At 41.1% G+C, this 138,454-nt stretch overlaps 12 protein-coding genes across 25 annotated transcripts in view; 8 read left to right on the top strand and 4 right to left on the bottom strand.

Moving 5' to 3' along the window:
• The window catches only part of LOC111575230 (integrator complex subunit 3), a 14,412-nt gene extending 10,856 nt beyond the window's left edge, over positions 1-3,556 (top strand). The window contains exons 25-29 of the mRNA XM_023280228.3: positions 209-376; positions 448-548; positions 2,119-2,191; positions 2,483-2,639; positions 2,822-3,556. Of these exons, the coding sequence (XP_023135996.1) occupies positions 209-376; positions 448-548; positions 2,119-2,191; positions 2,483-2,639; positions 2,822-2,899 (577 nt within the window). The 3' untranslated portion in view covers positions 2,900-3,556. The remainder of the gene's footprint in view (positions 1-208; positions 377-447; positions 549-2,118; positions 2,192-2,482; positions 2,640-2,821) is intronic.
• Positions 1-56,988, bottom strand: part of LOC118469647 (von Willebrand factor A domain-containing protein 5A-like) — a 104,195-nt gene extending 47,207 nt beyond the window's left edge. Inside the window, 16 exon segments of the mRNA XM_055012055.1 lie at positions 51,329-51,406; positions 52,036-52,256; positions 52,566-52,669; positions 52,795-52,953; positions 53,548-53,595; positions 53,597-53,663; positions 53,745-53,824; positions 54,369-54,513; positions 54,806-54,894; positions 54,977-55,152; positions 55,267-55,381; positions 55,465-55,631; positions 55,838-56,060; positions 56,143-56,345; positions 56,456-56,506; positions 56,879-56,988. Coding sequence (XP_054868030.1) covers positions 51,329-51,406; positions 52,036-52,256; positions 52,566-52,669; positions 52,795-52,953; positions 53,548-53,595; positions 53,597-53,663; positions 53,745-53,824; positions 54,369-54,513; positions 54,806-54,894; positions 54,977-55,152; positions 55,267-55,381; positions 55,465-55,631; positions 55,838-56,060; positions 56,143-56,345; positions 56,456-56,498 — 1,918 coding nt within the window. The 5' untranslated portion in view covers positions 56,499-56,506; positions 56,879-56,988.
• On the top strand, positions 3,834-5,537 carry LOC129349287 (C2 calcium-dependent domain-containing protein 4C-like). Of its 3 annotated transcripts, XM_055012064.1 has the most exons (3): positions 3,834-3,949; positions 4,073-4,109; positions 4,895-5,537. In XM_055012064.1, exon 3 carries the CDS (start codon positions 4,900-4,902, stop codon positions 5,446-5,448), a length of 549 nt encoding a protein of 182 aa, XP_054868039.1. In that variant the 5' UTR covers positions 3,834-3,949; positions 4,073-4,109; positions 4,895-4,899; the 3' UTR covers positions 5,449-5,537. The 3 variants fall into 3 exon arrangements, with proteins under 3 accessions (XP_054868039.1, XP_054868038.1, XP_054868040.1); XM_055012063.1 differs by lacking the exon at positions 3,834-3,949 and having other exon boundaries at positions 3,960-4,109; XM_055012065.1 differs by lacking the exon at positions 3,834-3,949 and having other exon boundaries at positions 3,962-4,109; positions 4,861-5,537.
• Positions 6,797-22,606, top strand: gon4la (gon-4 like a). 3 transcript variants are annotated; one of them, XM_023280229.3, is made up of 26 exons: positions 6,797-7,150; positions 7,884-8,091; positions 8,181-8,395; positions 9,299-9,373; positions 9,468-9,518; positions 9,588-9,641; positions 10,263-10,358; positions 10,431-10,523; positions 10,613-10,774; positions 11,688-11,898; positions 12,013-12,114; positions 12,291-12,331; positions 12,434-12,543; positions 12,656-12,836; positions 13,025-13,111; positions 13,232-13,409; positions 13,494-13,644; positions 14,087-14,234; positions 14,572-14,688; positions 17,310-18,164; positions 19,293-19,370; positions 19,447-19,644; positions 19,730-19,873; positions 20,096-20,346; positions 20,506-20,608; positions 20,712-22,606. In XM_023280229.3, the coding sequence occupies exons 2-26, from the start codon at positions 7,902-7,904 to the stop codon at positions 20,814-20,816; spliced, it is 3,996 nt and encodes a 1,331-aa protein (XP_023135997.2). In that variant the 5' UTR covers positions 6,797-7,150; positions 7,884-7,901; the 3' UTR covers positions 20,817-22,606. The 3 variants fall into 3 exon arrangements, with proteins under 3 accessions (XP_023135997.2, XP_035808717.2, XP_035808718.2); XM_035952824.2 differs by having other exon boundaries at positions 9,468-9,641; XM_035952825.2 differs by having other exon boundaries at positions 7,879-8,091; positions 9,468-9,641.
• On the top strand, positions 23,160-30,323 carry LOC111576068 (protein disulfide-isomerase A3-like). The gene is made up of 10 exons (XM_055012062.1): positions 23,160-23,419; positions 24,526-24,604; positions 24,717-24,834; positions 25,122-25,229; positions 25,319-25,448; positions 25,597-25,710; positions 25,812-25,937; positions 27,427-27,609; positions 28,247-28,355; positions 29,893-30,323. Exons 1-10 carry the CDS (start codon positions 23,253-23,255, stop codon positions 30,058-30,060), a joined length of 1,302 nt encoding a protein of 433 aa, XP_054868037.1. The 5' UTR covers positions 23,160-23,252; the 3' UTR covers positions 30,061-30,323.
• LOC129349286 (uncharacterized) lies at positions 30,499-34,478 on the bottom strand. Its single transcript, XM_055012052.1, has 2 exons — positions 30,657-34,478; positions 30,499-30,567 (listed from the first exon to the last, which is right to left on the bottom strand). The coding sequence occupies exon 1, from the start codon at positions 34,459-34,461 to the stop codon at positions 31,141-31,143; it is 3,321 nt and encodes a 1,106-aa protein (XP_054868027.1). The 5' UTR covers positions 34,462-34,478; the 3' UTR covers positions 30,499-30,567; positions 30,657-31,140.
• LOC129347258 (von Willebrand factor A domain-containing protein 5A-like) lies at positions 40,709-47,780 on the bottom strand. Of its 2 annotated transcripts, XM_055012059.1 has the most exons (14): positions 47,419-47,780; positions 47,096-47,146; positions 46,783-46,985; positions 46,478-46,700; positions 46,105-46,271; positions 45,907-46,021; positions 45,617-45,792; positions 45,438-45,526; positions 45,195-45,339; positions 45,012-45,091; positions 44,808-44,922; positions 43,703-44,727; positions 42,867-42,970; positions 40,713-41,512 (listed from the first exon to the last, which is right to left on the bottom strand). In XM_055012059.1, exons 2-12 carry the CDS (start codon positions 47,136-47,138, stop codon positions 44,530-44,532), a joined length of 1,554 nt encoding a protein of 517 aa, XP_054868034.1. In that variant the 5' UTR covers positions 47,139-47,146; positions 47,419-47,780; the 3' UTR covers positions 40,713-41,512; positions 42,867-42,970; positions 43,703-44,529. The 2 variants fall into 2 exon arrangements, with proteins under 2 accessions (XP_054868033.1, XP_054868034.1); XM_055012058.1 differs by having other exon boundaries at positions 40,709-41,512; positions 42,867-44,727.
• A 1,377-nt stretch (positions 56,989-58,365) lies between the features above and the next one.
• On the bottom strand, positions 58,366-69,803 carry LOC111589129 (von Willebrand factor A domain-containing protein 5A-like). 4 transcript variants are annotated; one of them, XM_023299849.3, is made up of 21 exons: positions 69,675-69,803; positions 69,479-69,593; positions 69,177-69,244; positions 68,885-68,935; positions 68,574-68,776; positions 68,269-68,491; positions 67,896-68,062; positions 67,698-67,812; positions 67,408-67,583; positions 66,801-66,889; positions 66,558-66,702; positions 65,992-66,071; positions 65,796-65,910; positions 65,519-65,677; positions 65,290-65,393; positions 64,735-64,955; positions 61,557-61,619; positions 61,190-61,282; positions 59,151-59,329; positions 58,905-59,028; positions 58,366-58,826 (listed from the first exon to the last, which is right to left on the bottom strand). In XM_023299849.3, exons 4-21 carry the CDS (start codon positions 68,925-68,927, stop codon positions 58,747-58,749), a joined length of 2,379 nt encoding a protein of 792 aa, XP_023155617.1. In that variant the 5' UTR covers positions 68,928-68,935; positions 69,177-69,244; positions 69,479-69,593; positions 69,675-69,803; the 3' UTR covers positions 58,366-58,746. The 4 variants fall into 4 exon arrangements, 2 of the variants coding, with proteins under 2 accessions (XP_023155617.1, XP_054868029.1); XM_055012054.1 differs by lacking the exons at positions 61,557-61,619; positions 69,479-69,593; positions 69,675-69,803 and having other exon boundaries at positions 69,177-69,286; XR_008602235.1 differs by lacking the exons at positions 58,366-58,826; positions 58,905-59,028; positions 59,151-59,329; ... (1 more) ...; positions 69,479-69,593; positions 69,675-69,803 and having other exon boundaries at positions 65,290-65,412; positions 69,177-69,287.
• Positions 69,804-74,263: 4,460 nt separating this feature from the next.
• vwa7 (von Willebrand factor A domain containing 7) lies at positions 74,264-89,089 on the top strand. Its single transcript, XM_023299847.3, has 17 exons — positions 74,264-74,676; positions 76,022-76,301; positions 76,490-76,723; positions 76,946-77,042; positions 78,355-78,489; positions 78,638-78,833; positions 78,920-79,089; positions 82,407-82,519; positions 82,636-82,752; positions 83,536-83,748; positions 83,977-84,109; positions 84,391-84,543; positions 85,599-85,691; positions 85,802-86,088; positions 87,092-87,228; positions 87,380-87,539; positions 87,674-89,089. The coding sequence occupies exons 2-17, from the start codon at positions 76,059-76,061 to the stop codon at positions 88,223-88,225; spliced, it is 3,033 nt and encodes a 1,010-aa protein (XP_023155615.2). The 5' UTR covers positions 74,264-74,676; positions 76,022-76,058; the 3' UTR covers positions 88,226-89,089.
• Positions 89,090-89,456: 367 nt separating this feature from the next.
• LOC111589135 (sodium- and chloride-dependent GABA transporter 3-like) lies at positions 89,457-103,931 on the top strand. 2 transcript variants are annotated; one of them, XM_055012060.1, is made up of 12 exons: positions 89,457-89,768; positions 90,495-90,629; positions 90,873-91,013; positions 91,224-91,311; positions 91,423-91,555; positions 91,629-91,763; positions 91,834-91,937; positions 92,110-92,234; positions 94,015-94,127; positions 102,994-103,096; positions 103,388-103,488; positions 103,642-103,931. In XM_055012060.1, exons 1-12 carry the CDS (start codon positions 89,639-89,641, stop codon positions 103,831-103,833), a joined length of 1,500 nt encoding a protein of 499 aa, XP_054868035.1. In that variant the 5' UTR covers positions 89,457-89,638; the 3' UTR covers positions 103,834-103,931. The 2 variants fall into 2 exon arrangements, with proteins under 2 accessions (XP_054868035.1, XP_054868036.1); XM_055012061.1 differs by lacking the exons at positions 102,994-103,096; positions 103,388-103,488; positions 103,642-103,931 and adding an exon at positions 100,694-101,930.
• A 1,390-nt stretch (positions 103,932-105,321) lies between these two features.
• Positions 105,322-115,689, top strand: LOC111589117 (sodium- and chloride-dependent GABA transporter 2-like). Of its 3 annotated transcripts, XM_055012439.1 has the most exons (15): positions 105,322-105,538; positions 105,681-105,743; positions 108,073-108,207; positions 108,614-108,754; positions 108,989-109,076; positions 109,189-109,321; positions 109,396-109,530; positions 109,601-109,704; positions 109,877-110,001; positions 113,349-113,461; positions 113,555-113,692; positions 113,886-113,988; positions 114,250-114,350; positions 114,444-114,614; positions 115,165-115,689. In XM_055012439.1, exons 1-15 carry the CDS (start codon positions 105,514-105,516, stop codon positions 115,252-115,254), a joined length of 1,665 nt encoding a protein of 554 aa, XP_054868414.1. In that variant the 5' UTR covers positions 105,322-105,513; the 3' UTR covers positions 115,255-115,689. The 3 variants fall into 3 exon arrangements, with proteins under 3 accessions (XP_054868414.1, XP_023155604.1, XP_054868415.1); XM_023299836.3 differs by lacking the exon at positions 105,322-105,538 and having other exon boundaries at positions 105,548-105,743; XM_055012440.1 differs by lacking the exon at positions 105,322-105,538 and having other exon boundaries at positions 108,711-108,754.
• A 4,656-nt stretch (positions 115,690-120,345) lies between these two features.
• LOC111589116 (NLR family CARD domain-containing protein 3-like) lies at positions 120,346-135,747 on the top strand. Of its 3 annotated transcripts, none has more exons than XM_055012438.1 (14): positions 120,346-120,525; positions 120,953-121,045; positions 121,338-121,493; positions 121,799-121,936; positions 123,753-123,872; positions 124,059-124,118; positions 126,199-126,271; positions 126,432-126,657; positions 126,806-128,588; positions 129,569-129,742; positions 130,608-130,781; positions 133,033-133,206; positions 133,813-133,986; positions 134,771-135,747. In XM_055012438.1, the coding sequence occupies exons 2-14, from the start codon at positions 120,954-120,956 to the stop codon at positions 134,781-134,783; spliced, it is 3,357 nt and encodes a 1,118-aa protein (XP_054868413.1). In that variant the 5' UTR covers positions 120,346-120,525; position 120,953; the 3' UTR covers positions 134,784-135,747. The 3 variants fall into 3 exon arrangements, with proteins under 3 accessions (XP_054868413.1, XP_054868412.1, XP_035799578.2); XM_055012437.1 differs by lacking the exon at positions 120,346-120,525 and adding an exon at positions 120,533-120,739; XM_035943685.2 differs by lacking the exons at positions 120,346-120,525; positions 124,059-124,118 and adding an exon at positions 120,533-120,739.
• The last annotated feature ends 2,707 nt before the right edge of the window (positions 135,748-138,454 follow it).

The raw sequence follows: 138,454 nt of genomic DNA, 5'->3' as shown, positions 1-138,454 counted from the left end.
TAAATAAATCAGAGTTGGGTAGGTGTTGTGGACCAGTCATCCCACCAATGCCCGTTCAAAGCATGCACCAGGTAGGGTAAACAAAGGTGCTATCACTAACACCCAGCCCTCTACTCTCTCATACACACTGTCACTGATACAAATGGCAGGTCTGAGGGTCCCTCTTATGTCCCTTAATGCTCCTTTGTCTGTCTGTCTCTCCTTCCAGGCCCAGTGAGGAGATGGTGAAGATGGTCCTGAGCCGTCCCTGCCACCCAGAGGATCAGTTCACCACCAGCATCCTGAGACACTGGGCCTCCAAATATGATGACACACTGGGAGAACATATCAAGGCCCAGCTGATCAAGAACAACAACCAGCCACGCAAGAGACAGAGGTGAGGACAGACAGACAGATACAGATAGACAGACTGAGGACACTATAAACTAACTTTCTGTTTATCTGCAGTCTTCGTAGTTCAAGCAGCAAACTGGCCCAGTTGACTCTGGAGCAGATCCTGGAACACATGGACAACCTGAGACTGAGTCTGAGCAACACTAAGAACAACTGTAGGTTCACACACAGACATTGATCTATAACTGCTAAATATGTTCATGATCGGGTCAGTCACAGTCTTTATTTAGTTCACTGCAGTTTTATTTATTTCACCATGTATGATCTCAAGAAATGCCAAAATTTTACAGACGGACAACAATCCTGATAATAGGAAGTCACTGTATTCAAACCTAGAAGCTACAAATGCATGGATTAGTTTGTCAGTGTCACTCCATGACAAGATGTTCCTGACTTTTGCAATACTACGCAGAAGAAAGAAGGCTGTTCTACAGATTTGCTTTATGTGTGTATTGAAGAACATGTCCCGATCAAAAGCAACTCCAAGGTTCTTTACAGTGGAACTGGAGGCATTGCCATCTGGAATGACTATCTGGTTAGACTTTGTGTTTCTGAAGGGCTGAGGGCCAAATACAATAACCTCAGTTTGTCTGATTTTAAATGAAAAAAAATTACAGTCATCTTAGGACCAGTATAGAAACCACTGAGATCTAGCAGGATCTTTATAGAAACCAGTGAGATCCAGCAGGACTTTTATAGAAACCAGTGAGATCCAGCTGGACCAGTATAGAAACCAGTAAGATCCAGCAGGACCTTTATAGAAACCAGTGAGATCCAGCAGGACCTTTATAGAAACCAGTGAGATCCAGCAGGACCGGTATAGAAACCAGTGAGATCCAGCGGGACCTTTATAGAAACCAGTGAGATCCAGCAGGACCTTTATAGAAACCAGTGAGATCCAGCAGGACCTTTATAGAAACCAGTGAGATCCAACAGGACCTTTATAGAAACCAGTGAGATCCAGCAGGACCTTTATAGAAACCAGTGAGATCCAACAGGACCTTTCTAGAAACCAGTGAGATCCAGCTGGACCAGTATAGAAACCAGTGACCTCCTGAACCCAAACTGGGAGCTGGTTCCACAGGAGAGGAGCTGATAACTGAAGGCTCTGCCTCCCATTCTACTTTTAGAGATTCTAGGAACAACAAGTAAGCCTGCAGTCTGAGAGCGAAGAGTTCTGCTAGGGTAATATGGTACTATCAGGTCTTTAAGATATGATGGAGATTGGCTGTTAAGAGCTCTATATGTCAGAAGAAGGATTTTGAATTCTATTCTAGATTTAACAGGAAGCCAATGAAGAGAAACCAGTATAGGAGAAATATGATCTCTCTTGCTAACTCCTGTCAGTACTCTGGCTGCAGCATTTTGGATCAGCTGTAGATGTTTCAGAGAGCTATTGGGACAACCTGATAATAAGGAATTACAGTAGTCAAGCCTAGAAGTAACAAACGCATGGACTAGTTTTTCTGCATCATTCTGAGACAGGATGTTCCTGATTTTCACAATATTTCTCAGGTGGAAAAAGGAAGTCCTACAGATTTGTTTGATGTGTGAGTTAAAGGACATGTCCTGGTCAAAGGTAACGCCGAGGTTCCTCACAGTAGTACTGGACTGACTATAGAAACCGGTCCAGTGCTGCCTCTGTACAGTTGGTCTCAGAACTTTACAATTAGTCATTATTATATTAATGTCCTCTCTGATTGGTTGAAACAGTTTCTCTGTCAGTCTTCACACAGACTCCCATTCTTCAGGCTCTGCAGCACGTTCAGGCGAGTTGTGATGAAGCACACAAGATGAGGTACACAACACACACAGTAACACATACACACAACACACTGTAAAGCTTGTGATATTCTTGCTGCGTCTACGAGGTTCGTGCGGCTCGGCACAGACGAATTACGAATTGGGAGCAGATGCCGCATGGAGTATAAAGTTACGCATTCTGTCCAGCAGATTTCCAAGCGTCTCATCTCCATGCGAGTCATTCGTGCAGAAAGCATAACCCAGCCTTAACACACACACACACACACACACACAGTAACACACACTCTCAGTGTGACCTCACTCTTCTCCCGATGACATCACTCAGGTTCAGCGACCTGTTTGCACTCGCTGAGGAGTACGAAGATTCTCAGGCGAAGCCTCCCAAGTCTCGCCGTAAAGCTCCCGCCTCCTCGCCGCGCTCCAGGAAGGGAGCGGCTCCGCCCACCAACAATGAGGAGGAAAGTGCCTCCAGCAGCGCCTCGGTACGTAGTATGATGGCTGACTGGGTCAGAGCAGAACCAGACCATCGTACAGGTCTAAACAGAACTGGACCAGGGACTGGCTCCAGGTTCTGTTTTGGGGTTCTGGACTCAGTTCTTGTGTGGTTCTGACTGAGCGTAGGACCCGGTTTTTGATGCGATTCTGACTCGATTCTGTGTTGCAGGAGGAAGAGGACTCAAAGCCCAAAGCTCCGAAGAGGAAGAGGAAAGGCTCATCAGCCGTCGGCTCCGACAGTGACTGACGGATCCTCTGACCAATCACAAGCCAGCTGCCACAGAGACCGCCAGCCGATCGGCCCCCCCTCCTCCCCATGACACACACTGACCGCCGCGGGGGGGCGGGGCTCCGCAAACTTTAAATTCATGTGATAAACTGACTTTCACGTGCTGAGACTGACTCTGTTTCCATGGAGACAAGAACCGAGCGGGTCGACGGTCGCCGCGTGGCTTATTTCCCAGGATGCACTGGGAGGAAAAACTGAACTCTGACACCAAACAGATTTTTAACAGCGGACATGATGATGACGATGATGATGCGGCTGCTTGTGGTACCTGTCTCATTGTTCTTCTTTTTTCAGCCAAACCTGTTTTATCACATCTTCATATAAAACTGGTTTTTGTTTCTGGGTGCTGTCTGTCTGGTTCTTAAGGACATAAAAATCTGACTCACGTTTGGTGCATTTCTCACTGAAAATGTGGAAAGTCTGAATGACGTTTTAGAATGGAGGCACCAAACTTAGATTTTTCATGAATTTACTGACGGCGTCTCTTGAGGTGACGCCTTCTGTCCTTCACATTAAACCTGAGGATTTACGCAGATTTCATGCTTAATTTACAGAGTTTTTGTGATAAAACTACCAGTTTACTGGAATAAAGATTTTTTATTCAGTGAAATCTCAGCAGCTGTTTCCTGGTTTCTGGTGTTTTCAAGTTAAAACTTTCACGTGTTACAAGACTGTTAAGAAAAATCTAAAACACTGAGAAATAAAAATGGAAGTTACTGCACTGCTGGTTTTCTAAGTGGTGAAAAAATGTGAATTTGAATCTTTTAACCAGAAAACTACAAGAATTGAATCGAAGCATATAAAAATTTATTCAGGATATGTTACTAGGTTAAATATAAATTCAGTTAAAAAAAAAACACCAAACACCATAACAGGAAGAGACGACCATAGGAATGCTTCTTAATTTCCACCTTAATTAAGGTGGTCTGCAGGTGTGACAGTGAGCAGCCTCTGATCATCTGATTGATTGGATCCCCCTGCTGCTGCTCTTAAACCCCTTCAGAGCAGGTGAGTTGACTTCCCCTCCATCAACTGTCAGTTTGAAATGAATTGAAGCTATTGATTTGCTCTTTTTCAATCAGCAACTTTATTGATCTGCTGCTTTAAATCATAAACTTTATTGATCTGCAGAGGAGTTCCAGGTAGACGTGCTGTTTCACCTGTTCAGGTAAACCTGGTGAACTTGAGTTTTTAACTCACTATAAAAATGTACCTGCAAAATTGCAGTCTGCAGCTCAGTGTCTCTTTGTGTCTGTGTCTCTGCAGCTGAATGTCTCTTTGTACCTCTGCAGCTTAATGTGTCCATGTCTTTGTAGCTCAGTGTCTCTGCAGTTGAATGTCTTCATATATTTGTGTCTCTTAAGCTGAATGTCTCTTCGTGTCTGTGTCTTTGCATCTGAATGCCTCTTTGTACCTTTGCAGCTTAATGTGTCTTGTGTCCCTGTTGCTCAGTGTCTCTTTGTGTCTGTGTCTCTGCAGCTGAATGTATTTGTATTTGTGTCTCTTCAACTGGATGTTTCTTTGTGTCTCTGCAGCTTAATGTGTCTTTGTGTCTCTGTTACTCAGTGTCTCTTTGTGTCTGTGTCTCTGCAGCTGAATGTATCTGTATTTGTGTCTCTTCAACTGGATGTCTCTTTGCGTCTCTGCAGTTTAATGTGTCTTTGTGTCTCTGTTGCTCAGTGTCTCTTTGTGTGTGTCTCTGCAGCTGAATGTATCCGTCTTTGTGTCTCTTCAACTGGATGTCTCTTTGTGTCTCTGCAGCTTAATGTGTCTTTGTGTCCCTGTAGCTCAGTGTCTCTTTGTGTCTCTTCAGCTTGCTGTCTTTGTGTCTCTGCAGCTTAATGTGTCTTTGTGTCTCATTAGCTCAGTGTCTCTTTGTGTCTCTGCAGCTGAATGTATCTGTCTTTGTGTCTCTTCAGCTGGATGTATCTTTGTGTCTGTGTGTCTCTGCAGACATTATGTCGTCCGTTAAACCCAGATCGTCTCTGCGATCTTTGGTTCTGACTCCGGACCGGATCCCGAGCTTCTTCATCCTCTCCAGCTTGTCTCCGCAGCCTCAGCGGGCCGAACCAGACCGAATCAGGCTGCTGTCCGACCATGATGAGGCCCCGCCCACCCCCGCCTCCTCCCACCGGCACCTGCTCCGTCCTCGCCACGGCCACAGCCCCGCCGAGTCAGCAGACACGGACCTGACAACCCGGGCGGCCATGTCTCTGTCACATGTCCCGAAGGTGACGACTCCTTACGGCTTCAGCGCCGCGCTGGCTGCGAGCCCGTGCACGAACCGGAGGGAGTCACTGTTTCACCGGAACAGACCGGTGATGGTGACGGTGACCGAGCCGCAGGAGGCGGCGGACCCGTCTCCCTCTGGTTCTAGTCCCAGCGGGACCCGGTCCTGCTTCCAGCCTGTTAAAGCTCTGGGTTTGCAGGTGATAAAGGAGCTGAGGAGACCTGCTGCTGCTCTGAAGGCTCTGAGTCCTGCAGCCCGAAGGACCGCCCACCGATGACATCAGCAGACACACCTGGCAGGTGGAACAGGTTCAGCAGCTGCTGTTTTAAAATCACATTAACATAAAATAAAGTGTTTTAATACAAACTACAAGCTTCATGTGTTGATTAAGTTTTCAAATCGTTTTCGTTCCACAAAGCTTCTGTTACATTATATCTGCATGAGAAGTGCAACTGATCAGTAATCAGATGTATCGATCACCGTAATGTCGCAGTGAGCAGCTGACGGAAAATCGATCCACTCAAACATCCTGCTGTGACTCAGTTGATCAGCTACAGATAAGTAATTAGTTTTACTATTCAGTTTTAATGTTAAAATTCAGAATAAACACCGCCTCAATGTTGCAAATGTCATTTTGAATAAATTTAATTTCACAACACATGTACAGAGAGATAACCACTGATCAATATGAATATCAATTTCTGTGGAGTTATCGATCACAGACAGAACTACAAGACATTGTATCCTTCAAATTTCTCTTTTGGATGTTTTGTGCTTTTGTAGTGAGACAATATCTAATTTACATATTCAAACAGGAAATTTCAGAAAATACTCGTGTCTTTTTTTGAGACAGTTTATCATTTTCATATATATATCTATATATCTTTCTATCTCTCTCTATATATATATAGATAGATATAGATAGATAGGGCTGCACAGTGGTGTAGTGGTTAGCACTTTCGCCTTGCAGTGAGAAGATCCCTTCGCGTCCCGACTTTCCCTTTCTGCATGGAGTTTGCATGTTCTCCCTGTGCATGCGTGGGTTTTCTCCAGGTACTCCGGCTTCCTCCCACAGTCCAAAAATATGCTGAGGTTAACTGATCATTCTAAATTGCCCGTAGGTGTGAATGTGAGAGCGATTGTTTGTCTCTGTATGTGGCCCTGCGACAGACTGGCGACCTGTCTAGGGTGTCCCCTGCCTTCGCCCGAGTCAGCTGGGATAGACTCCAGCCCCCCCGCGACCCTAATGAGGATTAAGCAGTGTATAGATAATGGATGGATGGATATATATATATATATATATATATATATATATATATATATATATATATATATATATATATATATATATATATATATATATATATGTGTGTGTGTGTGTGTGATTTTTTTCGATTTTATTAATTTTCTCTTTTTATATATATATATATATACACATACATATATATATATATACACATACATATATATGTAAATGAAATTTCCTTATATTTTGTACTTTTTTCTGACATTTAATTTACTTCATTTTTGGGTAATTTCATTGCTATTTTTTGACAATTTTACACTTGGTGACGTCAACCTGCTGCCGGCGGCGACAGTGACGTTACAGGAAGTGTAGTTTTTGAAGCGGAGCTTGACGGTTGTGGCGGTCCGAGCTGCAACGGAGAAGCCTGACGGTAGAACCCGCGGTACTGTGGGCGGCGTCGTGCGTAACTGAACCAGACACTGACCGGTAATCTACCTCCGCCTGAAGGAGCGACCTGTCACGGCAGGTTAGCCGCCTGAAGCTGGAGTTCTTTGGACACTCAGGCGGGACTGAATACGGAAATTTGGACGGAGCCGCCGGTCAGAGGCTAACCGCAGCTAACTGCTAACAGACAGCGGCTAACTCGCTGCGGTGGCTCAACACGTCGGTGTGTTACCGTGTTTGGATCCTAACAGCAGCAGAGAAGGGCTTCACAGCACCACAGAAACAAACCGTAAGTCTCCCTGCAGCCTCCAGAGCTCTATTTAGATCCAGTTAATATCGTTTTATTTATTTTATAGTTTAACTGGCAAACTACCAGACACAGAAACCAGCTAATTTTGATCTGTTGTTGACAACAGTCAAAAAATGTTAAATTCCACGAAATGCATGACAATTAATAATCTGTCAAAAATCATCCAAAAGAATGAATAAAACCTAAAAAGATAATAAGGCATTAAATTGAATGCAGTGTTAATAAAAAATATAAGTATACCCAAATATGTTAATAAAACTTACACACCGTTCTAAAAAAAATATTGATAGAGTATCCTAAAGATGCAAGAAAATGCTAAAAAAAAAAAAAAAAAAACCGTCTCAAAATGTAATTGAAGCAAATATGTATCCAAAAGATATTAATTAAAGATGTAAAAATAAATCAATAAGGTAAAGTATGAAGTCTGAGTGGCCCATGGCAGGCTGTACAACTATTAACAAACTGCTTAAACAATAATTCAACTTCCAGAGTTAGACACAGAAGAAGAAAACTAGAAAATACGTTTGAAAAATTCCAAACATTTTTATTGGAATCCCCTTATACAGGTAAAAGCTAAATTTAATAGACGTCACCTGAAACCAGTTTATTCCTGTCATCTGTCTGTTCTACTCAGTAGTTCACTGTTTAGTTCTTTAAATGTTATCAGATGATATTTATATCACAGTATTGATGTCACTGTTTCTGAGGTCAGAGGTCATGTTTCTCCACGATGAACGCGGCCCGCAAACGCCTCAAACTCAGTACGTCCAAACTGCAGTCTGCCACCGACACCAGCTCCCATGATGCTCTGCTGCTTCCTCCTACAACTCCTGCAGGGGGTGGAGCCGAGGAGGCGGCGGAGGAGGGATACCTGCTGGTCATGGAGAACACCACCGACTCCAGCCTCGTCATCACTATGGGTAACGCACAAAACGTCCTCACAGGTCAGAAATGTCCTCAAAAGGCAGGTATGTCCCTCCTGAATGACTGCGGTTGTCTGTTGTCTCAGAGGACAGCCAGGTGGAGGTGAAGGCGGCGAGGAGGAAGGCAGCTAGGAAGAGGAGCAGGAAAGTGACTAATGATGAGGAGAGTGGCAGAGCCTCGGAGAGCGAGGAGGAGGAGGCAGGAGTGGACGTGGAGATTGACAGACAGCTGGACCAGTCACTGGAGACAAAGTCCAAACAACACAACCTGACCACTGTGAACGTCAGAAACATCATCCACGTGAGTGAACACCGGATTATGTTCAGTAGAGACGTGTATTATTCTCTGCTCAAAATAGTCTGTTAATTAAACTGATTTTTGCCATGTGCAGCTGCAGCTAATTTTCATCTGTTGTTCATAATGTTATCGAGGGGAATAGTGATAAAATAAAAACTAAATAAGATTAATAAATCCATCTCTTCATACACCACTTAATCCTCTGTTGGGTTGCAGACTCAGGGCAAAGGCAGGGTTCACCTGGACAGGTCAAGCACACTCACATTCACACCAACAGACAGTTTAGAATCTGTTAAACTCAGCATGTCTTTGGCCTGTGGGAGGAAGACGGAGAACTCAGCAGGGAGAACATGGAAGCTTCACACAGAAAGATCCCAGAACCAGGCTAGGATGCAAACCAGGGATCTCCTAGCTGTGAGGCGAGGGTGCTAACAAACAGAGCCACACTACAGCTCCAAATAAATAAATAAATATACGTTAGCCTCTGGACTGATAGTGTTAAAAATAATCTAATATTATGGCAACACAGCAGAGTCAGCTTTACAATCTGGATTTAACTGTCTGTCAGGCAGTGTTACAGGAGCTGTGGTTAAACAGCAAGTCAGGATTAACCAGATATTGGCCTGACAGTTTGCTCTAGTTCAGCCTGACAGGTAGCCTTGCAGTTCATCTGACTGACAGTTAGTCTGATCTGGACCAGGTTATTCTCCCAGAGTAACTGAGCCTGAACTATGTTGAATGGTGCTTTATGGGCCAGAAGCAAGATGACAGTTAGTCAGGCTAACTAAAGTAATCCTGGATTATCTGGTTAAGTGCTGCAACACCAAACAAACAGAACAGGATTTCGATGCTGTGACGATTCTGTCAGGATGTTTTGAATTTTAATGTTTGACCTTTGACCTGCAGGAGGTGATCACTAACGAGCATGTGGTGGCCATGATGAAAGCCGCCATCAACGAGACGGAGGCCGTCCCTCCCTTTGTGAGTTTCCATCTGTCGTCCAATCAGAATGCTCAGAACCACCGTGAGGTGTTTCACCTGTTTTTACTTATGAAGGTGTTTTTCCTCTCTTCAGGAGCCTAAAATGACTCGATCCAAGTTTAAAGAGGTGGTGGAGAAAGGAGTGGTGAGTCTGTTCACAGTCCATCATCTTAAATCACGGCGGACAGATTCTAAATCTTCTGTTTCCTGTCAGGTGATTCCAGCCTGGAACATTTCTCCCATCAAGAAGACCAGTGACGCCCACAAGGTAAAGGTCAGAGGTCAAACAGGACACCGCTGACCTGTTGTTTATGTGACTGTCCTTCAGCACACATTTCCAGTATTTCACTAACCTGAAGCAATGTTTAATAGCTTTTAAAATAATCTTTAAGCTCAAAATATTTTTTACACATTTAAATAACACTGAGAAATTGTCTAATTTTTAACATAATTTGCATTTTTTGAACACGTAAAACCATTTTATGATATGACATTTACCACTGACATAACTGAACACAAATCTGTTTTAATTGTTAACATTTTTAAGCATTTTTTTAAAATATCTGAATATGCTATTAAACAGTGTGCTCCTCAAGAAACTACATGCTTTGTATGTTTTATTAAGATTTTTTTTTAAACAGGTGAAATCTTGTTTTATTTACATCCTTACAGTTTAAAAATAAACTGTAAAAAAGTTTTCTCAGAGTTTTATCAAAGATTTTAATAAATTCAACACTTTAGAAAAACATCTTGTTTTAACAGAAATAAGATTTTTTGTGTTAAACACATTTGAAAGAATTCAAATCATGTTTGATCGTTTTAAATTTGAACCATTAAATCTTGTTTGTGCTGGTTGACATTAATTTCAAGTAAAGCTGTTTGTCTTCAGGCTCCTCAGTTTGTGGATATTCCTCTGGCTGAAGAAGACTCCTCTGATGAAGAGTACCGCCCAGACGAGGAGGATGAGGATGAGACGGCTGAAGATGTGAGGCCCTGCTCTGATTGGCTGCACCGTATTCTCATGCTCATGATTAATTATTGATCGGTGTGTTTGCAGACGTTCCAGGAGAGCGACATGGAGAGCACAACTTCGTCACCCAGAGGGAGTCGCCTAAGCCGAGTGGATGAGGAGAGCTGCAGCCCCTGGCAGGTAACTGCTGCTTATCATCCAACATCCACCATCAGTCGGATATATGATAACAAACCTACATGACGCTCTGCTGATGTTCCTCCTCTCAGAGTTCTCGAAGCCGATCCAGGTGTTTGAGGGCAGGGCCTGTCTCAATGGGACCTCCCCCTCCACCCAAAGCCCCACCTCCTAAAGCTGTGACTGACCGCACATTCCTGGAGAAGCTTCATGCTGTGGAGGAGGAGCTAGCTGTTTGTATGGAGCCCTACCAGGTAATTCCAAACAATTGTACCTAACAGAACAACCAAGATGAACTACATGTGAGCTTTGAGACCATTTAAAAGATCTTCAGGACTGGATGATAGATATTTAGAACCAGTTGGTGGATCTTCGGGACCAGTTAGTTGATCTTCAGGCCCAGTTGTTACATCTTTGGGACCAGGTAGTTGATCTTGAGGACCAATAGGTAGATCTGTATTACCAGTTGGTAGATCTTTGGGATCAGTCAGTAGATCTGTAGGACAAGTCGGTAGATCAGAAGGACCAATCCACAGATTTATAGGACCAGTTGTACATCTGTAGGTCCAGTTGGTAGATCTTTAGGACCAGTTGGTAGACCTATGATACCAGTTGGTAGATCTTGAGGACCAGTAGGTGTATCTATAGGACCAGGTGATAGATCTATGGAGCCAGTAAGTAGATGTTTGGGACCAGTTGGTAGATCTTTAGGACCAGTTGGTAGATCTGAAGGACCAGTTGGTAGATCTTTAGGACCAGTTGGTATATCTATGGGACCAGTTGGTAGTTCTGTAGAACCAGTTGGTAGATCTTTATGACCAGTTGGTATATCTATGGGACCAGTTAGTAGATCTTGAGGACCAGTTGGTGTGTCTGTAGGACCACTTGGTAGATCTGTAGGACCAGTAGATAGATCTATGTAACCAGTTAGTAGGTCTTGAGGACCAGTTGGTAGATCTATAGGACCAGTTGGTAGGTCTGTAGAACCAGTTGGTAGATCTTTGGGACCAGATGGTAGATCTATAGGAACAGTTAGTAGATCAATAGGACCATTTGTTAGCTCTTTAGGGCCAGTTGGTAGATCTGAAGGACCAGTTGGTAGATCAGTAGGACTACTTGGTAGAGAGTGATTTGATAATGGTTATTGATTATCAGTCTCCCTGTCAGCCTTTGTCTGAGTCAGAGGATGAGGCAGGTCTGATGGCGTACCGGACTCGGTCCAAGCGTCCTCTCCGGGACATCCCACTCGGACAGCTGGAGGCGGAGCTCCGTGCTCCTGACATCACACCTGACATGTATGACTCCAGCTCCGCCCACGAGGACAGGGAGTGGACTGATTGGCTGAGAGGCCTGATGACCTCAGACATGGACAACGAAGGTGAGCGTTGTAAATGTTGTATGGACTCTCAACAACAAGCAGGTCCACATGTGACTCCAGTCTCTACAATCAGCCTCTGTAGCCTCCTTCTCTCTAACTGTCTGTCTCTATCAGAGGAGTGTGACGATGAAGATGATCCAGAGTACAACTTCCTGGCTGATAATGATGAACCTGATCTGGAGGATTACCGTGACGACAAGGCTGTCCGCATCACTAGTCAGTACACACACATACACACAGGCAGAGCTCTTTTATTGATGATCAGAGCTAAATTGATCAGTCTGTCACTTGATGAGCTGATCAACAGGAATCATTCAGAAGGTGCTCAGCTGTTTGACTGATCAATGGCTGACCAGTAAGTGACAACTGATGTTGGTTTGCTCTTTCTGCAGAGAAGGAGGTGAACGAGTTGATGGAGGAGCTCTTTGAAACGGTATAAACACTCATCATATCTGCATTTACCTGTTCATCAGCACACCAACACCTGTCACCTGTTCATCAGTACACCAACACCCTTCACCTGTGTGTATTTCAGCTAAAAGAGGACCTGGCTGGACAGGAGGTGGACGATGAAGGCCATGAGGAAGAGGAGGAGCCACAGGAGGAAACACAAATTGTACAGACACACGCACAGCAGCAGCACACGTATGTAACCCAACATACACACAGCAGCAGTAGCACACATACGTAATCCAACACACACACACACCAGCAGCAGCACATGTATGTAACACGTGTTTGTGTGTTTGTGCTTCAGAGCGGTGGCTGAAGACGAGCAGGAGGATGGACCAATCACAGGGCAGCGTACTGTGAAGCAGCAGCTGGCTTTGATCAGGAGGAGACAGACACACACACCGAATAACACACATTGTACAGAACCGCACACACTGAGGCTGAACGCACAACAGAAGACACGCCTGCAGCAGCAGCTACAGCAGGTACACACCTGTACACAGCTGTACACAACAGTTACAGTTATAGTACAAGTACCAGGAAGAAGTTCCACCATAGGTGATAAATGAAGCAGGTTAACAGACTGACAGCGGGATAAAAGCACAGACACTTTGGCTACACACTGTCTGTCGCTCACCTGTTTCTGTCTGTGTCTCACCGGTCTGTCTCTCAGCACGTCCAGCTGCTGACTCAGGTCCACCTGTTGTCTTCACCTGTGTCCAAACTGCAGAGTGAGGCTGAGACTAGCCGACAGTTCCTGGTAACTCACAGTAACACCTCCTAATCTGGATGGTTGATTATTACTTGTATTTTGTATTCAGTTATTTATCATGTCTGTGTTTCTGATTGTGATCTGTTTGTTTCCATGGCGACCCGTCAGTTTGAGCTGAACATTTTGGCACAGCGTGGCGAGTTGATCCGGTCTGCAGATCGCCCTGGTTTCTGCAGTGTATTCAGGGCCTCCAACCTGCAGGGGGCACTGCAGCTGCTGGAGGAGCTGCGTCAGGCTCCCATCAGCTACCAGCCGCAGCTCCGCCCACCAGACGCCAGAGGATACAGTGAGTAACCTGCAGCAATGCATCATGGGAGGAGCAGCAGGTTGTCATGGCGGCTCTAACGCTGCCTCTCTGGCTCTGTTTCAGTGCGATCCTTCCCCGTCATGCCGGCTGAGCTGGCCTGGATCTTTGCCACCCGTCCAGTCTTCCTCTACCCAGAGCTGCTGCCCTGCGCCAGCCTCGACCCCAACCTGTACTGCCCCCGCAGGACGGCAGCATTCACTGCAGCCGAGGACTGGTAAACACTCACTGCTAACACCTGTTGGAGGACAAAAAGTTCAAATATGAACCAAACTGTGTTTGTCAGAACTGGTCTGAGTTTTAGACTATCAGACTGAGAACATGAGGCTGATTCTCAGAACTTTTACCCTCTGAAGCTCAAAACCCAGCAGCAGGTCTCACAAATGTGTTTTCTTTAAATCTCCAAAATGACACAGTTTATTAGCCAGAGATTCTGATTCCTGTCATTATGAGTGCTACTGACAGAAGACATGTCTGAGTTCTGAGTTCTTCATGTTGTTTTGTTTCCATGGAGCTGCAGGTCTTTAGATTGTAGGGAAAAAGGAACCGCACTGTGGAAAAATGAGACAGGAACTGCTCAGAGTTCAGAGGATTAAAGGATGAAGTGTTAGTACTGTGGACCACATTACAATAATGTGTGTGTCTGTGTGGGTCCTCAGCCTGCTGGTACTCGGCCTCAGGAACATGGAAGGATCATGTGACCCTCCAAAGCTGGTGTCTCAGTTCCTGCTGAGGAAGACTTTGGTCCAAGTACGACGAAGAATCTTGCAGTGTTGCAGACCTGGTTTCCCTGACAACATCGTCAAGGTAACGTACACACACAGTGTTTGTAGTGTAACTCTGACAGTCATGTCAAACAGTTTATATCTGTGGATTTGTTCTGGTCAAACAGAACTTTGTGCTGCTGATTAAATGGTCAAACATTGATGTTAGTATTTGTTTCATGTTCTCGTGTGGAGCTGCAGGTCAGCAGACTCTTTTAACCCTTTGATGCACAACATTGGTCAAAAGTGGCCCATATTCAATTAAATAAAGTTTAAATTAAACCCAGTGAGACAGATATCAGACTAGATTTTCTCTTTTTCTGTGGCGTGATGAGTCTGAGATTACTTATTCGTTGATTGATGCTGCTCTGTGTCTGCAGGCCTTCAGGTATCAGCGGCTGCTCTGGTCGATGCCGGTGGCCTGTCGTCATGTGGATCCAGCAGAGCGGCGCCCCCCTGTGGAGAGAGAGGAGAGCGTCATGCCTCTGTGGCTGGTGGTAGGAAAACAGTCATCTGGTTTCATGTGAATCACTAAATATTTATGCTTTGGTGCTGATGATCAAGGAAGAGCAAAAAATATTTGTGTCAGTCAAAATCAGCCGATGTGCTTTTTGTGATTACCGTATTTTTCGGACTATAAGTTTCTCCGGAGTATAAGTCGCACCAGTCGAAAAAGGCATCATGAAGAAGAAAAAAACATATATAAGTCACACTGGAGTATAAGTTATAATAATAACAATAGAATAAAGAACAACAGGCTGAATAGGTGTACAGTATGTTCACGTAACATATTAACAGTTATTCAGATACACTATAGCATTAAGAACATAACAGGGAGGATGAATAGGAAGAATAAAAATAAAGTTGCGAGTCCAAAAAGCAAGATACCGTTAATATAGGAAAATCTTTGGACAAAACAAGACATTTGAGGAAACTGATCCACATTTTTCACCATTTTCTGACATTTTAGAGACCAAGCAGATATTTTAGTTGCATCTGTAGTTGGAGTGTTTCCTGACTGGCTGTAGTTGAGGTGTTTCCTGATTGACTGTAGTTGAGGTGTTTCCTGACTGGCTGTAGTTGAGGTGTTTGCTGACTGGCTGTAGTTGAGGTGTTTCCTGATTGACTGTAGTTGAGGTGTTTCCTGACTGGCTGTAGTTGAGGTGTTTGCTGACTGGCTGTAGTTGAGGTGTTTCCTGATTGACTGTAGTTGAGGTGTTTCCTGACTGGCTGTAGTTGAGGTGTTTGCTGACTGGCTGTAGTTGAGGTGTTTGCTGACTGGCTGTAGTTGAGGTGTTTGCTGACTGGCTGTAGTTGAGGTGTTTCCTGATTGACTGTAGTTGAGGTGTTTCCTGATTGACTGTAGATGAGGAGTTTCCTGATTGACTGTAGTTGAGGTGTTTGCTGACTGGCTGTAGTTGAGGTGTTTCCTGATTGACTGTAGTTGAGGTGTTTCCTGACTGGCTGTAGTTGAGGTGTTTGCTGACTGGCTGTAGTTGAGGTGTTTGCTGACTGGCTGTAGTTGGAGTGTTTCCTGACTGGCTGTAGTTGAGGTGTTTCCTGATTGACTGTAGTTGAGGTGTTTCCTGACTGGCTGTAGTTGAGGTGTTTCCTGACTGGCTGTAGTTGAGGTGTTTGCTGACTGGCTGTAGTTGAGGTGTTTCCTGATTGACTGTAGTTGAGGTGTTTCCTGACTGGCTGTAGTTGAGGTGTTTGCTGACTGGCTGTAGTTGAGGTGTTTGCTGACTGGCTGTAGTTGAGGTGTTTGCTGACTGGCTGTAGTTGAGGTGTTTCCTGATTGACTGTAGTTGAGGTGTTTCCTGATTGACTGTAGATGAGGAGTTTCCTGATTGACTGTAGTTGAGGTGTTTGCTGACTGGCTGTAGTTGAGGTGTTTCCTGATTGACTGTAGTTGAGGTGTTTCCTGACTGGCTGTAGTTGAGGTGTTTGCTGACTGGCTGTAGTTGAGGTGTTTGCTGACTGGCTGTAGTTGGAGTGTTTCCTGACTGGCTGTAGTTGAGGTGTTTCCTGATTGACTGTAGTTGAGGTGTTTCCTGACTGGCTGTAGTTGAGGTGTTTGCTGACTGGCTGTAGTTGAGGTGTTTCCTGATTGACTGTAGTTGAGGTGTTTCCTGACTGGCTGTAGTTGAGGTGTTTGCTGACTGGCTGTAGTTGAGGTGTTTCCTGATTGACTGTAGTTGAGGTGTTTCCTGACTGGCTGTAGTTGAGGTGTTTGCTGACTGGCTGTAGTTGAGGTGTTTGCTGACTGGCTGTAGTTGAGGTGTTTCCTGATTGACTGTAGTTGAGGTGTTTCCTGACTGGCTGTAGTTGAGGTGTTTGCTGACTGGCTGTAGTTGAGGTGTTTCCTGATTGACTGTAGTTGAGGTGTTTCCTGACTGGCTGTAGTTGAGGTGTTTGCTGACTGGCTGTAGTTGAGGTGTTTGCTGACTGGCTGTAGTTGAGGTGTTTGCTGACTGGCTGTAGTTGAGGTGTTTCCTGATTGACTGTAGTTGAGGTGTTTCCTGATTGACTGTAGATGAGGTGTTTCCTGATTGACTGTAGTTGAGGTGTTTGCTGACTGGCTGTAGTTGAGGTGTTTCCTGATTGACTGTAGTTGAGGTGTTTCCTGACTGGCTGTAGTTGAGGTGTTTGCTGACTGGCTGTAGTTGAGGTGTTTGCTGACTGGCTGTAGTTGAGGTGTTTGCTGACTGGCTGTAGTTGAGGTGTTTCCTGATTGACTGTAGTTGAGGTGTTTCCTGATTGACTGTAGTTGAGGTGTTTCCTGATTGACTGTAGATGAGGTGTTTCCTGATTGACTGTAGTTGAGGTGTTTCCTGATTGACTGTAGTTGAGGTGTTTCCTGATTGACTGTAGTTGAGGTGTTTCCTGACTGGCCGTAGTTGAGGTGTTTGCTGACTGGCTGTAGTTGAGGTGTTTCCTGATTGACTTTAGTTGAGGTGTTTGCTGACTGGCTGTAGTTGAGGTGTTTCCTGATTGACTTTAGTTGAGGTGTTTGCTGACTGGCTGTAGTTGAGTTGTTTCCTGACTGGCTACAGATATTTGTATCGGTTATAAGCTTATCAGGTCTCAGCAGGTAATGATGTCTGTTTGCTCTCAGCGGAGTCTTCCCGTCATCTTCCCGACCATCAGCCGCTACAACGATCCTTCTGGCTCCACCCCTGAGGCGCCGCACTCCTGCAGGGGGGGCGTGGTCCGTCAGAGTCAGCTGACCTTCCTACGCTCCGCCCCCAGCAGCTACAGCTTCCCCCCCAGCTGCCAGTACCCGCCCCGCCTCCCAGATCACCTGGGCTTCAGACGAATCGGCTTCGTGCTGCTGCAGCAGCCCCTCCCCCATCCACCCACCGGTTCCTCCCCATCACCTCCTCCTGCTGACTTCTCCTCATCACCTCCTCCTGCTAACTTCTCCCCATCACCTCCTCCTGCTGACTTCTCCCCATCACCTCCTCCTGCTGACTTCTCCTCATCACCTCCTCCTGCTGACTTCTCCTCATCACCTCCGCCTCCACGAGCACCACTCCAACGCCTCCTGCAGACCAGAACTGACAACCCTGCCAACATCACACCCTCCTCCATCTCTACAGCAACCAGAGAGCGAATCAGACGCCATTGTCAGATGCTGGCATGTCTGAGGAGGAGCAGGGTGACTCCGCCTCCTGCTGGGAGAGATGCCCTGAACACCACACTGCCACCTCCTCCTGAAGGCCCCTCATCTTTACCGCTGTTGGCAGATGATGTCATCAGAGTGAAGGAAGAAGAAGAAGAGGAGGAGGAGGAAGAGGAGGGCGACATCCGCCTGACTTTGTCTGAATCTTCGTCCAGCGCTGCAGGAAGTGATGATGACCTGGAGGAGGCAGAGCCAGACAGGAAGCAAGAACAGACTCTGCCATCCAGAGAAAAAGAGGATAGAGGAACATCTTCAGATGAATCCAGAGCGTCTGTCGTCCAGCTGCAGGTAAGCATGCAGATTTTGTTCACGTGTCCCTGCTTTCAAAAACCAACAGGAACAAGAACCAAAAACAGAAGTCCAGGAAAGACAAACTTTATTGAAAATTCAGGCTCCAAAGTAGAAACTCAGTGAAACTAAACCGAGTCCAGCTGTGATTTCCAATCAGTCTAACTGATGAACATGGTTCTAAAATGAACCGTGAATAGCAGAACTTTCTCAGTTCTGGACCTATGGACTGAGTCTATCTATGTCTGCATCATGGACCACATTCAAAGGAATTGAGCAGAGGAAGCGAAAAATCTGACTGTGAGACTTGACAAAGATGGAAAAGGATCCAGGAAGATCAGTGAGCAACTAAAAACCAATCAGGAGGTATAAAAGGAGCCATAGTTCCACTAATCAGAGCTCCTAAAATGACTTCACAGACACTGACCTACTTTGACAGTTTAGTTGTGAGAAACAGATGGCAGCTGCTTCAGATTTGCTACAGGGGATATGAATGGAAGTCTTTGTTTGTGTGAAGATCAGACAGTGTGAAGGACATTTCAATTAGAACAATCAGGACAATTCGGAACATCAACCTCTATGGATGGAGGACAAGAAAAAAACATCTGTTGCTGCTCAGAACTAAACTTCCAGATGAAAGTTTGCTAAAGAACATGAAAGTAGCCTGATAAATGTTGGAGGACATTCTTTGGTCAGATGAAGATAAATGAGTTGGGTTCAGATGGAGTCCAGCATGTTTGGTGTGAACCTGACCAGGACTACCACAGTGGATGCATCGTCCTGACAGTGAAGCATGGAGGTGGAAGTGTGATGATATGAGGCTGAACAAGTGACTTTTGTTCCTGTTGTTGAGCCAGAATTTTTAATCTAGGACATCTAAACTGTTAGTTTTAATTTGACATCTTAGCAAATACTCTACTGTTCTACTAACAAGTAATCTGATTACTGTAATGTGCTACAATCATTTAAGTGAAATTGCACTTCACTGTTTACTACTAATTAGAAAAATCATCGCCTCCTATATTCAGATTTATTTTTCCAACCGCTTTAATAATCTGAAAGTTCTACATCAGATGATGAGTGTAGAAATAGTCCATATGTTTACCGATCCGGTGTGTGTGTTTCCAGGAGGAGGCGGAGTCAGCTGACAGCGATGGAGATGATCAGTCGGAGGATGTGGCCTTCGCTCAGGACTACCTGCACAGAGTGAGCTCTTATTCTGACATTCACTTCATTCATCACTTTTATTTTCCCAAACACTGACCTGTGTGTTTCCTGTCAGGTGTGTGATGCCATACAGGTGAGCACCGGACTCCCGGAGCAGCTGCTGCAGGTTCTGGATGAGTTTTCAGCTGCGGGGCCCCAGGAGGCCCCTGACGTTCTGTACAGCAAACTGAGCAGCATCCTGCAGCCATGGCCTCAGTTGCTCAGAGACTTCGCTGCATTTCTGAACTGCAGACAGGCGCAGCGCTGCAGTCTGGTGCGTGACATCACTCTGACATCACTGTGAGGTCACTCAGGTGCTTGTGTTAACCCCTCCTCTTCTCCTTCTTCTCCTTTGGTAGCTGTTGGAGCAGCAGCTGTTTGAACGCAGCCGACGGTTTCTTCGGCGACTGAGACGGAGCCTGGGAGAAAGCTCCGCCCCCTACCAGCAGGTGGTGTCAGTGTTGCAGGGAAGCCCTGCCCCCTCACCTGAAGACATGGACCAGGTATCAGCTGATCATCAGTTTAAATATTTCATCTTACTACAAGTCTAATCAAATTATCAATAATTGGCTGATTGTTGGCCTAATGGATTGAATGATCAATCAGCGTTTCTGCTGATCGATCGATCGATTGATTGGTGTTTCTACTGCGTGTTATATTAATTGACTGATGACTGATTGGTGTTTGTGCTGATCCATGTTCTGATTGATTGATCATGTTCCCAGCTCTCATCTCTGCTCAGACTCCACCCACACCTGCAGCAGGAAGTCTGTGACTTCCTCTCACAGCTTCACGCCCCTTCGTTACCCAAAGCAGCCAGTGCCGACACAGACTGCATTTCCCACAATCCTCCAGACAGGAACATATTCGACCCTCAGACGGCCAATGACAGAAAGGAGAGGGCGGAGCCACGAGTTGCTGGGGCCAAAAACAACAAGATGGAGGCGAAGGGAGGAGAGGTGGTCACCTGGACACGGTAACACAAACAGACACACAAACAGACAGTATCACTGATAAACACACACAGTAACACACAGATGTTGTTGAAACGATCAGAAAACATTCTAATAATAAAAACATTCTGGAAACATGATGTAAATGTCTTCAAAACATTGAACGCTGCTGTTTGTTTTAGTGACGCAGACCGACTCATCCTGACGACGTGTCAGCAGAGAGGAGCCAATCAGAGCACATTCAGACAGGTGTCCGCCCAGCTGGGAAACAGGACAGTCCAACAGGTGTGAGGGGGCGGGGCTTCAACGTCCAGGTGTATAGCTGTGATGTCGTTCTTTTTTAAATATTAAAATGCAGACTTAAGGATGATTGTGATGTTTCCTGCAGGTTCGCCTTCGATTCAAGAACCTCATGAAGCTTTTCCACTCGACCCACAAATCCACCTGCTCCTCAGAGAATTGGCCAAGTAGACAAGACGTAGCTCCGGACTGACCAATCACAGACAGGTTCAGAGCTGACACTGATCCAGATCTGCTACAGCAGAATCGAACCTGTGACACTACAGTTACAGGATGAAGTCCAGCAGAGAAAGAACATTTGTAGAACACATTTACAGAGTTCTGGATCTGAACTTTAAAGGTTAAATCTCCTCTTCAAAGTTTTGTTCTGGAGTCCATCCTTGATGGTTCTGGAGTTACTCATACAGTTGTTCTTTCTGGACTTCTCTAGGACTTGGCCAGGTTCGGGTTAGGGTTAGCTTAACCCTTCTGCACACAGTTCAGAAACTTGAATTCAGCTCAAAGACTCCAGAACACATCACTGAGATTGAGTCCAGAACCATTTCTGCAGCAGTGTTAAAACCGCAGAACGTGTTCTATATTCAGAACCATCATTCTGGGTGTAGGGATGGCGTCACAAGGCCAGTGCTAAGCTAACTGAGAGGAACAGTTAGGACTTCTTTGGACTGTTCCTGTTCAGATCACCAGTTCTGGACCTCATTGTAGATCTCTGTTTTCAGCTGGATTCTAGAAGGAACCAGAACAGATCTGAGACAGAACGTCAAAACTCTTCAGGTTTGTTCCAGTTTTGACCCACAGGTTGGTTCCCGCAAGTCTATTTAAATGTATTTATTCTTAATTTATGTCCTCTGATGTCATAGAGGGGCAGAGTCTTGGTCACGTGATTTAGATGAGGGGCTGCAGGTTTGGTTCTCGTACCTTTGTGTTGGTTTGTTTTTGTTTTCTCGTTGCTCTGTTTCATCTTGAAGGCTCAGGTGTGACAGTTGTGTGATGTCAGCAGGTGATGGTCAGCTGATTAAACGTAAACAAACATCTGGATCTGCAGAAACAATTCAGCATCAACTAGCTCAGCAGTGAAACATCAGAAACATTTGTACTGAAGCAGTTTGTCCTACCATGATGCTCTGGGGCCTTATTTACCAGTTAGTGGAGGTTGTGCCAACGTTCTGTGAAGGTTTTGTGGAAACGTTTGTTTATTCATATTGAATACAGAATCATCAAAAAACTTTTTTACTTTTTTCAAACTGTTTTTATTTCTGTTTGTAAATGGATGTTTCTGTGTTAGAAGGAATTTTACGATGAAATTTGATGTGAAAGTAACAGATCAGCAGAAAGAAAATAAACATTTAAATCAACGTGTATGAAATGACAAAATAACTTCATAGAGTTCTAGTTTTGTGATCATGTCATTTTGTTGGGAGAATGTCTGCATTAGATTAATGTACTAAACACACTGACAAATCTTGTACCGTAAAGATTATAAAATGAATGTCAACATCTCACTGAAACTACAGATTTCAGAAAATCATGTTCAAGCACTGAATCAGAGCTACTAGTTATTATTGTCGAGATCAATTAATCAGCTGTTTTGTCTCTAAAATGTCAGAAAAAAATTTATCTGTTTCCTCAAATATCTTGTTTTGTCCAAAGATCGTCAGTTTACTGTCACAGGAAGAGGGACGTAACCAGAAAATGTTCACGTTGGAGAAGTTGAAATGACAGAATTTACAATGTTTTTATTTAAAAATTACAAACTGATGAACTGATCACCTGAACAGCCGGCGATTCATTTATTAGCTGATGGCCAGTAAATTCATTGCTGCTGCTTTAACACAGTGACACTTTTATAAAATTGTGCTAATAAAGTGCGATTTGCAGGAAATCCATGTTAGTGCAGCTCTGCAGTAAACAAATCAACGTTTACATCTGTGCTCTTCTTTTAAGTCTGTTTTAAAATCTTGGAAATAAACTTGTTTTTGAATATTTCTGTCTTCAGTCATTAATATTTTATTTTCTTTAATATTTCAATAAGTCTGAGAAATTTGAATAATATTGTAGGTTTTTAAATGAGCCACGTACATCAATGTAATCATTACAGCTACAGTTTAAATCTTGTAAATGTGTTCATTGATCTGAATCTCCGCTGCTGTTTGTTAATCTGTTAATGTGAAACAGTAATTTGGAGGCGGGGTTCAGTTTGTGATTGACAGCTGTGTTGACCAATCGTACCAATGACCTTTACGCGCCGCTGGACCAATGAGAGTAGCTCTCCGGTGTTTTTCACTTCCCGTCCCGCCTTCATCTGCAGGCAACCACCGGAAGCACTATCTAAGTTCTTTCACAATAAGAGCTGGACAGATGTTGTCTGGCTGAAAACAGGTCATTGAGTGTGTCAGTATTTACAATTTCCAGCTCCGAGTCCCGGTTAGGCCAGTTTCATTTAAAACGTGTTTTGTGTCATCTGCTCTGTGAGACACCACGTTACAAAACAGCTTTTTATTTTGAAGGTTACCCCGGAAACCAGCGGCCTCCGTTACCGGCGGTTTCCTCGGTGTGTGTCGGCTCTTCTCGGTGTGTCCGCCGTTACCGCGGTTCCGTTCGGTATCCGTCTCCTGTTTGTGTCTCCAACATGGCGGCCTCCGTGCACCTGTTTCCCACTTGCGTCTGTCTCGTGCTGCTGTGTCGCCTTCCCGCGGCCGTGTGCTCGCGCAGGGACGTGCTCGAGCTCGGGGATGCGGACTTCGACTACCTGGCAACGGAGCACGAGACCATGCTGGTGAAGTTCTACGCTCCCTGGTACCGTTAGATAAGCATCATTAGCTCCGGAACACTCCGGGTTTCTAATGTGTTTGTGTTCAGACTGACAAAGTGACGAATCAAACGAAGAGCTGTTTCCTTCACTGCTGCCTTTAATCTCTCCTTGTTTCCTTCCTTTTTTTTCCTTCTATCTTTGTTTACCTCCTTGCTTTCTTCCCTTTTTGGTTCATTCCTTGTTTCTTTCTTTCCTTGTTTCCCTCCTTGTTTCCTTCCTTGTTTCCCTACTTGTTTCCCTATTGGTTTATTCCTTGTTTCCTTCCTTGTTTCCCTCCTTGTTTCATTGTTTTCTTCCCTCCTTGTTTCCTTCCTTCCTTGTTTCCCTTCTTGTTTCCTTCCTTGCGTCCTCCCCTCCTTGTTTTCTTCCCTCCTTGTTTCCTTCCTTCCTTGATTCCCTCCTTGTTTCCTTCTTCTCTTCCTTCTCTCCTTGTTTCCCTCTTTGTTTCCTTCCTTGTTTCCTTCCCTCTTTGTTTCCTTCTTTGTTTTCCCTCCTTGTTTCCTTCCTGGTTTAATCCCCTCCTTGTTTTCCTCCTTGTTTCCTTCCTTCCTTGTTTCCCTCTTTGTTTCCCTATTGGTTTCTTTCTTGTTTCCTTCCTTCCCTGTTTCCCTCCTTGTTTCATTGTTTCCTTCCCTCCTCGTTTCCTTCCTTCCTTGTTTCCCTTCTTGTTTCCTTCCTTGCGTCCTCCCCTCCTTGTTTTCTTCCCTCCTTGTTTCCTTCCTTCCTTGATTCCCTCCTTGTTTCCTTCCCTCCTTGTTTCCTTCCTTCCTTGATTCCCTCCTTGTTTCCTTCCTCTCTTCCTTCTCTCCTTGTTTCCCTCTTTGTTTCCTTCCTTGTTTCCTTCTTTGTTTTCCCTCCTTGTTTCCTTCCTGGTTTAATCCCCTCCCTGTTTCCCTCCTGGTTTCCTTCCCTCCTTGTTTCCATCCCTCTTTGTTTCCTCCCATGTTTTCTTCCTTCCTTGTTTCCCTCCTTGTTTCCTTCCCTCCCTGCTTCCCTCCTTATTTCCCTCCCCCCTTGTTCCTTCCCTCATTGTTTCCTTCCTTGTTTCCTTCCCTCCTTGTTACCTTCCTTGTTTCCTTGTCTCCTTCAGGTGTGGTCACTGTAAGAAACTGGCTCCAGAGTTTGACAGAGCAGCGACTCGACTGAAGGGAAATGTTCGGTTAGCAAAGGTAACACCTTCATTATTATTGTTGTCATTAGCAGATAGACCACCGTCTCACCTGTCTATTTCACTTTTGTGTCTCACCTGTCTATCTCACCTGTTTCTCACCTGGTTGCCAGGTGGACTGTACGACTCACTCAGAGACCTGTGGACGGTTTGGGGTTTCTGGTTATCCCACTCTGAAGATCTTCAGGTATGGCAGAGACTCCGCCCCCTACGATGGACCTCGCACCGCAGGTAAACAAAAACAGCATAAACAAGTCTGTGTGTAAATACTGTCATGACGTTTACCTGAACACCTGTTGGTGGAGGTGAAGGAAACATCAGAATGGAGGTTCAGGCTGGATTAGCGCTGAGGTGCTAACCGAAAAATGGATCAATGGATAGATGGTGTGCAAATGTGTAACTGTGCGTTTGTGTGTGTGTGTGTGTGTGTGTGTGTGTGTGTGTGTGTGTGTGTGTGTGTGTGTGTGTGTGTGTGTGTGTGTGTGTGTGTGTGTGTGTATGTGTGTGTGTGTGTTCAGAGGGGATCTATCAGTACATGAAGAAGCAGACGGGTCCAGACTCGGTTCTCCTGAGGACCAAAGAAGATCTGCAGGCCTTCGTCAACAACTACGACGCCAGCATCGTCGGTATGGTTCTACATTGCCTGACTGTAATGAGTGACATCACTTCAGGTGTGGTTGTTACCTGACCTGTTACCTGTGTGTGTGTGTGTCAGGTGTGTTCTCAGGTGCAGACGGCTCTCGTCTGGCTGAGTTCCTGAATGCAGCAGGTCTCCTCAGAGAACAGTTCAGGTTCGCTCACAGCACTGATCTGCAGCTGGCCGAGGATCATGGAATCCACTCAGAGTGAGTCTGAGGACAAATGTCAACACGCCGTCATGTGTATCTGTTACATGAGTGTTACATGAGTGTTACATGACAGTTACATGTGTTTCCATGTGTGTTACATTACAGTTACATGAGTGTTACATGACTGTTACATGTGTGTTTCCAGGTGTGTGCTGCTGTTCAGACCTCCCAGACTCTCCAACACATTTGAGGACAGTTTGGTCGTCTTCAAAGACTATCTGACCATCGGCTCGCTGAGACGCTTCATCAGAGATCACATGTGAGATTCTTTCATTGATCACAGCAACACCTGCTGGACATCAGAGGAACTGCAGCATCACCCACACCTGTCTGTCCACCTGTCTGTCCACCTGTCTGTAGTTATGGCCTGTGTCCTCACATGACCCTGGAGAACAGAGATCGTCTGAGAGTTCGTGACCTGCTGACGGCGTACTATGATCTGGACTATCATCACAACGTCCGTGGGTCCAACTACTGGAGGAACAGGTAACACATCTGCACAGGTATCACATGTGTACAGGTAGCATACAGGAAGAACACATGGTAACACACAGACAGTCTACAACAGCGGTGCAGCCCTGTGCAATACCACTTAAATGTCAGATGATTCTAAACTCTATCACCTCATAGTAATCTAATTACTTGGAAGTGTTTCATTTGAGGGGCTGCTCAGTGGTGTGGTGGTGGTTAGCACTTTCACCTTGCAGGTAGAAGATCCCTGGTTCACATCACGGCCTTCTTTCTGCATGGAGTTTACATGTTTTCCCTGTGCATGTGTGGGTTTTCTCTGGCTTCCTCCCACAGTCCAAAAACATTCTCAGGTTAATAGGTAAATCTAAATTGTCTGTAGGTGTGTGAATGCTAGTGCACTTGTTTGTCTCTATTTGTAGCCCTGTGATAGACTGGTGACCTGTCCAGGTTGTTCACTGCCTTCACCCTTAGTCAGCTGGGATAGACTCCAGCCACCCCGCTACCCTAATGAGGTTTAAGCACTGTATAGATAATGGATGGATGTTTCATTTGATGAACAATCAAAAACAAACAATTTTATAAAGACTATTTTAAAAAATTATGCTCGAAAATAGAAACTCAAAGAACGAAACAGAGTCCAGCTGTGATTTCCAACCAGTCTTACAGATGAACATGGTTCTAAAATGAGCTGGGAACAGCAGAACTTTCTCAGTTCTGGACCTATTCACTGTGTCTATGTCTACATCATGGCTCCACATGGAAAAGAATTGAACAGAGGAAGTGAAAAATCTGACTGTGAGACTAGACAAAGATGATAAAAGGATCTAGGAGGATCAGTGAGCAACTAAAAACCAGTGAAGCACAAAGTCAGCAGTAATCAGGAGGTAATAAAGGAGCCATAGTTCCACTAATCAGAGCTCCTAAAATGACTCCATAGTCAGTCACCTACTTTCCCAATCTAGTTGCGGAAACAGACGGCAGCTGCTTCAGACTTGGTACAGGGGTTATCACTGGAAACCAGACGACACTGCAGTTAGCTGCAGGCTAAGAGCTACAGCTAACCTCTCAGTGTTAGCATTAGCCTAGCGCCAACAGGAGAATCAGTTCTAGCTGTTAATACTTAGAGTGAAATGCTGGTCTTTCTGTGTAACATCAGGAATGTTTCTTGTTGACTGTTTCTTAAACCTTCAGCAGTTTTTGCTGCCTCACATTCAAAGAGCTTAGCTAATCTGCTCGTTTGTCTCGGGCTGTAATCAATAGCTGTCAGAGATTGGTTGTTACTCTGACATGTAACAGCCAATCAGACAGAGCTGTTGGCAGGACAGCTGTTGCAGAGAGCTGCTACTTCAGAGCTAAAGATGAACATTTAGTTTATCTTGTGATAATCAGTCAATAAGAGCAACAATACTGATCATAAAAATGTCAAAAATCGACGTCAGTAATCTGTAGATCTACAGAAAGGACTGGAGTATTGAAGCTTCTCCTTGTTGTGTGTTGTTGCCAGGGTGATGAAGGTGGCATCTAAATATGGTGGGCGGGGCCTAACATACTCAGTAGCCAATAAGAAGGACTTTCTGTCTGAACTGGAGGATGACTTCGGTCTGGGGACGTCAGACGGAGGAGAGCTGCCGTTCGTCACCATCCGGACCAGACTGGGCCACAAGTACACCATGAGGGAGGAGTTCACGTATGTAACTGGGCCGAACCGGGTCAAACCGGGCTGAATGAGGCTAAATCCTTAGATTGGTGCCTTGTTAGCTTCTGTGTGAACACCTTCACTGTGTGACTTCACACATAATGACCCAATCAGGTCGCAGGGGTAACAGTTTTTTAGTAATCAGATTACTGTGTGTTTCAGAGGGCTAGTTAGTAATCAGATTACTGTGTGTTTCAGAGGGCTAGTTAGTAATCAGATTACTGTGTTTCAGAGGGCTAGTTAGTAATCAGATTACTGTTTGTTTCAGAGGGCAAGTAAGTAATCAGGTTACTGTGTGTTTCAGGGGGCTGGTTAGTAATCAGATTACTGTGTGTTTCAGAGGGCTAGTCAGTAATCAGGTTATTGTGTGTTTCAGAGGGCTAGTTAGTAATCAGATTACTGTGTGTTTCAGAGGGCAAGTAAGTAATCAGGTTACTGTGTGTTTCAGAGGGCTAGTTAGTAATCAGATTACTGTGTGTTTCAGAGGGCAAGTAAGTAATCAGGTTACTGTGTGTTTCAGGGGGCTAGTTAGTAATCAGATTACTATGTGTTTCAGAGGGCTAGTTAGTAATCAGATTACTGTGTGTTTCAGAGGGCTAGTTAGTAATCAGATTACTGTGTGTTTCAGGAGGGATGGTCAGTCTCTGGAGAGGTTTCTGGATGATTACTTCGCAGGTCGACTCAAACGATATGTTAAATCAGAGCCGGTACCTGAGAGAAACACCGCTGACGTCAAGGTGAGACCACAGACTGCTAATAACAGATGGATGCAGCTTCTGAACAAACCTAGACCCGTTTTCTTTTGTAGCTCTTCTGGTTGGTCGTATCAAAGTCTGTAAGAAAACAAGCTGCTTCCTCACTTTGTCTGTTTCCTAGTAAGTTTATGGTCTTAGTTGTGTTAAATCTCCTTCAACACAGAGCAGGAATGCAGTGAAACTAAAGTGAGTCCATGTTTCATCAGATTCTTCGGTTTCTTCGGTCTTTCATATGTCCACCTTTGTTTCTGATGAAGGACTGAATCCTCCTCAGCGTAGAGGGAGTCCACTAATTTCTGCTCACATCTTCTCACATTCTTCACACTGTTTTATTCTGCTGGTCTTGCTGGAGGGGTTGTGTTGCTCTACCTATCTGTGGAAAATACCAGAAAGGTTCTGTCATGTTTAGGTCAGGATTCACACTGTCCAGGTTCTAGATGGACAACTGAGTCATTCTGGAAGGAATTCAAGTAATTTTGGACAAATTTTAAGTAATTTTGGACCTCCGTGCTTCACTGTCAGGACGATGCATCCACTGTGGTAGTCCTGGTCAGGTTCACACCAAACATGCTGGACTCCATCAGAGCCCAACTCATTTATCTTCATCTGACCAAACAATGTTCTCCAACATCCATCAGACTTCTTTTATGTTCTTTAACAAACTTTCATTGGGAAATTTAATTCTGAGCAGCATCCAGGTTTAGTTCTTGTCCTTTGTCCATAGAGGTTGATGTTCTGAAGTGTCCTTCACACTGTCTGAGCTTCACACAAAGTCTGATTTCCATTCATAACCCCTGTACCAAGTCTGAAGCAACTGCCATCTGTTTTTCACAGGTAGATTGTGAAGTAGTTCACTGTCTGTGGAGTCATTTTAGGAGCTCTGATTAGTGGAACTATGGCTCCTTTTATACCTCCAGATTACTGCTGACTTTGTGCTTCACTGGTTTTTCGTTGCTCACTGATCTTCCTGGATCCTTTTCCATCTTTGTCAAGTCTCACAGTCGGATTTTTCACTTCCTCTGTTCAGTTCTTTTCCACGTGGAGCCATGATGTAGACATTGATAGACACAGTCCCTAGGTCCAGAACTGAGAAAGTTCTGCTGTTTACAGCTCATTTTAGAACCATGTTCATAAGTTAGACTATTTGGAAATCACAGCTGGACTCACTTTAGTTCACTGAGTTTTTTACTGTCAGGTCTGAATTTGTGACCTCAGACCGCTCTGTGACGTCTGTCCTCTCTCTGACCTCTGAACCCTCTGTGACCTCTGTCTTCTCTGTGACCTCTGACCTCTCTGTGACCTCCGTCCTACTCTGACCTTTGTCCTCTCTCTGACCTCTGTCCTCTCTGTAACCTCTGTCCTCTCTCTGACCTCTGACCTCTCTGTAACCTCTGTCCTCTCTGCGACCTTTGTCCTCTCTGTAACCTCTGTCCTCTCCGTGACTTCTGTCCTCTATGTGACCTCTGACCTCTCTGTGACCTCTGTCCTCTATGTGACCTCTGTCCTCTCTGTGCTGCAGATGGTTGTTGCCGAGTCCTTTGATGATGTGGTCAATGATCCAGATAAAGATGTTCTGATCCAGTTCTACTCTCCATCCTGTCCTCACTGTAAGAAGCTGGAGCCGGTGTACAGGGAGCTGGCTCACACGGTAACACCTTTATTTTGTATTTTAGCTGAAATTCACTAAATTCCATCAGTGTACACGTAGTAACTGGGGCATGAAAACAGGATTTTAGACAATTTTGCTAATTAAATACTTCATTAAATCCTTTTTGCCATCTGAACCCCAAAACTTGCTGGTAGATTTGAAATGCATCTTGATAATATCACCAGAATCACAGCGTTTGTTGGTTGGAAACGGTAAAAACAGGAAGAACTGACTCAGCTGTGACCATTAGTGAAACATTTGACGAAGAGAAAAAACTGTCTCGATACTGACCGAAGACATTTCTGAGTTCTGTCTCCTCCTTCATGTTGTTCTGTTTCCATAGAGCTGCAGGACTTTAGACTGCAGTGAAAATGAACCACAGTGAGGGAAAAATAAGATCTGAGCTGGAAATAAATCCAGATTCTGGAAAAGAGAATGTATTTATGCCGGCTTGCTCACAAATCGAAGACACAAGGGTTCTTTTCTTTTACTGATGTTTTACTGTGACTTTCTTGAGGCTTTAACATCACAGAGTACACCGTAGAACTGGTGGGGAAAAGTGATGTACATACAATTAGCTTTGCTTCTTTAATACATTGACACAAACATAAACACAAATAATAAAATAAACATACCACTTTGGCCTGCTAAGTGAGCAAACGGTGTGAACTTGGGAAGTTGCTTATTTCTTTTCTTTTATACTTTTATTTAACACTCGGTCGGGAGCCTTGTCTGCCGTGTCGGCTGCTTCTCTTTAGCTTAGCAACAAAACAGGAAGTAACCTGGCCGTGCCCTCTCACATGACTTAGCATTTACAATTTTTATATTAGTTTAAACCCAATTATTATCACTAGTATGCATTACCTTGGCCTAATAAGCACTTTACAATATTAGGAAAATAAAAACAATATTTATACAAATTAACTGCGCACCAAGCAAATTACTTTTAGCATTACCAATGCGACAGCTCCTCCTAGTGGTAAAACGATGAAGTTAACTTTACTTCAGCAGCTGTTACACTCCCACCATCACACTACTTCTACTGTATGTGTGATCCTAAATAGAAGTTAACACAACATGAACTTACGAACTTTAGCAAATAAACACACTTATAAGTCCTTACTCTGCTTCTAGCAAAAGTATAGTCTTATGTATTGGCCTTTCTAAAACAGTCTTAGTTGAACGTGCTCCTTTATTGTCCCGAGTAGTGTCACTGATGAGAAGCTTGACCTTTCTGACTCTGTCGTCAGCTCCTGGAGTGACTTCTACGACCTTGGCGAGTTTCCACTGGTTTCTTGGAACACAATCTTCTTGTAGAAGAACAATGTCATTGACTTTTGTGTTTCTTCTGTTCTTATTCCACTTACTTCTCTGTTGCAGGTTTAACAGATATTCCTTTCTCCATCTAGTCCAAAATATGTTCGCCAAATACTGCACTCTTTTCCATCTTTTCTGCAGGTAGAGATCTTCTTTGACGAATTCTCCGGGCGGTGGTGATATCACTGTTGATTTCATTGTCAAAATATGATTTGGTGTGAGTGGCTCTGGTCCGACTGGATCGTTGATGCACTCGACTGATAGTGGACGGCTATTCACTATCGCCATAGCTTCATACATGAATGTTCGCAACGATGAAGTGTCTAATCTTGAAGTTGACTGGTCGAGAATGGATCTGAGAACATTTCGTATTGTTCGAATCTGTCTCTCCCAGACTCCTCCCATGTGACTTGAAGCAGGTGGGTTGAATATGAAACTGATTCCCAGTTCTTTGACCTTTTCTTTGGTTTCTTGTGTTAGAAGCTCATTTCTTGCACCAATAAAATTAGTGCCTTGATCACAATTCAACTGGCTGACTTTTCCACGAATTGCAATGAAGCATCGAAGAGCATTAAGAAAACAGTCTGTGCTAAGATCATCCAAGACTTCTATATGGATAGCTCTCGAACACATACATGTAAATAAGAGTCCATATCTCTTCACTTCTTTCCTCCCTTCCTTCACACAAAATGGTCCGAAGCAGTCCATACCACTGTATGTGAATGGAGGGGTAGCTTCTAGTCTTTCAGATGGCAGGTCGCCCATCCTTTGTTCTTGGTTGTATTTCCTGTATTTTCTGCATTTGACACATTTGTATATGAATGATGACACTTCTGTACTGCAACCAATTATCCAAATACCATTGGCACGTATCTCATTGATGGTCATTCCTCGACCCTGATGATGTATCTTCTCATGATAGTGTTTAATGAGCAGACGTGACAGATGATGCTCCTTTGGCATGATAGCTGGATGTTTGATGTTGGGATGGAGTGACGCTTTTGTTAGTCTTCCTCCCACCCTGACGATATCTTGCTTGTCAAGGAATGGACTTAGCTGGTGCAGTTTAGAGTGGCATGATTTGACTTCTTTCTTATCCTTGAGTGACTTGATTTCTTTACTGAATGCTTCTTGTTGGACTGTGCGTATGATGAACTCCTCCGCTTCTTGTCTTTCTTCCAGTGTAGTACTTTCATTGGACATTTCTTTAGAGTTCTTTACATACTTTACACGTCTTCTTAATCTTGCAATTGCTTTCACAGCTCTTGTCCAATCAGAGAACTTTTCGAGTCTTTCTGAGATGGATTTCTGCTCTTTTGCTTGGACTGTGAAAACTTGCGTGACCTTGAGCTCTGGATCTTCAATGCTAATCTCTTTCACTTTGATATCTTCTTTTGGAATGTCTTTTTCCCACAGAAAACTTGGTCCTGTGAACCAGTTGGACTCCACTAGTTCCTTTGTCATGACTCCACGCGATGCATGATCAGCGGGATTTTGTTCAGAGGCAACATATTGCCATTGACTTGGTTCGGTACTTGATCTGATGCGCTGTATTCTGTTAGCAACGAATACGTGAAATCGTCTGGCGTCATTGTTGATGTAACCAAGGACAACTTTGGAATCGGTCCAGTAGTATTGCTGAATGTCTTGGATCTCTAACTCTGTTTTGAGAAAGCTAGCAGTCCTTGCAGCTACTACCGCCGCTGAAAGCTCCAATCTTGGAATCGTTGTCACTTTAGTAGGAGCAACTCTTGCTTTCCCCATTACAAGGGCGCAATGTACTTCTCCAGACTTTGTCACAGTTCTTAGGTACGAGCACACGCCGTAACCAGATACACTTGCATCAGAAAAGCTGTGTAGCTCATACTGTTGTACTTGGTCGAATGTTGATGGGACATAACAACGTGGTATCTTGATAGTGGACAGGTTCTGGAGGTCTCTGAGCCAAGCTTCCCATTGAGGCTTGAGATCTTCTGGAAGTGGCTCGTCCCAGTCCAGTTTATCCTGACACATTCTTTGGAGGATTCTTTTGCCAACGAGAATGAAAGGGGCAACGAATCCAAGTGGATCAAATATTGAGGCCACTGTGGAGAGCACTCCTCTTCTAGTGAAGGGGTTGTTCTTTATGACAACTCTGAAGCGAAATGTGTCTGATGTTACACACCACTGGACCCCTAAGGCCCTTTCCATCTTCGGCTCTCCTAGTGCAAGATCCAGGTCAGTAGCACCTGCTGCACATTCTTCCTTTGGAATAGTATCAAGTACTTCTTTACTGTTGCTAATGAACTTGTGCAGGTGCAGCTTTCCTGTATCACAAAGTTCTCTTGCTTCTTTTACAAGCTGTATAGCTTCTTGTTCTGAGTCGACACTTGCCAAACCATCGTCCACGTAGAAGTTGCGCTGTATGAACTTCACTACGACTTGGCTGAACTTGGTTTCACCTTTGGCGGCTAGATGTTTCAATCCAAAGTTTGCACATCCAGGCGAGGACGCTGCGCCAAACAGGTGGACTCTCATGCGATACACTGATGGTGGCCTTTGCATGTTACCATCCTCCCACCATAGGAATCTGAGGTAATCTTGATCTTGTGAGGCAACATGAAATTGGTGGAACATGCGCTCGACGTCGCACATGATTGCTACTTGTCCTTTCCTGAAGCGACACAGAACTCCTACGAGTGTGTTTGTGAGATCTGGTCCTGACAGGAGATGCTCGTTCAATGATGTATTCTGAAACCTTGCCGAGCAATCGAAGACAACGCGTATCTTATTTGGCTTCTGCGGATGGTAAATGCCATGATGAGGAATATACCATGCTGGTTGATTACTTAGCTCAGCCTCTGGCACTTTCTCAGCATTGCTTCTCTGTATGATGTCTTGCATAAATGCTACATAGTCTTTGAAGTAGCGCTCATCCTTCCTGAGACGTCTTTCCAAACACTTTAGCCTGTGTTCTGCACAAAGTCTGTTATTTGGTAATTCAGGTCTTTCCTCTTTGAATGGTAGTGGCATTTCAAAGTGGCCATCTTGTTTGTGTTTGATGCCTTCTTTTACTTTGGCCAGAAACAGTAAATCTTCTTGTGACATAGAGTCTTCTTCAATAGTCCTTTCAACAAAGTCCATTTCCAGCACTTTGACTATCTCTGTCGGAGTGATTTCTTTTACTTCGTTTCGACTCACAAAGTGGACTTCAGTTTTGAGGTTATGACTTGTTTCAAGAACTGGTGAGACTTGTTTTACAATGACACGGTGACTTACTCCTATTTCATCTTCATAATCTTCTCCAGTGTCAGTGTAGCCGATGATGCTCCAACCAAGCAGGGATTTCTGTGCAAATGGCTGGTTTCTCTCACCACTGACCACCTCTAGTGGGAGTAAAGCTTGAGGACAATTATATCCAATCAGTAATCCGACTTCACAGTCAAGCTTGGGTGCCATCTCCTTTGATAGATGTTTCAAATGGGACCAATTCTCTGCCGTTTGACTTGTGGGAATATGAGACCTGTTGGCAGGAATGTAGTCTCTAGTATAGGTTGTTGGTAACTTGATTCTCATTTCAGAGTTCATGCCTCTTACTTGTAGGTCCTTTAACTTGTAACTTGACACAATCTTTGTTTTAGATGTCATTGTGGAAATCTTGAGTTTGACTGGCTCAGACTTTGTCCGTAATGTCTCAGCTGTGTCTTTCAGGATGAAAGTGGTGTCGCTTTGAGTGTCGAGCAGGGCATATACAAGCTTCTCTTTATTTGGTTCATCAACAGTTGACACATAAACTGGAATAACTGAGGAAGTACAACCCTTTGACCTTTGTTGCACAACTCTGTTCGATGTAACTTGTGTGGATTCTTGTTCTTGTGTTTCTGACACCTTTTCTGTAGTCATATTTGTCTTTGGTCTTTCTTGATTATCCTTTACTTGTTGTTCTTTATCTCTTTTTTCTCTTTCTTGATGTAGACAAGTTGGATGAGGTTTCTGACATTTGTCACATACACTTCTGGATGTACAGTTCTTTGAGTTGTGACCTGGCTTTAGGCAACCAAAGCATAGTTTTTCTGACTGCACAAACCTTACTCTTTCTTCAACTGACCTTTCCAGTAGCTTTCGACATTTGTGAATTGTGTGTCCTAGTTTCTTACAAAAGAGACATGTAATGTTTGTCTTTTCGTTTGAGCTTGTGCTGAGTGTTTTAGCATTCAGCATGTTGTTTCGTCTTGGCTTGTCCTTGAAAGAATGCTTGTTATCCGGTTCAGTTGGCTTTATTGCGTGCAGTGATGTGATTGGATTGCATGCAATTCTGGCTTCTTTATTCAAGAACTTGACAAAATGAGAGAAATCAGGAAACATTTTTTGTTCATCTTGGAATTCAGTCACTTTTCTGTTCCAACGTGCGCTTAGCCAATCAGGTAGCTTTGCTGCTATTCTCTGATTTTCGACACAGTCGTTCAACACTTGTAAACTTTGAATGTAGAGCATGGCTGATTCAACACTGCTTAGAAAGTCTGCGAACTCACGTAGATCTTTGCTGTCTTTGGTGTTGATTTTAGGCCACGACTGAATCTTGTCACGATATGACTTTCCTATAACAAAAGGATCTCCAAATCTTTCATTGAGTATTTCCCAGGCTGCAGAATATGCAGTGTCTGTTCCAACTAAAAAGTTTCCTTCAATAGCCTTCTTAGCTGAACCTCCAACATACTTTCTTAAGTAGAAGAGCTTTTCTTGTATTGGTAGGTTTTTGCGATCAACTAATGTTTGAAATGACAATTTCCAATCGTTATATTGAAGTGGATCACCTGTGAAGATTGCAGGCTCCGGGATTGGGATTCTGTTTGCAGTGATTGCTTCAGCTAGAGTCTTTACAAGATCAATGGAGGCTGCTTCATTTGCAGTGGAGATAGTTGTTTGAGACACTTGGAGAGGTGCAGTAGGTTGAGTTGTGGCACATTTGGCTTGTGAAGGGATGAATGGTTTTGAGTGTACATTTAGAGTGTTTGTTTGTGGGAGAGAACTGCTTCGTGTTTCCTTAGGTTGGATAACAAGAGGTCTTTCTTCATCCTCACTGCTTAAACTTTCAGCATACACCTTTAATCTTGCTTGTGCTGCATTATGCTTTTGTAGCTCTTTTAATAGTTCCACTTCCTTTCTCTTTTCTTCTAACTTTGTCTTTATTGTGGTGCTCTCTGTTAGAAATTGAGCTCTTTTCTTTGCATCCTCAACTTCAAGCTCTCTTATTTCTTCCTCACATTGATGCTGTGTTTTCATTATTTTAATGACTTCTTCAGTAGCTGCTACTTCAGCTGCAGCTTCTTGTTTTTGTCGCAGTGTTATAGAGGAGTGTTGAGACCTCTTTGACACAGACTTTGACTTGTAGGTAATCCTAGAAGAAGCACTGGACGTACTACTTTCAAACACTGACTCTGAGTCAGGCCAGAGAATGCTATTTGGATCACCATTTTCTTCCAAAAGACACTTAGCCTTTGCTCTAGCCGTTTCACTGATAGCCCAGCACACATCACATTTTCTTCTTATTTCAATATCAGGACTTTCTATCTTTCTGATAGCATCATAGATGGCACAGACATCACTCATCATAGTGTTAATCACACTCACAGTTTCAGGTATTAAATCAAAGTCTTTATGTTTCAACATTCTTTTAAAACCGTTTATTTGGTATTTCCACTTCTTATAAAGACGCTCAAAATCATTTATTAAATCACTTAGCTTTTCTTGTTGCAAGGATTTCCCTTTTTCAGTGAGTGTGCGTACACGCTGACTTCTGCGTACATTTTCTGTCTGTGTGCTTTCAACTGAGGATGAGGGCTGTGGCGTTTCTTCTTCATTTGTCTGCTCTTCTGTATTTTGTTCCTCATTTTCATCATTTTGTACATCATTATTTGCACTGCTTTCCTCAGTGGTCTGAGTTATAACTTTATCTTCATCTGCCATTTTGCGTTATTTTAGTGCTTGTTTTGTTCATTGACTTGCTTTAATCTCTTTATCCTTGTGATAAGATTTATTCCTTTGCAGAGAAATGCCACGTGTGGGTATTGGATGCAATTGAATCTTTAATAACAGCTCACAAATACTTGTGCTCCTTCCAAGACACTGACTTTTGTGCTTGCCTTTAAGCCTTTTACTTGTTAGCTTGCTTCTTTACTTGTTCAATGCATTTGTCCAAGCACGTGATACTTTCCTTGCATGTGGTGTAGCATTTCTTGCTAGCAGCTTCGGTCCCGACCACCTCGTGTTGTCCTTCGCCTTCTCCGGGGCAGTAAGTGTTCTACTATGCCGGCTTGCTCACAAATCGAAGACACAAGGGTTCTTTTCTTTTACTGATGTTTTACTGTGACTTTCTTGAGGCTTTAACATCACAGAGTACACCGTAGAACTGGTGGGGAAAAGTGATGTACATACAATTAGCTTTGCTTCTTTAATACATTGACACAAACATAAACACAAATAATAAAATAAACATACCACTTTGGCCTGCTAAGTGAGCAAACGGTGTGAACTTGGGAAGTTGCTTATTTCTTTTCTTTTATACTTTTATTTAACACTCGGTCGGGAGCCTTGTCTGCCGTGTCGGCTGCTTCTCTTTAGCTTAGCAACAAAACAGGAAGTAACCTGGCCGTGCCCTCTCACATGACTTAGCATTTACAATTTTTATATTAGTTTAAACCCAATTATTATCACTAGTATGCATTACCTTGGCCTAATAAGCACTTTACAATATTAGGAAAATAAAAACAATATTTATACAAATTAACTGCGCACCAAGCAAATTACTTTTAGCATTACCAATGCGACAGCTCCTCCTAGTGGTAAAACGATGAAGTTAACTTTACTTCAGCAGCTGTTACAAAAATGTCTTTCTTAAATATTAAACTTATAATAAGTGAACAGAAAATAGTCACATAAATACATAAAACTACCTTTAGTGTCTGCTACAGCACGCTGCTTTGTTGCACTTACCATGTCTCGAAGACATCTGTGGCGAGAATGTTTGACGTTCAGACCTGTTTGATAGCAGATGCCACACTCGTCTTAACTTTATCGTCCGTTAAAACTTCATCCACGACAGTCAACATGCAGTCCTTCACAGTTTCTGAGTCTGTGAACGGCCTCTTTTTCGTGGCCCTTTCCTGAGCTGTGCAGGTCCGCTTCATTGTAGTACAGCTCCGGTTGTAAGATGCAGTCAAACTCTGAATTATAGCCGCTCTGTCATGACATCCCTCGGGGAAGTTTGTCCGAAACGCGGCATGTTTTTTCAATGTGGTGTCTTCGGACATTATAATCTTTCAGCGCTGCAAAGCACTCGTTGCAGAGTAAACGCATTGGTTTGGCGTTCGGACTTGGTGGTAAATAAATAAATACTTGTCAGTCCACGCAGGATTAAACCGACGGCTTTCCTCGCCGATTTGTCGTTTCAGGATAGAAAAAGACATGCTGCTATTTTCACCTGTATAGAACTGCTAATGTTAACTTTTCAAACGCGTCTCCTCAACGCAAGGCATTGTGGGTCAGTTGCTAGGTTACGGTAAGTGTTGCATTCAATGTTTGCAAATAATGTTGGAATTTTTGTAAGAACTTGTCAGTGTTACTGAAAGAAGTTTTTCTGTTTTTCTCGGACCCAAGTCCCAGTCACTCGGCAGTTGCTTTAGGGCCACTCGAGGGTTGCTTTCGGGCCGCATGTGGCCCGCGGGCCGCTAATTGAATAGGGCTGCTCTAGGATAATTATAGTGATTACTTGTTAAGGTCACTGAATTCCGAAATTTGAGCTTATTTTATGTTATTATAGGAATGGCAGAAGAGTACTCAAGCAAAACTGTAAACAACAAGGCTTAATATATTTGGTATACATTACTGTTTCCTTGATAGCATGACATTTAGCACACATAATCAGTAACACACTTCACAATAAGGTATTCTTAATGCACAAAATCAGTCAGTTGGTTAAATATGTCACTTTAGAAACACAATTAGGACCGATAATGGGTCACAATATAGTCAACTCCAATTGAAATCCTGTGTTCATGAGTATGTAGTGCATTCTCCACATTCTTATACCATTTATAGATTGTCTTTTTTTTTTATTTTAATGTTTATACAATGAATTCATTCTTAAACATTCTGTGCTTTTGCATGTGAAATGTGCCACACAATTAAACTTTATTTGGAGTGCTTTGCTTCAGCAATCATTCTACAGTAAGTAGGACTCTGATTTCTTCATTACAATTCTACATTTTTTCCATAGAAACCCCAGGATTTATTGTCAAGTACAATTATCAAATATAAAACAAGAAAATGACAATTTAGGGAAAAGAAATCATCACAAGGGTAACCTTGAATGGATGCTATATCTTGCTGATTAGAAAAACACCCTTTTTCTAAAACAGTGCAAATAAATTGGAAACAATTTGGAAATAAATGGAAATTTAAAATAGCTAATTTTACAAATCCACTTATTTTGAAGTCTGACATTATTACTCTGCCAATGAGTTATGTGAGGATCGCTGTATGTTTGTCTGTGAATATGTCTGTCTGTGTGAAACATTACTCAAAAACAGACTAACAGATTTGGATGAAATTTTCAGGGGAGGTCAGAAATGACACAAGGACCAAGTGATTAGATTTTGGCAGTGATGTGGCTTATAATCTGGATCCACGGATTTGTTAAGGATTTCTTATTGCTAGATATAGCTGCCAACACGGCGTCACTGTAACCATGACATGAACACTGTGTCAGTTACCTGATGAAGATCACACGATTGTGATCCTACTACAAATTGAGTGTGATTTATCAGTTGGAAATCATACAAGGAACAAATGATTAAACTGTTTAAAATGAGGCCACTTCTTTTCAGGCAGAACCAATGATCATAAAACAATACAAAATTCTTAGTTTCATGTTAATGAAGCACTTAAGGCTTTAAGTATGGCTAAGTGCTTTTTTCAAAATTAAATATATCACTCTTTGGGTGGTAGTGGCCCCAAGTTGGGTAAAGTTGGAGAGATATTCACAGATTCAGATTTCTGGCATCAATAACTCATTAGATATATGTAGCCAAAGCATAAACAATACCTCTTTCTCATCATGGTACGATAGACGATGTGCTACAAGCCCAGTTTTATCAAAAGTAGCTGTCTTTCAAGCTGCAGAAATAACATTGGTGTCTATGGAGTGAACAGGGTCCGTCTGCAAATTGCAAAACCGCTGCAACAGTAAAGAGAGACAAATATTCAATAACTTCACTCTTATACATTGTAGTGTCACTAAAATCACTGCAGCCTTCAACTGGCTCCTGTTGACACCAATGTTATTCCTGCAACTTGAAAGACAGCTACTTTTGATCAAACTGGGCTTGTAGCATATCTACCTTACAACGATGGAAAAGAGGTATCGTTTATGTTTTGATAACATATATCTTTCCAACTTTACTGAACTGCAGCCACGAGGAGTGGTGGGCGTCTTTTATTCATTTCAGAAAGATTTCCAGCAACCATCACTCCTGTGTTCTAATGCTACATTGTGTTAGCTAATGGTGTTGAAAGACTAATTGATGATTAGAAAATTCCTTGTGCAATTATGTTAGCACATGAATAAAAGTGTGAGTGTTCAAGGAAAACATGAAACTGCCTGAGTGACCCCAAACTTTTGAACAGTAGTGTATGTTTTCAATACATTTACTCCCAGCGGCCATAAGAAGGGACACTTAAGTGACACTAAAATTTTTAAAAAGTATGAATACCGTAAAGTTTCTACCGTATTCACAATATTTTCAATTTCTATGTGAAACAAAGTAAAAATGCAACAAACCTTACACTGATTGTATAGCTTCAAATGTTGGATCATCATAGGTACAGCTCTGTAACGTTTTACTTTAGTACAGTATCATTCACGTTATTTCTATCAAAGTAGTGGGTGACACATTATTTTTGTGAAAGCAAACAAAAGCACTACTCACTTAATTGGATATTTCTGCGCACAAGAGGTCCCTGAATCACTTTGCCATCTGCTTTGTTGACAGCAATGAAAGCAGTGAAAGAACTGCTCACTCCTGATTGGACACTGAGCTGCACCACCTTCTCCTTCATTCCTCCATGTTGTTGTTCTCTGTCCTCCATCTCCAGGGAGCGAATCAGAGTGCAAGCAGCCAACCTGTGGACAGTTAATCTGCAGACACGAGAGAGGAGCACACCTTTAAAATATGGAGTGCAGTCCAACCTGTCAATCTAATAAAAGATATGTACGCTATACATATTGCTGTAATGTTGAAATACCTTGAAAAATTATTCTACTTTGTTGAAAAGTGAAAAGATGCAAATACAACCTCTGCAACATGATGAATAATGAGCCTTCCTTTAAACATTAATGCACGTTTACTTTTTATTTCATAAATTTGAAAACGTGAAAATAGGAAACAGTAATTGCGGTATGTGTGCTACTCTCATTACATCATTAACATGTTAGGCCTTTATTGACTCATTACAACTTGTAGAGGATGTCAGGACTTGTTATTCGGAAATGTCAGCAAATGGAAGGTCCAGAGTTTGACAAATTCTATGACTTCAGAATGAAATCAGGGTCTAAATCACCTTACTGACGCCCAGAAAGCAGAAGAGTACTCCAAAAAATTAGCAATTTCTACTGTCTGATATGTCATTAAAAACAGAAGTTATTATGAGCTATGGAAATCAAGATCAGGACAGTGGTGCAAAAATCTGTGGAACAATCTTAAACATGCTCTGTGTGAAAAAATTATCTCAGAACTTGAAGTGATCTGCAAAATGCCCAGTTTAGGGACAGACAGACTCTTAGCAGGGATAAAAAATTGTTTGTACGCTGTGATATCTGCCAAAGAAGGAGTTACTAAACACCGTCTTCGCAAGGTCGCTGATCGAAAAATACTAAAGATTGCATTACTTGGTTGAAGATTGTGTTATTTCTTTTGCAAGGGTCCAAAAGTCTGTAAGAATGTGCAGGTGGCCTGGAAGACAGAGTTACATCCCCATGCCAGATAAGATAAAATTTAGAGCCATCTTCCCATGTCAGGACAAAAAGAAACTATTCACAACAGAGAGAGAACTTACACATAGCTAACCAACGTGATATAAGCGTTTTGTTCAGAGAGCTTCTCTCCCATAACCTGGTGTTGTGTGAGATTCTATGCACTGCATAAATAAAGAGATCTCAAGATCCTCATTTTTAGAGTTTGGTTCTTTTTTTCACCTACAATAGCAAAACATTTGCACATGCCAAAATTACTGTTTATTTTCGTTAGATTATTTATCGATTTCTTAAGTTCATAAAATAAAAAGTAGCAGTGTATTGACATTTGAACAAACTCTTGCTTGTTGCAATGCAGGAACTGCATTTATATCTCTTCAAAAATCCACAAAATATGTAATGTATACAGTTTTCCCATGAATACTCAGACTTTAGCATACAGATACACATATACAGATAATGTAATGCAGTTTCACTAACCAGCACACTACACCTACTAATCACTAATGAACAGCTTTACCCAGTGTCCACTGCAGGTCTGACACTGAAGACAAGCTTCATCTCCAAAGGCTGACCTGGCAGGCTGCACCTCACCGTCACACAACCGTCTGTTGCATCTGTACTCTGAGAAAGCATTACAGTTTCAGAAAACATGTTTACTGCAAGCAAATGCAACCAACTGTTTATGAATGTTTTCAGGTTTTAGTGTTTTCATATTGCATATCAGTTTGTTTCTACAACAGCAACCAGAGTGAAGTTGACAGTAAATTTGATGGACTCTCATCTGCTGTCTTCCTGCTTACTATTGAGGTACATCCAGAAATACATAGCTTGTTGCATGCCAGGTATAAATACTGTATTTGAGACTGAGAGAAACCATCAGGACTTGGGGTTTAAACTGACACATTAAAACAGTGCAAAAACACAAAGCCTACTCTGTGTCTGCATCAAGACCAAATCTCAAACTAAAGGGTATTAATCCAAGCTACAACCAAAGCTAAGTGGCATAAAACCAACTATATAACCGGAACCCTTGTCTTTAGGCAGCTGATGTGTTGCTGTGTTTGTTTAAACAGCAGGTCCAAAAATTCCCAGCAATTCAGTTACCCTCAGAATGTCATGATGAGATCTAGTCTACTCACTCTACAATCCTACTTAAACAGGCCATCAATCTGTCCAACCTAATGGGAGAAGGTTCCACCAAATGGACACCTTCAACCATAATGTACATTGGAGAAGCATTTGTCAGATTTCAACTGAACAGAAATGATAAAGGACGTGTTACGGCCCTGGGCCGCTGTTCTCCTCCTCATGTTGATTTGTATTGTGAACAGCTGCCAGCAGCCTGGCGAATACCTTCGTTCGTCCATCCCATCTCTATGGTTGTGCCCGCCTACAGTCTGAGGAGCTGAAGGATTGGTTCAGGACAGGTGATCTCCTCCAACCATGCTGCCAGCGCAGCTTTCAAAAGGCTCATTCATTCAGTTTTTTGGTGGCAGCTCATAGGAGAAGCTGAGCCGCCCGGTTGACAAATTTGTAAATGTTGGTGTTTGTGCTCCTAGTGCCTGTGGGGGATTTTAAATGCTAGTGAGAGGAACATTGACAGTTTAAGGATTCATTGTTAGTTCAGCCAGGGGTGCTACTGCGATGTACTTCAGTTAAATAGTTTCTTTACGTTAGTTACCTTTTATTTTTCTTATCTGCTAAATATCGACTTCTAAACAAAGTTCGCTTTTGGTTATGTTTTGTTGTTTTATTTCTGTAGCACCATTTTTGCATTTAACACCCTCACTTTTTGTTTAATTTATTATGTACACCTTCTTTTCAAAATAAATTACAGCCCATCACTCTATAATGCTGCTTTGTGTTACTTTCTTTGTTACCATCCGACTACCCTAGACAGGCGGGATGTAACTACATGTTTGTTCACTCTGGTGAACAAACATCCATTGTCACAGAAGACAGCAACAACACAAATGAAACTGGGTTATATTACTGGCAGCGGAATGACACGAGTTCTACCAACAAGGCTCCTACAGGGAGAGGCTGAATCCTATTGTCCACAACTTACCACACGTGAAGACTTGATGGAAGTTAAGTCTACGAGTATTGCAGACTGCTTATATCCAAAACTCATCAACTCACCAAGGGATCTGAAGTGGTAATTCTCTTGAAATTGACAATCACATGGAATATCGGATATGAGATGGAGCTGCTGCTCCCTGTCCAGTGAGCTGGCCATAAATCAGTGACCTCTGACCCTGGAAAATGGATGTGATTGGTGGAGACAGGACAGTGACAGACACTCCCTTTGGTAAACCCCATGTGACTGAGATGTCTTCCACAGCAGGCTGCAGAGCAAATCTCAGTGACTGAATGACCTGAAAAATAACAGAGTTTGAAATGATGTTAATTTGCTACATTGTTTTATTTCACTTGTCTAATATGTTTAATGTCTTACTTTTGGTTGCATCCTGTCAGTCCCTGTGATGAACTGAGCATGTCCTCCTCCTTCTTTGGCCAACCCATTGATAAGAGCAGAGCTGGCTCCTTCTCCAATCCCAAAAGAGAAACAACTACAATACAGCACTTTGAGTTAAACTTCTGGACAACACATATTGTGGGAACTGAGAAGCTGTAGTGTTTTGTGGTTTTGTAGTTTCACCTGTGGCAACTTGAATTCTTCTTCACTAGACATAGAACTTTTTTGGTGTTTACCACCCCTCCATCAATAAAGACAAACAGCTGGGAAGGAGATTTGACACAAACATGGTTAAATATAATATCAAGAAATATGCAACATGTGCTATGTCAAGTTTATGTGGATCGGTGTGTGTGTATATACTACCTGTTGAGGCTGATTAGGAATACAGCGCTGGCTGTAAATATGTTTTAGAGGCTTCAGGATCTCTGTTCCTCCCAGATTAGCCTCCATCTCCTCAACTTTCTTCAGAGCCTCCTCCATGGTCTTCTGGTTGTACTCCACACTCTGACTGCCGTCACACAAACACATGCACCAATGCACACATGCACATACTTCATACCAAGAGAAGACATCTGTTGGACTGACAGATATCACAAAGAGACTTACGGGAAAATGTGTTCATAGTTGTACCCAAAACTGTAGATGTTGAAGTAGCAGCCCATTGGTAAGCTCTTCAACAGGAGCAGCAGAGTATCCTCAAGAGAAAAAAGTAGATACAATGAATGTCACTGTATGAGAAACAGATTCTGAAATATTTTATTGCAGAACTAACTCATAATGAATACCCTGTCACTCATGATGCAAGTCTGATGCCTCTCTTTGCTGTTCATAGATGATCCCATACTTCCAGATCGATCCATCAAGAACACAAACTCTCCACATGAGGCCACTGAAGACATCACAGACTGGGGGAACTCAGGATACAGACTCACCATCACCACTGGATCACCCATCAGAGTGCCTGAAACATGACAGCAACAGAAAAATCACTTTAATATTATTTCCAAAACACACACAAATAACTTCAATCATTTTCATTCACAGGTGTAACTTTACAAAGTTACTTTGTACTCACCAGTCTCTGCAGAGGTCTGTCCTGCCTCCACCACAGCAGTGGGCTGGTGGGCGTCTTTGTAATAAATCACAAGCTCAACATCTCTGTCAAACTTGTGTCCTGCAGCCAACTTCACCTGCAGTTCAACAACAAACTCACATTTTCTTCTCACTGAAGACGACCAACCACACACAGCACACACATCAGCACTCTACCTACCGTGGCCTGAGTTTGATCAGTGTTCAGGTACTGCAGAGGCTCCAGGGAGCAGCTGGACTCCACTTTACATATTGGACGAGGAGAGAAGAGTCGGCCACAAAAACACAGAGTGTAGGGAACCAGAGAGGCTGGAACAGAGAACACCTGGACACTGGCACCTTCACTACCTGGAAACAACATGACAGACAACTGGGACTCACCTGGTTTCCTTTGACTTTGGAGGATTTGTGAAGCTCGTGGTTTCAGAGGGGATTTATACATGTTACCACAATTATTGAATAGTAGTCTCTGACCTCCACCAGCATACTGTCACAATAAACTCCAAACATGTGTGGTTTGCACTCAGGTAGAAGGTGTTGGCTGGTGTTCCTACCCTGAGGTTGGTAGCGAGGGTTGAGCACAGCAGGCAGACAGAACCTCAGCCCGTCATCAGCCTGCACAGCCAGCTCAGTCACGTACTCCAGCCTGATGGAGGCGCTCTCTCCTGGAGCCAGACCACCCACCTTCATAGAGAATATATCTGGACTCTGTTCACTCTCCTCCAATAGGAAGGCCTGCTGACCAGAGCTCAATGAATCATCATACTCCTCACGAGCCTGGAGGGAAGGTGACACACGTCAGTAACGTTCACTTTACAGTGTTTTTAGTTCCTCTTTGAATATTTACCATCCAGCTCACCTCCTGTTTCTCCTTCACCTCAGCTACAATCTCTTTCTGTCCAATCACAGCACTGAAATGACAGACAGCAGCATCTCCAGGCAGAGGGAAGACAAACACAGCCTCTACTGGTTTGTCCTCTTTGTTCTGGTACTTCAGAGTGGAGACCACTGTGGCCACATGGTCCTTCACCTCCAGCTCCACCTCAATGCTCTGCAGAGGAACTGATGGAGGAACACATTTAACAGCTTTACATTTAAACACCACAGGAATGTAAAACAGTTATAGAGGAAATCAAAAATTGTTGTCACTTTGTTTCCTAGCAGCTCTGTACCTGGTTCCTTCTGGACAGTTATCAGACCACAGCAGTTCATCATCAGTTCACCTGTGGAACAAGTTTGTAGTAATGAATAGTAATGACAGATACTGTACAGTGAGCAGCAATGGAGATGATTCAATAAAACACTTTATTTACTGCTGTCAGTTAGAAATATTTTCCACTTGAACGTTATTTCATAATGTTCTAACTCTTCTGGTTAATTTAACAAACTTAACTGATGATCACAACAACTGTATCCAGATGTTTTAATGTTTTCATATCAGTGACGTGTTAACTGCTGCGTCATCTTAAATAAATGCACAAAAGAAGAAACTTACCTCTGAAGATAGAAGTTTATGTGAAGAGGACAGTTTCACTTCAGGTGCTGCTCGGAAGTATGACAGTCCTGTTTATGAAGCAGGAAGAATTTCTTTCCAGAGACGTGAAAGTCACGTCTGCTTGGTGCGCTCGATTTGGTTATTAGGGAACACCGGGTGGGCGGAGCTGTACGTTGCCGTTTCAGTCCCAGTAGCTGCTTAGTTTTACACTCATTTTAATTTTTCTGTCATATTTTGGATTCTGTTGTGTTTTACATGTCTTCCATTGAACAGCATTCAAACTGCTTTAGCATACAAGTCATACATTTTGGAGCAACAGAAAACACATTTGAAATATAGAAATGTTTTAAATATGTAGGTGACTTCAGGTCATACTTAAGTTTATTTCTTAAGAGACTCAACATCTGATTATCCAAACAAAAGTTCACCACACTGACAGTGTATATATGATTTATTTATTTATTTATTTATTTATTTATTTTTAAATCAAATACAAATATTCTCTGTCAATCCTGCACATCATCACCATCTAGTGGGAAATACAAGGAATGAAGACTTTCTGGGAAATCTTTCATGGAGAACATCTAAGCATTACCATATTGTTTGGATTTGGCTCAGATGGAGGGCTATAATGAACAATCCATACTGTAGGAGCAGCAGTTTTCTGATAAAGATGAGTCACAAAACATCATTATAAATGAAGCATTGTGCATTGAAGTGCTCCAGATGAACTCTGGCCTAAAACCTCATCATTATTTTATATTTACGGATTTTTAATTTGTGAAAATGAAAGTAAAAGTTCAGTTCTGACTAAAGTTATGAGTCATATCATAATACCTGTCAGAATGATTGTAATAGAATTAGTTTACTGTACTTTAGCTCCACTCAGGGTTATTTGCTTTGGAAAAGGCTTTGGTGAACATTTTGCAGGGACTATTGTCACAAGCAAAACAAAACAAACAAAAAGAAATAAAAAAGACAAGAAAAGAATAGCTAAAAACTGCCTCAATTTGCTTTTTTTGGCATTCATAAATTTCTGCTGACAGCTTGAGGTGTGCTTGTATAAACTGATGTCACACAGTTTGTACTGAACAGTGAACAGAGCAGGTGTGAAGTCCATGATAAAGCCACTGAAGATCATTCCATTCAAAGCAACAAGTAGAATCTATGTTATATAAGTCTAATATTTAGTTGTCACAAACACAAAGTGATATAAATGGCACAATTATTTTAGTTATCTTTCGTTCGTGTTTTAGCACAGGTATGAAAATTCTGTATTTTTAGACTGATAATCTCTAAAAGGTATACATTTCTAAGACCAATTGAAAAAAAAAATCAAAATAAAAACAAATTACAGACTTTAATTATAACAGTAACAGTGCAATATTCAAGAAATAAAGGCCTCTGGGTAGAGAAGATCTGCTTCTGTGTCGTCATCCTGAAGGTGAAGACTCAGAGCATCAGTGCATCTTTCTGCAAGCTGCAACCCAGCAGTGCATTTCCAGCATCCACACTCTCTGGAACACATGGAGCTGAAAAAACAAGCCATAAAACAATGTAAGAATCAATGTTAAAAACAGCAGTTCAGCACTTATGAATGAGGTTTCTACCATTCTGAGCACGGAGCCACGATGCAGCCTTCATAGCCAGAAGCTCCCACTCTTCCTTTGCATCCATCTTGAAACCATGAAGCCAGATCAGAGCCAGGATGGTGGCCCACACCTCACTGGTGACCTAATTCACCAAATCAAACAAACTGTACTGTGTCATGTGAGTTCCTGGAAACTGTGCTATCAAATCTGTTTCCAAATAACTGCAGTTAATCATTTCTGTTATTGTTTTTGACAACAACCCACCATTGCAGGCTTTGACTTTTCCACCTCCTCGCTGGTCTTTCCCAGTGCAGCAGCCAGATCTGGATCCAGAATCCAGCAGCCAGATGCCTTTTGGAGGGAGACCAGCTGCAGCAAAGGGTCTACGGGGGGCTGCTGAGGCGTTTCAACCTCTTCTACACACAATTCAACAAATATTTTTGCATGATCCTGATGGAGAGCATCCATGTGTGACACACTGAATTTATCAAAATCAAACCTGTGGTTATACCTTGCATATTGCATATATTACATGTTGCTTTTATTGAGCTGATTTATAAAATTAACATTTATCATTTAAAAAAGAAATCTTGACATGAGTGGTTTCAACATAATGCTTACAGTAGCATGTACAGCTAGATTTATCTTTTTAAAATGTATATTTGGATATGCTTGCAATCACAGAATCAGTGCTAAAGAGGTGCACAGCAACCAAAATGCAAACAGTGACATCAGGTTAATTAAGTTACACACACTAAAACAACTACAGTCAAACTAGCAAGTATAACATTACTCCTGAAAATAATCAGTACATATCTATTAAGTCTCTGCATCAGTAATACAGAACAGGTACCTTCATCACTGCTCCCAAGTTCCGCAGCATCACATGGGGAATCTTTGCAATATTCCATTGTTCCAAAATCGGCACAACACCCTTCTTAGTCAAAGGAATTGCATTGTTACAACAGCAAAGGCATACAAAAATATCATATAATGCTAGTCAAAATCACTAAGTGAATTTCTTTATATTTATTGCATATTAAATTGGCCAGCACACTAAATCGATGCTGTATCTTGTTGTAGAGCTGCTCTGTGTTTGATCCTGGTTTGCTTCACCTGGACATTGCAAAAAGCTCAACTTCGGTCTCATCAGAACCTTCTTCCAGTTGACTTTCTGGCAAATTCTAGTCAAGATTTAATATGAAGGGTGGCTTTGTCTTTACCACTCTCAAAAAGCTTTGACTGGTAAAGAGTCTAGTTAACACTTGCTGTATACAGTCTCCCCCATCTCAGCTGCTGAAGCTTGTAACTCCTTCAGAGGAAGTCATAGGTGTCTTGGTGGCCTCCCTCACTAGTCTCTGTCTTTCCCGGTCACAGTTTTTTGCTTTTGGCAGATTTACACATTGGTCATATTCCTTCCATTTCCTAATAATGGATTTAACTGAACGTCGAGATATTCAGTGAATTGGACATTATCTTCTTTCCATCCCCTCACTCATGCTTTTCAATAAACTTTTCGTGGGATTGCTTGGGGTGTCTTTTTGTCTTCACTGTGTAATTATAACCAGGAGCACTGATTCACTAATAACTGGACCTTTCAGAAACAGATGTCTTTATACTACATTTACTTTGGACATGTACTCATATAATCTTGATTTTATTAACTGAGTGGCTTTTAGCAGCAATTGGCTGCATCAGTGTTGAATTAGGTAAGTCAGTTTAAAGAGGGTGAATACTAAGGCAATCACTTATTTTACATTTCAAGATTTTAATTACCTGACATGGCTTTGTTTTGATTTTGACATGAAAGGGCATTTTTCTGCAAATTCTTGTCAAGAAAGCCATATTAAATTGATCATGACCCAATATAGGAAAACCTCAGTGTTACATTTACAGTCTGTTGTTGAACTGAACGGCCGAAAAGAACATAAGCAATGCAATGTAAGATCCTTGGCTTTCTTTTTTTTGTTATTTTACTGCTACTCTTTGCACTCACACATGCAAGCCTTAAATCAGGCAGAGCCACAGCAGGCAGAGACATACTCATCTACCTTTATGCATCTTTTAGGGCCAAAGGAAACAATTCAAAAGATTAGTGGAGCAAGTGTTCCTCAGATGTCATTAGTCTGTAACTACTATGAGCCTTAGGAGCTAAAAAAAAAAACAACTGGTTTAACTTAGTTTTGCAAAATAACTGTCTTTTTAAGGGGACTGTTGCCATTTGCATTAAAGCAGTTTTAAACTAAGCAGATGACTGAAGACGAAATAAGAAATGATTTCACATATTTTTGCCAAGATTCATTGAATCTTTTACTCACCCAGAACTACATCATTGGACATCTCAAAGTCATCAACACTGTAATCGCAATCAGCAGCAGACATCATCATACAACACACTGAGAAAAGAGAACAGGTTAATAAATAAAGGTCAATAGTGGCAACAAAAATATCATACAAACTGATAATTAATAATTACTGTCACAGAGTACAACTGGTTCATAAAAAAGCCTTCATCAAAGATCACACTGCCATATTTTACATATTGTTTGCATCATGGCTAATTCCCAGCTGATCAACATGACAATACAGCATATGTGACGATATACAATACAATAAAACACGTGAATTTTCCTGTACTTAGCATAAAATAGATTTACAAGTGATCTTTTGGAATCCGAGCAATAATTTTTTGCTTTCGTAACCTTCAATAAATGCCTCTAAATGTGACGCTTTGAGCTTAAAGCACATTGTGAATGATCAGACAATGCAGTTCAACTGGGAACACGGGGCTGTTTCTGTCTCAAGCATTTGTACTAATTTCCTCATTTCCTAGACGCATTAAGCACACTGCCAAGTCATTAGACAATATTACATCAAACAGAGAAAGACCAGCCTTGCTTCTATCACTGTGTCTCTCTTCCACACAGGTCAGAACAGAGCTGGAGGTTTTCTGTGTTCTGAAACATACAACAACCACATCGTGCTTTTCTGATTTTTAGTAGAAACTTGGAAAAATGACACTCACTGGCTACTGGAATATCTCTGCGTACCAGAGGCCCTTGAATTGTCTCATTGTTGTCTTTGTTGACAGCAATGAAGGCAGTGAAAGAGCTGCTCACTCCTGATTGGACACTGAGCTGCACCACCTTCTCCTTAATTCCTCCATCAGTTTCTCCCATTTCATCTCTGTCCTCCATCTCCAGGGAGCGAATCAGAGTCCGAGCAGCCAACCTGTGGACAGTTAATCTGCAGACAGGAGACAGAAGGAAGAAGAGGAGGAGCTTCATTTACATTTTTATGTATATAAAACAGGGATCTGGTTTAGTTAATCCTGTTAAAGGTCAATAATTCAATAAAACAGATTTCAATGAATGAAAGCAGAAGTGAAATGAAAATTGTTTGTGTTAAAAAGGACATCAAGAAAACCGGCATCACGGTGCTTTGAAGTAACTGAACTTAACACGCTCAGGATGACAAAGTTAACACTTTATGTCACACATGCAAACAGAATGAAGTCAGTGTCTAATTCTTCTGTGGGACCAACAGCTCTTTTACCCAGTGTCCTCTGCAGGTTTCAGACTGAAGTGCAGCTGGTTCTGAGAGGGACGACCTGCCAGGCTGTACTTCACCGTCACACTGCCCTCTGTGGCCTCTGAACTCTGAGGAGGCAGCACAGTGCTGGAAAACAATCTCATCTTTACATAAAGGTCACTGATACTCATGTTTATACATCTGACAAATAGAACCAGAGACATGTTTCACTGTGAGAAGATGCTGCTGCTACCTGTCCAGTGAGCTGGCCATAAATCAGTGACCTCTGACCCTGGAAAATGGATGTGATTGGTGGAGACAGGACAGTGACAGACAGTCCCTTTGGTAAACCCCATGTGACTGAGATGTCTTCCACAGCCGGCTGCAGAGCAAATCTCAGTGACTGCATCACCTGATAAGTTGAAAAAAAAAAAAAAAAAAGATACAAATTTGTCATCACATCTCCTGGCAAGATTTTTAAGAAATATTGTTGTGATTTTGAAATTTGAATCTTCGTGTGTTGTGTAACTTTGGCCTCCATCCTGTCAGTCTTTTTGCTGAACTGGATGACGTGAGCATATCCTCCTCACACAAAGACAATTAAACAGATCTGACTGTCTTTACTATTCCTATTTATACTATTATATTCTATACATATGTAGGTTTTCTTGTGCTGCTGTGTAAATCAGCGTTTTCACAGTGGGGGGATCATTGAAGGTACCATTTTTATCTTAACTCTTAAATCCATTTTTGCTGCTACTTTATTGAAATTGACAGCTTCATAGTGTTTAATGTCTTACTTTTGGTTGCAACATGTCAGTCTCTCCTCACACAGATCTGTTTTGCTGCCTTTATTATTCACATTTATTCTATTTTATTAGTTACATACAAAAGAATAGCTTGTCCTGCTGTGTCAATCTGAACTTACCCTTCAGGGTTACCTGTGAAATACATATTTGCTGCTACCTTATTGAACATTACAGCTTCATAGTGTTTAATGTCTTACTTTTGGTTGCATCCTGTCAGTCCCTGTGATGAACTGAGCATGTCCCTCCTCCTTCTTTGGCCAACCCATTGATAAGAGCAGAGCTGGCTCCTTCTCCAATCCCAAAAGAGAAACACCTACAATACAGCAGTTTGATTTAAACACACACAACACTAGAACACTGAACACATCATGTGTTTGTGGTTTTGTAGTTTCACCTGTGGGAACCTGAATTCTTCTTCACCACATCTAGAACTTCTTTGGTGTTTCCCACCTCTCCATCAGTAAAGACAAACAGCTGAGGAGGACAGATTACACATAAGTTACACACCACACCCACACCTGTGCTGAAGGTTTCCACATAATTCAATGAAAGGTGTGTAAGTGAGCTGTTTCTACAACAAAAGTAGTTTTAACAGGCAGAAAGAACAGAAAAGGGTATGCTAAATATGAGCGTCAAACAAACCAGTTTGTTCAAGAATTTACTAACTAGGGTGTGAAATGAACAGTGGAGGCTACTGAGCAGACCAACTGAGGAGTTTATGGTGGAATGCACCAGGTAATGTTAAGCCTTCTGCTATGCATACAGTCAGGCTCAGCTTTATGTATAGCACATTCCTCAGAAAGGTGAGGAGCTCTGTCCCTGCCCAAGGGAGGGAATGACTCACAACCTGACCCTAAGACTGAAAGGTGGACTGGATCTGTATCAGCAGGGCAGGAGAGAGGAGCTCAGTCTGAAGGCAAAGCTCTCTTTTAAGTAGCGGATCTATATTACCCTCATCTATGATCAGCAGCTTTGAGAAATAACCAAAAAGATGAGGTTGTTGTTGTGTGTGTATTACCTGTCTAGGCTGACTGGGAATGCAGCGCTGGCTGTAAATGTGTTTGAGGGGTTCAAGAATCTCTGTTCCTCCAAGATCAGCCTCCATCCCTTTAACTTTCTTCAGAGCCTCCTCCATGCTCTTCTCACTGTACTCCACACTCTGACTGCCATCAGAAACACAAAAACTGAGGAGTATAACTCAGAACAGCGGTGCAGAATTTACATGCGTTATCAGACAAACATTTAACAAGACAACATTACAACAGCTTCCCTAAACATAAAACATTGTAGGAATAATTCACTTTAAAATACAAAGACTGACATGTACATAATCTGGAGTTTTGCACAATCACCCAACAACAACTTTCTCTCTAACGCTTTAGCTGATCTACTATTGCACATGCACACAAGTAATGTCACTGACTGAAAAACACTATTGTGCACTGTGTCACTCACGGGAAAATGTGTTCATAGCTGGACCCGAAACTGTAGATGTTGAAGTAGCAGCCCATTGGTAAGCTCTTCAACAGGAGCAGCAGAGTATCCTGGTCGGAAGGATTAAAAGAGTCAAGGCTTTCTGAGACAGACATGAATGATTATATTATAAAGTTAACACTTGCTGAATACCCTGGCACTGCTGATGCGAGTTTCTTGCTCCCTGCTGTTACTGGTAGAACAGTCCATACTTCCAGATCGATCCAGTAAGAACACAAACTCTCCACATGAGGCCACTGAAGACATCACAGACTGGGGGAACTCAGGATACAGACTCACCATCACCACTGGATCACCCATCAGAGTGCCTGAAACATGACAGCAACAGAAAAATCACTTTAATATTATTTCCAAAACACACACAAATAACTTCAATCATTTTTATTCACAGGTGTAATTTTACAAAGTGATTTTTCACTCACCAGTCTCTGCAGAGGTCTGTCCTGCCTCCACCACAGCAGTGGGCTGGTGGGCGTCTTTGTAATAAATCACAAGCTCAACATCTCTGTCAAACTTGTGTCCTGCAGCCAACTTCACCTGCAGTTCAACAACAAACTCACATTTTCTTCTCACTGAAGACGACCAACCACACACAGCACACACATCAGCACTCTACCTACCGTGGCCTGAGTTTGATCAGTGTTCAGGTACTGCAGAGGCTCCAGGGAGCAGCTGGACTCCACTTTACATATTGGACGAGGAGAGAAGAGTCGGCCACAAAAACACAGAGTGTAGGGAACCAGAGAGGCTGGAACAGAGAACACCTGGACACTGGCACCTTCACTACCTGGAAACAACATCAGAGACAACTGGGACTCACCTGGTTTCCTTTGACTTTGGAGGATTTGTGAAGCTCGTGGTTTCAGAGGGGATTTATACATGTTACCACAATTATTGAATAGTAGTCTCTGACCTCCACCAGCATACTGTCACAATAAACTCCAAACATGTGTGGTTTGCACTCAGGTAGAAGGTGTTGGCTGGTGTTCCTACCCTGAGGTTGGTAGCGAGGGTTGAGCACAGCAGGCAGACAGAACCTCAGCCCGTCATCAGCCTGCACAGCCAGCTCAGTCACGTACTCCAGCCTGATGGAGGCGCTCTCTCCTGGAGCCAGACCACCCACCTTCATAGAGAATATATCTGGACTCTGTTCACTCTCCTCCAATAGGAAGGCCTGCTGACCAGAGCTCAATGCATCATCATATTCCTCACGAGCCTGGAGGGAAGGTGACACACATCAGTAACGTTCACTTTACAGCGTTTTTAGTTCCTCTTTGAATATTTACCGTCCAGCTCACCTCCTGTTTCTCCTTCACCTCAGCTACAATCTCTTTCTGTCCAATCACAGCACTGAAATGACAGACAGCAGCATCTCCAGGCAGAGGGAAGACAAACACAGCCTCTACTGGTTTGTCCTCTTTGTTCTGGTACTTCAGAGTGGAGACCACTGTGGCCACATGGTCCCTCACCTCCAGCTCCACCTCAATGCTCTGCAGAGGAACTGATGGAGGAACACATTTAACAGCTTTACATTTAAACATCACAGGAATGTAAAACAGTTATAGAGGAAATCAGAGATTGTTGTCACTTTGTTTCCTAGCAGCTCTGTACCTGGTTCCTTCTGGACAGTTATCAGACCACAGCGGTTCATCATCAGTTCACCTGTGGAACAAGTTTGTAGTAATGAATAGTAATGACAGATACTGTACAGTGAGCAGCAATGGAGATGATTCAATAAAACACTTTATTTACTGCTGTCAGTTAGAAATATTTTCCACCTGGATGTTATTTAATGTTCTGACTCTTCTGGTTGATTTAACAAACTTAACTGATGATCAGATTCAATCAGTTCTTCTACTGCGTTTCATCTCTCAACATATTGTCTTTAATCCTGTTTTGTAGTTGTGTTTTTTCGTAAACAACTCGCTTACTTGAGGAATAAAAACAGCACAGATGTCTCATATAAGCAGAAATCAATAATCACAATATTCAGACTCAGTGTTCTTAAATAAACGCACAATCGAAGAAACTCACCTCTGAAGATAGAAATTTATGTGAAGAGGACAGTTTCACTTCAGATGCTGCTCCGAAGTATGACAGTCCTGTTTATAAAGCAGGAAGAGTTTTTTTCAGGAGACGTGAAAGTCACGCCTACTTGGTGCGCTCGATGTGGATTTAAAGGAACACCGGGTGGGCGGAGCTGTACGTTGCAGTTTGAGTCAATCGTATGTGTCTGCAATAGACTGTATATACAGTCTATGGTGTCTGCAGAGCTGGGGGCTGCACCGAGAGGGCTGTTTGTTTTAAACGTATTATTTGTTTATCGTTATAAATATTTGTATTTATGCATGTCAGGGAGTCATAGAACTAATGTATCTTTGTGTGTTTAACTTTTATTTGTATGTAATGTTATTGTATAAAATAACTATAAATATATATCTGCCTCCAGAGTTGTCCGTGTGTATTGCCTCTTTTCAGCCTTTCAGATTGTGCTGTTTGAGATCTCGACACCACAAAAGCACTTACATGATTCCATTGTTTTTTACCTGATAATTTCACAACTTGTGTGGAATGTGGTCCTGAAAGTGCAGCCTCCGCCTCTGTTGACAAACTTTCTGGGGCCAAAATGAAAGTGGAATAGTCCTTGGAAAAAACCTTTTAAATTCTAAGTATATTTTGAGTGAAATCATCCTTTAAAGCTGCAAGTTCTGCATTTAAGCCGTAACTTGTGTACTTTAGAGATCATCTATTGTGGTAACTTAAAAAAAATGCTCTCAATGTGCGACCGGAAGTGTGCAGCCCTCTCCGTGCAGCCTCCGTCTCTGCAGACATACCCTTCACTTTTGAGTCCAAGCAGCTGCTAAGTTTTACACTCATTTTTTTCTGTCATATTTTGTTGTTTTACATTTCTTCCATTAAACAGCATGCAAACTGCTTAAGCATACTAGTCATGCAATTTGCAGCAACAGAAAACACATTTGAAATGTAGAAATGTTCTAAATATGTAGGTCACTTCAGGTCATACTTTGTTTTTTTCTTTAGAGACTCAACATCTGATTATCCAAACAAAAGCTCACCTCACTGACAGTCCATCCATCCATCCATCCATCCATATGATTTTTTTTATGATTAAATACAAGTATTCGCTGTCAATCCTGCACATCATCACCATCTAGTGGGAAATACAAGGAATGAAGACTTTCTGGGAAATCGTTCATGGAGAACATCTCAGCATCAACATATTGTTTGGATTTGGCTCAGATGGAGGACTATAATGAACAATCCATACTGTAGGAGCAGCAGTGTCCTGATAAAGATGAGTCACAAAACATCATTATAAATGAAGCATTGTGCATTGAAGTGCTACAGATGAACTCTGGCCTAAAACCTCATCATTATTTTACATTTATTATTTATTCATTTGTTAAAATTAAAAATATGAATATTTTACAGTGACTAATGTCACAAGCAAAACAAAACAAAGAAAAACAAATAAAAAAGACAAGAAAAGAACAGCTAAAAACTGCTTCAATTTGCTTTTATTGGCATCCAGAAATTTCTGCTGACAGCTTGAGGTGTGCTTGTATAAACTGATGTCACACAGAACAGTGAACAGAGCAGGTGTGAAGTCCACAATAAAGCCACTGAAGATCATTTTATTCAAAGCAACAAGTAGAATCTATGTTATATAAGTCTAATATTTAGTTGTCACAGACACAAAGTGATATAAATGGCACAATTACTTTAGTTATCTTTCTTATGTTTTAGCACAGGTTTGAAAATTCTGTATTTTTAGACTGATAATCTCCAAAAGGTATACATTTCTAAGACCAATTGAAAAAAAAATATCAAAATAAAAACAAATTACAGACTTTAATTATAACAATCCAGAAGGTGAAGACTCAGAGCATCAGTGCATCTTTCTGCAAGCTGCAACCCAGCAGTGCATTTCCAGCATCCACACACTCTGGAACACATGGAGCTGAAAAAACAAGCCATAAAAAAATGTAAGAATCAATGTTAAAAACAGCAGTTCAGCACTTATGAATGAGGTTTCTACCATTCTGAGCACGGAGCCACGATGCAGCCTTCATAGCCAGAAGCTCCCACTCTTCCTTTGCATCCATCTTGAAACCATGAAGCCAGATCAGAGCCAGGATGGTGGCCCACACCTCACTGGTGACCTAATTCACCAAATCAAACAAACTGTACTGTGTCATGTGAGTTCCTGGAAACTGTGCTATCAAATCTGTTTCCAAATAACTGCAGTTAATCATGTATGTTATTGTTTTTGACAACAACCCACCATTGCAGGCTTTGACTTTTCCACCTCCTCGCTGGTCTTTCCCAGTGCAGCAGCCAGATCTGGATCCAGAATCCAGCAGCCAGATGCCTTTTGGAGGGAGACCAGCTGCAGCAAAGGGTCTCTGGGGGGCTGCTTTGGTGCAGTGGCCTCTTTACACCCGATCACGTCTAAAGAGGAAGCTGAAATGACCATATTGGTTTTGGGGAAAAATACACTGTTATCATTCTTTTTGTTTTCTACTGCTGCCTATAGTTTATGATCTAAAACGCAGCTGAGTCTGAAGATGATGTCAGTAGTTCTGCAGGCCCTGGGTCATAAAGGCAGGCACTGAGCAATAACTAACTTGAATGGATTATATTGCCTAATGACAAGATAAAAAATTCTGCTGCACAAAGCACTGCAGTTGGTTACAAACAAAACAGGATTTGATTCACTCATTATCTGCATGGCACGTATTATTTCCACAGTACCTTAAATACACGGGAGGAAGTTAAAACTCTCAGCATGGCAACTTGAGGATATGTAATAGTACACCTCTCTTAAGCAGGATGGGGACATTGGCTGTACAAGTAGAGCTTCTGGGAGTAAATGAACCTGAATATTTAAAATAAATGCTAAATAAGTGCTACATTGTGTACTGTTGACACACTTTATAGTACAAATGTGTTTAACATGTAAAATTCAGCACCTCACAACAAACGCTGCATATATACACTTTTCACCGCTAGTAGTTTTTCACAGATCCTGTCCTCTAAGGTAACTACAGTGCTGTGGAAAAGCATTTGCCCTCATACAGATATCTTCAGTTTTTTTTGCATAGTTCTCACACTTAAATGTTTCATATCAAACTAATTTTAAGATTAAATCGAGATAACCCACAAAACACTAAATTAGGTGGTATCATGTGCTGTTTTTTGAGACCCCCTCAGCTACCTGACAATGCCAGACAGGTTCTGTTTAGTGATGTTAAATTCATAAAGTCTGAAAGTAATCATATGTGGGTGTGGCTGGTAAATTTGGTCATTTTTTCACATAGGGAAAGGTTGAACAGGACAGCATTTTTCCTTCAATAAATAAAATCAGAATATAAAAACTGAATATATGTGTTTTCTTGGGTTATCTTTATCTTATAATTTGTTTGACATTCTGAAACATTTAAAGGTGATAAAGATGCAAAAACAGAAGGTATCACAAGGGGGGAAATACTTTTTCACAGCACTATGTTGTATTAGTAACTAAGACTACTGAACTGAAGGAAACTGACTAATGTGAGTTTAGCTCTGAGCTTCTGAAGTGAATATTGTTCAGGCAGCCAGTAACAATTACTGATGCAACTAACAGATGATTATGAAGGTGTGAAGTTCAAATGATTGTTTTACTAACATTTCCACAACTTTCATTAAATGGCTTCACAAAGGTCCTGAAGAATAAGGAGTTCCAATTTAAAGTGTGACTGCCCTGATAGAACCACTGTGTTCTCACTCATTGTTTCAAATAATATTAATTCCACAGTTCTCTACAGGAAATCTATATTGCTGTTATTAATATTCAAGATTATGCACAATTGTCTCAAGAAATCCACCTAGGAAATGGATTCCTTACTAAATCTTGTCTATTTTAAAGGATAATTGAAAAAAACATGTATATTTCATTCTTAAAACCCCACTTAAGCCTCTGTTAGACTGCTTTTTCCACACTGTTGATCCTCTGTCACAAGAAAATATCACTGTTTAACTTATCAGTCTGTTTCAGTCAGCAGCAGAATTCACTGTTCAGCTGTACACCTAAATTATATAGTTAAACCCTTTGTTTTCCAATAATCTAAGTTTGGCCTCAGTATTTGCATGTCTCCAATTGGATTGTTTTGATTTGCTTTCTCTTCCACTCCCTAATAACACTTGTATTGACTCGTGGTGCTCATGTCTTCAATATTGTTCTATACTGTAGAAAATAGTAAATATTGTGTGAGGAGGTGTGCCCAATATTTTGACTGGCACTGTGATGGTGTTTGATGCATGGTCTTCAAATTTCATGCCCACCTCCTTTAAATGGATCAAAGCATGTCATATCCTTAGTCTTCTCTTTCGGGGCCACGTTCCATTCCAAACAGTCATGAATAGCCATCAGGTCCACTGAAAAAAAAACAAAGTACGAGGTCAAAACATCAAAATTAGTAAATTATCATACAACTAACAATCTTCTTCACTTGCTGCTTTAGGCAACAGCCTTTATTAATGACTATCAAAGTGAACCATAACAAACACAACTTTACATACTGTATCTCATTAATTCTGCAAACAAGTTAAATAGGTTAAAAAATTTAGGTTTGTTAAGTATTTACATCCATTTACTGTTTTAACAGGAAACAAAGATGTGCATTCTTGCGTCATTTGGCTTATTACGTACGTTCACAACTTGCTGGAACAACACAGAGAATGGGCTTTACATAGGCATATCTGTAACGAAGCCCTAAACAAAATAAGAAAAGAGGTGATGTCAAGACATAATTCTCAAGAGTCTCCAATCCCTGTAATAATCACTCACACACACGACCAGAAATGACAGGAGAAAGAGAGCGAGTGAAGCCAAGTGAGAAGGAGAGTGAGAGGATGGGAAAGAGAGTGATGGAGAGGGAGAAAGTGAGAGAGGGTTAGGCAGAGACTGAGGCTGAGGCTGGGGGTCCTGACAGTACCACCCCTCTACAGATGCCTCCGGGTGTCAGACAAAGCTGGTTAGAGTGCTGGCAGTGGAAGTCCTGATGAAGGACGGATCCAAAAACCACAACAGGAAAGTTCAAAACAAGTTAGGTGGGCTGAGGGGGTCTGGAGGAGGGTCAAAAGCAACTAAAGGAATTCAAACACAGTGCAGAGGGTGGTCCTGAGGTGGGTCAAAACCAAGCAAGGAGTTCAAAAACAGGAAGTCACAGTGTGGGGGGCGGCAGCAGAGATGGAGCCAGGCAGGAGGCCGACGATGGACAACATGGGACTGCTCTGGAGACTGGTGGCAAAGGCGGAGTCCCTCTGGAGGCCGGGCAGGGGACCTGGCTGGGGATTGACAAAGACGGAGACACTGGTACAGGGGAAGCTAATACAGGCTGTGGAACAATCTCTGGCCAGGGGAAATGTCAGCTGACTCCACAACAGTCTCTTTGCCATGGGAACTATCAGCTGACTCTGGAAAAGTCTCTGAAACTGGGGAAATATCAGCCGACTTTGGCAGGTCCCAGGACTTGAGGACAGGAAAGACATCATCAACCCTATCAGGGACACAAACAGGTGAGATGGTGTGGATGTCCTTGGAGGTGGCCAGGATGCAGGACTGGTTGACTGGGATCTCTATGGCGTACAGCAGAGTGACCTCCACAGCGCTCGGTAGTGGGAGCTCCATGGTGCTGGGAAGCAGTGAGGTCTGGCATCACACTTTCTTCGAGAAGTCCTTCCAGAAGGTGATTCTTTGGAATGTTGGAGAGCCGGAATAGGCAGAAAACTAGTTGGGACAGTGTGGTGATTGTCTAATCCAAGAGCTCTGTCCAACAAGTAGGATCACAGAGCACTAGATGATATGCTGATGGAGGAACTGGGAGTTGACTGGTTCTGAAGCTTGCAGGGAATCTGCAGGCCGGTGGCTGGCTGACTGTGTAGCTGGCATGGGGTGCACATGCCAGGAAACAGGTGTTTCAAGGAAGTCAAAAATAAACTCAGATAATGAGTCACTGAGCCAGGGCTTTTGCGCTGCTTCTCCATGCACCACATGTACAGCTGCCTCAATGAGTTTTTAGTTCCTATCCAGACAAATCAAATCAAAACAATCATACTCATTGTCTTTAAATAAAATGTCTACAGGGGAAAAACATGATTTTGATCAGGTGGCCCTGGGGGAGAAACAGAGAGCCAGTTGAGATGGTTTGGACACCTAGTTCAGATGCCTCCTGGGAGGTTTTCCAAGCACATCTGCCTGGGAGGAGACTGTGTGGCAGAAACAAAACTTGCTGAAGGGATTATATATCTCATCTGAACGTCTCAGGATTCCTCAGGAAGAACTGGAAAGCATTTCTTAGAGGAGAGACGTCTGGAATGAATTGCTTCGTCTGCTACCTCTGTGACCCGATCCCAGAGAAGCGGAACAAAATGGATGGATGAATGGTTTGCTTTTTGTCAGACAAATTTCCTAGGGCCTGATCATGGTGGCCAAGTAACATCCCCTGGCTGACTACAGCCTGATGGATCTGTAGAAGGGGTTGGCTCCGAGTCGGAGGCGGGATCCGTGTCTGCTGGGTTCATAATGGCCAGGTCATACTGTCATGGCAGATATTAAAACCCAGGAGCAGGTGAATAAATAAAGAGTGATTAACAGAAAACAATCCCAATAACCAATTGGACAAGACAACGAAGTGGGGGAAGGTAAAATAACTCTGTAAACAAACCTAACTCAGAAAAAGTGCAAAACTACAAAAACCAAGAAAAAACTAACGAATGAACACACAGGAATGGGGGAATATGGAAACCTAATTCAACACAAACCAACCAACCGATGTTGTTATATATTCAGAAGATCTATAATAAATCTATGATGGAATCAAAATGCATGATTGTTGTTAACAACGGCATGTGAGTGTATGCCAGTTTTTTTTCCACAAATGTACACTGTTCCTTCCTCCAGTGTTGTATGTGCTTTTGTTTCCAATATACTGAATTCAGATATCATTTGATGTCTGTGAATGAATTGTAAATGCAACATCTGTTTCCATTGCACTTTACACTCGAATGAGGATGAAGACAAAGTCTGAACACAATGGTTTATCCATGTAGGTGAGGCCTTCAATCCCAGAATACTGAGCACGGTGGCGGTAGTATTATGCTCGGGGGCTGTTTTGCTGTCATTTTAATAGTTTATGCATGTATTAAAATTCCTCTCAGGTGATTGAATAAACTTCTAAAAACTTTTCTGTGTATCAAAGTTATATACTTCGAGTTTTTGTTTTCAACAAAAACGATGCCTTCCCACCTTAAAATGTCTCAGATGTAACTTCCTTTAGAGTGAGCTCTTCTATATCTTTCTCTACCTCCACCCCCCCATTCATTGCAGCTCAATCACACTAGCACACCTGCATCTCTGGTCAAGTTGACAGCATTGGTTTGCTGACACTGATTCGTATGAAAGCTTGAAAATGTGAATCTGTGTTTTTGAAACCGTCATCAAGACACTGTGGAGTCCATTATTCCACAGGTTCAACATGGAAAGGCACATGATCTGTCAATAAAATAAACACATATGGACCAGTCTGATAAAGGATTGTTACATTCTGAGGCTTGCAGTGTGATCACAGCTGAATCCTGTCATTTCAGAATGTGACTACATTCATTTGTTTTCTTCCAGTTGAGTCACCTGACCTACAGTCCTCTGTCTGTCTCTGCCTGCTTCCTCTGGTTTGTTTATCTGCCTGGCAACATTGAAACATCTTCTTGCTCTTACATGTTGGATTTTGATTTCAGTAACTCGGTTTTCAGGAGTGTCCTGATGTTTTGCCTTCAAGGCTGACGGTGACAGAAAATTTGTTTTAATTTGTTTTGAGACAAATACTCACCGGCTGTTGGAACATTTCTGCGCACAAGAGGTCCCTGAATCACTTTGCCATCAGCTTTGTTGACAGCAATAAAGGCAGTGAAACAACTGCTCACTCCTGATTGGACACTGAGTTGCATCACCTTCTCCTTAATTCCTCCATCTTGCCGTCCTCTGAGCTCTCTGTCCTCCATCTCCAGGGAGCGAATCAGAGTCCGAGCAGCCAACCTGTGGACAGTTAATCTGCAGACACGAGAGAGAAGGAAGAAGAGGAGGAGCTTCATTTACATTTCTATCAATGGAAAACAGAGATCTGGTTTGTTCAATCTACTGAAAGGTCAATAAGAACATGAAAAATGTTTCACTTCATGAAATCAGAAGTCAAATGAACATTGTTGATGCACCAAAAAGACAATGAGTAATTTAGCATCATGGAGCTTTGAGCTATGTGCTAATAGAAGGATGCTAACATGTTCACAATGACAAACTGAAATTTAATTTGACATATATAACCTAAACACAGTCATTATGACAAAGTCAGTGTCTAATTCTGCTGTGGGACCAACAGCTCTTTTACCCAGTGTCCTCTGCAGGTTTCAGACTGAAGTGCAGCTGGTTCTGAGAGGGACGACCTGCCAGGCTGTACTTCACCGTCACACTGCCCTCTGTGGCCTCTGAACTCTGAGGAGGCAGCACAGTGCTGGAAAACAATCTCATCTTTACATAAAGGTCACTGATACTCATGTTTATACATCTGACAAATAGAACCAGAGACATGTTTAACTGTGAGAAGATGCTGCTGCTACCTGTCCAGTGAGCTGGCCATAAATCAGTGACCTATGACCCTGGAAAATGGATGTGATTGGTGGAGACAGGACAGTGACAGACACTCCCTTTGGTAAACCCCATGTGACTGAGATGTCTTCCACAGCCGGCTGCAGAGCAAATCTCAGTGACTGCATCACCTGAAAAATAGTACAAAGCATATAAAATCATACTTTTATTTACTGGAGCAACAAGCTGAAATACATATTTGCTGCTACCTTATTGAACATTACAGCTTCATAGTGTTTAATGTCTTACTTTTGGTTGCATCCTGTCAGTCCCTCTGATGAACTGAGCGTGTCCTCCTCCTTCTTTGGCCAACCCATTGATAAGAGCAGAGCTGGCTCCTTGCCCAATCCCAAAAGAGAAACACCTACAATACAGCAGTTTGATTTAAACACACACAACACTAGAACACTGAACACATTGTGTGTTTGTGGTTTTGTAGTTTCACCTGTGGGAACCTGAATTCTTCTTCACCACATCTAGAATTTCTTTGGTGTTTCCCACCGCTCCATCAGTAAAGACAAACAGCTGGGGAGGACAAATTACACATAAGTTACACACCACACCCACACATGTGCTGAAAGTCATTTCTAATGAACAAAACTCATGTATGGAAAGTATGAAAGGTTGTCAAACCAGTTTGTTCAACATTTTACTGAGAAGGCTGTTCATAGAACAGTAGGAGCTGAAACAAGCTGCATAACACATTCCCTGGGACTAAATACAAATGATTCAAAGACTGTTTTTTCAGATGAGACAGTTTTGTTGATTTTGTGCGTATTGAGACGATCTGCAGTCTAACTGGAAGCAGCAAAGACGAGCATCAGCACCACATAAGTAGCCTAACATCAAACCTAGACACATGTAGCATTAGCTGGGAGCTGTGTAACAACGGATTCAACTGGTTCAACCTGTGTGTGTGTGTGTGTTGTCTGTATGTGTGTTGTTTGTATGTGTGTGTGTGTGTGTGTGTGTGGGTGTGTGTGTGTGTGTGTGTGTGTGTGTGTGTACTACCTGTCTAGGCTGATTAGGAATACAGTGCTGGCTGTAAATATGTTTTAGAGGCTTCAGGATCTCTGTTCCTCCCAGATTAGCCTCCATCTCCTCAACTTTCTTCAGAGCCTGTTTCATGGTCTTCTGGCTGTACTCCACACTCTGACTGCCGTCACACAAACACATGCACCAATGCACACATGTACATGCTTCATACCAAGAGAAGACATCTGTTGGACTGACAGATATCACGAAGAGACTTACGGGAAAATGTGTTCAAAGCTGGACCCGAAACTGTAGATGTTGAAGTAGCAGCCCATAGGTAAGCTCTTCAACAGGAGCAGCAGAGTATCCTCAAGAGAAAAAAGTAGAGATAACCAACGTCACTGCATGAGAAAAGGTAAATGGTCGACATTTACATCACACTTTTCTACCTTTTTGGTACTTTCAGCACTCTACAAGATAAGATAGTCCTTTGTTTCTCCCCACACCAGGGGAAATTTACATTGTCACAGCAGCAATCAACATCGTAATAGTCATAAAATAATAATAAAATAATAGTAATAATATTTACATGTAAAGGGATGAGAAACGAGACCGGAAAAAATATATCTAAAAAGTGCAAAGATGTAGCAAAGCAAATAAATGTTTCACATTCAACCATTTACACACCAATGGCAACAGAGCGTCCATGCAAGGTGCCTGTTTGCCATCTGAAGCAACTTAGGATTCATTGTTTTGCCCAAGGACACTTAGGCATGCATACTTCCAAGTATGAACCCGCCAACCTTGTAATCAGTGAACAATCTGTTCTACCACCTGAGCCACAGCCCCCACCATCATGAGAAACACACTATCACATAATAAATACCCTGGCACTGCTGATTCGGGTCTGATGCCTCTCTTTGCTGTTCACAGATGGTCCCATACTTCCAGATCGATCCAGTAAGAACACAAACTCTCCACATGAGGCCACTGAAGACATCACAGACTGGGGGAACTCAGGATACAGACTCACCATCACCACTGGATCACCCATCAGAGTGCCTGAAACATGACAGCAACAGAAAAATCACTTTAATATTATTTCCAAAACACACACAAATAACTTCAATCATTTTTATTCACAGGTGTAATTTTACAAAGTGATTTTTCACTCACCAGTCTCTGCAGAGGTCTGTCCTGCCTCCACCACAGCAGTGGGCTGGTGGGCGTCTTTGTAATAAATCACAAGCTCAACATCTCTGTCAAACTTGTGTCCTGCAGCCAACTTCACCTGCAGTTCAACAACAAACTCACATTTTCTTCTCACTGAAGACGACCAACCACACACAGCACACACATCAGCACTCTACCTACCGTGGCCTGAGTTTGATCAGTGTTCAGGTACTGCAGAGGCTCCAGGGAGCAGCTGGACTCCACTTTACATATTGGACGAGGAGAGAAGAGTCGGCCACAAAAACACAGAGTGTAGGGAACCAGAGAGGCTGGAACAGAGAACACCTGGACACTGGCACCTTCACTACCTGGAAACAACATCAGAGACAACTGGGACTCACCTGGTTTCCTTTGACTTTGGAGGATTTGTGAAGCTCGTGGTTTCAGAGGGGATTTATACATGTTACCACAATTATTGAATAGTAGTCTCTGACCTCCACCAGCATACTGTCACAATAAACTCCAAACATGTGTGGTTTGCACTCAGGTAGAAGGTGTTGGCTGGTGTTCCTACCCTGAGGTTGGTAACGAGGGTTGAGCACAGCAGGCAGACAGAACCTCAGCCCGTCATCAGCCTGCACAGCCAGCTCAGTCACGTACTCCAGCCTGATGGAGGCGCTCTCTCCTGGAGCCAGACCACCCACCTTCATAGAGAATATATCTGGACTCTGTTCACTCTCCTCCAATAGGAAGGCCTGCTGACCAGAGCTCAATGCATCATCATATTCCTCACGAGCCTGGAGGGAAGGTGACACACATCAGTAACGTTCACTTTACAGTGTTTTTAGTTCCTCTTTGAATATTTACCGTCCAGCTCACCTCCTGTTTCTCCTTCACCTCAGCTACAATCTCTTTCTGTCCAATCACAGCACTGAAATGACAGACAGCAGCATCTCCAGGCAGAGGGAAGACAAACACAGCCTCTACTGGTTTGTCCTCTTTGTTCTGGTACTTCAGAGTGGAGACCACTGTGGCCACATGGTCCCTCACCTCCAGCTCCACCTCAATGCTCTGCAGAGGAACTGATGGAGGAACACATTTAACAGCTTTACATTTAAACGCCACAGGAATGTAAAACAGTTATAGAGGAAATCAGAGATTGTTGTCACTGTTTCCTAGCAGCTCTGTACCTGGTTCCTTCTGGACAGTTATCAGACCACAGCAGTTCATCATCAGTTCACCTGTGGAACAAGTTTGTAGTAATGAATAGTAATGACAGATACTGTACAGTGAGCAGCTATGGAGATGATTCAATGAAACTTTTTAAAAAATTTCTTATTTAAGCAGAACTCTCATCACAGTAGAGCACAATATTCAGACTCAGTGTGACAACAACAGTATCCAGATGTTTTAATGTTTTCATATCAGTGACATGTTAACTGCTGTGTCATCTTAAATAAATGTACAATAAAAGTAACTTACCTCTGAGGATAGAAGTTTATGTGAAGAGGACAGTTTCACTTCAGGTGCTGCTCGGAAGTATGACAGTCCTGTTTATGAAGCAGGAAGAGTTTATTTCTACAGAGAGATATGTGAAAGTCACGTTTCCTTGTATTTGGTTTTAAAGGAATATTGGGTGGGCGGAGCTGTACATTGTAGTTTGAGTCGAGGAGTAAAAGAATTAAAGACAATGACAACATCTACTCAGATTTTGTACTTCTGTCTTTCGTCCAAAAATATGTTGCTGTATTTTTATTAGAATTGTTAAAACTGTATTGTCTTACTTTGGCTTACATCCTGTCAGTCCCTGTGATGAACTGAGCATGTCCTCCTCCTTCTTTGGCCAACCCATTGATAAGAGCAGAGCTGGCTCCTTCTCCAATCCCAAAAGAGAAACACCTACAATACAGCAGTTTGATTTAATCACACACAACACTAGAACACTGAACACATCATGTGTTTGTGGTTTTTTTGATTGACCCGTGGGAACCTGAATTCTTCTTCACCAGATCTAGAACTTCTTTGGTGTTTCCCACCTCTCCATCAGTAAAGACAAACAGCTGGGGAGGACAGATTACACATAAGTTACACACCACACCCACACCTGTGCTGAAAATCATTCCTAAGAAACATAACTCAATGAAAGGTCTATGCTTGTATATTTTTTTGGCTACAAAGTCATCTTGACAGATACAAAGAACAATGAAATGTATCCAAAGTATGAGAGCTCATCAAACTAGTTTGTTAACATTTTCCTTAGAAGGGTGTAAGTAGAATAGTTGGAGCTTTTGAAACAAGCTGCATCACAAATGCCCTGGAACTAGACACGGAGGATTTAAAGACTGTTTTTTGCAGATGAGACAGCTTTGTTGGCTTTATGCATATTGAGATGATTTGCAGTCTCATCTGAAATCAGCACTAGTTACTCTTTATTATGAGAGTCTTGTTTATGAAGCAGCAAGTGTTTATTTATATAAATCTAAAAGTCATACCTACATGGTGCGTGATTAACATATAATGAAGCACTGAATGGAAGTTGTATGTTGCAGTTTCGGCCCAGTTAGATTTGTCAATAGTTTTTCAGTTTTGGTGGTTTTTATTTTAAAATGCTTTCAAAATTCCACGAAGCCTCAAATGGAGAAAATAGTCTCTTTGCTTTGCACTTTGAGTCAGTTTGAATATCATGTATGCACAGAACTTATGTATGTAATGTACAAGATAAAATGTTCAAGATAAACAGAAAATATCAAAAATAAATGAAACTCATGCAATCAAATAAATCAAATCAATAAAGAGAAGTTGAACAAAATGCACACAAGTAAAACTGATTAATTCAAAGCAGTAGACAAAATATGTCTTGAGCTTACTTGAAGTAAACATCATATGTGAAGTGTTTCGTGTTTTTTAAAAACATATTTAGAACAGCCCTGCCTGCAATCTCATCACATACTTATCTGCATACTCTACTGTTCCTACCAGCAAAACAAATGTATTACTCTGGTATGAAGTACATACATGTGCTTATTGGTGCACGTATTTGTATGATGACAGCAAGAAACACACATCTGCACATGGACATACGCTCAGACAGCCTTAGCTGGATGTGTGAATGTCTCTTGCCAATAACATTATCATGTAATCAGAACCTGCTACCGTAAAAGCAGTAGTCTTCCACTGGAAGGAATAAGATCCCAGCCATCCATGGGTACACTCTACCAGTCATAACATACGCAGCAGGAAGAGTGCGAGACGGATATGATGTCGAAACACAAAAACATCTCTTAAGAATAGCGAAAACACGGAGGAAGATTGCCCCCGGACGACCTGCCTAGAGAGTTCCTCAGGCAGCAAAAGACACAGGGTGATGAGAAGGAAGAGGACATATCATGGAAAACCAAACCCCTTCATGGGATGTACAGAGAGAGAAGAGGCAGAGAGAGAAAGTGGCTGACATCAAGATAATCTTGGTGGCTAGAAAAGGCCGGCCTGAAGGACAGCACAGAGGCTCTAAGCATGGTAGCACAGATTAAACGTGCCATAGAGGCAGGGCTTTACCACAGTAGACAGGAGCCCAGGTACAGGCTGTGCAAATAGGCCAAATCGAGCACATAGTAATAGGATGCAAGATGCTGGTAGACACAGGCAAGTGGGTGCAGGATCTGTGCCAAATATGGACTAGAAGAACCTAGATTCTGAGAACAACAGAGCTAAGATCCTGTGAGACTTCCAAGTTCCACACTGACAAGGAGCAGAAGAAGGCAGTTGTGGTCAATGTGGCAATTCCAGCGGACAGAAAAAGCAGAAAGAATGAGCACGAAAAGATCAAAATTTGCCAAGGGCTGAAGAAACAACTTATACTGTAACTGATGTGGAAGTTGAACATCAAGGTGGTCCCAGTGGTACTAGAAGACTTAGGAGCTGTGGTGACCCCAAAACTGGAAGAGTGACTCCAGTAGATTCCAGGTACAACATCTGAGGTCTCCGTCCAGAAGAGTGCAGTGCCAGGAACAGCTAAGACACCGAGCAGAACCTTAAAACTCCCAGGCCTCTGATAACTGAGCTTGAAGAAGACAAACACAGACAACATGGCAACAGCTTCCTTTCAACAAAACAAAGCGCAATCCAACAAAATTGAAAACATTTTAAAAGTTGCTAAGCTTTTGAAGTAGTTTATTTTTGTATGGGCGAAACATATTCATGAAGGACATACAAGTGATTGACAAAAGTGGCAAAAAAAAATATGGCAGCAAGAACAGTGGCGGAAGAAGTACTCAGATCTAGTACTTCTAGTAAAAGTAACAGGGCCACAGTGCAGGAATACTCTCTTCAGTCAGTTCAGTGGTTTTGTCAAGCTGTTAAACTGGTTGCCAGAATTTATCATTTGAATGAAACTATTACTGGAATTAAAACTTCTCGTCAGGTCTTCAGCCAAAGCTGTCAAATTGTAATTTTCACCCAAAAAAATCCCTTCTGGACCCAGTAGTGATTAACATTACAAAAAAATTATCTATCTGCTGTTGCTTAATTTAAAAAAAATAAAAAATAAAAATCAGGCATTGAGGCTCTTTTAACTCATAGTACTAAGTTTAAGTTTCAGTATTTACTGGCAAAAAAGGCAGTATTAAGTATTGCTGTAAAATAAAAATCAAGAACATCACATAAAACATTGAATTACAGCAGGATAGATCATACAATGCTGACAAAGTGAAGTCAAACGGTAGAGTAGATCTGATCATGTGGACCAATCCTGAGGATGAAACACTGTAATGAAAACCTCAGAGCATCGGTGCATCTCTCTGCATGTTGCAACCCAGCAGTGCATTTCCAGCTTCTACACACTCTGTAACACATGGTGCTGAAAAGAAAAATGAAAAAAAAAAGCAGTGATTCAAATGAATATGAGAAATCAGCTGATTTTAAGCAGCACATACTGTTAAAAACAGCAGCTCAGCACCGGGTGGGTGGAGCTGTAAGTCACAACTGGGTCAGATTCATCAATAAATATAGTTTCCAATTTTGAATTCATGATTGAAAATCAAAAGAAAACTGTCTCTGAGTTCTAGAGGTATGATCTGTAAATTCTACATGACTGTACAATATATACTGACAGAGAGCATTTTATCACAGTTACTTTTTTTTGATACTGTAGCCTGTAATATTCACATACCTTTACTTAAATACATTTTTGACACAATCAAATGAAATGTGCTATGCTGTGATTGAAAAGCCACCACAAGAAGTTGATCTGTCAAGATAAAGTTGTTTAATCCAATTACCGAGAATTGATGATGGAATTTGATGCGATTTTTTGGTCAATCAATGCAACAACCAATGAAAAGCACCCATAAGAGAGCAAAAACACAAATTCAAATTCTGATAGCAGTGATCATTTTAATATCCATGTGCATGCGCCTGTTTGAAACTGCAACTAAGTTAGGCATTTGTAGAACTTGTAAAAGCTGACAAACTTTTATTAACATATCGCATAATGCAAAGAGCAAAAGGGAGAAGAATGGAGGAGCTGAGAAAAGGAGAAGAGGGGGCAGAAAGGCACAGAAAACATCGGGGAAAGGTATCAGCTATAAGGACTAGCAGAAAAACGAGGCACATCTACAACTGTTAAAAATATGTAACTTTATCATCCTGCAATTTACAGGTCTATGGAGTTTATATCTATCACAGCAAAAAGACAACCATTTACGATGCATAACTACATAAATTAGTGTCTTCATTAGTATTGTTCAGACTGTTCTCTCTTCTTTCGTCTATTATGGCTAAATTAGGTAGATTTCTCCCATACGCACACAAACAGAACTCCTTTCTGTCTGAGCATGTCGTACAGTACCGAGAGTGTCTGTTGCAGTATTTACGTGGTTGATGTGATAGACACAATGCAGTTGTGTTTAAAACTGTCTTGGATGCAAAGCCAGACAAAAAAGTGTCAGCACAGAAACAACCTGTACCTCTCCGCAGTGAAACAGGAAACATTAACCTTACCAGCAGCTGGTTTCCAGTAAACACTGAGGTTTTCATAAAATAGTCCTCCCTCTATGTGCATGTAGTCACGCATTTGTTATTTGATTGTGTAACCACTCACTCACCTACTTTCACTTTCTGAAGCCCTCAGCACTACAGAAACCTCTGTGTGGGTGTTTTTCTGGTTTATCAAGGAACTTTGTTTTGTGCTTCTTTCCCTTTAAATTCTTAGCTAAAACAGGATCCAACACATTTGATCAAACAACCCCTGAAACTGGAGCCAAAGTCACAGCCAAATTCCTGAAAGAGCAGATGAGCAAAGCTGAAAAACATCCTTTATCTCCTTCACTACGCAAGCTGAAGAAGTTCAGCAATACAGCTAGCGTTGGCTCGCAATTGATGCAGCTGATGATTCCTTGCAGTGCCATTAGAATTCTGCAAAGGAGGAAGAGGTTGTGGTGTTTGAAGTTTTAAAAAAGCAGTGTTTTTCTTTTTTGAGGGGCTTTGTGAGGAAAAGAGAGTGATGGATGGAGGGCAGGGGGGTTGGGGCAGGCCTAAGTTGAACACCCTGGCTGGTAATATATGCGGCCCTATTGTGGTGAATCAATGCACCGTGCATTAATGGGGGGTAAGGAGGGGCAGGAGGCTTTAGGGGAGTCGTGGCGAGATGTCTTCTGCCTCATGCTGTTGCCCCTCGAGCAAAGAAACACACCCAAGACCACGTACTGTCAACCAGACTCTCATCCAAGCTCAGCAAAGTGCGTCTTCCATTCATATTTTGGTTGTTCTTTTTCTCAATGCAGAGCCGGCCAGAGACAAGAGCCCAAGGACACACCAATGTGAAGACTCAATAGTTTTGTTGCACAGGCAGAAAAATGCTGCGACACTGAGGAGCGGCTCCTCTGCTGGCAGGTGGCAGAAAAAGTGTATGTGGTCATATGAACGCACGCATCTGTGATGTTTTGTCTGCGACTGAGGCTGAGCTGCCTAAACAGGATGAAATGAGGTGAGAACATTTTTCTAAAATTCTTTAATTGTAACTACAACTTTGCTTTGTAATATACAAACATTAAGCAGTAAAATGAAGTTATTAATTTGGCCGGGACTAATTTGTACAATGATGACTTGAACAGAATGTGTGTTTGCATTGTGATGGTGGAAGAAGCTGAGTGTGAGGCTAAGCTTGAGGTAATACATTAGTTGTTAATGGGCAAAGTAAGCAAAGAATTAGGAACAGTTGCTTAAAGTGAACAATAATGGAAAATGTTACAAACTAAAATGCAATCAGTAACAAGTAGAGAAATGGATGATTATTAGATATTGCATCCTGCTTCAGAATGAGTTAAAGGAGGATTTGATACTGAGTTGCTGAATGAATTCTGGCAAAAGAAAGGCAACAGTTAAAGGCCTCATGCTTTGCTTCAATCTACCCCTTGTGAAAGCACAGACTGTGAGAACAGACCCAAAGTATTGTATCTGAATAAAGATTACAAAGAACAATAGGAGCCTCTGTACAGACAGGGCTGAGAAGAATCTGAGAGGAGGTATTGGGGGTACTGGCAAGGAGTGGGTGATGACAGAAAAGGACACACGGATGACCGGCGCAACATGATTGAATTAGTACAAAACATTACAGAACAATAGGGGTCGGGTCATTGAACATCTATTCACTTACCAAACGGAAAGTGCTTTTTTTTTTTTAACATGAGAAAATCATGAAGCATTACAAAACGCATTTGGTGATAAATGCTCAGCCAAACATCTGAATTTTTGAACAGGCATTATTTTCAACATGGCCCTCTAACACAACAAGGCTTCACAGCTCATGTGCACCAATCAGCCACAACATTCAAACCACAGACAGGGGAAGTGTACAATGTTGTTACAATGCAGTGTTCTGCTGAGAAACCATGGGCCTGGCATTCATGTGGATGTTATCTCGACACCCACCTAAACATTTTTGGAGACCGCAAACAATCCATCTTGGCAACTGCCCTCTCCAGTGCCAACAGCCTCCCCCAGCAGGACAATCTGTCACACAACAAAAACACAACAAGAAGCGTGGCCTCTAAACTCCAGTTGACCATCTATTGAAGACACAGAAAAAAGCCTGATCCATGGAGACAGCACCACTCAACTCACAGGACGCAAAGTCCTGGTGCCAGATGATGCAGGATTCTCCCAGAAGTCCTGTGTTTGCAGTTGACTGTGGATGTGAGAGGCGTTCATAGTGACACTGACTAGCTGTACAGAGCATTTTTGCATCTATGCATGTATATGCCTTGTTCCGTTGCTATTAAAAGCTTTAGCACTTCAGTGTACTTCAACTGACATGCTTTTATTTTATACAGGTAGGATGTGACCTCCTCACCTTTTCTCCAGAGCACAATGTCACAGGGCAGAGGAATCTGCGTAGGAGGTACAAAGCTGGTGCGCTGGTTTATTCTCTCACACCTTCTCCTCCTGGCTTTACCATGCATGGGCTTCCTCCCTAACTTTTGGTCTCGAGTGTTAACTCTGTCCTGGGATTCACACACGCACCAGTACATTACAGAGCGGGCCATCGTCAGTGTCACCCTGGAGACTCTGAGGGGCGCCAGAAAACACCAGGGGAACCACGCAGATGAGGAGGTGAGCTCATGTTTACTGTCAGTGCAGAAGTGAGTCAGCATCAGTGGCTCACAAAGGTTCAATGATAACCTTAAAATGCTGCAAACAGGACAGTTTTCATAGCATGCAACATTGGGTGAATTGCTCTTTTTTTCTGTATTACTTTGAGATATTTGAGCAATGTTCTGGTACATCTCCTTCCCTCTCAGACCAAACTGGGACGAGGCTTCTGGAGAGCCGTGGGAGAGGTGGTGAAGTCCAATGCAGCCATGGACTTCCTCAGCTCCACCATGTCGGACCCAGTCTACCACTTTGATTCAGAGCAAGTCGACAGCAGCATTGTGATGTTACAGCTGTTCTGGACTCAGACTGTGCTCTCAGTACGAACCAAAGAGTACCAAAGTGCCCGTCGTAGCTTGGGTCAACTATTTCATTCTCTGCAGGTACACAGGGAGACTTTCATATGAGCTATGAGGCAACATTCTGATGCAGGAATTTAGCTTGGTTTTCCAAGATATGCTTAAAGACATCATCATGTGTGGGCATTTACCATCTGCCACACTGCTTGTATGGATATGAATGTGTATATTTACATGATAATTAGATCACTGTGTTAGCAGAAACATTAACAATATGTTGTTTTAACAACTGTTTCTGTGCATCAGGACTTCTACAGCCACAGTAACTGGGTGGAGATGGGCCAGCGCTCCATTTACCTCCACTTGCTGCATCCAGATGAGCCTGCCGTCCCTGTAGCTAAAGGTAATTCACACCTGTGATGATACTACAAGTCTACTCAGTCACATACATCAGTAAGTGCTCTAAAGGCTCATTTAGTATTATTGCATAGGAAAAACAAGCTTTATATAGGATCGTTTCACAAAATGATCAACTGAATTTTTAATTTTGCTTTTTTCCATATTTTTTTACATCAGATTGTGCCAAATAGTAACATTTGGAGCTGTACAATTTCCTTTTATGGTTTGTAGATTCCCTTTCTTGGGAGGCCATTATACTGTGATGTAGTTCAGTTTTTGTCTATTGCAGTGTTATGATTGTCAGAATTAACACAGATTATGTTTGTTAGCATTTATAGCTGCACAGTGCATCCTTAAGTAAATCAATATCTGCCTCTGAGTTTAAAGCATCAGTAGGTAGAAATCTGGAAAAGGAAATCAACAACAACAATAAAGTGCCAGAATTGAAAATACAGCCTTGCTGTTGCAGTTCTTCCCGTGAACAAAGACAAATGCACGCATTTCCAACATACAAAAGCTCTCAAGGCAAAAGTCAGCCTTCACTTGGTGCTTCACACTTTATTCAAACACCACTCTCCTGAGTGAAAGTCCTCTCTTTAACCCATAAAGTCACCACATCCTACCTCCACTGCTGACTTTGTTGGTTTTCACAGTTTCACCTAATCCCAGTAAAAAGACCTGTGATTGTGTAGGTGTCCTGTCAAGAGATTTACAACAGAAAACCTGAAAACAGGCAGGAGGAGATACAGAAATTTAGTTTACTCGCAAACCACTACAATTATATGCTGAAAAACTCATGTAATTTTTGCCTAGAAATGTATGATTATAATAATAACAGCAATAATAATAATAATTAGAGTAATACCTATCCCAGCTTTAGATAGTAATCATCACTTCAAAAAGACAGAAAAAAAGCAGCAAAGCATTTTGATGACCAAAAGTCTTTTTTTTTTTTTTCCAATTTTCCTTTGGTGTATGTGGCTGTACAGTCACATATAAAACTGCTATACAGTACATTTCTGTAGCATGGTGGATTCATTGTATTATGATTTTTTTGTTACTTATGAAACTCACTGAGAACCAATATTCTTTAGTCATAATGTGACCAATTATATTGCATATTGTATAGCTTAATTACCTGATCTCAGAACTGAACAGTGATTTGGTGTCAATCCAGTCATAGTTTTGTGTATCAAAATCTCATAATATAAACTCCGCAGTGAAAAAAAAATTCAATTTCAAAGAAAGAATTATTTTTGCAAATCATTCAAAAAGCACTGATCTGGAGGTTTAAGCCTGATCCGTCTTCTCCACAGAGGACACTGCTACCTGTATGGAGTGCTTCAGTAATACCTGTCGAAATAACCTCCTGCCAAGACTGACAAACACACAGGAAGACTCTCAGCTGCTCACCACTGGCTACTTCAGCACTTTCCCTCCAAAACCTCAAGGTATGTGAGTACAACTTCAGCCACACTGTGGTGCTGTCAAAAAAAGCAAAGGAATACGTGAATTCAAAACATTGTGTATCTATTATTTTTAAGACTTTTTACTTTTCAAATTCAGTCCACAAACTTTAAAAAAATATATATTTTTCAGGCAAATGTAGTCATGGGGGTATTTTGGACAGCAGTCGCCACCTGGGGGCCAAAGGGGGCATCAACAAGGACAGCACCTCGCCTTTCTTCTCCCCTCACCATTACCTCCATGTGAAAGCTGCCGCTTTGGCTACTGAGGCCACTCTAGATGTCCTGAGAGACCTCAGAGACACTGTGGGCCACAAAACATTTCTCAGGTAAGTTTCAGCCACTGTTGGAACAGCCAGAACGAAAAACATCATGTTAATAAATTCAGCTGTTGTCTGTAATTCCTTCCAAACAGGCTCTTCAGTGTGAAGCAGGTTCCTGCATTAGTATTCGTCATGGACACCACTGGCAGCATGTTTGAGGAGATCACCGCTGCTCGCTTCCGGGCTCACTCCATCATCCAGAGCCGAGCCAACAGCCCTGAGCAACCTGGAACCTTTCTGCTTGTTCCCTTCCATGACCCGGGTGAGAGTTTGTCACAAATGCCATGTAAAGCTTAGCAGTAAAACTCCCTTTTATTGACTTGCCGTCATGTCTGGATCTTGTCCACTTACCCACTGCCATACTACTAGTTACATGGAACAAAAAACGGTTAAATACAGCACAATGTACTGCACTTTTATGTAGTTTTGGCCTGGAGTAGTTTCTCATTCTGTGGAAAAGGGGTTTTCAGTTCTCATTACAGGAGGTCTTAGTACCACAATACAGTACTTAGTGAGCTTTCAACACGGGGAATGCTATCTTCTGTTTGAAGCGTGACATGCCTGAAGACTGTTCCATTGGAAAAAAAAAAAGGAAACAGGAGTTTGGTGTGGAATATTTTGCAACCCCATCAAACAATTTATAAATAAACATATACATGTAATTTAAAAAAAAATATGTAAAGCTGCGCCTAAATATAATTCGCACTGTTGATTAACGTCAATTACTTTCTTAATTTCTAAATGAGCTGTCAGGTCTATAAAATGTCAGTGTTTCCCAAAATTTCTCAAATGTCTTGATTTGTCCACATCCCAAATATATTTACTGTCATAGAAGAAGAAAGAAAGCTGAAAATGTTCAGATTTAAGAAGTTAGAATCAGACTTTTTTATATATGAAAGATTCCTCACACCTATTGATTAAAAATATTTGGTAATAGTTGGTAATTAATAATTGACAAACTGATTAATAGATGAATTGTTGCATTTCATGTAACATTTTCTCATAAAGCACCTTTGAAAACAATAACAACTGACCAATCAAGTGCAATCAAAATAGCGAAATGCATTAAACGACACATGGACAGGACCAGTTTAGAGGACATTAAAATAAATAAAGACAATAAGACCACAATAAGAATGAAAATGAAAGCAACTCTCAGATTGAGGTAAAAGTCAAGGAACAGAGATATGTTTCAAGCATATACTGTACGGTTTTATTAAGGGATTTTAAAAACAGGCAGTGTAGGGGTCAGCCTAACACGATAGGGCAATTCATGGTCAAATTTAAAGGCTAAACCTGCTAAGACATGATCTTCCCTGTGCTTCAACCTTGGTCTTGGGACCACCAGAAAGCAGGGAGGGCAACATATTAAGACAGATTTTTGGAATGAGGTTTTCAGCAATCACATAGGCGTAGCTTTCAACTGCCCACATGTTTATAGCAGTTTTAATCAAGGGAAGTAAGCTGGTGTGTTTTCTTGTGGAGTTTTAGATGAGAAGACTGACACCAGTCCCATGTTTGAATAGCGAACACCAAACCACCACCAACAGCAGGTTAGCGTAGGTTATTTTAAAGACTGTAAACAGAAGGAAGCCGCTCGCCTGGTTCTGTGTAAATGTAACAAAACTGCAGTAGCTTATTGGAGGTAAAGCACCTGAGCCTGAAATTGTCCAGCACATAACCCAGAAAACCACAATGTATCATTTTACACTTCCCATACTGCCCATACCCATACATAGAATAATAATTAGGGAACTGTAGAGAATGCAAATTTTGGTCAGAGAAATAAGAGCAGAGTCAGTCTTTTGTAACTCTTGGCAGGAAAATGACTCTGAGTATTTCCCAGAATGTGGAACTATTCCGTCAAATAGACTGTAAATTAGAATTTTGTTCCAGAAATTTTGATGCATTTGTAACCCTCCCTTGCGGCTCTGACACCTTAAGGTGTAATTCTGGTTCGGGAAAGAATTTTGTTAAGAATACAGTCTCCCCAAAAACACAATGACAACAGATTTTAAATTTTTAGCAAAGAAATATATTGAACCCCCGTATAAAATTGAACTCATGAATGTTGAAACAACCAGAACATTGTATCCAGTGACAGTTCACAATAATCACAATTAAGTCCATCAACAGTTTCAAGGATAATAATGTCTTTGTTCACCCACAACTGGCCAGCCAGGCAAATCAAACCCAAACCCCTGGGCAATAAAACAAACAAACAAACAAACAAACAAACAAAAAATAATTTTTGAGTGAAAAAAAATCCTACCGTCTCCTTATAATGAATGTCCGACGAGACAGTACGAGGTGATGGCCGATCCCAGCGTGATGGAGATGGAGATATGGATGTGGATGGACATCAACACACAGTGGCAGATGGATGAAGATCGAAGTCCCACTGAAGAGAGTCCTCAAAAAAAAAAAAAAAAATAGCCTACACGGAAGTGCAAGACAATTACTCATACAATCCATAACAAGTGTCCAATACAGTTGCCATTCTGCCAGTCCTTTCTTGGCTCATAACAGGCTGTACACATAACAATGCAACATATCATAGATGAACAATATAACCTTCTGAATTTAAATGCATTCTTCCCTCAGCCTACAGCCGATAATGCAACACATTTTACAGTTTAACACAACACTAAGACTCAGTAACTCAGTCTAGCCGCATGAAACATACTCTAGCATTTGAACATATGCAGCATTTAACTAGCCAGCATCGAGTGGCGATCCTTCATTTTACACAGTGAATTACTTAAGTAGTAACAACATATAACTCAGTAAACACACAAAACAGTTAACAGATATCAATGGAAAACCATTTAATTCCTATCAAAGTTATCCCGACTGTTTTTTTAGACAGACTACGGGCTCGTGTTTCCCGTTTTTAGCTTCACTTTGCTAGCGTTAGCATGCTTCGGTAAAACCTTGAAGAACACCCATAACTCACCGGAATAACGATTTCTACGTGGTTCAAAGATGTCTGATGGTTCTCGTCTACTTCCGTAACTTCTGCAGTTAACTTTAGTGTCAAAATACCTCTTTTATGGTTTGTTTTCTAAGTAAATCCAGCTCTAGCTCAAGCGTAGCATCCACACAGGACTGGGTGCATCAAGAGAAAGAAAAGATGACGTATTTCGGTAAGATGGCCACCCCTAGCACTTTTTCGCGCACTAAGGAAACTTATCAAATTCAATCTTAAGGACAATAATGGCCCTCTACTACCACCTTGTGGCCAATTTAAGGTACTAATTCTCCTGGGAGAAAAAGCAAATCAAGGGACGAACTCAAAATACTGGCTGAAAACAGATTATTGATGACCTGAGGTTATCTACCCGGGTTACATATCTCAAGTTTCAAAAAGCTGTTGCTCATATTCTAAAGCACCCACTTATGTTTTTTTTTTTTTTTTTTTTTTTTTAAGCTTGTTATCATATCCATATGTAATGTGATTATTTTCAAGGAAAAGAAAAACAAACTTCTGTATCTGTCACTAAGATACATAGAAATTATTTTAAAGGGGTTCAATCAATAATGACAGAGGGACTAAAACTTCTATATACTGTATTGCAGAGGTAGGACCAGTGTATGAGACTGAGGACCCAAACCAGTTTATGCACCATATTGACAGCTTGATGGCCCTGGGAGGGGGGGATGAACCAGAGATGTGCCTTTCTGCCATTCAGGTAAATTTCAATGTTAATCATTCAGTGAAAATAAGTGGTGTTTATGTCTGTGCATGTACAGTATTGTTGGATACATCTGCAACTGCTAACTTGCTCCCTTGATGCATGTTTTTCAGCTGGCTCTCACTCACAGTCCACCTCTGTCAGAGATCTTTGTATTCACCGATGCTTCCCCTAAAGATGCTCATTTGTTCGATGCAGTAAAGGCTCTCACCCTCGAGAAACAGAGCAAGGTAACTTTAATGAGAATTCCTCTCTAAAAAAAGCTGCATTGTGATTGGAAAATTTGAAAATCAGTGGTAAAGATGTTTTACAGGCAAATCAGGAACTGCTCTGAACCAAGCAGTGGCCAATGCCAAAAAGTGCAATTCCTCAAACGGCCACCTGAAGCTGGCCCCAGAAGCAAAGCAACCTTCACAGACCCCATGTTAAAATGCCCAACTTCATAGTAGAAATAGGCATGGCTACAGCCTAGTTTTGGTCTCTACAGCTAAATTCTTTGTTCTTGACAACTCTACAGTGGAAGAATTTTCATATAGCTTAACCACTGAAATTGTAATAAGGCTTAAACATACACATAATTAAGAGTATGGCCTAATAATAGTTCAAGGCCATGGCATGCTTCCATGGCCTATGATTCACATAGCCACCACACTGCACTTCAAAACCGCTTTTCAGAAAACCTATAGGTGATGTTACGGAGGGTTCGTCCATCTTTATATACAGTCAGCGCTCTGAACTCACTGAGATATGTTTTGGTCTTTCTTTTGATATGTTTTTTAAATCCTTAGGTGGCTAAATTAAACATATTTAATTTTAGTAAAAACACTTTTACATGAGGATGGATTCTTAAGGAAATGAACCTTCAGGAGTATAACTCTATTGTGTGCCTTTTCTTACAGACTGTGCACCTCTTGCACAAAGAAACTGTGATGACAATAAGGGAGGTTGCAATCAATCAAATTGCATTTTAGCATACTTCTTTCAGCTCAACTTAGCTTCTTAATTTCCCACAGGTGACATTTCTCCTTACTGAAGACCCCAACTACACAACAGGAAGCAGAGGGAGTTGGAGGAAGAAGAGGAGGAGTAAGGAACCTTTGTCCCCTGATCGTTTCTCTCTCTACAAGTCCCTGTCCTCTCTGTCAGGAGGACTAACAATATTCACCACCAACTCCGACATACACAGAGTGTCTTCCATAGTGGAGGATAACACAGCTGCTGACAAGGTATAATGTGGTTGTCAACAAGTTACACACAATCACATGAAACAAGTCCTTAAAGTCCCTCTCTGGTTGTTGACTTATGGCCTAAAAACCTCCTCTTTGTGGCTTAAAGTTTTATATCTAGAAGTCTTTTCAACTCTGCCTTCCTTGGTTTAAATCTCTTTGAAGGGCAAACATTTGTATTTGTTGTTCAGATATTCCAAGCTCGTTTTTTCTCTCCTTCCTCTCCAGGTGACCCTCCTCCATGTGGAAAGTGACCACGACATGATGTCCACCCATTCCTTTAGAGTTGACAACTCCATAAAAAATGTCACCCTACATGTCACTGGCACTATGATGGAGTGTGTCCTTACCAGTCCGTCAGGTAACTGTCACATCAGGCACCATAAGCGTTTCCAAATAATTCCGTTTGTGCCACAATGAATGCAAGTAGTTCAGCTATTAATAGTAGCTATACCCAGGAAACACCGTGTTTCTGAGAGCTACTCTTTGAGAACTGCACTCAGTATATGTTTGAAATTGCAATTGCTCACTTGCATGCAGTATTCTCTAAAGATCTCATACAGTCTTATGTAACCACTTTTCTTTTCTGCGTCTGATGATAAAGACAACAAGCCCAGCTGTTTATCTTCTTCTTCTTGTCAGACCAAAGTCAGTCACTGTTGAATGAGCAAGGCCCTCTCGCTGAGCTGGAGCACTTTCAGGGTCTGTACCGCATCAGCCTTCTTCCTCCTATACAGTCTGGTCAGTGGAAACTCCAAGCCACAAGTGATGGACACCTCACTTTTAATGTAATAGGTAAAGCAAAAAACGTATGACATCATTTTAATAATCTTAATTTTGGGATCTGCAAGAATATAAGTAAATACCTTTCTGTTCAAAAAGTCAGTATTTTTCTCATACTGTATATCTCTGCAGCACCACTTTACATCCTCTTTTACACCTTCACTGAAAAGTTCAGTCTTCTCTAATTGCTCAGCTGGTCAGTGAGATAACCCCAGATCTCTGAGTATAGGGGGACCGGAGCTGAAAAATTAAACCCGCATGGAAGTGCCAAAAAACTGCAGCTACTCCAACGGCCTCTTGAGACTGAGTCCAAAAGTCAGTCAGTCCCCATCGTCCCCCAATCTGAAATGTCCAGCTTTACAGCAGAAATAAACATGTTTACAGCTTGATACAAAAAAATATTGTCAGCACTATACTTAACTTGTACGTTCATGACAAGTGTGAAGAATTTTTTCTATATTTCACATGTTTAAATTGTACTAAGGATTAAAGTTATGCATAATTGAAGACATGAGTGTTTTGAGTGACAGGTGGCTGGATACTGTCATGGCCCACAGACACTTGAATGGCCCACCTCAGCTGCACTCAGGCTCCACCTCTTTGCTCAATTTAGGATTAAATGGGAATTAAGAGGAGTCAGGCACTGGTGAAATGTTGACAGCACTGCACAGTCACACTGCCCTTAAGGAAAACATGGAAGACATCATAGAGGATTCAACCATCTTCATATACAGTCAATAGCAGGGATGAAGCTCTCATACCAGCAGGTCTAGGACTGCAGGGCAGTTGATCATTCTTAGTCTGAGGGCGTTCTGCTAGGTAAGTGCTGGGAAAATGTTTTACATGGTGACGTAAATAAGCTACGTAAGAAAAAGCCTGAACTTCAGACAAGGAATTTCAAGCAGGTAAAGAGTGACGTAAACTCTGTTTAGTGTGGGCTCAACTGAACTACATGTACACAAAAGCTCTGACCTATAATATACTGTACAAAACCACTCTTCAATATAACTTTCCTTCCATGTGTAAAGGGACAAAGAGTGATTTTGTCTTTCGATCTGCACCACCAGGTGACAGCAGTGTGGATTTCCTGTATTACTTTGCCACTGTAACCAATGAGACCCACCCGGGTCTGGCCAGAGTGGAGGGAAGTCCTGTAGCAGGTGAGGGACTAAGATTTCTATTTATATAAGAATGATATATCAGTGGCAGCATGAAGCAAGTTTCACTCTTGGGAATGTAGTTCTGAACTGTAGTTCTTTCTTTTTTTCAGGTGTCCCTGCCTTTCTGGTGCTGGCTGTTACAGGCCTGGCTTCAGATGAGGAGGCATCTTTCAGTCACGCCACCCTGCTGGGAGCCGAAGGGGAGAACCTCCAGCATGTGAAGCTGAACTCCTCGTCATCAGCATCATCAGCCTACTCTGTGGAGGAGCTGGTGGGCTTGGTGGATCCTGTTCCCAGAGTTCCCTTCTGTGTTCGACTTACAGGCCAAGACAGCAAAGGAGACAAGCTGGAGAGAGTTTCCACAGAGATGGTACATCCCACTCATGTTCAGATACAGGTAATCAGTAATCACAATGCTGAACAAGATAACACTGCCTTCTATCGTAATATTGACGGAATTCTGCTTATTACTGAGTAACAGAACTGAACTCAGTTGTGAAATATGTTTTATCTCAAAGACATTTGGCGCTCTTAGGTGATGTAACATAAATATAGCCTCTTAAGACCCAAACTTTGGTTTCTTCTAGTTATTTGGGATAAGGAGTAACCAATAAATACAATAATCAGATAATATCTGATATCTGATTATTATATTTATTATATTTCATTATATTTATGGTATATTATTATTAGTATTGTTTTTGTTGTTGTTATTGTTATTATGAACAATATGCTCTTTTTGAAAAAAAAAAATGTCCACATATGTGAACGCCAGATCTTAGGTGGTTAAAGTTGCATTTATCAATATTTTAGAAACATTTGAAAACATGAGAGGTGTCTCATGTTTAAAAAAAAATATTACAGAATATTATCACCTGATTCAGTTCTCTTCCTCTGCATGGAGAATTTTATTGCCTTTTAGATTCTTTGTTTTGACATTTTGGCCCACAGTATGTTTAGATTCAGTTATATAAATACACAGTAAGCAGCTGTTTTCAGAAAAAAACATACAGGCAAACCTACTGCACCCTACTGGTGCAGCTCCAAATGGCAGGCAAAAAATGTAATGCAGTGGAGCACAATAAAAAGAGAAAGGACAACCCAAGTACAGATAAAAATGGAAAATAAAGAAGGAGAAGCCACAGATAAAACTCGAAAATAATAGAAAATGTTGCTTGTTAGCAGCTGGATGTACAAATGCATCAAGAATGTCGGTGTTGTGTTTAATTCTTGTTCTTCCTAAATAATGCTGCTGCCTCATCATTACCAAAACTGGAAAACTGCTGCCTTCTATTGTCAGCTAGAAATTAAAAACCTTTGTACTCAAAATATCAAATTACGACTAATTCCACAGTTTTCAATACAGTCCATAGAACAGTTTGTGTGTCTTTATTCCTCAGGTGTTGTCCGTCCCCCGCCTTGTCCCTGGTCACAGCACAGTAGTGGACTTTAACATCCTGAACCACGGTCCAGAACGGCTCTTTAGTTTGACTGCTGACGACAACTGTGGTTATCTTCACACGAGAGGACCACACAGGTACAGCTAAATAAGAAACTGAATACTAAACAAAATTAATTTTGTATGTGTGTGTGTCCTTCACCTTTCAGTCATGTACAATACCTAAGTAAAATAACTTTAGGGATTTTTTAAATTTTTATTTTCTAAAATTTGAGTTCTTGTCTTTTAGGTTCCCTGTTGCAGAAAAGGGGTCTTTCCGTGGCCAGGTGCAGCTCCACACCCCTGCCAAAGCTCAGGCAGGAGCGACTGTCACCCTAACACTTACCGTGCGTGCTCTCGACTCTCCAGACTCCAATTATGCAGTGGCCTACTTGACTGTGGTCCCCCTGGTAAATGAAATGATGCATGAAAACTACAAAGATGTTCTCTTTTTGGAGCCTACCTTTACTGTTTACTCTTATTGTGAATGTTCAAATTTGATTTCATGCATAATCAAAGTGTATCTGTGTCTTGTTTCCTGTAGGATTCTGACACCTCGCCACCGTCCTGCTCTGCTGCACGAGTCCAGTCTAACTGTCCTTCCATTTGCAATGAGTCTAGCTGGGCCGTGTCTCTAGTTGTGTCAGATAACGGTCGCTCAGGCCTTGCTGCCCTCCAACTGCAGAAGGGTGAAGGTATTCTGACTTTATTCCACAGCCCCACGCCCACAGAAGATACCCTTGGAGAGGCCCAGTCCGACCCTGGCCAGAAACAGTTACACAGGGATAAGACAACCAGCACAGGCCCCCATCATCACCACCACAAGGCCACATTAGAGAGAGGAGACCCCCCTTTGAATGTTTCTGAATGGTTTCTGGGTTCATCTCAGCCACTGTGGGCGAGGTACACATCCAGCTGCTGTTCTGCTCAGGCAGAGATGCTGGTGTGGGACACAGCTGGAAACATGAAACGCTGTCATCTAACATCTGGTCAGCAGAAGCAGCTAAGAGACACAGAATCTGGTGGGACTGGACGGATAATGCCTTCAGGCGTGTTTTTCTTGTTGTTAGGTCTTCTGTGGTCTCCCCTGCTTTAGATCAGCGTGATAACAAATGTTTTGCTGGTCAAAATGATTGGTGTCGAACACTGGATTCCAGACAAGGAATTAATCCCTTTTGAGGTCTTGCCACAGCATGTGAATTGGATTCAAGCCACTTCAGAACCTTTTGTTCTTTTTGAGTCACTCAGAGGGGAGTTACTTGTGTACTTTGGGTCATTTTCATGCTGTATAACCTAGTTGTGTTGAGCTTTAGGTCATGAACTGATTGATGGATATTGTCCAGGAGGATTTTCTGATAGAGAGCAGAATTATGGCTCCATCAGTTATGACAAGTCGTCCAGGTCCTGTGGAAGCAAAGCAGCCTCAAACCTTCACACTATTATCACCATGTTTTGCTGCTGGTATAATGTTCTTCTTGTGGAATGCAGTATTAGCTTTACACCAGATATAATGGGACCCATGTCTTCTAAAATGTTCCACCTTTGACCCATCAGTCCACAGGATGTTATCCCAAAAGTCTTGGGGCTTATCCAGATATTTTTTTCAAATACTAGATGAGCCATTGTGTTCTTTTCAATGGTTTGCACTTCACAGCTCTCCCATGGAGGCCATTTTTGTCCAGAGTCTTCGTTATAATGGAATCATATAGATGGACCTTAATTGCAGCAAGTGAGGCCTGCAGTTCTGATGTTCATCTGGATTCTTTTGTGACCTGGATGAGATATCGACACACTCTTGAAGAAATGTTGGTCGAACGGCCAGTCTTGGAAGGTTCACCTCTGTTCCATGTTTCTCCATTTGTGGATACTGTCTCTCACTGTTGTTCTCTGGAGTCCCAGAGCTTTAGCAATGGCTTTGGAACCTTCCAGTATGATAAATGTCAATGACTTTGTTTCACAACTGTTCTTGAATCTCTTTAGAACGTGGCATCATGTGCTGCTTTTTGAGAACCTTCAGCTACTTTACAGTGGCAGACAGGTTCTGTTTAGTGATGCTTAGATTCAACAAGCCTGGAGGTAACCATATATGAGTGTTGCTGGTGGAATATTGTGTGATTCCTCAGAGTTAAGGTTTACCAATTATCAACTTTTAAGGTCCATATCTCAATAAAAGATAGACATTTTAAAAGCAGGTACAATTAAAAACATACTGTTTAAATGCTGGCAACCACAGATGAAAGTGTTTCACTTTAATTTTATAGGAAAATATCTTGTATATTATATCTTGTGTGTTTTTAATCAGTACCAGTGAACAACTAGTGTTGTCAGCCTGGAGATAATTAACATTTCCAACTGGGTAACTGCTCTGACAGTTGCTCATTATAGGACACAGAATTAGTAGAGAATATAGGGCAGAGAAAACCTTTATGCGAAGCCTGAGAGGACAGAGAAACATCGGTTTCAGTCTAAAATTTTGGGTATATTGAACAGAAAGTGTGCACAAAAAGACATGCAAGGTGAGGTGGAGGAGAGAGGACACTGGGGACATAAGGTGCAGTTTCTCCTGGCTGTTGCTGAGAATGTCGTTGGCCTGGGCAATATGTGGAGGTTTCCTTACCTCTGCTACAAAAATGGAGGGGGTAAGCATAAAAGGTGCTCATTACACGCTTATGTTGAATTAATTCAAGTTTTGGTGAGTTTATATAATGCAGGTTTCAGTTTAACGGCCACAAACTGTCTCTATGTTGAACAAACAAAAATAGGTCAAGCTTTGAACTTCCTTCCTTTAAACTTTCTTTCCTTTAAAGGTGTAGTATGCAATTCTCATCCAATAACTTCTCATCACATTCAGTAATAATCTCCTCAAAGTCAACTACCTGTCCATTTTGTTTGCTGAAAAAGTGTTCGTTCACAGGTCTGGCTCTGGCACCGGAAAACCAACAAAGCAGCTTGGATTGTGTCATACAGTGCCATTGTTGTGTGTGCTGTGCTCTTCTGTGCTCTTGCACAGGAATCTGGGAAACGAGAGGGAAGGAAAATCAGATGAAAGAGGGTGGGAGTGGGAGGGGCAGTAAATCTGGCACATGCAATCTAAATATGCTATCCAGTTAAACTTTAACAATTATTCTACAGAATCACAAACTTTGCTAGTGGGCGGCTGTGGCTCAGGTGGTAGAGCGGGTCGTCCAATGATCAAAGAGTCGGCGGTCAATCTAAATTCAGCTTTTCAAGTCCTCTATCTTTACATACCTGGACAATTTCAGACAATTAAATCTCAAAATGGTAAATATCTTGGATTGTAATTTCTACTTTCCCCAACTCAGTTTAGTTTGTTGTTTGAACATTAGTGTTTTTTGTGAATCCAGGTGCATTCTTGGTGCCATATCTGGTATTTGTGGTGACCTGTGGCATACCCCTGTTCCTGCTGGAGACGGCCATAGGCCAGTACACTCAGGAGGGCGGCATCACCTGTTGGAGGAAGTTATGTCCACTGGCAGAAGGTACAGTACACTGTTCAAGACTTTACTATAGCAGAATATAGAAAACAATATGATTTACTGCATGTACCACACATTTAACTGAAATTTTAGATTTATCTCTAAATTATGCTCATGAAAGCGACAAAGCAGATCTAGTAGTCGATCTGGTCAGTTAGAGTCCTGTGGTTCTAAACAACAAATAGTTTGGGTAATGGATAAATGGAGGTTTCGCTATAACAGAAAATATCAAATCTGACCTTGTAGGTATTGGCTATGCAGGGCAGCTGATCATCCTCTACAGTTGTATGACTTACCTTATTATTCTGTCCTGGGCGTTGCTCTACCTCGTGTTCTCCTTCAGCTCCCAGCTCCCCTGGGCCACTTGCAACAACTACTGGAACACAGGTACAATTCAAAGATTGTTCCATTGTCAGATGCATTGAGGTCAAATAAACACTAAAACTAATATAGAACTTAACTACAGAACATAACGTCCTCTGTCCAATGGCTGATTGATGCAAAAATGTCTGCATAAAAACAGACAGGTTTTACAGCGCTGTCATCAACATGGCAAATATGTCAATAAAACTCTGACAAGTGACTCCATCGTTCTAGATGACTGTGTAGACTATTCAACAAAAAATGCCAGCGTACCATGGAACAATCAGACCAACTCAACATCTGCAGCCACAGAATTCTGGGAGTATGTCTGCACAGATGAATACATGAAACCTCCAGACTACTGGACACATTCAAAGTTAATATTTAATTAACATTTAATGCTAACTAAAGCTATTCATCTTTTTACTTCCAGACGACGTGTGCTGGCTATCTCAGGAGGCATTGAGGAGATCGGCAGCATCAGGTGGGAGGTGCTGTTGTGTGTAATTGCTATGTGGATCATCTGCTACTTTTGTATCTGGAAAGGTGTCAAGTCTACAGGAAAGGTATTTATAGAGACAATAAAAACTGATTTGAATGATGACACAGTATAATCAGAATTTTTTTTTCTTTTTCAAGGTGGTGTATTTCACTGCTACCTTCCCCTATGTGATGCTGCTAATTCTTCTGATTCGTGGACTCTCTCTTCCTGGTGCACTACAAGGAGTGAAGTTTTATCTTCTGCCTGAAGCCTCACGACTCACAGATCCTCAGGTAGATGTCTGATGATTTTAACAGTGCAGAGAGCAGGTGGACAAATGTACTCACTGTTGCTGTGGAACAGGTGTGGATGGAGGCTGGGTCTCAGATCTTCTTCTCCTACAGTATCGGTGTGGGATCCCTAACTGTGCTGGGAAGCTACAACAAACGCAACAACAATTGTTACAAGTAAGTACTTGTCTATGAGTGATTGGGCTTAATATTTAATTTCAGGACTCTCTAAAAAACCATCAACATTTCTGACAGGTGCAAGATAAGAGTCAAGCAACATCAAATTAAAAATATTCCAGCTTCGTGCTATGAAATGAAAGAGTATTCTCTGTGTTTTCATGTTTTACAGGGACTGTCTGTGGCTGTGTCTGCTGAACAGTGGTACAAGTGTTGTAGCTGGCTTTGCAGTTTTCTCAGTGCTTGGATTCATGGCTCATGAGCAGGGCGTTCCCATTGCAGAGGTGGCAGAGTCAGGTACAGATTCTGAGATATTCAGAAACATACAAACTTATCTTTCTGGACAGTGTTGTAGAACATCTGGTAAGTTGTTATAGTTGGTGACTGTTACGGTTGTGAAATAAAAGATTGTATTCAGAAGTTTTGCAGTTCAAGATAAAGTGTTTGCTTTAGTTGTTTTGTAGGACAGAGACTAGTTCATGGAGCAATTTTATGAATTTGAGAATAACAACACAATGTTATAGCACGAACAGAGACGACTGAATGATCAGTGGACCTTTTGAACATCAATAATTAATGCTTCAGCTAAACTGATGGTATTAGTGTTGGGTGAGTATGACCTTTGTGCGCACACAGGCCTCATTTTGCAGTAGTGGGCTATTGTAACTGGCACTTAAGAACAATTATAAGTTACTTATACTTTGCAGAAACACTTCAATTTTATGCAAGGAAAATATTGAAATTTTACTTACATTTATTTAACTGCATATGTTATTTTACAGTGGATTGGGCCTGTTAGCTCCTAATTATGTAATAATTTACTGGAAATGTAATAGAATTAGCTTTTAACGTGATTTGAAATGTACTTGACCAACAATGTCACAAAATGCCTGAAATTATGTCAGTTTAATATTGAAAGAAATATAAAATTTTAACACTTTGGAGAACAAGCACTTATGACTTGTGTCAGGTGACATTTAGTGCATATGTGAGTGACAGGCAGTTGTGTTTGGTGAACGACTGCTCAAGTGATGCTCTGGCGCTATCTGAGTAAACTTGACGCTTTTAATGAAGTTCTCTGAAACTCATACAAGAGAGCAGCATCAGTTAAGAGCCTGAGTGATCACACTTTGTCAGGTGCAAAGAGCACTAAGGCTCTTTACTGACGCTGCATACAAGAACTATTGTGTGTCATTATAATAGAAGAAGGGTTTGATTTGAAGTCACCAAAACCAAAACAAATCCAAAAGTTACTGATGACTTATGGTGGTAGGAGGTTGGATTTGATGGCTGAAAACTGCTTCCAGAATTTTGGAATCACTTAATGAATGGATATAAGGGATTTGGTGCTCTGAGCATAGAGGTGGTGTCTTCTCTGGAGGAAGGTGGAAGTCACATCAGTTGACCTCTGCAAAAACTGGCCCACTGTAGCATCAAGGATGCCCAGACACAATCAGTGTCCGAATGGAAAAACAAGTCCTCAAGCACTGAGTTTCATAACCTAGTTGAGAGATCTCTGAAGAGGGAAATATTAGAACTTATTCTTTGTCCACTGTGAGTTGACAGTCCCACATAATATGGTAAATGAACATTCTGTGGTATTCTGTTAAAGAGGGATGATCAGGAACCTTTAAAAGAAGGAGGGTGGGGAAAGAGGGAGTTGATTTACTGAGCTGTAAAGGCTGGTGTGGTGTGCACAGAGCAGACAGAATGAATAAATGCTGCATCAGTTATAAAGCGGCTAAGTGGATGGGCTGCACTCAAGATGTTAAATAGTTAGACAAAAAAGGGGCTTGTGTTTCTCCATACCTGTTGAAGCTCTATTTATTTTGTTGGACTGTGGTTGTTTTCAAGAGGCAGTGTTTCACTGGAAATCTGTGGTACAAAGAGGAGCAGTTAGAGAACAATTACCTGGGCTCTCCAGTTCTGCCCAGAATCTTATCTATAAATGCAATGAAATGTTATACAACAAATTAAGCCACTTGGCACTATTTAAAAATGGTAACATCATCTCCCTCTCGTGTGTCTGCAATATTTAAATGCTGCTATCTAGAATCATTCTGTTGTTGTTTTCCAGGTCCAGGCTTGGCGTTCATTGCTTATCCTCAGGCTGTAGCCATGATGCCTCTGCCTCAACTGTGGTCCATCGATTTCTTTGTCATGCTCATTGTCTTGGGTTTGGACACACAAGTAAGATACATTTGTCAAAGCATTATTTTTTGGGAATATTGTATTTATACTTGGAAACGCAATTATTTTATTTTAAAGTGATTTGCTCTGTTATGTCCATTCACTGTACAGTTTGTCACCATGGAGGTGGTGATGACCACTGTTCCCTCTAAGCTGCGCGCGTGCGCAATTGCGCACTGCTGACACGGTCTCCGCGCACAGAAAATCTGCGCTGCGCACAAAAAAAAAATCCAACCTAAATTGTAAATAAAATAAACACGTAACAATTCATTCTGTGCTATTTTTCAGTGTGAGTCAGTGAGTGACCGGTGACTGGCTGCTGCAGCCAATGATGCGATTCACATATGTATTTACCATAGACTGTATATAATGGTATTTACGCAGCTAATCAACGTCAGGCGTCCTTATGTGCAGCCACCATTGTTCTCATAGATATGAATGAGTAGATAGGACACGCCCCTTTGAGCTGCGTGCTACAGCGAGGCTAAGCTAGTGGGGAGCAAAGTTTCAGTGCATTCCGTTGATGTAGACAGCGTGAAAACGGAAACAACAAGTATGCCGGCTCATTGTGCTGCATACAGTTACACACTACGTTGTACGATTGAGACAAGGAAACTTGGAATGACTTTTGAGGTAAGAATAGTTTTTGAAGAACAACCAGAGTAGCATGGTATGTCTGTTAGAAAACATCATAGTATAGCCTTTGGTATGAAAAAACACCATCATATACATCGTATATTGTACAAATAACAAGTCAAAGCAAAGAGACATACATTGTAGAATTGTAGTAATTGTGGGCTGACTGATTTACTGATTATCAATATTTTATTTTTTACTGATTTACGTTAATAAATAAATTTAAAAATGGCTACTTTGGCTCTGAACCTTTATCTACCTGTGGTGGCTCTGTCTTCTGGAGTGATTTGATTGGTTATACGTCATGAATAAAACTCCTTTAAGTTAACATCTGTAAACAAAACAAAAACGTATCAACAAGTTTTCTGTTAGAGTTTGTGTTCTTCTAAGTTTAACTCCAAGATATTAAATACTTTCATTTACTGCAAATGAATATCTACTCCAAATGTCTCACTAATAATCATCATCAGCCTTAAAAACCCACAAAACACCCCTCTATACTCGACCACACTTAGTACAGTCCAGTTCCCCCTTCTATAAATCTGCTTGGAATCTTCCATTTCCTGTTTGTCAAAGTGGCTTTCTACCTGGACAGGTTTTGTTGGAGCTCATGCACCAAGCATTTTGGGTAACTGCACTTTAATATGGATGGATGACACTGAATTAGAGTCTGTTTTAATGAGACTGAGTTAAGATGTGTAGCTGTCATTCAATAGGAAATTATTTCTCAGAATTCACAGAGAAAAGTCTGAAATGTTTGCTAGGTTAGTGTCCCACATGTTCTTTGGCTCAGCTAAAGCTAACTCTCTCCAACTTCTGGATCTCTTGAGTTGCTTGTTGTTAAAATATCTTGCTAGAGGTGCTGAAGCTCAGAAAGTCTGAGATGTTTGTTCCAAATAAGCTCATTCTCAAGTCTTATCTGAACTGTCCTCTTTTGTTTGAACTTGCCCTAAACTTAGGAGTTAATAACAGAGCAGCACATTCAGACTCAGTCTCATTTATGTAGAGATTAAACTTCAGTGTCATTCATTGATGTTAAAGTGCAGTTTTTCAAATGTTTGTTGCACATGCTCCCGACCAAACCAGTCCAGGTGGAAGACGATGTGAAGAGAAAGCTCCAGAGGATGAATATCACACATTTACGTTGGAAATAAAGGTCCTTTAATTAGACATTGTCATGCAAAAGTTGGATTTCCCTTTAATGATGTTCAAATCTTTGTTGAGTGTTTTGTTGATGTTGGTTTCTAAATGTTTTCTGACACTCGTCCCCAAAGATTAAAATCTTCTACGGCTCACAAGCTGCAACAATCCACACATTATCAACTATCTTTCTGACTAAACTAAGATAAAAATTAAAAAACTTCCTGATTCCTGCATCATGAATGTAAATCTTTTTGTTTTTTATGGCAGTAAACTGAATATTTTTGGGTTTGACATTTTATAAACCAAAACAAGAAATGAATTACTGGAGAAAACAATCAACAGATTAATGGACAAAGAAAATGTGTTTTCCAACATATATGGCTGAATTACTCCAACATTACAAGATACATACAATTTGAATTCAATTTTATTCATATAACACCAAATACAGGTCAAATTGTCTCAAGACACTTTATTTTTATATTTTTTGTCATATTTAAAATATGACAAAGTAAGACATTTAAACCTCTTGACTAATCCAATTTATTATATGGTTTTTAAGAGACTAATCGACAACTAAAATAACTTCAGATGTTCAACTTCAAGTTGACCATCTGGATGGAGGTTGATAAAAGTTGACCTCCCTTCATTTCTCTGGAGCCGACTCCATGGATTTTATGGATGGTGATTAAAGACCTGCTCTTCTAGTGGTCTTCCTTCTAGTCACTGTAAAAAGTCAGTCCATCCTGACCGACTTCAACACCTCTTCATGACAGCTTGTTCTGCCTCCGACCTCGTGGAAACTCTAGAAACTCGGGAAAACCCATGGAGACTCGAAGAACTCGTGGAGACTCGAAGAACTCGTTGGGCAGGGGAAAGTGTGGGGGGAGGTGGGGGAGTAGAGGGGGGAGGCCGCCACCCACCTCCCCACCTACTCTCTGCCCTGACTCCACCCAGACTCCGCCTTGGCCCCCTCCCATGGTCACTTTTTTAACTACGATGCCAACGGGACGATGAAATTACCTCTTTTCACCTGATCTGTAGCTCAGTGAGTTAAGGATTTGCCTATGGAGCTGGAGGTTGCTGGTTCAAGACCAGACCCTCCTTAAATTTTCTCAAAATCCTGACAAAGACAAACAAAGAAAAATGCTAGTGGTGGGTCTTGAACCTGCAACCTTCCACTTGGTAGTCCCTTTCTTGCCCCCTGAGCTACTCGCTCAGATACTAATTCTTCTTTTTTTTGCGCATTTATCATCTATTTTTTGTCGTTTTCGAGTTTTTTTTTGACTTGAGTCTCGACTCGACCGTTTTTCTCAGGAGGTTGGACTTCAACCTTTGTGCTGGAGGGTTGAACCCTCAGTTCCAAGACTTTCAAAGCCTCCACACCTCCCGAGTCCTCAGGACCTGAGCTTTCACACAGTCTGAGGGCTGAAATTTTCTAAGTCCCACATTAGTTCTCTGTTAGATTCAACTTTCAGACAGTCCAAGGACTGATATCTTCTAAGTTCCTGAGTAGTTCTCTGTTAGTTTGAACCTGTCGACAGTCTGAGGACTGAAGTTTTAAAAGTTTCTCAGTACTTCTCTGTTAGTTTGAACCTTCAGACAGTCTGAGGGCTAAAATTTTAGAAGTTTCTCAGTACTTCTCTGTTAGTTTGAACTTTCTGGTTAACAGAAGCCTTAAAACTTGTGACCATGAACCTTGATTTCACATTTAGACCATCCATCTGAGTTCTTCTCAGACCTTCACCTGTGGGTTTTTTAGAAATCCTCAACAAACTTTGATTCTCTTCACTGAACAGTAAAGTTTGTGGAGATCAGAAGGTAACATTAGTTTGATAAATGCCTTCAACTACTAGTAGACTTTATCTGGAAAACAGTTTTCTGAAATGAGTTCTTAGTAAATCTGTCCACAATCAAACCAAGAACATAGAAAGAGGAAATGTTTGAAGAAACAACTTGTTTTCATTTCAGACTAGAAAACGCTCTAAGACCTTTATCTGTTTTGCTGTTTTTGATTGTTTTATTGTCTCTTCTGTTTAATTTGATCTTCTAAAGTCTAACTGGTGACTTTTGAAATGTTTCGTCTTTAGTTTGATTCTTCTTAAAAGTTTAGTTTTGCTCTTTTCTCACCTTTTATTCTTTTCTAATGTCTGATTTGATTTCCAAATGTTTTGTCTTTTTAATGTTTAATTGTTTTTTCAAATGTTTTATCGGCTTGTTTGAGTTTCTTTTTCTTTCCCAATATTTAATGTTTCGATTAAATATTTAAGGTTTTTCTTTTTAAATATTTTACCACCTTTTAATGTTTAATTTTCTTTTTAAATGCTTCATTGTATTTTCTGTGTAATTCCTATTTGAAGTCTTATTGTCTTAAAGATGTAATTTTCTAATTAAACATTTAATTTTTTAATTAAATGTTTAGTTTGTTTTTTTGGCCTTTTTATTGGATAGACATAGTGAGAGTGAGTCAGGAAACAGGGGAGAAGAGTCGGGGGAAGACATGCAGCAAAGGGCCGCACGTGGGAATCGAACCCAGGCCGCTGCGTCGGGGACCCTGTACGTGGGTCACCCGCTTAACCCGTTGAGCTATACGGGTACCTGTATTTTGTCTTTTTAAAGGTTTAATAATCCAATTAAATGTTTTGCGTTTTTTAAAATGTTTGACATTCTTCTTGTTGAATTGTATTCTTTAAGTGTTTAATTCCGGGAAATATTTTATCTGTAATTTTGAATATTTGTATTTTAAAAATTTTGTTTAATTTCATAACGACACGTATTGTATCTTGTTGAATGATCTCATTCAATATTTTGTCTGTTTAATAGAGTTAAACATTAAATTACATTACATTCTATTAAACAGACAAAAATATTGAATGAGATCATTCAACAAGATACAATACGTGTCGTTATGAAATTAAACAAAATTTTTAAAATACAAATATTCAAAATTACAGATAAAATATTTCCCGGAATTAAACACTTAAAGAATACAATTCAACAAGAAGAATGTCAAACATTTTAAAAAACGCAAAACATTTAATTGGATTATTAAACCTTTAAAAAGACAAAACATTTCATTAAAAAATGTAATGTTTCATTAGAAAATTACATCTTAAAGACAATAAAACTTCAAATAGGAATTAAACAGAAAATACAATGAAGCATTTAAAAAGAGAACTAAACATTAAAAGGTGGTATATGTATATATAATTTAATTGTATTTAATGTTTAACTCTATTAAACAGACAAAATATTGAATTAGATAATTCAACAAGATACAATACATGTCATAATGAAATTAAACAAAACTTTTAAAATACAAATATTCAAAATTACAGATAAAATATTTCCCGGAATTAAACACTTAAAGAATACAATTCAACAAGAAGAATGTCAAACATTTTAAAAAACGCAAAACATTTAATTAGATTATTAAACCTTTAAAAAGACAAAACATTTCATTAAAAAATGTAATGTTTCATTAGAAAATTACATCTTAAAGACAATAAAACTTCAAATAGGAATTAAACAGAAAATACAATGAAGCATTTAAAAAGAGAACTAAACATTAAAAGGTGGTATATGTATATATAATTTAATTGTATTTAATGTTTAACTCTATTAAACAGACAAAATATTGAATTAGATAATTCAACAAGATACAATACATGTCATAATGAAATTAAACAAAACTTTTAAAATACAAATATTAAAAATTACAGATAAAATATTTTCCATAATTAAACATTTAAAAAATACAATTCAACAAGAATATTAAACATTTTTAAAAATGCAAAACATTTAATTAGATTATTAAACCTTTAAAAAGACAAAACATTTCATTAAAAAATGTAATGTTTCATTAGAAAATTACATCTTAAAGACAATAAAACTTCAAATAGGAATTAAACAGAAAATACAATGAAGCATTTAAAAAGAGAACTAAACATTAAAAGGTGGTATATGTATATATAATTTAATTGTATTTAATGTTTAACTCTATTAAACAGACAAAATATTGAATTAGATAATTCAACAAGATACAATACATGTCATAATGAAATTAAACAAAACTTTTAAAATACAAATATTAAAAATTACAGATAAAATATTTTCCATAATTAAACATTTAAAAAATACAATTAAACAAGAATATTAAACATTTTTAAAAATGCAAAACATTTAATTAGATTATTAAACCTTTAAAAAGACAAAACATTTCATTAAAAAATGTAATGTTTCATTAGAAAATTACATCTTAAATTTGTTAAATCTTTTTAATAATAAAACTTTTTAAAAGTTTTATTGTATTAATTTTTTTCCTTTGATTTAATTGCTTTTTGTTATGTAGTTTATTTCTTTAATCTTCTTTTTCTGTCAAGATTTAAACCCAACCTTAAAAATGAAATAAACCCTTAAATCACAATGAAAATACTTCTGTTGTCACAATCATGAGTTAGTCAGTTATTCAGTTTATCAGTTGAACTTTATTTGTTTAGCACCTTTTACACAGATGACAAAACTAAACAAGCAAAGAGAAAAAAAAACTATGCTAAAACTATGATTAAAACTCAAAAACATTTAAAAAAAAAAAAAAATTAACATGGTAATAAAATATGTTGTGTCCAGGGAATGGAGAGAGTTTATTGAAATCTTCTTGGGCTCACATGGGAAATAATTTAAAATATAAACTTGATATTCAGTCTAAGGAAACTGCAGAGTGACAGAAGAACCAACAATATCTCCTATTTTCTCCTTTAATGAGTCGACTCTTCTTGTGCTTTCAGACCAAAGAACTACAGACTCTTCACAACCTGCTCAAACTCTTGGTACAGGACCTCACCACATGGGTCAAGAAGGTTTCTGTCTCATTTCTACTCTGAAGCTCACCTTCTCCTGCTCAAACTGCTGACAAATGTTTCTGCTGCTCTAAAGTCTGCTCTCCAGAACTTCCTAAAATCTCTCAAAGTCTCTTCTGCTACAGGTTGCTTTGTAGAACTGTTCGAGAAAACCTCACTAAACCACATGGAGGGGCCTCAAGATAGTCGTCCAAATTAAATCGTACAAAAAACAAACTAGCACAACCCAAACGCTAAAGTCTCCTGCAGCCTACCAGAGAACCTCTGAGAACAGAGAATCAGGACAGGAACTCTTACCTTCTGGACAACCAACATTGGTTCTCAAACAAGAATACAGAATGTGTCTGACCAAAAACCACTAAAGACTCACTACAGCCAAGATAAAGACACAACTCAACTGTACCAAATCCACTAATCACTGCACACATTAGCACCATGTGCTAACTGTGGCTAAAGAACCACATTTACCAAGACAACTATCCAGTACAAAGCCCTAAAACACACCAAGAAACACATTAAAGACGATTTTACTGCTGGAAGCTGCAAGCCAACGCCTAAAGAACAAACTATAGCAATGGAGCCAAACCCAGTTCACTGGTGAAGAGAAGCAGAGGAAATGTTTGTCTGCAGCTAAATAAAGCAGGAAGACACTGAGCTGCTCAGGTGTTCCTGATAATACCAAGCTGCTCAGGTGTTCCTGATAACACCAAGCAGCCACCTGGACAGCCAATAGGAACACAGCTTCCTGGAAGTCCACAGGGCTGGGTTAGTGAAGTAAATTTAATTTAAAGGTGAAGCAGAAAGTTAACAAAGAAAGTTGAAAACCACCTTCTGATACCTGAAATCTCTGAGTTTTCACACAAAGAACACCTGAACATGTCAAACTGGTTCCATAGTAGAACCATCATTGTAAAAACGTCATAGTATGGTGTGTTGCTCAAAAAACATTAGGACCCGGCTGTCAGGGACAAACATGTAAGAAACATGAGAACAGAGAGAACCCAACCAGTAGGTCACAGTTTATCATCCCCCAGTCATCTCCTGAAGTCCATATGGTGAGAGACATCAGTATCTGGTTGTTAATTTACCAGAGGATGCTTATAATCATGCTGATGTGGTCTGTACTCTACAGTATTTTAGTGACTCAATAAATGCCTAAGTTGTTTTTTAAAATGCTTTTTAGTTTTTAAGAAACATTTAACAGCCTATATGTAATCAATAAATGGCCTTTGCCTATCTTAAGAAAAATTCACTCAGAACTCTGATGTGTTAACAGTACTAAATAAATCAATAAATACATGCATACACACAAAAATAAGTTAATACATTAACTGTGTTGTTTATGTTTTTGCAGAATCCAGTATTGCTCACTGGTTGGTCATTACATTTTGTTAGTTTGATTTCACTGTTTAAAATGATGCCACCTCTTTTCAGACAGAACCTGATAATAAAACAATACAAAATTTTTAGTTCCGTGTTAATAAAGCACTTAAAGCTTTAAGTATGGCTAAATGCTTTTTTCAAAATTAAATACACGGTGCCTCTTTCCCATTGTTGCAAGGCAGACAATGTGCTACAAGCCCAGTTTTATCAAAAGTAGCTGTCTTTCAAGCTACAGGAATAACACTGGTGTCTATGGAGTGAACAGGGTCCGTCTGCAATTTGCAAAACCGCTGCAACAGTAAAGAGAGACAAAAATTCAATAACTTCACTCTTATACATTTTAGTGTCACTAAAATCACTGCAGCCTTCAACTGGCTCCTGTTGACAAAGTGTTTTAACAGAAATGTAAATGCTGTAATTTGATTCTTTTAATGAACCATGTAACTTGAATGGATGTGATGCTGGTGTGACCACAGTGCACACGTCTGATGTTGCTCACAGTGGTCCAAGGAACGCTCAGGGAGTTTGTGTGTTTGCTCAGACTCATGAAAAATTACAGGGAACATTGGTGATGACATCTGTCATTGATATATTTCCTAAAGTTATGCGCAGGGCAGGCTGACGGGAGAAGTTCCTCGTCCTCTTCTGCTTAGTATGCTTCTTCTGTCAGCTTGTCATGATCACCGAAGTCAGTATTTAATGTTCTATTAACATTTATATTAAGAATATTAGAATCTTTTTTTTAATTGCAACATCTAAAAGAATATTGTAGCAAATACGCCTCCATATAATTGAGGAGGGAAAATGAATGTATATTAAATAAATGTCTCTGCTGTTGTCCCTAGGGAGGGATGTATGTGTTCCAGATGTTTGACTACTATGCTTGTAATGGAGTCTGCATCCTCTTTCTCTGTGTGTTTGAAACACTGGCACTGGGATGGATATTTGGTAGGTATGCCGTTTTTCAAGGAGTAAGCAGTACTTTGTTTTATATTTTATCACAAGTTTTGCAGATTCTCCAATGGTTACCCATAAATCTGATGGCATCAGTGTCATGACATTATCTGGGTTATTTTCTCAGATTTGATCATGGCCCACATTGTAACTGTTTTCACAGGCTGAGGCATCTGTCTCATAACAATTGAACTATCGTGAAAAAAAAAAAGCAAAGTCCTCCTTTAACTCCCATCAAATGATTCACAAACATACTGTTTAACTAATCTCATATCTCCTATCAAGGGGCAGATCGGTTGTATGGCATCATTAAGGACATGACAGGGATGAACGCCAACCCATTTTTCAAAATCTCCTGGCTCTACCTCACACCACTGGTCTCACTGGTGAGCTGGACATTCAGTGTTTCAGTGTCAGGATGGAATCTGTACATCAGAGTCCCAAACAGCTCAAGACATTATCTGTAGTAGACAACATATCCACACTTACTTTACACTGACAATCCAACTACTAAAACATCTATTTTTGTTTTTTTTTAGGGCTCTTTCATATATTCTTTAATTGAGTACCAGCCTCTGACCTTTAATCGCTGGTACGTGTACCCAGACTGGGCATATGTGTTGGGCTGGCTACTGGCCCTCTCCTCCATTCAGCTTGTGCCTGGATGTGCACTGTATAAGTTGATCACTGGGACTGGGACCCTCAAACAGGTGGGACAACTGTGTAACTGATTATTATGGTAACAACTGAAAGCGGAAGACAAGGTGTGTGTGTCTTTGAAATGCAAAGTAAATGCATTTGTAATTGTAAACAAATTTTCAAATAAAAAGGTTTCATAGATACTCGGACACTTTGACATGAGTAGACATGATGTCCACTCTTATGAAATGAAAATCAAATCTAAACTCATGTTCCAATTAGATGAGTTAGAAGAATGACGACTGAATGTTTTTAGTTTTTACTCATCAAAAAAGGATGAACTGCTGTAACTGTCTATGCAATTGAAAGAGAATTTTAAGTGATATTTTTTGCATAATCATTAATGATATGGGAATTTTACAGAGCATATTGTAAGAACAAGTGGTAAAGTGGGTTTCAAGCGAATACACCCAAGCTGTTTGTGAAGTTATGGCTGACTAAACTGATACACCTGGTTGAGTTATGTCATTAGATATGTACAGAGTTTTGAGTGTATCATCAAGATGTATCTACAATTTGTTTTAAGGTCCATCAGTATGAAGTAGCTACTTCAAGGGATTTTCGCATTTGACTGATGGAACTGGAATGACTGAAAATAACTTAAAAGGTTGTTGAAGTATTTTTCAGTTCAAGAAAACTGCAACAAAAAAAATTTAGAAAATGAAATGGCCAATTCACAGCTATCTTTCTGACAATAGTAAATCATAATTCACTTTATTATAGTTTATAAATAGTGGTTGTTTTGGGAACTGAAATGCCCAAACCATCCATCTGTCTTCTTTTTTTTAACCTATGCTTTAAGTAAAGGGCAGGGAGTAAAAGATTGTCTTAGTTAGTGCATTTTTTGTCACCATGAATTCCAGTGGATTAAGTGAGAGGGGAATTGTTTTCATGGCTTTCAGAACCAGGTGACAGCCCCATGCACAAAAAACACAAGCATACAATAAAACTGAATGTGTTGGAATTTGCATTTGAATAATCTGTTCTGAAAAAGTAATTTTTTTATATATATTGCTTTATCTAAATAGCTTAAAAAATATGAAAAACACATTGTATAAATATGCACAAGCATTAAAAAAACAGAAGAAATAACTTACATACAAGTGCAATAATAATAACAATAATAATCAAGGCCAAAAAATCACAGACTGACAGACGTAGATCAGTGAAGATAGGCCAGTTGTGATTCATTACTGCAGCACACTTGAATAATAATCCTTTAGACAGCTCTGATACATCTCAAGGAACACATTAAGATTAAAAGAAATTTAATAAATGCTTTTGAATTTTGTGTTAGAGAGTGAGATCAATACTTATGTCGAATCGGTGCCAAGTCTGGAAACAATGAATGCATTTCCTTATTAGTTGTTCATTTGAAATTCATTGTCAGCCTGGAGATAATTTACATTTCCACTAAACTGATTAACTGCTGTGCAGCCACTGGGTGCTTCCTCCCACAGTCCAAACACATGTTGAGGTTAATTGGTGATTGTAAATTTTCCGTGAATGTGAGTGTGCTTGGTTGGTTGTCTCTATGTACTATGTCTCTACATATGTCCCCGGCGACAGACTGGTGACCTGTCCAGTATGTACCCTGTCTTCACCCTAAGTCGGCTGGGATACACCCCAGCTCCCCAGTGACTCTACGGGATAAAGCGATGTATAGATAAAGGATGGATGGATGATTAACTGCTTGGGCAGTTGCTCATTACATGACACAGACACAAAACCTGTATGGTAAGTGTAAGAGGACAGGGAAACATCAGTTTCGAACTTTTAGGCGTATTGAACAGAAAGTGTGCTCAAAAAGACATGCAGACCGAGGTGGAGGAGAGAGGACACTGGGGAAGTAAGGTGGAATTTCTTCTGGCTGTTGCAGGGAATGTCGTCGGCCTGGGTAACGTGTGGAGGTTTCCTTACCTCTGCTACAAAAATGGAGGGGGTAAGCAAACATGATGCTCACTACATGTTTATGTTGAATTTGCAGTTTTGGTGAGTTTGTTTAATGCAATGTTTTTGTTGTTGCTGTTGTTTTATTTAGGGATGGATTTAAATCTGGAACATGCTACTAAGTAGCCAAATATCGACAATCTTTCCAAAATCACAAACTTCACATTTGAAACTGACTAAGCTGAGACGCATTCACACTATAAAAACATGTCTAATTCTTTTTAACTTTTCAAATAAATGGGATTGATAAGTTACTTAGTGACGAGATCTGTTATCTCAATTGAGGTGATGTCCTCAAATTCCTTGTTCAAGCCACTCAAAGAAATTCAATAAAACAGAAACATCATGATTTAGAAACTGGACTAGAGACTGGAGACAACTTCTACAATTAGCAAATACATGCTGTGCTCAGAATTTTTGGTTGTCCAGACAGCAGTCCAAAGTCCAAAGCTGCTCAGTTTACAGAGATGCACTTCTAGGTGAAGCGATCATCAGAATCTTCTAAATGACTCATCAGTTTCTAATCATTCACAAAATCTATCCCAAGGTTCACAGTCTCCTAGGTGGGATTAATCAGTTCTTAAAACATGCAACCTGCAACCTTTGTGTAAATCTGGTTGTCGTCTATGTCAGGGAGTTCAGGGAAGAACCCAAGTGCACAGACACATGTCAAGCAGGCAGAAACACAAAAGCTTTGATATCGAAGATTACTAAAGGTTAACAGATGAACAAACAAAAGGCAGCTGTTGATCCATGAATACATAAGCCAATAAATAACGAAAGTAATCCAAAGACAGTGGGCTGTACAGATGTAATGGAAATAATGGCTGTCAAGAGAACAAGGCTGACAAATGGATAAACAGGCAACTGACAAGGTTAGGATAAAGTTAAACTACAGAGACATTTTTTTTTTTCAGTAGAAGGGCAGGCAGACAAGTGGGAGAAAGAAGTGGACAGTCTGAAGATCAAAAAGGGTTGCATGAACAGGCAGAAGCCCAGCAATGAAGACAAAACTTCACTAGAGGCTGGGCAGGGGACTGATGGCAAAGGTAGAACCCTCTGAGAGGATGGGCAGGAGGCAGGTGGCAAATGTGGAGCCCCTCAGAAAGGTGGGACAGAGACAGAACCCCTCTGGAAAACAGACAGTAGGCCAACACACAGGTGTACCCTTCTGGAAGCTTTGCTGGAGGCCAGTGAAAGTAGGACTTCAAAGGTAGGTGGGACAGATGCTGACAGGGCCCACAAACATCTCAGCCTGTGTGTCTGCTGGGAGGACCAACTCTGGAACAAGAGAGATTTCAAATAAATTTGATCCAGGAGCAGGGTTGCAAGTGACTCTGCGTCAAGAGGAGGGACATCAGGGATCTCAGAAAAACACTCTGGAATTGAGCAGACATCACCAGACTCAGAAACAGTCTTTGTGTCAGCTCCCTGTGGCAGGGACCTTGGTACCTTGGTGGAGATGGTCCCAGACTCGGGAACAAAATAAACAAGAAGATACACGAATAGGTAGGCTCAGGAACAGAGGAGACATTTGCCAGAACAAATAAGGCAACAAACAAGGCATTGGCTGACTCAAGAATGGATATGGGATCAAGTTAGGCATCGTCTGGTGCGGGAACAGGCTCAGGAATAGGTAAGATGTCGTTTAACTCAGGTGCTGGAGGCACATAAGCCCGGAGGCGAGGCAGCACATAGACTAGCTGACAAGCTGGGTAGGAGCAACGATCTTGAGAAGAGCAAGCTATCAAAAAAGGGGGGAAAACACACAAAGGGTGAAAGTACAAGCACCACAGGGACACAAAATAAGGAACTTGAAAACAGAACAAGAATTAACTGAAAAGGGATATGAAACATACACAGACTAACACAGAGAGACACAAACAGGGAAGTACAAGAGATATGTGAACAGGAAAAACATAGAGGGAACAGTCTTACAAAACAAGACTAGAAATTGAAACTCAAAACCATGACTTTACAGCTCTGTCTGTGTTTTTTTGAAGATATTCAAAATTTAGGGTACTCCAGGAAGCTCAAGTCGGCTGCATTCCAGTTGAAGAAAAGTACAGGACACATGTTGAGAAATGTAGTGGATTTTCATTTATTTGATGATGTAAATTTAATTCATATTAGTCTTGACGTACCAAAACCATAAACTATTGTGTTAATGCAATGAAACTTCTATTGATTTGTCAAAAAATCAATAAACACCAATGTGACGCAAATATTATCCATAGTTCTTTACTCACAGTGTACTTGTTATGCAGAAATTGCAGTACAGGTATGCAATATTGTGTATTTTGTGTACTGTGTAAGTTCAGGTGCATTCTTGGTGCCATATCTGGTATTTGTGGTGACCTGTGGCATACCCCTGTTCCTGCTGGAGACAACCATGGGCCAGTACACTCAGGAGGGCGGCATCACCTGTTGGAGGAAGTTATGTCCACTGGCAGAAGGTACAGTACACTGTTCAAGACTTTCTTGTAGCAGAGCATGAAAAATAAAATCATATTCTCCATGCACCACACAAAGTTGTAGAAACATCTCTCTATAAAGTCATCGTCAAACACAAATGCATGTCATTCTGAAATAAATGGTTAAACCTAACAAAGTGTCCGGTCTGAAACACATTCACGTGTGAAATCAAATAACTTTTAAATATTCTCTAAGTATTATTAGTTCACTGTTTAATTTGCTTTTGTTTCACGTCTTGTTATCTTTAAAGCCTTTTCCTCAGTGATTAAACAGTTTTTGTAGTCGATCTGGTCAGTCAGAGTCCTGTGGTTCTAAACAACAAACAGTTTGGGTAATAGGTAAATGGAGGTTTGTCTATAACAGAAAATATCAAATCTGACCTTGTAGGTATTGGCTATGCAGGGCAGCTGATCATCCTCTACAGTTGTATGACTTACCTTATTATTCTGTCCTGGGCGTTGCTCTACCTCGTGTTCTCCTTCAGCTCCCAGCTCCCCTGGGCCACTTGCAACAACTACTGGAACACAGGTACAATTCAAAGATTGTTTCATTGTCAGATGCATTGAGGTCAAACAAACACTAAAACTAATACAGAACTTAACTACAGAACATAACGTCCTCTGTCCAATGGCTGATTGATGCAAAAATGTCTGCATAAAAACAGACAGGTTTTACAGCGCTGTCATCAACATGGCAAATATGTCAATAAAACTCTGACAAGTGTTAATTTTTTTTTCTGATTTCTTCCCTCTATCCTTCTAGATGACTGTGTAGACTATTCAACAAAAAATGCCAGTGTGCCATGGAACAATCAGACCAACTCAACATCTGCAGCCACAGAATTCTGGGAGTATGTCTGCACAGATGAATACATGAAACCTCCAGACTACTGGACACATTCAAAGTTAACATTTAATTGATATGTAATGCTAACCAAAGCTGTTCATCTTTTTTACTTCCAGACGACGTGTGCTGGCTATCTCAGGAGGCATTGAGGAGATCGGCAGCATCAGGTGGGAGGTGCTGTTGTGTGTAATTGCTATGTGGATCATCTGCTACTTTTGTATCTGGAAAGGTGTCAAGTCTACAGGAAAGGTATTTATAGAGACAATAAAAAACTGATTTGAATGATGACACAGTATAATCAGAATTTTTTTTTCTTTTTCAAGGTGGTGTATTTCACTGCTACCTTCCCCTATGTGATGCTGCTAATTCTTCTGATTCGTGGACTCTCTCTTCCTGGTGCACTGCAAGGAGTGAAGTTTTATCTTCTGCCTGAAGCCTCACGACTCACGGATCCTCAGGTAGATGTCTGATGATTTTAACAGTGCAGAGAGCAGGTGGACAAATGTACTCACTGTTGCTGTGGAACAGGTGTGGATGGAGGCTGGGTCTCAGATCTTCTTCTCCTACAGTATCGGTGTGGGGATCTTAACTGTGCTGGGAAGCTACAACAAACTCAAAAACAATTGTTACAAGTAAGTATTTGTCTATGAGTGATTGGGCTTAATATTTAATTTCAGGACTCTCTAAAAAACCATCAACATTTCTGACAGGTGCAAGATAAGAGTCAAGCAACATCAAATTAAAAATATTCCAGCTTCGTGCTATGAAATGAAAGAGTATTCTCTGTGTTTTCATGTTTTACAGGGACTGTCTGTGGCTGTGTCTGCTGAACAGTGGTACCAGTGTTGTAGCTGGCTTTGCAGTCTTCTCGGTGCTTGGATTCATGGCTCATGAGCAGGGCGTTCCCATTGCAGAGGTGGCAGAGTCAGGTACAGATTCTGAGATATTCAGAAACAGAAAAGCTCATCTTCCTGACGAGCAGACAGTGTTGCATAATTTGACTATTTTCTGAGAACTGTTACACTTCATGATACAGTAGTCAAACTAGGGAAACTTTGTTTTTCAGACAAAAACTGTTAGCTGTTTGAAGTATTTATTTTCATTGGTCTCTCATAAAAGCAAGAATCTTGGAGCAATATTGTGAGTTCAAGAACAACAACACAGTATAAAAGTATAACCAGAGAGGATCATAAAAGTGTTTTGATAGAAATCTGTGAAGAAGAAGGTCTAGAGAACAGTTGCCTGGGGCCATCAGGCCTTCTTGAAAGCTTATCTAACCTGGAATTTTGGATTATATTTTGTTTGGATTGAATTTTGGATCCACTTGGCATGACATATTCCTTGGCTGTCCAAAGCAGACATTACCAGTGCTTTCAAAGTCTTGTCTGCTGTTCCTGACAGCTTCCATTTCTTTAGTGTTTTCTGGAAAGAAGCTTATTAATTTGTCTGACATTCAGCTGCATGAGCAGCCCTGAGATCTTCAACTCTCTTTCTGAAGCCTTTTGTTGGATAATCAATAACAATCCACAGACTTCTGTACATTGGTCATCTTCTTGATGATTTCCTTGTCATCACCCCTCCATCCTAACCTCCACACCTACCTTTTACCTTCACTTAATCATTCTAAGTGTTATGACCTCGAAGCACTAATGCACGCACACTTGGTAGCAGTTTCAGAACTTTTAGTAAACGCTCACTCATTCACAGCACATGCCGGTGAGAATCCACAGGTGCGTTCCCCATCATAACAGTCCCGGGGGAGAACACGTAGCCAACACTAACGTTCTGGAGTACATTCCAAACCGTGACACAATCACTCTCTATAACACTAAGAACTTAGTGTTCCACTCTCAAAAGAGAAAAATACAGAGCCATGCATCTCCCGAGTTGTTAGGCATCACTCTGGACTCCTGCCCCCGAAGAAAATACAGTACATCACCCGCCTACTCTCAAACTATCTTCCCACTGACAGACACACAAAAGTGTTATGATCCCTGCTCCAGCTCCTATTCTTCTCCTTCCTCCTTGTCTGTCCTTCATCCTGTCATTCTCTCTCCCTGTTGTCTCTCTTTTCTTGTCTTGTCCCTCTGGCTCCCTCTGTTTGCACCTGTTGGTCTCTGCGTCTGTCTGCCTGCCTCCATTGTCTCACTCACCTGCTTGCACTTTGCTGATTGCAGTGATGCACATCAGCTGCAGTAATTAGTTAACTCCACTCACCTGTTCTCTTCCTCACCTCCAGCTATTTAAGCTCTGTGCATTCACTCACTCCCTGTCAGATCATAGACTATCAGATCCCTGCTTTCCTCCAGGCTCTGATCCTCACAGGACTCTGCCTTCCCACTGATCCCAGTTTGCCTCCAGCTTGTCATACCCTGCCATAGCCCCACCTGGACTCTTGTCACCTCCCATCCCTGGATAACTGTCGGTCCCCTCTCTGTCTCCAGCCTTCTGTTTGCCAGTCTTGTCTACTGCCAACTTCCGATTCCCTGTGCCTGCCTACCTTGCCCCCTTAGTTTTGTTCCGCCTGGGTTTGTGAGTACACTGTTTGTTGACTTAGTTTAGTTTTTCTGCTTGTGTTTTCCTGGTGTTCCTGTGTAGAGTGTAGTTTTTGTTTGACTTTCATTGTCTCGCATTTTTTGTATTGGGTCTGGTTTAGTTTCTTTCCCCCCAGTTTTGTCTCCTGCTCTTGAGTCTGATTTGTTTTTGTAGTAGAATAAATTTCTTTGAACTATCCGTTTGTCTCTTATCTGTGTCTGCACCTGGGTTCTCCAGCTCCCCCCGTAACACAAAACATCTACTAGCTCATATAGGCCACCTTCACTATGCCATATACATTATCCCCCAGGGGAAACCAATAATCTTCAACTTTCTGGCAAATGTAGCAGCCATCCTTTCTTTCCCTAACAAGGTCTCATTAGATGATGCATGAAAATTGGAAATGTGTTTCTGGCAACATTTTCTGTCTTCCCAGATATGACTTTCCTTCTTCTGCCTTCACTATGTCATCAAACCTGAGAACTTCCATATTAACGCAGATATGATTGTTCACATCCAAGTGGCATCCAGAGTTTAGTTTCCCTCAACTTTCAGTCCAGTTTCCCCTTATCTACATCCCTTGAGCTGTACCTCATCAAAACTTCCATTCTTTGTGGGCATGAATGGTTCAGGGAGTCCGTACTCATCTACTTGGAAATCATAAACAAATTAGAAGCTCATCATGTGCAGGCTTACATTAATTTCACCACCAGTTCCTCCACCGAACACATTACATCTCCATGTATCGCAACCACATAATTTTTTTTTTTGTTGTCCCTCTCATTGTTTCAGAAATTCAGACTGTTGGCCCCCGAATCGCACATTCATATGATTACCGTTCCCCCATTGTCAGCCACCATATTCAACTAGTTCCACACACACTCTCAACCTACCTAACAGGCTGGGACTGTTTCAAGTCATATCGTGTCACCTACCAACTGTGTCTTCCCTCAGTAGAAATGTCTTTTTACAATCTAAACAGTTTCCCACCCATTATCTATACATCGCTTTATCCTCTATAGGGTCAGAGGGGGCTTTTGGGGGGTGTCTGCTGACTGAGGACAAAAGCAGGTCACACCCTGAACAACTCACCAGTCCATCACAGGGCAACACAGAGAGAGACAAACAACCAAGCATCCATCTCATTCCAAGGTGCCAATGCTTCTTAAAGGCTTTCAAAAACAAGGACCTGCCCACATAGCAAAGCGTTTGCCCCACACATTAGATCTTCTCAATCACTGCATCCTAAAACAATGGTCATCTGCCTGTTCCCTCTCAGTCAGTCTTACTCTAGATCTGTTGTGTAGGACTAGATGTTATCCCTTCTTGCATACATGAGACACCTAAGACTTTGTGGGATGGTCAAGTGAGTGAGGGCTTCCTCTGGGTTCTCAAGTGGGCGCCCTATGCTATAACATATGTCAGCCTTTTTTCGTTTCTGAAGGTGCTCTGAATTCGCTCCAGCTCCATTAGTGTCCTTCTCCAAAGGTTACGACATCCCATCACGTCTCACGAGATCAGCCAACCTCCTGATCCATCCTCATCCTTACATCCAATACTCATTCCCATCATCCAAAATCACCTTTCCTCATTAAACTGGCAAATTCCCATTGTTCCATTGTTGTAGTGTGGTTCTTTGCTCCTACAAGTAAAGGTTATTGTTGCTAAACTATCGAAACAGCAAACACAGATAGTAGAGGGCGACCATTCAGTCTAGCATCATTCTAATGTTGTTTTCCAGGTCCAGGCTTGGCGTTCATTGCTTATCCTCAGGCTGTAGCCATGATGCCTCTGCCTCAACTGTGGTCCATCTGTTTCTTTGTCATGCTCATTCTCTTGGGTTTGGACACACAAGTAAGATACATTTGTCAAAGCATTCTTTTTTTGGAAAGATTTAATTAATATTTAGAACACTAATTTCTTCTCATTTGTCCATTCACTGTACAGTTTGTCGCCATGGAGGTGGTGATGACGTCTGTCACTGATATGTTTCCTAAAGTTATGCGCAGGGCAGGCCGACGGGAGAAGTTCCTCGCCCTCTTCTGCTTAATATGCTTTTCCTTTCAGCTTGTCATGCTCACTGAAGTCAGTATTTAATGTTCTATTACACTTTTTTTATTGCTCCAATATTGGTGTGTATTCCTGCCAAAAATAGTTTTCATAACACATTTTTTTCTCATTGCAACATATAAAGGAATATTTGGCTCAAAAAGGCCTTCAAACATTTGAGGAAGGAAATAAATGCATATCAAAATAATATCTTGGCTGTTGTCCCTAGGGAGGGATGTATGTGTTCCAGATGATGGACTACTATGCTTGTAATGGAGCCTGCATCCTCTTTATCTCTGTGTTTGAAACGCTGGCACTGGGATGGATATTTGGTAGGTATTTTGTTTGTGAAACAGTTGTTACTTTTATACCATTTTATGTTTTGCTGAGAGCTAAATCTGTAATGATTACCTGAAAACCAACCCCTCCCTGTTACTGTTTTGCAGGCTGAGTAGTACTTGTCATGAAAAGTAACAGGTTACTTCCACCTTTAGGTGGAAAGAATATGCAAAGTCCTCATACCAAGTGATTTACAAATGTGGTCGGATCTGATCAACTAATCCTGTTTAACTAATCTCGTTTCTCTTATCAAGGGGCAGATCGGTTGTATGACATCATTAAGGACATGACAGGGATGAACGCCAACCCATTTTTCAAAATCTGCTGGCTCTACCTCACACCACTGGTCTCACTGGTGAGACAGGCTTTCTGTGTCTCAGTGCTATGATGCAGTCATTAGATCAGAATCAGACTCCAGAGACTAAACCATCTGTTTCTGTTTTCTTAGGGCTCTTTCATATATTCTTTAATTGAGTACCAGCCTCTGACCTTTAATCGCTGGTACGTGTACCCAGACTGGGCATATGTGTTGGGCTGGCTACTGGCCCTCTCCTCAATCCTGCTTGTGCCTGGATGTGCACTGTATAAGTTGATCACTGGGACTGGGACCCTCAAACAGGTGGGACAACTGTGTAACTGATTATTATGGTAACAAATGAAAGCGGAAGACAAGGTGTGTGTGTGTGTCATATAATTTTATAATATGTTATTTTAATCTAAACTTTTTCATGGACAGAAGCATAATTTCTGGACCATTTTAACATTTTCAGAAAATGTGCAATAATTCAGATAAAACTGGAGATGAGTGGAGCCTCATGTTCACAGTGTTTTAATGAAATGAAAATCAAAGCTCAGTTGAGGTGCTTCACAACTTGAACAATGAGTGAAGCTTTGTATGAAATGTCAAAAGATTTTACCAGCAAGTTAACTCTCCAATCTGGTTGTAGCTTTTAGAATTACTATTGTGATTATGTAGGAGAGAGGTCCTTCATTTATTTGAAAGTTGCACGAGCTTGTTTCCAGAGTACCAACTACATTCTTCATCTGGTGTTAATTAGCGGCATTCATGCTGTTCTCAGGCTGGAGCAATGGAATAAACACCTATATTGCAACGACTGTTCTATCCTTTTGTTGGGAACTTTCACTGAATATTTCTCTCTATTTCACAGCGTTGTCATCACCTGTGCCAGCCTGAACCTGATAACTTACCCACCCAAATGCAGGAAAGGAATGACAGTTTACTACTAGGCAATGGATAATAAACTTGTAAGGAAAAAATATCACTGCATGTGGCCATGGTGATCCAAGCAGCTTTGACTTTCCCATGTTCCCTGAAGATAGAGAATCACTGGACTACTGACTGTATAACTGTGTTTGTAATCTTTTCTTTCATTCTGTTTTTTTGTTTTTACAGAGAAAGAAAATTAGAAATACTGTTCCACTTTGTAGATCAGTTTGTTAAATATAATCCAAACTCTATGCTATTCACAAATTCCAAAATTACTTGTCCAAAAATTTTATACTTTAATTCAAAGAAATACATTGTTTAGTGTGAATCAGATGGGTTTCAGACAACTACTAGGTCAAGAGTTTAAGCATTTATGGAAGAAATTACATTTTACCAAACAATATTGTAAATAAAATGTTCAAATGTTTTTGTATTTTGTTAATCATAAAAGCATGAACTACTCTAACTGTCTCTGCAATTGAAAGAGAACTTTAAGTCAGATTTGGACCTGGAAATCTGACACAGCATATCGTACAAACAACGGTGTCCAAGAACCATAAAGCTGTGCAACTTGAACTTCATAGGAGCCACATAAAACCAATATATTTAATAAAGGGCTATAAGAAACTTATGTGATGTAAAACTGGAATGACTGAGAACAACTTAAAAGGTTGTTGATATATTTTTCAGTTAAAGAAAATAGAAACAATAATGAGAGAAAATGGGAGTGGCCAATTCACAGCTATCTTTAGACGATAGTAAAATAATTTATTTTCATAATGTTTGTAAATATGTTTTGAGTCTTATCCCTACAGCTGAATCATATTTTCTTTAAAAAGCACATATTTTTCTAGTGAATTGCAGAATTAAACTTGAGTGACTGTTGGATTTACAACAACTTTCACAGGTATTTTGCTCAATCCCAGTAACACTGGGTTTAAATAATCCACAACTCCACAACCTCTCGCTTCTCTTAACGAAGGCCTGAACAGAGGGAACAGGGAATTCCTGCTCCTGTGAGGGAAACAGGGGAGGCTGATAGGCCAAAGAGCATTGAAAGGGAGAGAGTCCAGAGGAAGCATTAGTCATAGAATTGTGGTCATACTCCACCCAGGGAAGGAGGCTGCTCCAGGCTGAGGGATTCTCCAAGGTCATACACCGTAAGAAGGTCTCCAGTGACTGATTTTCCCATTCCATCTGGCTGTTTGACTGTGGATGAAATCCAGAAGTGAGACTGACAGTCGCCCCAAGGGCAGCACAAAAGGTTCTCCACACCTCTGACATGAAGTGGGGCCCACGGTCCGAGACAATGTCCGCAGGGATTCTGTGAAGTCGGAAGACCCACTCCACCATGATATCAGCAGTCTCTCTGGCAGAAGGGAGCTTAGGCAGGGCAATAAAGTTCACTGCTTTGGAGAAACGGTTGATGGTAGTGACAATAACTGTGTTCCCTCGGGAAGAGGGCAGACCAGTGACAAAGTCCAGTGCTATGTGGGACCAAGGACGTCGATAAATGGGTAACAGCTGAAGGAGTCCTGAACCGGGCTGGTGGGGGGTCTTAATGTGGGCACAGGTGGAACAGGCTGACACAAACTCCTGGGTGTCCTTCTCCATGGTCGGCTACCAGAACGTCCACCATATGACTTCCAGGGTGTGTGCTGTTCCTGGATGGCAAGACACCCGAGACAAGTGGGCCCACTGGAGTACCTTGGAGTGGACAGAGTCATGTACGAACTGACAAATTGGAGGACAGTTACCTGGAACTGGCAGGCGACCCAAAGCTTGATGAACTAGGGATTCCACTTCCCAAGTGAGGGAGGCCACGAAGCAGGCCCTGGGAAGAATAGGTTCAGGTGCATGGGAGGAATGTTGAACTGAGAAATGGCAGGACGGGGCATCGGGCTGAATATTCTGGGATCCAGGGCTGTAGGTTAAAGGGAAGTTAAACCGTCCAAAGAATAGAATCCAGCGGGCCTGGTGGGCATTTAATCTTTTTGCTGAGCATATGTATTTGAGGTTCCGGTGATCAGTCCAAACAAGGAATGGGTGCTTGGCCCCATCCAGTCAGTGTGGCCATTCTTCCAGTGGCAGTTTGACAGTCAGCAACTCTCAGTTCCCCACATCATAATTCCGTTCTGCTGGTGAGAGACGGCGAGAGAAGAAGGCACATGGGTGTAGTTTCTGGTCAGTGGGTGAGTGCTGGGAGAGGACTGCTCCTATGCCTGTGTCAGATGTATCAACTTCATCTACTACAAACTGGAGTCTGGGGTCTGGCTGGACCAGGATGGTGGCCAAAACAAAACAAAGCTTTAGATTCTGGAAAGCTTGATCTTCTTCAGGAGTCCGCTGGAAGGGTTTGGCTGTAGAGGTTAGAGCAATAAGTGGAGCAGTGACCTTACTATTGTTATGAATGAAGCGGCAGTAGAAATTTGCAAAGCCCAGGAATCTTTGGCACTGCTTATGGTTCATAGTTGAGGGCCAGTCTTTTATGATTCAATTCAATTCAATTCAATTTTTATTTATATAGCGCCAATTACAGTCAAATTGTCTCAAGACGCTTTACAGAACCCATATGCCTGACCCCCAAAGCAAGCCAAAAGGCGACAGTGGCAAAGAAAATACCCATGTTGAGTTTCTGAGGATCCATCTTTATATGTCCATACCAAGAATGCAACAGCAGAGACATGGAATTCGCAATTTTCAGCTGTTACAAACAATCTGTTTTTCAGAAGGCGCTGAAGGACAAAGCGGACATGGTGAATGTGTTCTTCAGGGTTCTTTGAATAGACTATGATGTCATCGAAGTATACAAAGACAAACTGGTTTATCATGTCATGGAGTACATCGTTGATTAGGTTCTGGAATACAGCTGGTGCATTAGTTAGACCAAATGACAGGGCCAAATACTCAAAGTGGTCCAGTGGGGTGTTGAATGCCGTTTTCCACATCCCCCGCCAGGATCCAGATCAGGTAGTATGCGCTACAAAGATTGAACTTGGTGAAGATGGATGCTCCGTGGAGAGAGGTGAATGCAGGTGTCTTAGGCCTTGTCCACACGTAGCAGGGTTTTTGTAAAACCGAATATCCTTCTCCCTCCGTCTAGAAAAAAACTTACGTACACACCACCTCGTTTTTAGAAAAAAACTTCATCTACACCTAACCGCATAAGTGCGTTTTTCAGCACATTCATAAGCATGCCGGACCTTTAGGTGGCAGTAGTTCCCCAAATCCTAGCAAGGTGGTGGAGAATAACCGTCCTTAACGTCGTCCTTCGCCTGTGTTGTTGAATGTGGAGCAGTATCTGGGCTTGTAAAAACAAGCAAGTAAAAAGCGCCTGTACAAGAAACAGCGGCCCAAAACCTTGTGAGAGCATCCATACTGTTACCGAATGTAAACACAGGTCGCATATGTGACGTAAGAACATATTTTGTCGCAGGCGGAGACGTTTCGAAACGCAAAACCCCGGTTACTGATGTCCACATGCAGACGCATAAAACGGAGAATTCGCAAATCTTCACTTTGGTCGGAGTTTTTAAAAAGAATCGCTTTTGATGACGTAAATCTGCGTTTTTGTGTGGATGACAGGCCGAATCGTAGAAAAATATCTTCGTTTTGAGAGATACCCGGCTACGTGTGGACAAGGCCTCAGTTCCTCCCAGCAGAGAGGAGGAGATGCATCTTGGTCTCACGCTGTCAGTTTAAAGTGATGTCAGGTAAATATGAGGTGTGTCGCAGCTGCATCACCTGTCCACTGTTTTATTACAACTACCACTGTGTTTTATGATCTGTTAGATAAGTTTCAGTTGATTATTTTACTTACAATTCAAGTCACAACACAGATTTATTTATGTTTCGTATTTAACATTTATTTTGTTCATGACAACTTACAGTCTATATTTTCTTAAGACATTTGATTAAAACATTTTCCTTGTAAGATTCTTCAACCTTGTCAGACCGTTCCCTGTCAGCTGGGATGTTCCCGTCTGTAAATTCAAAGATGTGAGCAGTTCTGATGATGTGGGAGTTTTGTTGTGATGCAAAGCAAACTGTCTGCTCTCAGTTATTCAGACTTTCTGCCTCCATCAGTTCACTGATGGAGCTGCTGTCAGTCAGCAACATTCACTTCCATTTTAGTTATACATTACTCAATTTTATTCATTTGATTTTATAGTGATACTTTGCATAGTGAGGTGAATTCACACAGAGAACCTGTCTCTGAAGTAAATAATAATGGAATTATTTCCTTAAATTTAGTTTCTGGATTCTCAGATAAACACTTTTACTGTAATGACACTTCTTACAACATTCTTTGTAGTCTGGGACCACAACAGAGACAGTATAGTTTATTATTTAAAATAAAATTTGGTCTTGAAAAAGAGAACATAGCTGAAAACAGACAACACTGACATCATTAGACAAATTCTATATATTTGATGGTAAAATCACAGACATGAAGAATTTTTTTAAAAATTGTAATCAAAAATCAAAAAAACATGAAAACAAAATGAAATTGTTTTGAATATCTGTTTTATTTATCAGTTGAACTTTTCAACAGGTTGTTTAATTACACATATTTCAATTCTGATGTTTTCTTTCTCAATGCCAAGTTTTATTTTCAGTGACAAACTTCCAGTATTCTGTCTCTGTTTGAGCCCATCAATCCAACACTGTAAATTCAAACATTATTAAAATGATCAGACAAAAGAGAGTTTTGGGGAAAAACAATCAGATGTTCGGTTTGGATGTCGTTGGTCAGAACAAGATGGAGGCTGTGACGAAAACAGTGAGTTGGTTTATTTACATGTAGAGAAAAAACAACTGAGTCTAAGATTGAATTAAATGCAGAATTGAGGCTTCATTCTCAGCGTCTACGTCGATGTTAAAGTCACAACTTTATCTGAACTGAATCCACTGAGAACTCAGATAAAACTCAGAATAAGGGGCAGGTGGGCGAATACGACAAGCAACACAACTAGTTTTTGTGTTTTCCAGTTGGGTGTGAGAGACAAAGTGAGGCTTTGAAGCGAGTTCTAAGTTCAGGTTTGAGGTTAATTATTAAGCTGATTATTGAGTCTGACTGTACTTGTAGGGAAATACAATGTTTATGACTGGGAGGGTGGATTGATTTAGACTCACATAATGTGCTGTTTCTGTGTCTGATATGAGAAGGATATAGAGCTCACCTCTGATCTGTGCAGGTTCAGACTGGTTTGTGCTTTGAGGTGTTTGGTTCCTGCAGAGTTGAAGGACGACAGTGGAGCTCAGGAGAGGAGTAGAAAGCTGTTTGACTGCAACAAGTTGAGTAAGTGGACCTCTGATTTGTGTTTGTCATCAACAAGCTGCCGTTTGTCTGCTGCTGTGGACGTCCACAATCAGCTGGTCGGTGACTGGTCTGGGATCAGTTTATTGAGAAACAGATTGAAATGTGCAGAGGCAGTCAGCTGTGTGTTTGACTGAGACTGAAGACTGACGGTTTGTGTCCTCAGGCGGCTGCAGGTTTTCACCAACATGGAAAGGTATGACAGTTAGCTGAACTCTGGATGGAGTCCAAATAAAGAGATTTAATGGTGAAGCTGCATCCTGACAGCAGCTCCAGCAGGCTGCTAGTTTGAACTCTGATTTCTGACTTGGTGTTGGTGCTACTTGAACTTCCAGCTGTGTTGGTTGTTGTGAAGCTGCTTGTTTGTGCTGCAATTACTGAGCTGCTGGTTTTCCTCTCTGTCTACCAGGATGCATCAGAATCCAGAACCAGAACTCAGTCTTGTCTCCATGAAGAGAGCTCGCATGCTCTTTGAAAGACAACAACCTTCTGCTGAGGAGAAGTAAGATACTGACACTGTAGTTCATCCTCACAAAGAGACACAACATGAACACGATGATAACACAACAGACATGACACCTTGTATTTCGTCTCTTTGCAGTGGCTTTGTGTTGTGTGTAGTTGTTTTGTGTGTCTTTGCAATGGTTTTAATGTTGGTTGATCAGTGTATTTGTGATTTATATTCACTGCGAAGAGCATCAACCTTTGAACTTTTCCACATTTATTCTTCTCCTTGTTGATGGCTGATAAACAGTGAATTTGTCTTCCTGCTGGTTTTCCTCTCTGTCTTCCAGGATCATTCAGAACCCAGGACCAGGACCACAACCAGGACCACAGCCAGAACCAGGGCCAGGGCCAGGACCAGAACCCAGCTGTGTGTCTATGAAGAGTGATGATTCAAAGGATGCCGTCATTAACTTTAAAAGACAACAACCCTCTGTTGGACAGAAGTAAGATGCTGATTTGTAGTTCATCCTCACAAAGTGAGACAACACCTTGTGTTGTGTGTCTTTGTGGTGGTTTTAGTGGCGATGTTTGTGAATCAGTGTTTATGTGAGTTCCTGTTCACTGTGGAAAACTCAACAAAATCCTGATATCATCGTAAAAATTCTGAGTATCAGATCTGATAATTGTCCAAACTGATAATCTGTTGATTCCTAGTTAACATTAGTATTAAACCGTCTAAAATCTGACCAATGTTTTTAATGCAGGGAGAATTTTGTTGAACATCTGAGATTTAATGTTCTTCTATCAGGATTCACCAGACACTCAAACATGGACCTGGAACTGGACCTGGACCTGGACCTGCACCCAGCTGTGTGTCCTTTAAGAGTAATGACTCTAAAAATATTATAATCACTTTTGAAGGAGAACAGCCTTCTGCTGCAAAGAGGTAATTATTCATACATAAAAGTTGTAACTGTATAAAATGTCAGTGAGTCAGTTTTATTGTCTTTGTAATGGAATCCTCAAACACATGCTGAGTGTCAGCTCTGCTCTTTGTCACATCCGTGGAAATGTTCCTGTGTGAGGCAGTGTGTGCTGTCAGAGTGGAAAGAATGGATGCTGTGATTGTGTGGTGAAGCAGCTGCAGGACAGCAGCTGCTCCAGCAGGTGGCGTCTTTGTGCTTTGGCTCAAACAGTGTAGGCAGGAAGCTGCACTCAGGTTTCAGGTGCTGCTGGACAGAGGAGGGCAAACAGCAAACGGTGAATGTTGCTGTGATGTCCTGGAGAGACATTTGGCTTCATGAAGGTTTCTGGATGCTTGTTAGGGATTGTTGCATTGACAAAGTGAAGAACATCTACTGTGACCAATGAAGTTAAAGCCAGAGGGAAGAAGTTTGGACTTTATTTCTTTGTGAAATGGTGTTGTGTTGCAGACGAGGCCTCAGTTCCAGGCCGTCTGTGCAGCAGCTCAGAGGCTGGAAGTTGAAGCTCAGCTGCTGCACATGTTGGTGTGTTGTGATGAAGGATTAGCAGCTCATCATTAGCTGCTGACAGTAGCCTGCTGTTATTTCCAGGACAAGAGTTTTCATTGAGTAGCTGATTCTATGGTCATTAATTCATCCCCAGTGTCGGGGAGTCGGTTCTGGATGATGCTGCTTCACGTCAGCAGCTCTGATCTGATTAGTTTTGGGCCAGTTTCTCTGAGTTAGCATTGATAAACTTATTGATTAGTCCCCGTTAGGGCTGTATGATTTGTGGTAAATATCTAATTGCACTTTCTCTGGCAGCTATTGTGATTAGATTTGTGATTATGTTTTTAAATCAAACTTTTTAAATCAAAATTCACTGTGTAATAAATTTAAAACGTGATGAAGCTTCACCACAGCATCATACTGTGACTGTCAGATCAGCAGGACGGCAGCAGGAATGTGTAAAACCACTGACACACAGTTTAAACTCTGAGACGTGTTGTGTAACTTAGATCCTAAAATGCAGCATTCATGATTTGCTCATGGCTTTATTTCAAACTGATTTCATTGTGAAATCGATGAATAGTTCAGTTGCAATCTTTGCCCTTCGAGGCTTTTCTCTTGTCAAAGTGAAACATGTTGTTTGGAGTGTAGCTTACTCTAACTGGTTCTCTCTCTAGTGACATGTTAATGAGGTCACTGCAGCCAATAGACAGGGTGTGATGTCATCACATGCAGTGTGACAAATGACAGGCATTTTCATTATCGATTGATCAGATGATTGATTTAGTCCATAAATCAATGTGTGTGAAACTTGAAAATGTAGATGTTCTGTTTGAGCAAAAATCCAAAAACTTCACAATATTCTGTTTGTAATGAAAGAAAAGCAGAAAATTATTGACTTTATTTTGCGGTTTGTGTGTTTACTGTTGTCTTGTTGTAACTTTGTTGGTCCAGATGTGGATCCTCTGATCCTCTTCATGTTCGCAGCTCTGCACTTTAACAGTTCTGGTCCAATGGTCAAAAGCAGCTGTTAAGATGAACATAAGGTGAAAAGGCAGAAACAGTTTGAGTGACAGGTGACATTTAATGAGAAAAACAGCTCCAAAGGAAGCAGCAAACATGTAAACTGAGGGCAGGAATGCTGAGGTGACAACATGATAGAACTTCTTCTGAACAGGCCAAGCACTGACTGACACACCAAACAGTTTTACAGAGTTTTATGAAGTTTTATCCAACTTATTGTCAGTAAACTGTCAGAGTGCAATGTAGCAACTAACTTGTGTTTATTAGGAGGAAGCTGGAAAAGCAAGACTCATCTGAACCAGAACTGCACTCTGTGTCCATGAAGACTGGCTATACAAGAAAACATCCTTATAATTTCATGAAAAGGCACCGCCCTGTGGATCAAAGGTAAGAGTTTTAAAGTGATACACAAACAGAAACATGTGATGGATCATTCATCGATCTGTCCAGGTTTAAACATTAACTGACTGACTTAGTTTTCAGCAGCACTCTGTCTCATACTCACAGTCAAACACATTTATACTGGGAGCTGCCCGGTACAACCTCACACTGGCTCTGGTTGTCTTTCTCCAGCAGGAGGGAGGAATCAGGCTTAATGAAGGAGCTGCTGGGAGCCTTTGGGAAAAAACCAAAGTGAGCTGAAAGCTGCAATCAGCTTCAGGCAGAGCTGGTGATTCTCTGTGGAATCAGCAGGACTAGTAAACCTTTACTGCTGCAGGGAAGCCTCAGATTCTCTGTCCACATCCACATGTCTCCTCATGGACCTTCAGCTGGTGTTGTAACAATGCCATTTTCAAACAATTCCAGTCACGCTCCAGGACTCACCGTAGCACTGAATCTACTGAAGGTTTTTAATGACTTGATGAGTTTTTAGACTCTGGTAATTGTGCCATTTTAAATCTTTTAGGACTCAGTGCAGCTTTTGATGCTGTTGATTATGGAATTCTTTGAAATCCTCTGAAGGAAGAGGTTGGCATCAGGTTAAGTGTGTTAAACTGGTTTGCTTCCTACCTGGCTGACGGGTCCTCTTCAGTCCAGATTGTTAATTACTCATCATCTGCACTGATTATTTGTGATGTCAAGTTCAATTTGAGGGCCAGTTTTATTCTCCCTCTACATTAGGGTTGCCATCTTTCAGAAATGAAAATAAAGGACGCCCACCACGGCTCCTCAGGGCCACAGTTCAGTAAAGTTGGAAAGATATTCACATATTCAGACTTCCAGCATCAATAACTCATTAGATTTATGTTGTGAAAACATAAACAATGCCTCTTTTCCATCATAAGGTACACAATGTGCTACTTGATAAAACTGGGCTTGTAGCACATTGTGTACCTACAGAGTACAAGATGGAAGTTATTGAACATTTGTGTCTCTCTTTGCTGGTTGCAGCGGTTTTGCAGACAGTGCCTGTGCATTTGTAACACAGCCGGCTGCACATAGACATCAATGTTATTTGTGCAGCTTGAAAGACAGCTACTGTTGATAAAACTGGGCTTTTGGCACGTTGTGCACCTTACAACGACGGGAAAGAGGCACCGTTTATGTTTTGACAACCTATATCTAATGAGTTATTGATGCTGGAAGTCCAAATCTGTGAATATCTTTCCAACTTTACTGAACTTGGGGCCACTACCACCTAAAGAGTGATATATTTAATTTTGAAAAAAGCATTTAGTCATACTTAAAGCTTTAAGTGCTTTATTAACACCAAAATAAGAGTTTTGTATTGTTTTATAATCACAGGTTCTGCCTGAACAGAAGTGGCAACAGTGAAACCATACTAATTAAATAAAATGTAATGAGCAACCAGTGTGCAATACTGGATTCTGCAAAAACATAAACAACGGAATGCAGAGTACTGGACAAAGAAATTCTCTACAGACATTTTTTTTCATCTAAGCGTAAATCTTAACACAGTTAATGTGTTAACTTATTTATGTGTGTATGCATGTATTTATTGATTTATTTAGGACTATTAGCATATCAGAGTTCTGAGTTTTTCTTTAGATAGGCAAAGGCCATTTATTGATTACATATTGGCTATTATATAAATGTTTATTAAAAACTAAAAGGCATTAAAAAAAAAACAACTCAGGCATTTATTGAGTCACTAAAATACTGTAGAGTACAGACAACATCAGCATGATTATAAGCATCCTCTGGTAAATTAACAACCAGATACTGATGTCCCTTACCATGTGGCCGGCCACATATCAGCTTCATCAGACCAACTGCTAATAACTGTTCCATGACTGAGGCTGCTGAGAGGTGGAAACTTTGCAGTCAGGTTAGAGTCCAAAGCTTTGGAACAGCCTTCCTCCTCTAATCTGATGATATTTTCAAGAAAAACCTCAAAATGTTCAGGTTTTCAATGGCTTCTGGTTGCTCTCAATGGGCTTAAAAATTTAATATTTAACAAATTGATTTTACATGCTGCTATCTACTTTTGCCTGTTATAGTATTTTATACTGTGTAATTGAGTTTTACTAATTGATTTTACTAGTTTTATATTGTCTATACATGTATATTGTCAGTTATTTTTTTGAATTGTCTGTCTGCACATAATTCTTTTCTGTCTGTCTGTGAGCATGTTCAGCACTTTGGTCAACTCAGTTTGTTTTTAAACTGACTTTATAAATACATTTGATTTGATGTCATTTGTCTGTGTGGACAGACGTACTGAGATCTAACTGTTGATGTTGATCCACAGAGTGGAGCAGCAGAACTCAGAGGTTCCCAGAGCTCAGTCTGTCCAGCAGCATCCCTTGGACTCCATATTCATGGTGCGTACATGGACAACAAGTTGTTCTCCATCTGTTGTGTTCAGGCATCTCCATGCTGCTCTTTGTAGACCAGTGGACTGTCAGTGTGTCCAACATGGATCTGATGTTTGGCTCCATGATTTCACTCTGATGGACTCATTGACACATTTCTCTGTTCCAGCTGCTGGAGGACAACATGGTGACTTTTGTGAAGAAGGAGCTGAAGAAGATGCAGAAGGTTGTGAGTCCAGATTACTCAGAATGCCCAGGGAGTCAGAGGGAGGATGAGGAGGAGTTGGAGGGTGATGATGAAGAGCAGAGGAGCAGCAGAGAGATGTTTCAGCAGATCACAGTGTTGTTCCTGAGGAGGATGAAGCAGGAGAAGCTGGCTGAGTGTCTGCAGAGCAGTAAGAGGATTTCTGTAAAGACTGAAGCTGCTGATGAACAGAACATTTACTAAAGTCTCAGAATGTATTCACAGAATCATTCTTTAGGAGGATGTTGGAATATTTACTGTCATTTATTCATTGATCTCATGTTTGTGTTTTCATTCAGAACTTGCTGCTCTAGCTTGTAGACGTAAACTTAAATGTGGCCTGAAGAAGAAGTTCCAGAGAGTGTTTGAGGGCATCGCTAAAGCAGGACAGCCGACCCTCCTGAACGAGATCTACACAGAGCTGTACATCACAGAGGGAGGGACTGCAGAGGTCAATCGTGAACATGAGGTCAGACAGATTGAAGCAGCATCCAGGAAAGCAGCCAGAGCAGAAAGAAGTATCAGACCAGAACACATCTTTAAAGGCTCACCTGGAAGAGATGGACCAATCAGAACAGTGATGACACAGGGAGTGGCTGGCATCGGGAAAACAGTGTTAACACAGAAGTTGACTCTGGACTGGACTGAAGACAAAAGCAACCAGGACATCCACTTCATGTTTCCACTGACTTTCAGAGAGCTGAATGTGCTGAAAGAGAGAAAGTTCAGCTTGGTGGAACTTGTTCATCACTTCTTCAGTGAAACCAAAGCAGCAGGAATCTGCAGCTTTGAAGACTTCCAGGTTGTGTTGATCTTTGACGGTCTGGATGAATGTCGCCTTCCTCTGGACTTCCACAACAATGAGATCCTGACTGATGTTACAGAGTCCACCTCAGTGGATGTGCTGCTGACAAACCTGATCAGGGGGAAGCTGCTTCCTTCTGCTCGCCTCTGGATAACCACACGACCTGCAGCAGCCAATCAGATCCCTCCTGACTGTGTGGACATGGTGACGGAGGTCAGAGGGTTCACCGACCCACAGAAGGAGGAGTACTTCAGGAAGAGATCCAGAGATGAGGAGCAGGCCAGCAGCATCATCTCCCACATGAAGACATCACGAAGCCTCCACATCATGTGCCACATCCCAGTGTTCTGCTGGATCACTGCTACAGTTCTGGAGGAGCTGCTGAGAACCAGAGAGGGAGGAGAGCTGCCCAGAACCCTGACAGAGATGTACATCCACCACCTGGTGGTTCAGACGAAAGTCAAGAAGGTCAAGTATGATGGAGGAGCTGAGACGGATCTAGACAACAGGAGGATGATTGAGTCTCTGGGAAAACTTGCTTTTAATCAGCTGCAGAAAGGAAACCTGATCTTCTATGAGTCCGACCTGACAGAGTGTGACATCGATGTGAGAGCAGCCTCAGTGTACTCAGGAGTGTTCACACAGATCTTTAAAGAGGAGAGAGGACTGTACCAGGACAAGGTGTTCTGCTTCGTCCATCTGAGCGTTCAGGAGTTTCTGGCTGCAGTCTACATGTTCCACTGTTACACCAACAGGAAGGAGAAGGTTCTGGAGGACTTCCTTGGAAAAGACTGGATATACAAGAACAAAGACACTCTGGATGTGTTCCTGAAGCGAGTGATGGAGAAATCCCTCAGAAGTAAAAATGGTCACCTGGATCTGTTTGTTCGCTTCCTTCATGGCCTCTGTCTGGAGTCCAACCAGAGACTCTTAGGAGGTCTGCTGGGTCAGACAGAGAACCATCCAGAAATGATCCAGAGAGTCATCAACAACCTGAAGGAGATGAAGAGTCATGAAATGTCTCCAGACAGAAGCATCAACATCTTTCACTGTCTGATGGAGATGAAGGATCTCTCAGTACATGAGGAGATCCAAGAGTTCCTGCAGTCAGAGAACACATCAGAGAAGAAACTCTCTGAGATCCACTGTTCAGCTCTGGCCTACATGCTGCAGATGTCAGAGGAGGTTCTGGATGAGTTGGACTTGGACAAGTACAGAACATCAAAGGAAGGAAAACTGAGACTGATTCCAGCTGTGAGGAACTGCAGAAAGTTTGGGTGAGTCCAGATGTGATGAAGATGATCAGTCAGAGTAGATCAGCAGTTGAGTTCTTCAGATGTTCTCACTAGAACATTCTCATTATTCTCAGTGTTTCACTTGTTTATTTCAAACTTTCCATGTCAGCTGTGTTTAGTCTCAGATGTTCAAACGCTGTGAAAATGTAGATTTTTCAGTTGGTTGTGTTTAAAGCTGTTAAATAAATGATGACAGTTTTTCTGTTTCATTCTGATAATTGTTACATCTGTCAGTTTTTTTTGAGTTTCTTCCTTTGGCTGATGGAGGAAACATGCAGATCTGCTGAAACACATGAAGAACTGTAGAGGTTCTTGTCCAGGTTTTATCACAGCATCAGTTATTATTACACGAAGAGCTTCTGGAAACAGTCTTATAGAATCAGACATACAGCTTTGAAAAGATTTTTTTTTATTCTTCTTTAGAATTGAATATAAGATCTGAATAATTTCTGAAGTCTGGGAGAAATGATTTAATGGAATTATTGCTATTTCTATTTTGAGTTAGTTTCAAATTCATTTATTTCCAGTAATCTGTGATGTTTTTCTTTCTTGTGTTGTTTTTATTCTTTCTGTAAGTGTGGTGTGAACATTCAGACAGAAAATGTTGTTCTGATCCAGATGTTCTCCTGATAAGTTTGTGGAGTCAGACGTGGGATCATATCTCACTGACAGACTGTGGACAGTATGGAAGCCTGAATGGAAATCCATCTTCTGTCCTCCATCTGCAGATTAAACTCTAAGATTATAGATCTAATTATTCCAGATTGAAAGTGTGCAGGTGTGAGAAGCTGATGAGAATTCAGTTTCATGTCAAACAGTCAGAGAAGATCAGCGGAAGCACTGATATGAAGAACAAAATGTCCAACAGGATGAGTCCAAATGTTCTGGTATTAAATACATGAAGGAAATATAAAGTGTCCTTTTTCATAACAACATGTTTTATCATTTATGTGTTATGACAGACTTTCTCACTGTAAACTCTCAGAGAGTCACTGTGAAGTCGTGGCCTCAGCTCTGAAGTCCAACCCCTCCCATCTGACAGAAATGACCCTGAGCCGGAACATCCTGCAGGATTCAGGAGTGAAGCATCTTTCTGCTGGACTGCAGAGTCCAAACTGTAAACTGGAGACTCTCAGGTCAGTTCAATGACTGTTGATGGTTTTTCAATATATTCAAATCAAATCCTTGACTGAAGTTTGGAGTTTGTTGTTAATAAATCTGGAGGATTTTCCTGAAAACATTGTGAAGACGTTTGAGATTGTTGAAGTGTGAATAAATCCCCTGATCAGCTGACTGCAGAGTTCCAAGATGGAGGACAGAATCCACAGTCCTGCTGTGTGTCTGAATGTAAAGCTGATGTGAAAGTGATGTGAGGCTTCAGCAGTGTGACTTCCACAGATCCAGTCAGTATGTTTGTGTTTCCACAGTGTTTGTGCTGAGCTGCAGTGGAGCCTCAGGAAGTCAAAGGGGAGTTTAGTTGTCAACAGTGTGGAAGTTGATTAGTGTCAGTCAGAAGCTGAAGCTTGATGTTAGTGTGAGCTGAGCTGATGAAGTGATTCCTTCCTGTAGAGTTGTGTTAGGAAGAGAGCAGTGGACAGCCAGTGTGGACAGCAGGAATCAGAATCCCTCTGTAATGTACAGAGGGATGTGAATGAGACAAAGCTAGGAAGCTGATTTCCACAGAAGAAGAAGGTGATGGAATAAATGAAAGAATGAAGAGATTTGATGTTGATCCTGTAATGAGAGAGTGGACAGAGGTCAGCAGATGTTATTGATGTGTGGACATGAATAGGTGGATGAATGTTGTGCTGACATGTGGATGATGTGTGTAGAAGGCTGACATGATGATGATCCACAATAAGAGAAGGACAAAGTCACTCTGCTGGTTTTCGAGAAAAGCTGTTTGATGAGGACAGAGTAATGTTGATCTGCACATTCAGAACCTGAACACATCTGATGGATCATCAGTGATTTTATCTACATCTTTTCTTCTTTATTCAGATTGGAGGGCTGCAGTTTATCAGAGATCAGCTGTGATTCTCTGGTCTCAGCTCTGAGGTCCAACCCCACCCATCTGGAACATCTGGACCTGAGCTACAACAACCTGAAGTATTCAGGAGTGAAACATCTGAGTGGTTTTCTGGAGAGTCCAGACTGCATCCTGAAGACTCTGGAGTAAGACATCATGTTTTCTTCTTCTCTGCTTTAGTCCTTGGACTCTTTGAGAGAAATGTTGAGCCTCACATTTCAAAGCTCAGTCTAAGAATAAAAATCCTCCAATGAATAACTGACTGTGAAACTCTGACACACGTGACCTTCAGCTCATATCTGACCTCATGTTTCTCTGGAGTTCAAACTGACAGCAGCAGCAACTAACAGCTGTTTTTATTACTTTGAAGCTGTCAGTTATTTCAGTAGTTTAATTCATCAAATGTTACAATGAGTGAAAATGTTGATCCCACTTTGTCAGAGTTGAAGATGACGTCTTCAAATGTGTGGTTTTGTTCCAGCAACATTCCAAAAGCACAAATATTCAGTTTAATATGATAGAAAACAGAATATTGACAGTGGACAGACTGGAAGCAGTTTGATGTTTCTGCTGGATAAATGAGTGAAACCATGATTAAAATGTTTTTGGTCTTTTGTCTACGGATTCGTCAAATAGTGGACTGATAGTTTGAGCTGTCATTCAAGCTGTTTTTCATCCTGTGAGAGAGAAACTAATATTCAGTATCTGCTGGTTCCAACTGTTGGATGAAGCCATGTGATCAGCGATGAGTATCATGAAGATCTAAACAGTACGACTCCTCTGACAGATGCTGTTTATCATCCACAACTTTGACTTTTCATGAAAGAAATAAACAAAGCAACTAAAGAAGAGAATTCAAAGTGCTTTATTTCCTCATTTCTACTGTATATAAATGAAGTGTTGAGCAGCTCTCTGCAGGAAGATTGTTTTGAAGCAACACTATTATAACCCATAATGTGATGATTGAAATGTAAAATAGATCCAATAATTATTTCAAGCAACAGAAAGCAAATGACTTTGTGACACTGATGTTGTGTTGATGGATGGTCAGAACACTGTGGACAGCGTCACTAAATCAAATATTGCAGTGTTTGATTCAAGTGTCCAGCATCACATCAGAATTAAAAGCTCCACCTTGAACAGATATGAAGAAAATGTTAGAACATTGTGCTGATTAAAGCTCTTCCACTCTTCACTTTGAAGTGTAAAATGGATGCAGAACTTTCTCTCTGACAGTATTTTTACTGTGATCTTAATGGTTTTAGTGAAGAAAAGAGATGAAGTTGTTGTTGTGCCACTAACAGCAACATTGAGTCAGAGAAAGAATTTAAGTCAGTTTGTCTGCATCCTGAAATCACTAAATCCTGCTGCTCTGTGCTCTGAAAGTGAAATTTTGATGGAGAGTTGAGATGATGCTCTGAATGTGACAGTGAATTTGTGAAGTGAGCCACAGTTATAAAGAAAGGTGTGGACAATGCTTCCTTTTAATCCTGAACCATGTTGGTAGAATGAGTTGAGTGTGTGTGCGGCTGCTAGCAGACAGAACTTCCCTGGTTAGTGAGGGATGAACTAGCAGCTCAGCAGTCAAACTGAACGTTTCTCCCTGTGGATGTGATGAACTTTAGCTGAATGTTTCCACAGATTGATTGTGTTTGTGCTCTTCCATGCAGATGACTTGTTCCTACTGTGGCAGCTAACATTTAGTGCATCAGCTGTAGTGAAGTTGAATCAGACTACTGAACGTTTCCTTCTGTCCTCCATCATCAGCTGTGTTTGCTGCACGGAGCTGCAGGTGGATGACAGACAGCTGCTCCACCCCTCACACACTTCATTTCTCTGCTTTGTGTCATTTGAAAGTCAAGATGTTTGTGTTTGAGAAAAGAGTTTGAAGACGTCACCTGGTCCTCTAAACACTGTGATTGACACTTTCCACTATCAATGACAGATGAATGAATAATGAAATGTATCTGAATGTAGAGTCCTGATTAAAAGGTCTCCATGGTTCCAGAACATGAAGATGTTTTAGAGTCTGGAGCCTGATTTTTTTCCATATTTCCTTCTTGTGTGTTTGTGTGACTCTGAGCAGAAAGTGAAATATATGTCTGAGTGTTTTTCCTTGTGTTTGTTGCTCAGCATGAGTTTGTGTGGATGGAGCCGAAGTCACTCCGTCTTTATTGAAGCAGCAGCATGTTGTCATTAATATTAATGAGAGTTCTTCTTCACTGCTTCTGTTGGACTGTTTGAAGCTGCATCCTGTTGGCTTCAGCTGTTAGGAGTGTCCATTTTGTAAACTTGTACATTCTGAAGCTTCTTCAGCTCTGAACTCATGATGAAACTCTGAATGATTTCAAGCAGGAACTTCTTCTCCTCAACTCACATCTTTTATTCTTTATTCAGATTGGTTCGCTGCAGTTTGTCAGAGATCAGCTGTGATTCTCTGGACTCAGCTCTGAAGTCCAACCCCTCCCATCTGGAACATCTGGACCTGAGTGGAAACAACCTGCGGGATTCAGGAGCGAAACATCTGAGTGGTTTTCTGGAGAGTCCAGACTGCATCCTGCAGTATCTTGGGTCAGTTCACTGACTGTCTGTTACTGTTGTAGATCTGATGTGTTTAATGACAACTGAAGCTCATTTATGTTCAACAGAACTTCCATCCATGAAGCTGTAAATCTGCTCTGGTTCATATTTTCTGTTTTTTGTTCTAAATTCAGTTTGTTGTGTCAAAAGTCGTGTTTGTAGCAGAAAGTGTCTAAAATGTTGAGTGTTAGTTGATAAAGTAAATGAATGCAATTTGAGCTGAAGAGTCACATCTGGATCCAGAAGATCCTCTGAACTCAGATAAGTTTGAAGTGACAAAGTTTCCTGAGTGAAGTATAAATGTTTCTTTGGTTTGTGTTGAGTTTTATTTGACTGATCCTGATCCTGTTGATGATGCAGCATGTTATTGATGTGTGGACATGAATAGGTGGATGAATGTTGTGCTGACATGTGGATGATGTGTGTAGAAGGCTGACATGATGATGATCCACAATACCAGAAGGACAAAGTCATTCTGCTGGTTTTAGAGAAAAGCTGATTGATGAGGACAGAGTAATGTTGATCTGCACATTCAGAACCTGAACACATCTAATGGATCATCAATTGTTTTATTTACATCTTTTCTTCTTTATTCAGATTGGAGGGCTGCAGTTTGTCAGAGATCAGCTGTGATTCTCTGGTCTCAGCTCTGAGGTCCAACCCCTCCCATCTGGAACATCTGGACCTGGGCTACAACAACCTGCAGGATTCATCAGTGAAACATCTGTTAGATCTTGTGGAGAGTCCAGACTGCAGCCTGAAGACTCTGAGGTCAGTCGAAGGTTCCAGTCAGTCTCTGCTGCTCTCAGCAGTTTTCTACTAAACACAGTCAGTATCAAAGCAAAGATCCAGTGTCTCCTGTAAACCTGCAGCTTCTCAGTGAACTGTGAGAGCAGAATGATGACAGAAACACAGAGAAAGCAGTCAGCCAATCAGAGGAGCCACAAGCTTGTTATCATGGTGTGTTGTTGTTGTTGTGTTGATGTATTGAGGAAATCAAGCTCATTCCAGGTGACATCCTTCCAGATGTGCAGAGACAGTGGTCCTCCTTCATCAAAGTGTCCATTAGATCTGATCTCACTGTGTGTTGTCTCATTTCAACAGTGATCAGCTGATCAGTGTGATGTTTGTCACAGCTCTGAGATGAGTGAGACTGAAGCCTGCAAACCAGCGGCTCTTATTTCACAGCAGCAGCAGCATCACATGTAGGAACCATGAGGTGTTTGTACAGAGCAGAAGCTCTGCTCAGGTTCAGCAATCACATCTGGATGTGTGTCCTTGTGTCTGCTTTGATCCAGATGTGTTGACTGACAGCCTCCATGTTGGTTTGTCAGCTGATATTTGAGGAGCAGATGAGATGTTGATGGACACTCAGAAACTGTTGGTTTAAATGGAGCAGCAGTAAATCTATGAGTGAAGAGTTTGTGCAGTAATGAAGCTTGATGACTGTCAGCAGTTTGTTTCCACTGTGGACCGCAGTGAAATGTGTAGAGAAACACACCTGATGCTGATGAAACTCATTGATCTCCTCTGGTCTTTCTTCTTCTCTCTGCAGCTGGAGGCCCTGATCAGGACGGTGTTTGTGCTGAGAGGATGAAGTGTGTCCTGATGATCCAGTGGTTGAAGCAGCAGCAGCTGGTGTGTAGAGACTCTGACTGGACCATGTTACTGGGAGGTGGACTGGGAACCAGTATGAAGTGTGTTGTTCCTGTATAATTTAGTGTTGCAGCTCCACACTGTGAATGACGGAGAAGTTCGGTTAATGTTGACTTGATCCGTTGGAGGTTGATGTCAGGTTGCAGAGTGTGCAGGGTAAGTTTCAGGATGTTTTCCACTCTGACTTATATCTGCTCGTTTGGAGCCTCAATTCCAGGTTTTCCACCCTTGGTCTGTTTCTGGGAATGTTCTAGCGTTATCTTTTAGTTTTGTCTTCACATTAGTATGACGTCATGGTTGGTAATGATTCAATCTGGCCTTTATTAACACATAATCATGAAACGCATCCTGACTCTGCTTGTAAATAACACTAAGGGCCTTCAGGTGTTTAATAAGGACTTTTCCAGCTCATATTAGTTGTTTGATGATCATCAGTCAGTTTTCTGCTGACATGTTGTTACATCAGCACAGTCCCTTCTCTCTGACAGAAAGTGTATTTGTCCAACTGGTCAGTTTGTCAGTCAGGATGGAATTATAAATCCAGACCTCCATCATGAGCTTTATGTTCAGATCCACTGTTTGTTTGAGATGAAACGTCCTGAAAATTCCACAGCAGGTGTTTCTCCTGTTTGTAGCTTTAGTTGTGGGCAGTGAGTGTAGGTGAGTCTAAGCAGGGTTTTCATTTGGACTTTTATCTGCTCAACGTAGGAGAGTTAAGTTTGGTTGTAACTTTTGGTCAGAAATCTTCTTGTTGTTTGTCTTCAGTTCTTTTCAGTAGCATCCGTCACCCTCCGTTGCTCCTTTTTCTGTCTCCTGTGTTGTTTGATTTGTGTTAACTCAACAACTTCCTTCAATAAATCCGTCAGCTTTGGGTCAGCTGCGACCATTTGGGAGTTTTATTTCTTCCTTCTCTTTTCCACACTGAGCTGGTTGAGAACAAATCTAGAAGAAGATTTTTAGCAACTCTCCTGAAATTTGACAGAGTTGAAATGTGACTTTGACACAAACATGTCATGTATATTCTAGCATTTAGTTTGTTTTCCGTCAGAGAGATCAGTGAGCTTCGTTTGAAGGAGGAACAAAGAGACAAGAAGAGAAACGTAAAGACTGACAGTGAAACAAGCACATGGTTGAAGCTCCTCCATGTTCACACTCTGTCCAGAGTCAAAAACATTCCTTGTAGGAAAATCCCATCAGATCTGTAGTTGACTGCTGTGATTCACCAGTATGCCCACCAGGAGGCAGCAGAGGACAGTATGTCTCTCAGGTGAGTCAGCTGCTGGAACAAAATTATGAAACTTCAATGCAAAACAACCACAAAATGATGTAAAACAGATTCAAATGTGACAAAAAACTACCACAAATTTGCAAAACAACCAAAATGTCCCTCAAAACAAACAAAATGAAACCCAAAACAACCACAAATGTGAAACTCTCAACGTGACATAAAATGACTACAAAATTACAAACTAAAATATGATACAAAAAACAAAACCACAAAAAGTAACAAAACGATCATAAAGTTGCAAAATAATAAACTGTGATGCCCAACAACCAAAAATAACCAAAACAAGATTCAAAATGACAACAATATATAATGCCTTCAAACTGTGACACAAAATAATCACAAGACGTTCAAAAATGACCAAAATAAGTACGAAAAATTACAACGAAAAGATGTTAATTGGCCAAAATCTGACAAACTTACAAAACAACCAAGAAGAAACACAAAATGACCACAAAAAGAAAAATATCTACAAGACAGAAAACGTCCAAAATGACACATAAAATAATGAAAATTCAATGCAAAATCATCTCAAAATAATGCAAAATAGCTAAAAATGTGACAAAACTACCACAAATTTGCTAAACAGCCAAAATGTGACAAAATGTCCACACAAAGTGGCTACATATCCACGAGAAGACAAACAACTTCCAAAATGTGACCTAAAATTCAGAAAATTAGATTGAAAACAACCATACAATGATTTAAAATGGATAAAAAATGTGATAAAAAATAAGAAAATTAAACTCAAATTGCCAAAAAAACGTGAAATTGTCAAAGTATGACATAAAACAACTACAAGACATTCAAAAATGACCAAAATAAATCACAAAATTGCAACAAAAAGATGTGAAATGGTCAAAATGTGACACAAATTTGCAAAACAACTAAAATGAAACACAAAGTGACCACGAAAAATAGGAGATTTTTCGCGAGAAGACAGAAAACTGCCACGTGACGTAAAATTATGAAAATTTAATGCAGAACAACCACAAAATGATGTAAAATAGATAAAAATGTGACAAAAACTACCAAAAAATTTTCATAACAACCAAAATGTTTCTCAAAAACAACAAGAAACACAAAACAACCACAGCTAGATAAAATGTGACATAAAAAGACCACAAAAAGCAGCAATATATTGACATGAAGACAGAAACCTACCAAAATATATAGTAAAATTATGAACATTCAAAGTAAAACAACCATGAAATGATGTAAAATAGATGAAAACGTGACAAAAACTAAGAAAATTAAATGCAAGTGACCACAAAAACATGTGAAATTATCAAAATGTGACCCAAAACAATCAAATGAGCACAAAAACATGTAAAAACTCTTCTGCTGATTGGTCTTGTTTCTAATTTTGTGCAAGTTTACATTAAAATCTGACATTTTCACTGAGCTGCCAGACTTTCATGTGCACATTTAGCACATTTAGTCCAAGTGATTTTCACGTCTTTTAAATGAAATACTGAGATTAAAAGTGAAAATCCTGACTTGTTTGTGTCGTTTAAACCACTGAACGTGACATAAAGTTGTAATTAAAGCCGACATGTTTAATAATCTCTGATACTAAATGCAGCTCTGGGATGAATGAAAGCCATTTGAATGAGGAATTGTTGTAGGGTGGATTCTCAGAGCGGCCACTGGAGGGCGCTGTGCTGTTTGGAATGAGCTGCTTCAGCTTCCTGTCTGATGTTGAACGACTGGAAATGACACACACACACACACTCTCTTTCTCTCTCTCTCTCATACGTGTACGCAAGTCATAAATAATTATTAAAAAAATACGTTCTGAAGGAGTGGATGTCTGGTACCCTAGAAACCTGGGGTCGATTACGCCCTCACCGAGGCGGTGACTGCGCACAAGGGATAAGTCACCTCAAATTATCCTACAGGCTGTCACCTTTGACCACGGTTCCCACCTGCTTCTGCCAAATTGAAGATGTCAAGATGTCTATGCCCTCTCTGTTCCTAATATGGCCTTGAGAAAGACAGTTGCTTACCAAACAAGATATGTAAGTGAGAGACAACTGCTGTAAAGAAAACATGATTATTGTCCAGTTTGTGTTCCTGAACAGACAAAGCTGTCACTATATTTGGGCTGTAATCTAAATATTGCATTCCTCCCAACTGCATATATACCCAAGGTCAGGGAGACTCCTCAGAGTTGATGCTGGCAATGCTTGCATGAATGTGCTGCTTTGTTGTAATACTTCTTCTGACGTCAATAAAATCTACTCTCAACCCAAGATGTCTGAGTCTCCAGAGTGTCTCTGAGTTTGCCTCCTGATT

Source organism: Amphiprion ocellaris, chromosome 7 (assembly GCF_022539595.1).
Source record: "Amphiprion ocellaris isolate individual 3 ecotype Okinawa chromosome 7, ASM2253959v1, whole genome shotgun sequence".
Lineage (NCBI taxonomy): Eukaryota > Metazoa > Chordata > Actinopteri > Pomacentridae > Amphiprion > Amphiprion ocellaris.
Note: the sequence above shows the minus strand (reverse complement) of the source record. Positions and strands in the feature narration are given on the sequence as shown.

Coding starts and splice junctions, on each gene's coding strand:
- LOC111589117 (XM_023299836.3), top strand. CDS start 105,614: ATGCAGACCGAGGTGGAGGAGAGAGGACACTGGGGAAGTAAGGTGGAA. Junction 109,705..109,876: donor CTCAAAAACAATTGTTACAA/GTAAGTATTTGT, acceptor CATGTTTTACAG/GGACTGTCTGTGGCTGTGTC. Junction 114,351..114,443: donor TCACACCACTGGTCTCACTG/GTGAGACAGGCT, acceptor CTGTTTTCTTAG/GGCTCTTTCATATATTCTTT.
- LOC111576068 (XM_055012062.1), top strand. CDS start 23,253: ATGGCGGCCTCCGTGCACCTGTTTCCCACTTGCGTCTGTCTCGTGCTG. Junction 24,605..24,716: donor GAAATGTTCGGTTAGCAAAG/GTAACACCTTCA, acceptor CCTGGTTGCCAG/GTGGACTGTACGACTCACTC. Junction 28,356..29,892: donor GAAACACCGCTGACGTCAAG/GTGAGACCACAG, acceptor TCTGTGCTGCAG/ATGGTTGTTGCCGAGTCCTT.
- vwa7 (XM_023299847.3), top strand. CDS start 76,059: ATGTCACAGGGCAGAGGAATCTGCGTAGGAGGTACAAAGCTGGTGCGC. Junction 83,749..83,976: donor ATAACACAGCTGCTGACAAG/GTATAATGTGGT, acceptor CTTCCTCTCCAG/GTGACCCTCCTCCATGTGGA. Junction 87,540..87,673: donor ACTTGACTGTGGTCCCCCTG/GTAAATGAAATG, acceptor TGTTTCCTGTAG/GATTCTGACACCTCGCCACC.
- LOC129347258 (XM_055012058.1), bottom strand. CDS start 47,138: ATGATGAACTGCTGTGGTCTGATAACTGTCCAGAAGGAACCAG. Junction 46,986..47,095: donor AACTGTCCAGAAGGAACCAG/GTACAGAGCTGC, acceptor TTCCTCCATCAG/TTCCTCTGCAGAGCATTGAG. Junction 45,092..45,194: donor TTCCTAATCAGCCTCAACAG/GTAGTATATACA, acceptor TCTCCTTCCCAG/CTGTTTGTCTTTATTGATGG.
- LOC111589129 (XM_023299849.3), bottom strand. CDS start 68,927: ATGATGAACTGCTGTGGTCTGATAACTGTCCAGAAGGAACCAG. Junction 66,072..66,557: donor TTCCTAATCAGCCTAGACAG/GTAGTACACACA, acceptor TGTCCTCCCCAG/CTGTTTGTCTTTACTGATGG. Junction 65,678..65,795: donor CTGACAGGATGCAACCAAAA/GTAAGACATTAA, acceptor ACTATTTTTCAG/GTGATGCAGTCACTGAGATT.
- gon4la (XM_035952824.2), top strand. CDS start 7,902: ATGAACGCGGCCCGCAAACGCCTCAAACTCAGTACGTCCAAACTGCAG. Junction 10,524..10,612: donor AGAGCTGCAGCCCCTGGCAG/GTAACTGCTGCT, acceptor TCCTCCTCTCAG/AGTTCTCGAAGCCGATCCAG. Junction 13,410..13,493: donor ACCAGACGCCAGAGGATACA/GTGAGTAACCTG, acceptor GCTCTGTTTCAG/TGCGATCCTTCCCCGTCATG.
- LOC129349286 (XM_055012052.1), bottom strand. CDS start 34,461: ATGGACTTTGTTGAAAGGACTATTGAAGAAGACTCTATGTCACAAGAA.
- LOC111589116 (XM_055012437.1), top strand. Junction 121,046..121,337: donor CAACCTTCTGCTGAGGAGAA/GTAAGATACTGA, acceptor TCTGTCTTCCAG/GATCATTCAGAACCCAGGAC. Junction 126,272..126,431: donor CCTTGGACTCCATATTCATG/GTGCGTACATGG, acceptor TCTCTGTTCCAG/CTGCTGGAGGACAACATGGT.
- LOC111589135 (XM_055012060.1), top strand. CDS start 89,639: ATGCAAGGTGAGGTGGAGGAGAGAGGACACTGGGGACATAAGGTGCAG. Junction 91,312..91,422: donor GCAGCCACAGAATTCTGGGA/GTATGTCTGCAC, acceptor TTTTACTTCCAG/ACGACGTGTGCTGGCTATCT. Junction 92,235..94,014: donor TGCAGAGGTGGCAGAGTCAG/GTACAGATTCTG, acceptor GTTGTTTTCCAG/GTCCAGGCTTGGCGTTCATT.
- LOC129349287 (XM_055012064.1), top strand. CDS start 4,900: ATGTCGTCCGTTAAACCCAGATCGTCTCTGCGATCTTTGGTTCTGACT.